Source organism: Heptranchias perlo, chromosome 5 (genome assembly GCF_035084215.1).
Source record: "Heptranchias perlo isolate sHepPer1 chromosome 5, sHepPer1.hap1, whole genome shotgun sequence".
NCBI lineage: Eukaryota > Metazoa > Chordata > Chondrichthyes > Hexanchiformes > Hexanchidae > Heptranchias > Heptranchias perlo.
In genome coordinates, this window is record NC_090329.1 from 110,604,687 (window position 1) to 110,723,268 (window position 118,582).

Genomic DNA, 118,582 nt, shown 5'->3' on the forward strand with positions numbered 1-118,582 from the left:
ACACCTCTCCTCATAATGAAAGCCGTTTTTCTGACCAAGATTTATAGGATAGGAATTTCCAGGACCAGGAATAGAAACACTGTAACCCATCTGGCTGGTGTCAATGTTCAAAAAAAACCACGCTATCATATCCCCTCAATCTCTCCCATGTCTCGCAATTGTTTTTTTCACCAAAATCTATCTAGTGCCCTTTTGAATTTCATCACTATTCACCATCTATCCAAAGTAGGGATTGGTGTTAGTGTGTTTTACTTTGGGTTTGGGGGCTAGGAAAAAGCAGCAGAAACACGAGAAACAAACACAATATCAAAGAGGATGGTGAGAAATAGACTAAAATTGATGGCTTAAAAAGAACAATTTGATATACTGATATACAAAATGTCTCATCAGTACTGTACTATCTCCTCTGCCCCATCATCACCAAAAGACTGGCTGGTTCAATGACAAGCCAAAAGAAGCTTACAGCTTGATCTAATGACCAATCGGCACAACTCTGATTCCGATACTTCAATAAAGGTTATCGGGAACCAGTTAAAATGGAATATTGCAAATGAAACACTGGAAAAATTGTACACAAAATGCACAAAAAGCAACAAAACTGTAATAGACACTATTTCAAACAGGTTTATTAGAATAGCGATTCTTTGATTTTATTAGTCCGCTCTGCACATCCGGATGGCATACAGTTCACCTGTACGTGATAGTTCATCATTGTAGATCACTTGCTGCTGGACAAAACTACAAAATAACATTTTACATTTTAAAAACGTTTGCCATTTTATTTGCAACTATTTTAAATACAAAGAATATAGACGGATATATTTCCCATTTATAATTTCATGTAAACAAAAGTAGCAGAAATGTATACAACAGATTTTTTTTTTCCTCCAATCTGATCGGTCAATGAATTAAATGGTAGTTTGTGTATTACTGATTAAAAGTTCTTGCTAATTCATACTAACTAAAGCTCAAACTCTTTAGACCTGTTAACACTTGCAGTAAAGTCAATCGTCCATCAATTTATCTTGACCCTGTGGTTGAACACTGAATAAAAACTTCAAAACATGGTCCCAATGCATTTCCAGAGACATCAGTTTAGTACAGGATACAACACGGCTCTGAGGTGCGCTTTTTTTTTTTGGAGTGAAAAATCTATTCATAATTTATTTGGGGATGGGGAGAAATAGAAAAAAAAAACCCAAATGATTGTGAAACCAATAATTCCCCCATTTTCCACACATGGTTTAAGCGGCATTAAGGGCACTCTCATAAAAGGTGGCATGTCGCTGTGTCAGGCAACTGAACCCCTGTGCTTTAGAATACATGTCACAATCACATTTTCAAAAACTGCACAGCCTATTGCTGAAATTACTGACACTGACTGGATACCATGTTCCTTTTCTTCCCCCATTTTATTTCTTGTACATGGTTAAGTTAATCAGAATAGCAGTTGTTGGAACTGTGTGCAACATTTTTTTCGTTGTGGTTGTTGAGAAAGTAGTCTGTAATTAGCTTTTAATCATTATCTTCTTCCTCTTCTTCGCTGTCCTCAATTCCCTCACTATCTTCCTGATCCTCCTCCTCCTCTTCCGTCTCTGGAATATCCCACTGTGGATGAGTTTCTGGTACTTGCTTCGCCTCTTGGACTTCAAACTGAATAGAAAGACAAACAAAATCATGCAGGTTGAAACTCGTTAAATAATGCAAAGCAGCAAAACACTACAGATAAACAGAAATATATCCCTAATCGTAAGAGTGATCTTGAAGAAACGAGTAACCTTAAACAGAAAGTAGAATTTCAGCAGATTTGAGGTAAGTCCGTCGGCATTTCCCCGTGTATAATTTCATCTCCTTTGAGGAATACAATTAAATTGTCATTCTCCAACCCTCCCCCACACCATTCACTCAAGTGGTACCATTTTCAGGTAACTCCTAATTTTAAAAAAAAGAAAATATTTTCCAGCACCCCAATCTGCCACATTACAAATTCTGGCTGATGAATTCTCAAATGGAATACCTCACTTCCCAACTTCTAGGTTACTAATTAACCCTCCGAATATACCCAAATCACTAGACCATCTTCATCACACTCTGGAAGAAACAAAGGGCTGATTGTATGTGATTTTAAGTGTCAATAATTGAAAACACGTTATCCTTACTGGACATGCAGGAGGATGGGGAGATAATATGGGAACCTTTTATTTTTTTGTTTGAGACAGCCAAACAGTGCTTCAGTGTTACAGGTGAAGGCCTGAAGTGTTGACTGGCATATTACATGATGTGAACCAAACCAAAGTGCACTGGCTGAATCACTACATCTTGTTCCCCTCCACATCTTTCAACGGGGCAGCGGAAAATCTGCTTCTTTCAATTCTTCAAAGGCAGTTTCTTCATGTCTCTCACAAGGCTAAACAACACGACTTATCTTTGATGGCTTCACCCCTAGTCCTTCATCGATCAACAGTGTTGGCCTCATTCATTTCCTCTAACTGGAGCAGCCCAACACCTGGCCCTCTTTGTTGGCTGCTGGAGGTAGTAGCTAGGAATTGTGCTCTCTGCCACTAGAAGGCACCATTCCCATAGGTCATCATTGTAGCATGCCTACAAGGACATGGAGCTAAGTTTCATAAGAACATAAGAACATAAGAAATTGGAGCAGGAGTAGGCCAATCGGCCCCTCGAGCCTGCTCCGCCATTCAATAAGATCATGGCTGATCTGATCCCAACCACAAATCTAAAGAACACAAGAAGTCGGAGCAGGACCCGGCCACATAGCCCCTGGGCCCTCTCCGCCACCCACAGGGCATTGACCGATCCGAACTCAGCTTCATGTCCAATTTCCTGCCCGCTCCCCATAACCCCTAATTCCCTTTACTTCTAGGAAACTGTCTATTTCTGTTTTAAATTTATCTAATGATGTAGCTTCCACAGCTTCCTGGGGCAGCAAATTCCACAGACCTACCACCCTCTGAGTGAAGAAGTTTCTCCTCATCTCAGTTTTGAAAGAGCAGCCCCTTATTCTAAGATTATGCCCCCTAGTTCTAGTTTCACCCATCCTTGGGAACATCCTTACTGCATCCACCCGATCAAGACCCTTCACAATCTTATATGTTTCAATAAGATCGCCTCTCATTCTTCTGAACTCCAATGAGTAGAGTCCCAATCTACTCAACCTCTCCTCATATGTCCGCCCCCTCATCCCCGGGATTAACCGAGTGAACCTTCTTTGTACTGCCTCGAGAGCAAGTATGTCTTTTCTTAAGTATGGAGACCAAAACTGTATGCAGTATTCCAGGTGCGGTCTCACCAATACCTTATAAAACTGCAGCAATACCTCCTTGTTTTTATATTCTATCCCCCGAGCAATAAAAGCCAACATTCCGTTGGCTTTCTTGATCACCTGCTGCACCTGCATACCAACTTTTTGATTTTCTTGCACTAGGACCCCCAGATCCCTTTGTACTGCAGTACTTTCCAGTCTCTCGCCATTAAGAAAATAACTTGCTCTCTGATTTTTCCTGCCAAAGTGCATAACCTCACATTTTCCAATATTATATTGCATCTGCCAAATCTCCGCCCACTCACCCAGCCTGTCTATATCCCCTTGCAGGTTTTTTATGTCCTCCTCACTCTCTACTTTCCCTCCCATCTTTGTATCATCTGCAAATTTTGATATGTTGCACTCGGTCCCCTCCTCCAAATCGTTAATATAGATTGTAAAGAGTTGGGGACCCAGCACCGACCCCTGTCGAACACCACTGGTTACTGGTTGCCAGTCCGAAAATGAACCATTTATCCCAACTCTCTGCTTCCTGTTCGATAACCAATCCTCCACCCATGCCAGAATATTACCCCCAATCCCGTGATTTTTTATCTTAAGTAATAATCTTTTATGTGGCACCTTGTCGAATGCCTTCTGGAAGTCTAAATACACTATGTCCACTGGTTCCCCTTTATCCACCCTATACGTTATATCCTCGAAGAACTCAAGCAAATTTGTCAGACATGACTTCCCCTTCATAAAGCCATGCTGACTTTGTCCTATTAAATTATGCTTATCTAAATGTTCCGTTACTGTCTCCTTAATAATAGACTCCAAAATTTTACCCACCACAGATGTTAAGCTAACTGGCCTATAATTTCCAGCCTTCTGCCTACTACCCTTTTTAAATAACGGTGTTACATTAGCAGTTTTCCAATCTGCCGGGACCTCTCCTGAGCCCAGGGAATTTTGGAAAACTATCACCAAAGCATCCACAATCCCTACTGCCACTTCCCTCAAGACCCTAGGATGGAAGCCATCAGGTCCAGGGGATTTATCCGCCTTGAGTCCCATTATTTTACTGAGTACCATCTCCTGAGTGATTTTAATCGTATTTAGCTCCTACCCCCCGAGAGTCCCCTGTTTGTCCAGTGTTGGGATATTCTTAGTGTCCTCTACTGTAAAGACTGAAACAAAATATTTGTTCAGCATTTTTGCCATCTCCATGTTTCCCACCATTAATTTCCCGGTCTCATCCTCTAAGGGACCTATGTTTGCCTTAGCCACCCTTTTTCTTTTTATATAACTATAGAAACTCTTGCTATCTGTTTTTATATTTTTTGCTAATTTCTTTTCATAATCTAACTTCCCTTTCTTAATCAATCCTTTAGTTACTTTTTGCTGTCTTTTGAAGAATTCCCAATCTTCTATCCTCCCACTAAGTTTGGCTACCTTATATGTCCTTGTTTTTAGTCGGATACTATCCTTGATTTCTTTACTTAGCCACGGATGGCTGTCATTTCTTTTACACCCTTTTTTCCTCAGTGGAATATATTTATTTTGAAAGTTGTAAAATAACTCCCTAAATGAACACCACTGCTCATGTACCGTCTTACCCTTTAATCTATTTTCCCAGTCCACTTTAATCAATTCCGCTCTCATACCATCATAGTCTCCTTTATTCAAGCTCAGTACGCTTGTTTGAGAATCAACCTTCTCACCCTCTAATTGGATATGGAATTCAACCATGTTGTGGTCGCTCGTTCCAAGGGGATCCTTAACTAGGACATTATTAATTAATCCTGACTCATTACACAGGACCAGGTCCAAGGTTGCCTGCCCCCTTGTAGGATCAGTTACATACTGCTCAAGAAATCCATCCCTGATGCACTCAATGAACTCGTCCTCAAGGCTGCTCTGCCCAATTTGATTTGTCCAGTTTCATGCCACAGTTTTATGTTACTGTCACTGCGTGTGTCAGCACTATGCTGCTTGGTAGCTGCAGATGGCACAGCATTTCTGCTGACCCAGACCCGAAGAAGACAGTTAACCATGGTCATCATCACTTAGGTGTGCCAGGGACTGTAGAAATGGATGCAAGCATCTTGGCACATGCAGCTGATCATTTGGCAATGTTGGTGGCTCAATCACCCTGGCATGTCTCTTTGATTCAGTGCCACTGACTGTGATTAGGGGGCTTCTTGTCAGCCAAAGTAAGGCATGTTCACCTCTGTCTGCAGATGTGGGTGTGTGGATACTAGTAGGTGGGCACAGGGCAGCTTCATACAGCCTGGCATCCCTTTTCCAAACATATCAGATAGGGGACTGCCATTAGGAAACCCATTGCTGCCAGTAGCAGTGCTGGGAGAAAATAAATAATCAACTAGCATAAATTGGCATGAATGTGTAGAAACACATTTATTGTTGTACAAATTTGGACCTGATAATTGTGGAATTATCAAACTTAATTTGCATTTTACTCCTATCCATTTTGTTTCAGAAATGGAAGATTCTGGAGAAAATTAAGATGGCCTAAGTGCCAACAGCAAAAAAAAACAAATGGTCAAGACATACCTAAAATACACACACCTTCATATTACTATATATCCTCTCCAGTGAACTTACCACCATCCAACAGCCCTGGATGCTTGTTTCAAACTTGCATTTTGTCTAGTGTCCTGCACGCCAGAAAGGTGAGAATGATGTGCAGGACCAACACACTCTCAAATTAATATTACAATGAGGCAGATGCTTCCATTGCTGCCAATTCCCAACCACCAGAGAATGCATCAAGATGCAAACTTGTCATATATCTGGCAAGACAGGACTTGTGCCATTTTTTCGTTTCGGCCTTTGCAATACAATCCAGAAATTAGAGGTAGCAAAATCTGGGCTATACAGTCCATCTCATCCTATGACTGATCAACTCCAATGGAGTTAATCCACCAAGTAGAACGGGCACTGGAAACCACATAGAAATTGTCTATTGGAGCACAGGTAAGTAGCAGCAGAAAGGCAGGAACACAGAAAAAAAAATTACCTTTAATGGCCTGATTAGATCTAAACCCATGTAAGAATCGGACCTCAAAATCACAGAGTACTGATAATTGCCAGGTTTATATGGTGCAGAGAATTTCAATTCAATCTGGAAGGGGGAAATATGAGACAAGTTGAAATAAAAACTCCAGAGAATCATTAGCTGTAAAAAAAAAACAATTTTTAAGACTTAACAATCTTAAGTGCTCCATATTTACATAAAGGACATGTACCGATTTTCAACTTTCATAGTTTAATACACCTGATTTGGCTATCACAATTGTTCGAGATCAATGTAAGTTATTCAATTGATTGTACTATAGATTTTAATTCAATTGAACCAATTAACACTTTCCACATCATTAAAAAAGCGATCAGCTCCATAAATAAAATAAATCCACTTTGTGTGTGTGTGTATATATATATATAAGGATCCCACAAACAGTTGTTCTTATAAATTAAAATATCTTCCAGGAAACAGGGTGCTGCAGGTAGCTGTGCTGAGGGTTTAAAAGTTAAAGTACAGCCATAGTTTTACAGACATATTTTAATGTTTAAAAACAAGAGCTTTCTGAACCCCTGCCAGTGCTCTAAACTTTCCCCTCTCATTCCTTCTAAGCTCCATTCTTACGCCATGAAATTAGAGCAAACCAACGTAACAATGCTCTGAAGTTAAAGGCTGTCTATGAACTGAGGCATCTCCTACTGTTGTTCTAGATGAAAGCTACGTCTATACAATTTATGCTGAGCTGCTGGTATCTAGAAAAGGAAAACACTGCAACAGCACAATGAAAACTAGCCTACATAAAATGTGGTATCAATGTCACTTTCTGGAATCCAATGAGACCTGCATAATTTGACTATTTTAAAAATAAGTGCTCAACATCTTCAATGTTTTAAATAAATCAAACTGTTTACCTCTTCTTCTTGTTGAAGAGTACATACATGATATGGCATTGATATTAATGTGTGTTCTTTCCTGTCTGCGATGTAAAGCCACCACCACTCTTGTTTCTCCTGTCAAAGTAAAGTTTTGTGTAAAATATAACGGCAATTTCATGGATGTTACAGGTTCCCTTCCACAACCTATCAGAGCAGAAGCAATTTTGCCCACCAATTTTCTCTCCTCCTTTCCCGACTGGGATATGGATTCATAGGGACTCTCTGATACCTCTCCAATTTAGTCATTATTGTGTAAACCACCCAATATACACACATTCACACTTCCAATAGGGGTCACTGGATCTCCCCCTCCCTAATTTGGAGGTACCAAGGCCAATGGTACTGCTGCACCACTGAGATCTGCTAAGAAATCATGGTCAATTCTGAAATGGTTTTCAAAAAAATCTAAGTCCCAATTCTCAATAACTCAGTAGGCAAGTGCAGCACCTAATGTGGCAATGAGTCGTATAATACAGGAAGGCTCCAAGTTTGATCCCTGGACTGTGCTGAGTTAGCTGAATTCAGATAAGGCAGTCATGGAGGTACTAAGGTTGATCTCAGTACCTGTGGCCTTTGGGGCCCTGGAAGGGAGGGGGGGGGCGGTATTTAGGGTACTGATGCAGGCAATTAGCCAAAGTTGCCCTATTGAAAAATGCATGTGGGTGGACGTTGGAAGAGGAAAGAACCGGATACTGGTGCAATGTCAATCTTTTCCCCAAAGCAAATAATCTGCAGACATTCGCATGTTGAAAAACTCATACTTGGGCAAAGTACCTGAGGGCAGATTGTACCTTGGAGCCATAACCCACCCCAGCAGGAGTTACCACCTTTAGCAGCGATGGGGAAAAAAGTGATGACTAAGGGTTGGGTGTGAGGAAAATATTGACATTTTTTTATAAAAATGATACTTGATATTAGACTTGGCTTTAGTGCCAGGTTCATTTACTTAGTTTGTAATGATCTGTTGATACTGAATATTTTATTTATGCTTGATGGTTTGATTTTTTTTGCCCCTTTCCACAATAAACAGAGTGCGGCAGGACAGAGTGAAGCAGCTGCAAGTTTGGTGATTGTGGGAGTTCGGTGAAGCGGGGCAAGGAGGTGTTGCTTTGCCTTGCTTTTCCTAATTTTTTCTGCAGAGCGGCGGTGGACCTGAGCAGCAGAAGACTGAGAGTGGGGAATAAAAGCAGCAGCAGACCTGCAACAAGAGAAAACTACTGTGCGACATCACAGGTGAGGCAGGAGAGTCCGAGAGGTGAGCACAGTATAAAAGGAGACACCGAGAGCAGGAGGAGAGTCTGAGAGGTGAACGCAGAGTAAATCTAAGGCAAGTCATGGCAGCACAGCTCGCACCCGCGATATGCTCCTCCTGCACTATGTGGGAAGTCATGGACACTACCAGTGTCCCTGACGACCATGTGTGCAGGAAGTGTGTCCAGCTGCAGCTGCTGGCTAACCGCATTTCGGAGCTGGAGCTGCGGGTGGATTCACTGTGGAGCATCCGTGATGCTGAGACTATCGTGGATAGCACATTCAGTGAGGTGGTCACACCGCAGGTAAAGATAACACATACAGAAAGAAAATGGGTGACCGCCAGAGTAAAAGGACTAGGCAGGTAGAGCAGGAGTCCCCTGGGGCCATCTCCCTCTCAAACAGATATACTGCTTTGGATACTGTTGGGGGAGATGGCTTATCAGGGGAAAGCAGCAAGAGCCAAGTTTGTGGCACCACGAGTGGCTCTGCTGCACAGGAGGGGAGGAAGAGGAGTGGCAGGGCTATGGTGATAGGGGATTCAATTGTAAGGGGAACAGATAGGCGTTTCTGTGGCCGCAAACGTGACTCCAGGATGGTATGTTGTCTCCCTGGTGCTAGGGTCAAGGATGTTGCGGAGAGGCTGCAGGACATTCTGGAGGGGGTGAACAGCCAGTAGTCGTGGTCCATATCGGTACCAACAACATAGGTTTAAAAAAGGGATGAGGTCCTGCAAGGTGAATTTAAGGAGTTAGGAGATAAATTAAAAAGCAGGACTTCAAAAGGTAGTGATCTCAGGATTACTACCAGTGCCACGTGCTAGTGAGTATAGGAACAGGAGAATAGACCGGATGAATGCGTGGCTGCAGGGATGGTGTCGGAGGGAGGGATTTAGATTCCTGGGACATTGGGACCGGTTCTGGGGAAGGTGGGACCTGTACAAGCGTGACGGGTTACACCCGAGCAGGACTGGGACCAATGTCCTCGCGGGGGTGTTTGCTAGTGCTGTTGGGGAAGGTTTAAACTAGAGTGGCAGGGGGATGGGAAACTGAGCGGGGAGTCAGAAGAGAATGAAGTTGAGAGCAGCAAGAGAGGGGAAGACCCAGGGGAAATTTACAATACAAATATTACAAACAGTTGTTCAAGAACAAGTGAAAGAGAAAAACATAGAGCAGCAGAAAGAAAGTATACTTTAGACACTACAGATAAAGTGAAAACTAGAAGGTGTAAGGCGATTAACCCAGCATCAAAGCTGAAGGTCAGGCTAGGGTGTGTGGCCTAACTAAGAGGTCTATATACAAATGCACGGAGTATAAGGAATAAATTAAATGAACTACAGGTTCAAATTCAAATTGGAGGGTATGACAGGATAGCTAATACTGAGACATGGGTGCAGGATGGTCAGGATTGGGAACTAAATATACCGGGTTATAAGGTCCACAGCAGAGATGGGGAAAATGGAAGACGGGGAGGAATAGCCTTAGTGATTAGAGATTAAATTACTTCAATGATAAAGGAGGATATAATGAGAGGTAAGCAGCCAACAGAGACCTTATGGGTTGAATTGAGAAATAGGGAAGGATCTAAGACTATAGTGGGAGTTGTATGTAGGACCCCTGGCAGCAGCTCTGAAGTGCTAGATTGTATAAATGCAGAGATTAGACAAGCGTGTAACAAAGGCATAGTGGTCTTAATGGGGGACTTTAACCTTCACATAGATTGGGAAAAGCAGACTAGCAACTGTCAGAAAGGTAGTGAATTTCTTGAGTGTTTTCGGGATAGTTTTCTACAGCAGTATGTCCTAGAGGCAAGGGGGCAAGCCATACTAGATTCAGTAATCAGTAATGAACCAGATTTAGTTAACGGCTTAACTGTACGCGAACATCTATCCAATAGCGATCATAACACAATCGAGTTCAGTGTAGTGTTTGAAAGGGAAAAAAATGAATCAGCTGCTAAGATTCTAGACTTGGGTAAGGCCGACTTCAATGGGATGAGACAGAGACTGTCCATAGTAAACTGGGCAAATCTGTTAATGGGTAAAACGACTGATGATCAGTGGGAAATGTTTAAAGAAACATTTAACGTGATACAGAATCGGTTTATACCCGAGGGGCAAGAACTCTACTTGCCAAAAAAAAGCCATGGACAACTAAAGAGGTAAGGGACAGTATAAGACATAAGGAAAGGACACACAAAAAGGCAAAACATGGCACAGATCCTGGCGAATGGGAAAGATACAAAGATCAACAAAAGGTCACAAAACAGATAGTAAGAGCTACAAAAAGAGAGTATGAAAAGAAACTTGCAAGAGATATCAAAACCAATACAAAGAACTTTTAGTTACATTAGGAAAAAGAGGGTGGTCAGGAGCAGTGTTGGCCCCTTAAAAACTGAAAGTGGGGATATTGTCATTGACAATAGGGAAATGGCGGACATGTTGAACGATTACTTTGCATCAGTATTTACGGTAGAAAAAGAGGATTGCATGCCGGAAATCCCAAGAAAACTAATATTGAATCGGGGACAGGGACTCAATAAAATTAATATAAGTAAAGCAACAATAATGAAGAAAATAATAGCACTAAAGAGTGACCAATCTCCAGGACCAGATGGTTTCCATCCCAGGGTTTTAAAGGAAGTAGGTGAGCAGATTGCAGATGCCCTAACTATAATCTTTCAAAGGTCTCTAGATTTAGGAACTGTCCCTCTGGATTGGAAAATTGCACGTAACTCCGTTTTTTAAGAAAGGAGAGAGGGGGAAACCAGGGAATTATAGACCAGTTAACCTAACATCTGTTGTGGGGAAAATGCTGGAGTCTATAATTAAGGATAGGGTGACTGAACACCTCGAGAATTTTCAGTTAATCAGAGAGAGCCAGCATGGATTTGTGAAAGGTAGGTCGTGCCTGACAAACCTGATTGAATTTTATGAAGAGGTGACTAAAGTAGTGGACAGGGGAATGTCAATGGATGTTATTTATATGGACTTCCAGAAGGCATTTGATAAGATCCCACATAAGAGACTGTTAGCTAAGATAGAAGCCCATGGAATCGAGGGAAAAGTACGGACTTGGTTAGGAAGTTGGCTGAGCGAAAGGCGACAGAGAGTAGGGATAATGGATAGGTACTCACATTGGCAGGATGTGACTAGTAGAGTCCTGCAGGGATCTGTCTTGGGGCCTCAATTATTCACAATATTTATTAACGACTTAGATGAAGGCATAGAAAGTCTCATATATCTAAGTTTGCCGATGACACAAAGATTGGTGGCATTGTAAGCAGTGTAGATGAAACATAAAATTACAAAGTGATATTGATAGATTAGGTGAATGGGCAAAACTGTGGCAAATGGAATTCAATGTAGACAAATATGAGGTCATCCACTTTGGATCAAAAAAGGATAGAACAGGGTACTTTCTAAATGGTAAAAAGTTAAAAACAGTTGATGTCCAAAGGGACTTAGGGGTTCAGGTACATAGATCATTGAAGTGTCATGAACAGGTGCAGAAAATAATCAATAAGGCTAATGGAATGCTCGCCTTTATATCTAGAGGACTAGAGTACAAGGGGGCAGAAGTTATGCTGCAGCTATACAAAACCCTGGTTAGACCGCACCTGGAGTACTGTGAGCAGTTCTGGGCACCGCACCTTCGGAAGGACATATTGGCCTTGGAGGGAGTGCAGCGTAGGTTTACTAGAATGATACTCGAACTTCAAGGATTAAGTTATGAGGAGAGATTACATGAATTGGGGTTGTATTCTCTGGAGTTTCGAAGGTTAAGGGGTGATCTGATCGAAGTTTATAAGATATTAAGGGGAACGGATAGGGTGGATAGAGAGAAACTATTTCCGCTGGTTGAGGATTCTAGGAGTAGGGGGCACAGTCTAAAAATTAGAGCCAGACCTTTCAGGAGCGAGATTAGAAAACATTTCTACACACAAAGAGTGGTAGAAGTTTGGAACTCTCTTCCGCAAACGGCAACTGATACTAGCTCAATTGCTAAATTTAAATCTGAGATAGATAGCTTTTTGGCAATCAAAGGTATTAAGGGATATGGACCAAGGGAGGGAATATGGAGTTAGATCACAGATCAGCCATGATCTTATCAAATGGCGGAGCAGGCACGAGGGGCTGAATGGCCTACTCCTGTTCTTATGTTCCTAGTAAAGCTCAGTCTGAACACCTAGTCATCCCCTTTACCTTTGATCCAATGCCCCTGAACAAAATTATGTGCACAAAAATTGCTGACATTGGTGCCGATTTTACCTTTTGATTTATCATGTGTTATATTGGGCTACATCGCTATGTATAATCCTAGTAAATTTGGGTACAATGAGTTAGAACATCACCTCTTGATCCCAAATTCAAATCTAATCCAGACTGCTGGAATGAAAATTTCCTTTCTTTTTCATCTACAAGGTCCTACGTGAGATAAGTTGGCACTTTTAATCCAGTTCCTAGGAGGCTGGGATCCATGTACAACTTCCAGTTTTGTCTGGAAAAAGTTGAACACTTGTATGTGGTGCTTACATGGGACATTCCTTATTGTGAAGGCACAAGAACATAAGAACAATAAGAACATAAGAAATAGGAGCAGGAGTAGGCCAATCGGCCCCTCAAGCCTGCTCCGCCATTCAATAAGATCATGGCTGATCTGATCCTAACCTCAAATCTAAAGAACACAAGTAGTAGGAGCAGGACCCGGCCACTCAGCCCCTGGGCCCGCTCCACCACCCACAGGGCTTTGACCGATCCGAACTCAGCTTCATGTCCAATTTCCTGCCCGCTCCCCGTAACCCCTAATTCCCTTTACTTCTAGGAAACTGTCTATTTCTGTTTTAAATTTATTTAATGATGTAGCTAAAGGCTCTTTAAAAAAGACCAGCAGTAGTTAGAAGTTAGGGGAGATAACCAAAGCATTGTTGAAAAGATAGGTTTTGGGGATGTTTTAAAGGCTAAAGAGAAGTAGTAAAATGGAGGGTTTTAGGAAGGCAGTTCCAGAAAGTAAGGCTAAGATGGCTGAACACTCATCAATGGTGGAGTGGGGAGGAAGGTGGGATGCAAATTAAGTTAAAGTTGGAGAGCCAAAGGGGCACAGGCTGGCATTTGGGGCTTGAGGAATTTGCAGAAGTAGAATGAGGTAAGGCCGTGGAGTGAATTGTAAATTAAGAAAGGATTTTGAAGTCAATGCAGTGGGGACCGAGATCCTAATATCTCCTTCTTTAGCTTGGTTTCAATTTTTGTCCATGAAGCACCCTGGGGCATCTTTCTATATTAAAGACGCAAATTGTTAATAATGTTGTTCTTGTTATTTTGCTTCTCGTTATGCTGTTGGATACAGCACCGTTGTCTCTTCTCTTCCTATCCTCCTTCAGCATTCACCACCTCTCCTCACTGTCTGTTCTTACAGCCACTTCACTAAAGTTCAAATTTGTCCACGTGCGTCTGACGTGAGATATACTTAAGAATGCATCTGTGGAGGAGGTTAGCAGTATGAAAAGAGAGGAGCTCCACACAATGCCAGTGTATGTATTCAAATCCTGAGGCCAGATCACAGCACTGAATCCCAGCATTGCAATAGTATACACAATAGAGACGATCAATGCTTCAATATGGACTTTGCACTAACCTCGGGAAAGTATAGGGTATGAACCGGATGAGTAATCTTTGATTTGGTTTCGAGTAGGGCCCGCTCTCTTCTTTGGATACTTTGCTGTAATGCTTCCCACTCCTGTTTGAAAAGAAACAATGCAGTAAAATCATAATGTAATTTTGACATATAACACAGATGAGAATAACATGTAGAACTTTACACATAATTCTGATCGTTCTGAATTGGTCCTTTATTTAAGTAAGTGTACAAACTTCCCACTTCTTCCCTTCCAAGCCTGTGCAACAGCTACAAACAAGAAAGATGACGACCTGGCCTCATGTTTCACAAATACAGGTCAGCAAGCACACTTCCTCAGATGTACCTGGCCTCCCCTGAGTGCTCCCCCACAGCTAAACAGCCAAGATCAGGAATGCAGAGAATCTGGAGAATTGAAAACTTCATTCCACCATTCTGTGATGCAACTAGTCGGTGCTCCAATGCACTCTGCCACCATGTTGGCCAGGTAGAGAAGATTTGAAGGGAATGGAGGAGGGAGAGAAGAGGAAGAGCACTGAAGGTGCTTTCATACATTTGAAGTAAATAGATAAAGTAAATAAAGAGAAACTGTTCCCAATGGCAGAAGGGACGAGAACCAGAGGACACAGATTTAAGGTGATTGGCAAAAGAACCAAAGGCAACATGAGGAAAAGCTTTTTTACACAGCGAGTGGTTATGATCTGGAATGCACTGCCTGAAAGGGTGGTGGAAGCTGATTCAATCATGGCTTTCAAAAAGGGAATTGGATAAATACTTGAAGGGAAAAAATTTGCAGGGCTATGGGGAAAGAGCGGGGGAAATGGGACTAACTAGATTGCTGTTACAAAGACCCAGCACCGGGCTCGGTGGGTCGAATGGCCTTCTACTGTGCTGTAACGATTCGATGAAGTTAAGTCCTTTGGTAATCCATTGATAAAAACTTTTTAAAAAATAGAAGACTCACTCAAATAAAATCTACCAGGAAAACATTATACTGGCATTCACCTAACCGGGTACAGTAGCATAGCGGTTATGTTACTGGACTAATAATCCTGCGGCCTGGACTAATAATCCGGAAACATGAGTTCAAATCCTGCCACGGCAGCTGAGGAATTTATATTCAGTTAATTAAATAAAAAATCTGGAATAAAAAGCTAGTATCAGTAATGGTGACCATGAAACTACTGGACTGTCGTAAAAACCCATCTGGCTCACTAATGTCCTTTACCAAAGGAAACCTGCAGTCCCATATGTGACTTCAGACTCTCAGCAACGTGATTGATTTTTAACTGCCCTGTGAAATGGCCTTGCAAGCCACTCAGTTGTACAATCCCGCTGCAAACAAAAGGCTGTTCACCACCATCTTCTCAAGGGCAATTAGGGATGGTCTTACCAGCGATGCCCACATCCCACGAATGAATAACTTGAAAAAAAATTCAATTTTGAAGACTGCCATTAGCCTCTCTTTTTCTGAGGCAAAGATGTGGTATACACAGGAAACCTTCACCACTGTAAGTTTGTGTAAATCACACATGAGCAAAACAAACAAACAACTTGCATTTACATAGCACCTCTGGCATAGAAAAACAATCCAAGGCACCTGAGGGGCATATGGAAAAATGGTCGCAGAGACATTAGAAGTGTCCACAGGCTTGGTCGAAGAGGTGGGTTTTAAAGAACACCTTAAAAAAAAGAGGAAAGTGGAAAGGCAGAAAGTTTAGGGAGGGAATTTCAGAGTGTGATGTCAAGGTGGCTGAAAGGCATGGCTGCCAATGGTAGGGAGAAAGGGATAGAATGCACAAGAGACTGGAGTCAGAGAAATGAAGAGTTTGGGGGGTGGGGTTGTAGGACTGGAGGAAGTTAAGGATAGGGAGGAGAGAGTCTATGGAGGTGTTTAAATGCAAGAATAAAAATTTGAAGTGTTGGAGGACAGGGAGCTAACGTTAGTTAGCAAGGATGGGTGTGATGGACTGGCGGGATTTGGTGCAGGATACAATATGGGCAGCAGGTGACAATACAACTGAGCTTCATCCTATCATCGCCCATGTCCATGCATAGACACTTTCCAGCAAGTGTGCACTGGCTGATTTCCCCTCTCCCAGCCAGGGACACTGAGTCCAACTGTAGTATCATACCAGTTTCCCAGCTCCCTCAGCACAGACCCAAGAAGTGATCCTTTCTGTCTTCACGGCTTTACCAACTGAGCCACCAGGAAGCTGCAGCATTCTTCTGACCAAGGCTGAACACATTTTAGAAACAGGAAAAGACCATTAGGCCGAGCAAGCCATATCCTGTTCAATGTCTATCCCACATACCTGCCTTCTCACTATAACCCTGAGTCTCTTTCCAAAACCAGGTCCAGTTGCCCCCTGAAAGTTCTGATACAATTCACTTCAATGGCCATCCAAATATCTTATTTCATAAATCAAATTACCTTTTGAATGAAACAAATTGTACCAGACTTCCCTCTTCCTCCCAATTTAAAGTACTTTCTCCTCTGCTGCAGTTATTGTATGAATACAGTCTAACTCCAATGTCAGGGCTAAAACAAGAAGTATAGGGAGATTCCCTGGAAGTGACAATCTCTGCTTGCCTCTGGATCTTGACACCCTGTTTACACTTCAAGTTTAGCATTGGTGAGAAGCTGTTTTATGGAATGTGAATGCATCTTAAAAGTTACTTAAGTGGTAAAAGTCCTTTTAATATGTACAATTAGAATTTTAGATTTCTTTTGCAGGGGGAGGGGGTTGAATTGCCTTCAGAAAATTTAAGTTACATTATTAATTTTTACTAGAACTCAAACAAAAGTTTTTTTTCCCCAAACAATACATCTACTCTAGCTGAACCTTCAGTCTAAAAGAATAAATTAACATATCTCACCTCAATGGTTCTGAACGATCATGAAATGGTACTAGCATACAGTGAGATCAGAGCTGTGGATTATCTCCTGCAAAAACTCTTGAAGTTACCATTTATTTTTCATTTGAAGTGAATGTTGGCAAAATGTTTTTAAAATAGTTTTAATACAGAAGGCAATTAAAAAATAATTGTCTTGAAAATGGCTGCTTAGAACTCAGAGCCAACACAAATTAAAAACAGATTGTAGATACAATCTCTAAACCAATATTAAACAATGACCAAGTTACATGTAGTTTACACTTTCAAAACGGTATGGCTTTTAGTCATCTACATTTTTGTAGTTGGTAACTTGAATTACTAAAGATAGGGTGAGAGAATTTGTTTTCACACAAGCTTCCTTTAATGATTATTTACAGTAAAAATGACTATGTTCAAATCTCCCAAGACAATTAACATGACAAGATTAGTACCATTTTATAACAGAGCCCTGGAGGGGCACAGAAAACAAACAAAAACAAGCAAAAGAAATCTCACTTGCTGCTTTTAGTGTATTTAACATTAAATTAAATGCTACACAGCAGAGTATTTAGAAAGCTCCCTATCTTCCTTTCCCCCTCTTCCATACCACAGATTATTCCCATGCCAAGTAAATGGGGAGATAATCTGCTCCTGGGTCTTTGCCAGTTCTTCTCCATAACCATCCACAAACTGGCTCACCCATTTCTCAGGAGGAAATAGTTTCTCTTTATCCTATCGAATCCCTTTATCATTTGAAAGACCTCAAGTAGATCGTCACATAACTTTCAAAACTCAAGGGAATACAACCAAAGTTTATACAACCTGTCGTCATAATTTAACCCTTTTAACACCTCCTTTGGTTCGGTGTCCATTTATTTCTGATTAGGCCTCTGTTAAAGGTATTACATAAATGCAAGTTGTTGTTTTAAGTAATTCCCGGCCTACAAAACTACATGCTACCATTTTTATGGCACTAATCACTGGTACACGAAAGCACTGCACCGCTGGATCAAAATCTTTAAGCACAGTTGCATTTGTGCCATTGTATAATAAACCAAAGAAACAATCATTAATTCTGTTCACATTTTTTGTTTGGATCTCAATAGAAACATAGAAAATAGGAGCAAGAATAGGCCATTCGGCCCTTCGGGTCTGCTCCGCCATTCAAAACGATCATGGCTGATCGTCTAACTCAGTACCCTGTTCCCGCTTTGTCCCCATATCCCTTGATCCCTTTAGCATTAGGAAATATATCTATCGCCTTCTTGAATACATCTAATGAATTGGCCTCCACTGCCTTCTGTGGTAGAGAATTCCACAGGTTCACCACCCTGAGTGAAGAAATTTCTCATCTCGGTTCTAAATGGCATACCCCATATCCTGAGACTGTGACCCCTGGTTCTGGACTCCCCATCCATCGGGAACATCCTCCCTGCATCTAGTCTGTCTAGTCCTGTTAGAATTTTATATGTTTTGATGAGATCACCTCTCATTCTTCTAAACTCAAGTGAATATAGGCCTAGTCAACCCAATCTCTCCTCATACATCAGTCCTGCCAACCCAGGAATCAGTCTGGTAAATCTTCGTTGCACTGCTTCCGTGGCAAGAACATCCTTCCTCGGATAAGGAGACAAAAACTGCACACAATACTCCAGATGTGGTCTCACCAAGGCCCTGTATTACTGCAGTAAGACATTCCTGCACCTGTACTCAAATTCTCTTGCAATGAAGGCCAACCATACCATTCGCCTTCCTAACTGCTTGCTGCACCTGAATGCTCACTTTCAGCGACTGGTGTACAAGGACACCCAGGTGTCGTTGCACCTCCCCTTTTCCCAATCTATCACCATTCAGATAATAACTTGCCTTTCCATTTTTACAACCAAAGTGGATAACCTCACATTTATCCACATTATACTGCATCTGCCATGTTCTTGCCCATTCACCCAGCTTGTCTAAATCACATTGGAGCCTCTTTGCATCCTCCTCATAGCTCACATTCCACCCCAGCTTTGTGTCGTCTGCAAACTTGAAAATGTTACATTTAGTTCCCTCACCCAAATCATTGATATATATTGTGACTAGCTGGGGCCCAAGCACTGATCCCTACGATACCTCCCTAGTCACAGCCTGCCACCCCGGAAAAAGACCCGTTTATTCCTACTCTCTGGTTGACAAACAGGAAACAATTCTCAACCCATGCCAGTATACTCCCCCAATCCCATGTGCTTTAATTTTGCACACTAACCTCTTGTTTGGGACCTTATCAAAAGGCTTCTGAAAATGCTCAAGGCTGAAATGCCCATTAGTCCCACTGCAGGATTATGGTAAGTTAGTTTTACTGCTGTCAGAAGAGACTCACTGCTTCATCGTCCTTCTCTTCATGCTCTGTTTCTTTGTCACTATCGTCATCCTTCTCACTTTGGGAATCTTTGTTAGTCGTCTCTTCCTCAGACTCACTCCCTTTATCTGATAAATCGTCTTCATCCTCGTCTCTGTTTGCTGGATCCTAGAATGAAAGAAATTGAAAACATAGGTCTGTATCAAAATAAATACATTTTTGTGCTGAATTTTTATAAAATTCTATGCAAGCAAACTCTTGACTAAAAGACCACAGATCTGGAAATTGTAAAATAAAGAGAGACTAAGAGCTTCAAGGTGACACAAAAGTTGGAAGAGAAAGTTTTAAAATCTACATTTCTTCAGTGGGGATGGCAATGAATTTACCAGATGTCTACCTTGTCCCAGCCCAGCAAAATGAACATTCCGGTATTTCACCCTACCCTTTTCACCTGCGTGACTGACAATGTACAGATACCCTGCAACCTATGTAACATGTTTTAATTTTCGATATATAACAGTGCTGTCCAGCTATCTTTTTTTGGCTATGCATGCTTGTTTTTGTATGAAAAAATTTCAGATAAATTGTTGAAAATTTACAATTATGTAGATTTAGCCAATAACCTTTCAAGATATGCCAAATGTTTGATATGACATCAATTCCAGAGAGGAGAAAATAGCTCTCACTTAATCTTTTGAGGATTGTGACAGCATTTAGGTGTCAGAATAACTAGAACATTTACTTCAAGAATCCTTAGAAGAATTTAGGAGTGAGAAGAGAGCACCCAGCCACCCAGCTTGCCCCAACTATGTTCTCTTTCGGGACCCAATACAGGAACAGGTGTAGGTCATTCAGCCTCTCGAGCCTGTTCCACCATTCAATTAGATCATGGCTGATCTGTATCTGCCCGTATGACAATTTTATTGTAAATTTTTTTAACTTTCCAAGTCATACCCTTCTACTCCTTGCTAATCTTTCCTTAACACATATACGCTCTCAAGATCTAGATGATAAATTTCATTCCCAACCAGTGACCTGACCTGATAAGTGGGAAAGTCAGGTGTGTTCATCTTTATCTGTTTAAAAATTTATGGTACGAAGGAGGTAAAGTTTTCAAATAATAAACAACAAAAAGGATGGGTATGAAGGCCCATTATATTTCTTCAAGGTGCGGTTCCAGTGTGATTATTCTATTGGTGCATGGTGTGATTTTAGTCCCAACCAATGCATTTTCAAAAAAAAATTCATTAGCATGTGATGCACTGTCACCTCCATGAAACTTGGAAAATATTTAGCGTGACATTCTGATCACTAGTGGAAATAATGGAAACCAATTAGAGTCCAGGGGGCAGAGAAAGTGCAGGTTTCAAAAGGCTGATAACAGGACGAGGGCTGAAACCCAACTCCAACTAAAGGAACATTTCACCTTACTTATAAGTAGCAACGGGTGAACCCACAGTTGTTTGCCTCCATTATATACTTCAGTTGGAAACACCAGATAGAGTGCAATGCTGCCATCTAGAGGACTTCCAGCTAATGATTCTAATGGATAACACTTCTCCAATTTAATTTCTATCTTGTTAAAACCAATGGAACCTGGACAGCACATCAAATAAAGCAGCTGGGCTTCAATGTTGGATCAAACTAACTTATACAAGTAATAGCTATTCTCTTGGGACTGGCGACAGCTAGTTCCCCCTTAAGTTAGATCATCAGTTTTGTTTTAAAATAATTGCTGCATCACAAAGGTCATAAAAGTTTACAATCTATACGATCAAATTATTCAGAATTGTCTCCAAGCTTGTGGTATTTAATAATTCGTTGGGATATTTTGGTAACTTTCAGACTGACATGGACCATCGTTTATACGAAGGGGAAGCAGAACCTAGCAACAGGCCCACGAGCCATTGCTGCGTTCAGACTCAAAGAAGCCCGACCCATGGCATCAAATCCAACCTATTTCCACTTTCACAGCGCAAAACTTTTGAACACATCTAAAAATGGTTTAGGTGTCATTTGTGTTGAACACCTTTGTCATGCTTGAACCATGAGGTCTTTTTGAGTGTGTAACTAGCAGGGTAGATAAGAGGGAACCAGTGGATGTAGCATATTTGGATTTTCAAAAGGCATTTAATAAGGTACCACATAAAAGGTTGCTACATAAGATTAGGGCTCATGGGATTGGGGGGTAATATATTAGCATGGATTGAGGATTGGTTAGCCGTCAGAAAAGAGTAGGGATAAACGGGTCATTTTCGTGTTGGCAGGTTATAGCTAGTGGGGTGCCGCAAGGATTAGTGCTTGCGCCTCAGCTGTTTACGATATATACATATCAATGACTTAGATAAAGCGACAGAGTGTAATGTATCCAAGTTTGCTGATGATACAAAGCTAAGTGGGAAAGTAAGCTGTGAGGAGGTTGCGAAGAGGCTGCAAATGGATATAGACAGGTTAAGTGAGTGAGCAAGAAGGTGGCAGATGGAGTATAATGTGGGGAAATGTGAAATTATTCACTTTGGTAGGAAGAATAGAAAAGCAGAATATTTTTTTTTAAAAAGGTGAGACAATAAGAAATGTTGGTATTCAGATGGATTTGGGTGTCCTTGTACACAAATCACAGAAAGTTAACATGAAGGTACAGCAAGCAATTAGGAAGACAAATGGTATGTTAGCCCTTATTGCAAGGGGGTTGGAGTATAACAGTAAAGGAGGTCTTGTTGCAATTATACAGGGCTCTGGTGAGACCTCACCTGGAGTACTGTGTACAGTTTTGGTCTCCTTACCTAAGGAAGGATATACTTGCCTTAGAGGGGGTGCAATGAAGGTTCACTAGATTGATTCCTGGGATGAGAGGGTTGTCCTATGAGGAGAGATAGAGTAAAATGGGCCTATATTCTCTGGAGTTTAGAAGAATGAGAGGTGATCTCATTGAAACGTATAAAATTCTTAGAGGGCTTGACATGGTAGATTCTGAGAGGCTGTTTCCCCTGGTTGGAGAATCTAGAACTAGGGGGCATAGTCGCAGGATAAGGGGTCAGTCATATAGGACCGAGATGAGGAAAAATTTCTTCACTCAGACGGTTGTGAATCTTTGTAATTCCTCCTGCTCCTATTTCTTATGCTCCTCACACGTGGAATCTAAACAATGCACTAGAGTACGCCAGGGTTTATGCCACTATTTATCCTCCATTAATATATTCAGTATTAAAAAATGTTAGCAGTCTTCTTAGTGGTTCTAGTACGCACAGTGTTGTCACAAAGTTACGAGTTACTCTGAACAAGAATAATGTAACCACCTGTACATATGAAAAATTAATACGCATTAAAGCTATAAAATGCAAGGAAGATAATTTTCACAGTGATTACACTGCCATAGCAAAGACATACTGCAATAGCTATAAAGGTGCCCTGTAAATACTATACATCAGAAACCAGTGGAGCTCTGAAAACCACATTCCAAGGTCAGGCACAAATCACTGCAACTTATGCCAAAACTGGAACAAATTGGATGTTTTGTGGGTTTCTTTTCACTGAGAATCATAGAATGATACAGTACAGGAGGCGGCCATTCGGCCCATCGTGCCTGTGCCAGCCCTTTGAAAGAGCTATCCAATTCGTCCAACTCCCTGCCCTCTCCCCATAGTCATAGAAACATAGAAAATAGGAGCAAGAGTAGGCCATTCGGCCCTTCTCCGCCATTCAAAATGATCATGGTTGATAGTCTAGCTCAGTACCCTGTTCCCGCTTTTTCCCCATATCCCTTGATCCCTTTAGCATTAAGAAATATATCTATCTCCTCCTTGAATACATCTAATGACTTGGCCTCCACTGCCTTCTGTGGTAGAGAATTCCACAGGTTCACCACCCTGCAAATTTTTTCCCTTCAAGTGTTTATCCAATTCCCTTTTGAAAGTTACTATTGAATCGGCTTCCACCACCCTTTCAGACAGTACATTCCAGATCAAAACAACTCGCTACACAAAACATTTTTTCCTCAGGTCACCTCTGGTTCTTTTGCCAATCACCTTAAATCTGTGTCCTCTGGTTACCGACCCTTCTGCCACTGGAAACATTTTTTCCTTATTTATTCCATCAAAACCGTTCATGATTTTGAACACCTCAATCAAATTTCCTCTTAACCTTCTCTGCTCTAAGAACAACCACCCCAGGTTCTCCAGTCCCTCCACGGAACTGAAGTCCCTCATCCCTGGTACCATTCTAGTAAATCTCTTCTGCACTCTCTCTAAGGCCTTGACATCCTTTCTAAAGTGTGGTGCCCAGAATTGAACACAATACTCCAGTTGGCACCTAACCAGTGTTTTATAAAGATTTAGCATAACTTCCTTGCTTTTGGACTCTCTGCCTCTATTAATAAAGCCAAGGATCCCATATTTCTTTTGAACAGCCTTCTCAACTTGTCCTGCCACATTCAAAGATTTGTGTACATACACCCCCAGGTCTCTGCTCCTGCACCCCCTTTAAAATTGTACCTTTTAGTTTATATTGCCTCTCCTCATTCTTCCTACCAAAATGTATCACTTCACACTGCTGTGTATTAAATTTCATCTGCTATGTGTCTGCCCATTTCACCAATCTGTCTACGACCTCCTGAGGTTTCTTGCTATCATCCACATTGTTTACTTTCAACTTTCCAAGTTTTGTGTCATCTGCAAACTTTGAAATTATGCCTTGTATACCCAAGTCCAGGTCATTGATATATATCAAAAAGAGCAGTGGTCCTAATAGCGACTCCTGGAGAACACCACTGTAAACTTCTCTTCAGTCTGAAAAACAACCAACCATTCACTGCTAGAGAAGGTTAAGAGGAGATTTGATAGAGGTGTTCAAAATCATGACGGTTTTGCTAGAGTAAATAAGGAGAAACTGTTTCCAGTGGCAGAAGGGTCGGAAACCAGAGGACACAGATTTAAGGTGATTGGCAAAAGAAACAAAGGTGACATAAGGTAACATTTTTTTTACGCAGAGAGCTATGATGATCTGGAATACGGTGCATAAAAGGGCGATAGAAGCAGATTCAAGAATAACTTTCAAAAGGGAATTGGTTAAATACTTGAAGGGAAAAGATTTACAGGGCTATGGGGAAAGAGAAGGGGAGTTGGACTAATTGGATATCTCTTTCAAAGAGCCGGCACAGGCATGATGGGCCGAATGGCCTCCTTCTGTGCTGTAGCATACTGTGATACTCTCTGCTTTATGTCCCTTAACCAATTTTGTATCCACGCTACCACTGTCTCTTTAAGCCCATGGGTTTTAATTTTGCTAACAAGTCTATTATGTGGTACTTGATCAAACGCTTTTTGAAAGTCGATAGAAACAACATCAACTGCACTACTTAAATCTGATGTGCATCGGAACACACTGCAGTCTAGCATGACAATGTCATTCCTGTGCACAATAACATTTTTTTTAAAATCGGTCCAGAAGTTCATGTGTTCACAGCCAGTATACCTGATCTAAAAAGGCAGAAGTCAACATCGCCAACAACTCAGGAACCAAAAGCTGGTGTCCAAAATTTTTGACTTCTCGGGCCACGGCCCACATACAAAGTTCAAGTCCATGTTTCCATTAACTTGCGTATATCTCAAGTAGCTGATACGAACAGATCTTGGTGTTTTGACTTAGGATTTATCTACCAATGAAGCAACAGCACTAAAAGCAGCCCTGTCCAAACCTCCAGGCTCAAAAAATTCAAACAAGACAAACCAGCATATAAGAAATAAGCCCAGACTTTGAGGACTACATTAGCAGGACTTGGGGGCAATTCCAAAACACCTTTGATCTAAGGTATTAACCCATCTTTAGTAGATTTGTTCAGGTGAAAAGAACAGATAATTAGCCCCAAGTAGCTTTTTGGAGCTGATTCTATTGTATTCCAATGGTTTGAAATGATATATATTCTATTCAATCATGCTAGCTATTATTAATGTACCTTTTCAACCTCTCCCCCTGTGCCAAGCCCCATATGTGGGCAATCTTCCCCTACAGTTCTGCAAGCTGCACGCGCGATTCTGCTGCTCAGAGGTGGGTGAGCATGGCTGAAGTTTGCAGGCTCAGTGGTGGAAACAGATTAGTACAGTAATTAAAATAAACTCTGCTTTATGTTGAAACTCACTGTCATGTTGTAACTTGGGCTACAGCCAAGTATATATTTTTTTTGCATATAAAATTCTGCCGAAAAGCACAGCCTAAACTCAGAGTACTGTGCACAGTTCTGGTCTCCATATTACAAAGAGGATAAGGTGCAAAAAACATTTACAAGGATGATACCAGAACTGAGGTTATAACTATTAGGAAGGACTGGCGTGCTGGGCCTCTTTTCTCAAGAAAAGACTGCGGAGGAGTGACCTAATAGAGGGCTTTAAAATTATTACGGGGTTTTATAGGGTAGATGTAGAAAAGATGTTTCTTCTTGTGGGTAGACAAAACAAGGGGTTATAAACATAAGATAGTCATTTAATAAATCTAATAAGAAATTCAGGAGAATCTTCTTTACCCAGAGAATGGATAGAAAGTGGAACTTGCTACCACATGGAGTAGTTGAGGCGAATAACATGAATGCCATTAAGGAAAAGCTAGACATGTACATGAAGGAGAAAGGAATAGAAGGTTATGCTGATAGGGTTAGATGAAATTGGGTGGGAAGAGGCTTGTGTGGAGCATAAACACCAGCACAGGCCAGTTGGGCCAAATGTCCTGATTCTGTACTGTAAATTCTATGCAAGATACTCCTTGGAGGAGTTTTCTGCTCTACCTGGTCTCACTCAAGTTTCAAGCCCATTACAAATTATCAAACAGTTCCGATGTCTTAAAAATGTGAAGGGTCTGATTCGTACATTGCCTGCCATGACTGAGCCGTTGGCTTGACTGTGCCTCTGCTTCTGCTTTTGTTGCTCTGCTGGCTGTTGTGTTGCCTGAGTTGCTCCCTTCTTTTTGGCTGGTTTCTTTTTCTTGGATTTAGCAGGTTTCTTGGCTCCTTTATTCTTCTGCCAGGCTTTCTTTTTACTTTTTGCACCACCAGTTCCTTGCTGTTGAAAAGAAAGTGAAGTGGTAATAAATCATTGCAAACATCAGTGATTTAGACACGTTATAAATATTGAGTGGCAAACTTTGAGTGCAAGGCACCACGTAGCTTCCAGTTAAATGCAAAAGTATTAGAATATTGATGGTTAATCATAAGACCCATGGACACAAATGCTAAAACTGATTGTAAATGATTCCTCCTTAGTCAAATAAGAACACATTTTCAATATGCCCTAATTGCCATAAGTTACGTGTTCAGCGGGCAACAGAATACAAATTTGCTCAGAGACATCACAAAGTATAGAGTATTTATCATCTGTCGAGAATAAACTGGTTACAACATTTCTCATGTTGTAAACAAATTTGATACTATAGTATAATCAAATCATGATGGGGCAGCGGCCGGGGGGGGGGGAGGAAAGAGAGGAAGAGCATGTTTTCTTTATGTATTACTTCAATTTTCCAAAAGAAAGTTGAATTTTGAAGCCAGCTAATGACCTCACCTATGTTTGATTAACATTTAATAAAGGTCAGTGCTGATGGCTTACAATTGAGACAGAGGAGGTGAAATAGAGGACAGACAGGCAGTTTCTTTCCCCTTTCTAATTTTCTTTTAAAAAAAAGTGAAATTTTGACAACTAAGTTCTTTTAGGGGAACTGATAGGATGGTAGGGTGGAAGGACAGCTGGCTGATGGAGAGGGGGCCTCTTTTCTCTTGCCACCTGCTCTTGCGGGCAGCAAGTTGGGGGGGGGGGGTGGAGAGTATGGATGGTAGGTTAAGGTTACGGAGAGGTGAACAAGGGATGGAGAGGATAAAGGGATTGAGTGTGCAGTTGACAGCAGTAACAGGCAAGAGAGACCATATTCTTTGACTTACCATGTGCAAATGGGATCAATTATAATTGTAATAAAAATCTTACATCAGTGCACTGTAAATATTATAAATTCCTGTGCCCATATTTATAATGGAAATTGCCTATGTAAACTTGTGGTGCTTTATATGACACCTTCTTGCTAGTGGAGGTATTGCGGTGCCAATACCGATGGGTGAGGGTAATTACAACGTGACAAGTTTAGATAGGCAGTTTCCATTATAAATGTGAACATAGGAATTTATAATGGAAATATCTGAAAATAAGGACAAAATATATGACTTTAAAATGGCGACTGAATTACGTATGCACATCACGGTCCAATTAATCCCCTGCTTGCTAATCCCACTTCACCTGAGGACTTCCCATGGTCTTGACTCCCTGTATGTGATGCCACCGGACATCAACTCAATATTTTAAATTTGCGACATGTCTCACACATCTTATTTGGTTAACTCTAATCTGTGAAAAACAACTGCAGACTTCTATCACTAAATAGAGCTTCATAAGTTCCAGATCCTCATAAATATATATGCATATGCACAATGTAAAATACATAAATTGAATCTTTATATCAGAAAGGAGGAGACTGGCTGTACGAGAGAAAATATAATTGGGAGCGCAGATAACACCCTACTCCTGTGAACAAGAGGATGCTTTAATTAAAAAAAGATTAAAGTTAACATGTTCAACATTCACCAAATAAAAGGTAACTTAAAGATAACAGATAATTGGTCCATGAATGTCCTGACAAAACAGTTCATTATAGCATGACACCGTTCTCGCTGAAATAATTTTAATATATTTGCAAGAAATATCCACGAAGAAAAATGTCATGTACACCAAATGTTTCACAGTTGTTATCCATTATTTTGAACTAATTATCAGTTGAACTACAAAAAAAAACTAACAAGTGCTCGAGGCTGCAATATCAAACTAAATGCAATACAATTCAAAGGTTTTCTATTAATTTCAATAAAATGCATCTTTAGTTTAAAAAAAGTGCAAAAATAAGATTTTTTAAAAAAAATCCCAAAATAGTTAAAACTCATTTTATATTTGCTTAATAGTCAATATAACCCAGGGTGCAAGATCCACATACATAATCATTAAATAAAGTCATCCCATTAAGCAGAAGACACAATAAGTAGTGCTCCAGAAAAGGCAGCAACATAAAATGCTCAATGTTGGTTAATACGTTGGTTACGGTTCTGTACAGATAATTCAGTGATCTGGCACTACCAGCGGGGAGTGACACTCTAGGGGAACGATATATAGCAAACATGTTATTTAAAATAACATACCAAGAATAAAAACTCCGAAACCACTGAGAAAGCAGGGACAGATGGTCCACTTGGTGGCATACCATCACCTCAACCCATCAACTTGTGCTGGACTTGACTCGAGTCCCAGAGATGAAAGTTTCCTCTCTGCTGGCTATAATAGTTTCATGTAGAATAATGTTTGGCAGTCTCAACCCATTTCCTAGTTGCTGCTGGTATTGCTCATATTTCTGCACAAATTGGCAATCTCACAAACTGAAGTTAAAAAGAGTAAACGTTCATATTTGTGCTAGTAAGGAGTGGAATGAAATCCCTGACTTTGAAGAAATGTGGAGAGCACTGATCTCTGTGCAGGTTCCTTGTATGCAGACTAAAAATGTTCAGAAATTTATAAACTTTGTCTTGAAAAGGTCAGATGCGTGCATAATTTAGGAAAGACAATCTGACATTAATTTTCCTGGTACTTTATGAAACTGCCTTGACAACGAGTACCCATATTGATCTTACCATCCCAATGTCAGTCCGCCATCCCAAATAGCAAGTTCTAAGAAAAACCTTCCCTGGTTCAGTGCTTTTGTACAAGTGACTTAAGTTTAAACTGACAAGGATGGGGGAGGGGGAACTCCAAACACGAAGATCTATTACAAACGCATGCAGCGTGCCTCAACATGCATCTCATCTCAAAAAATTCTCCTCTTCATTTTGCCTTAAATTGTCAGTTGGCACAGAATCAGCACAGCAGGTAAATTGCATGAAAACTGCTGCATTAGAAGGGCAAGCCAGGAGAGGTCATGCTACTTTAAGAGACTATTTGAAACTGAAGCTCTGCTATTCACTCACTCCAAATGTTTCTGAATTAGTTAGCATCTCATACCAAAGAATGAGCTGAGTCAGAGTCAAGCTGGAGGTTGGCCAGTTCACAAACCATTTAAAAGGAGTCAAGAGTTCAGGCTGATGAACTTTCATCAGAACTGGAAGAAGTTAAAGATTTAACAGTTTTTAAGCACGTACAGAGCCAGGGAAAGGTGGGAGGGGGGGGGGGGGAAAGGGAGGGGAGGAAAGAAAAAAGGGGAGGTTCTGTGATATGTTGGAGTATAAGATAAAAGTGTAAAAATAAAAGTTCGCTAATTTATACTAAAACATACCCAGCGCACAAAGGGTCAAATAGAAGAATGGAATGTAAAAAACAAGAACTTTGATCAGGGAACAGATGTCGCTGAGACGGTCAGTCTGTTGAAAGCAATTGTCAGCAATGTATGTCCTGTACAAGGTAATTATCAAATCAAAGAAGTCAAAACACGTCCATGCCTAGCAATTGACTTTCCATTGTGTAGATGCAAATAGTGTCACTCAAGACCACATGTTTGTGCGGGAAAAAGTATAAGATAAGAATTTTGACCAGCTCTGTCTTATCAAACAGAGTGTCTTATCAGCTCTGTCTTATCAAACCGTGTCTGAACACGGTGATTGCCTTGGCAACGGGCAGTTGCAGGGGCATTCTGTAAACACCATGTATTGTTCTATATGTACAAATGCGTAGGCTTCGAGGAGCTCCTGAACATTTACCTGAGGAAGGAGGAAGCCTCCGAAAGCTTGTGAATTTAAAATAAAATTGCTGGACTATAACTTGGTGTTGTAAAATTGTTTACAATTATCAAACATCAAACAAAGGAAACAAAGATAATCCCATTAACTGTTAAATTACTTTAGGGGCCTTTGATCTTGTTACTTGATAAGCAACAAGCAAAGACAAAGACAATCAAGTACAGGGAAGTCACACTTCACTCTAAAAAAGTACACACTAATCTGTATGAGAACAGAGGATGGGAGGAAATTCACACCTAATTGAGTCAAACAGATACAGCAATCTTTGTAATAAACAAGGCATTTGAAGCCAAATCGAGCAAACACAATCAATCTGTGCATATTAGATGAGTTTCAGCGATTGCAAAAAGCAGGCGTATCCAACAAAAAGTATAAGGTATAAATGAAAAAGCAAAATAGGATCTAAACACAGCAGAGAACAAGATCTACCGTGCTGCGCTGCTGTCCAGGGGATTTGGAACTGGGTAATACCAACCATGTATTCTGTTGTTGTCGCTTAAATTGTGTGTGTATTGATGATTCTGCTGATGTGATAAAGCCTTTTTATACCCAATTGGGACTGCCAAGTGAATAATTGGAAGGGTAACCTAGGGCTGAGCACCTACTAAACGGGAACCCTGTCTCAACAGGAGGGCAAGAGTGATTAAATGACAATAGGGTGATGGTTCAAGGCAAGGAGGCTGGTAATGGGACAAGTAAATAAACAAAAGATGGATCTAGAGGAGTTGTGAATGGCTGCCTGACTTGTTGAGTATTTCCAGCATTTTCTGTTTTTATTTCAGATTGCCAGTATCTGCAGTATTTTGCTTTCCATTTAATACAGCAGACATCCAATTTGGGCAAGTCTATTTAAGAAACAGATAACAGGGTGATGACCATGTGACGGAAATCCCTATATATCATGGATAACTTCAAAAGAATCAAAAATTTACCACATAAAACTCAGGTAAATTTGCCTAGAATTTGCAGGCGACCTGCCAGGAGAACACTGGAATAGTTGACTCTGGAGGTGACAAAGGCACAGATAATGAATAGGATGCTGAACAGTCTGCTTTGGCATGAGAGTGGCTGAAAAGAATGATGGAATTAGTGGCTAAGACACAGAGTTTGTGGCACAGGTGAAAGGTGATGGCTTTGGTTTTCTCAGTGTTTTAACTGGAGGAAATTGCAGCTTATGCAAAACTTGATAACAGACACGCAGTCTGACAACACAGAAGTTTAATGTCTTGTCCAAATTTGGCATCTCCAACAGTGCAGTACTCCCTCAGTATTGCACTAAAATGTCAGTCTAGATCATGTGCTCAAGTCTCTGAAGTAGAGCTTGAACCCAAGACCTTCTAACTCAAGAGGAAAGAGTGCTACCACTGAGCCAAGACTAACGCCTTTTAATTTTTGCAATGGGAAAAACACAACACAATTTGTACGTACAGTGAAACAGAATTAGGTTTCACATGCTGAAAACAAGCAAAAAACCACTCTTTTTCCTCTCAAAAGCGTTATTCACAAAATCCAATCCTGGTAATGCAGTAACGAATATTAACTTTTGGTACTATGGCTTGAATTGAGAAATAGATTCAAACATTTTATTCAGCAGCTGTTCATCTGTTTAATAAAATATTTAAACTGTGAACAAAAGATTAAGTTAGTAAAAAATAAAATAACATAGCAAATTTATTAATTAACTTTCATAAAAAGAACGGGTGGGATACAGACGAACAGTGGAGGGCAGAATAAAACACAACTAGTCAATGAAGGGTGTGCTTTTCAGTTCTTCAGTAAGTACGCTCAGTAGCAATGGGAGTACATAGCCTTAAACCACTGTCTGCTCAGAGGGTGGAGGCAAGAAGCAGAAAGTTTCAATTCTGAAGAATGTACTCTTGGTTTCAATTTCAATTATATCAACATAAAAAGCTATAAAGCATCCTCTTGTGATGCCCAGAAGAATAGGAACAGGTTTAATTCAAGGAGAACATGGGTTACATTGAATTTTTTTTTAAATTCGTATTATAAACTAATATAGTTACTGCAGTTTTCACATGGTAGATGCGATTGACTAGAAATTTATTTTACCATTTAAACTTACTATGTCATCAGTTTCTTGGTCTTCTGTTATGCAAGCACTATGTTCTTGTTCCTTTTCAAAGATGGCCTTTGGAAAAAGAGAGTTAAAAAATTTAAATACATAAAAAATATTGATTTGTTCGATTCTAACTAAATTACTGAATCCATGGCTAACTTATTTTAATATATAACTAGGACGTCATGAGCACTTTACAAGTTACAGAAGATATAAGGGAGTTAGCAATTTTTAAAAAAAAGTATGCAAATGTCCTCTTCTAGTAAGCTGGTTTGTACATGGTGTGGTCACTTTGGTCACTGGTAATCACTCTGCAATTTTCCAGAATTAGGTACTTACAGCTTCACGACATCTGCCAGAAAATCAGAAGCCATTACTAACTAACAAACCTTTTGTGGCAGGCTTTTTATGCAAGGCTTTTCCTAACATTACCAACTGTAATCTATTTCTTAAATTTGATTGAAGATTGCACATTTTTTAGATTTCTAATTCCTTTTCTATCTAATTCAGCTCCCCCAGCCATCCATCTAGTCATTGCAACCTCAAGGATCAGTAGTTCTGACTCCAGAACTTTATTCAAATTTCTGTTCAATTTTATTCAAGATCAGGCATTTTATTCAGCTTCTATTTGTATCTGTGGGAATCATCACCGCCTTGCAGATCAGTGGATCCGGTTGTAAAGGCATTGAAATTTATTTTAATTTCCCTGGCTCTGCTCGACCACGTCCAAGTGCAGGGAAATGTTCATTTTCAAATGCGTCTGAAGTTTTAAAAAAAAGCAGCAAATGCCTCAGCTACACACACAAATGCAGAAGCCCACCAAACTCCAAGGAAATTGTTTCTAAGCTGTCCAAGCTAAGAATATAGCTTTATATTTAGATTTTCTTTGCATTTATTGGAATGTTTGTGTGGGAAAACGGGGACTGTGCGCGCAATAGAAGGAGCTAAGCACAGATACATACATGACTGTAGGGAAAAGAACAAACCTGTATTGATATAGCACCTCTCACATCCTCAGGATGTCCCAAAGCACTGCACAGCCAATGAATTATTTTTGAAGTGTAACGTGACAGCCAAGTTGCAGCCAGCAAGGCTTCACAAACAGCAATAACCAATTAATCTGTTTTGCTGCCATTGGTAGAGGGATAAATATTGGCCAGGACACTAAGAACTTCTCTGCTCTTCTTTGAGTAGTGCCATGGGATCTTTATGTCCAACCGAAAATACAGTACCTCCGATAGTGCAGCATTCCCTCAGTACTGCACTGAAACGTCAGCCTAGATTATGCGCTTAAGTCCTGGACTGTGGTTTGAACCCACAACCTTCTGAATCAGGGCGAGGACTACTGCCTGAATTAAGCTGAAAGCACAGATATTTAATCAACTCTACTGTGAGTGTAAGGAAATAGTTAATTCTTTATATTAACTTTTAGCTTTTGTCTGTTAAGTGAGTTTCAATGTTCAGTGGGAATTAAAAGTTACCAGAGACTTTAGCTGATAAGCATTCAACTACAAGCTTTCTTTGTCCTAGCCCTATGGATATCTCAGCTGTCCTCCTAGGGATTAGCTCCTCCAAGGACGCATCTGTGCAAGGCAAGTGATTACACGCCGGTAGGAGAGTCTTGGGTCCCTGTAACTGTCTCCAGTTGAATGACTTGATTGACAGTTCAGTCAAGGTGAAGGCTTGGGGAATGATTCTTGTTAAAACTGAAGTTATTGCAGCTAATTGAATGAGGTAATGCTATGGAACACGTGACACATAGCAGGGTGGAAAGAAAGGTGTAAACGGTGGGTGTTAAAATAAATACTTCATAATTCGACAAGGCCTGGCCAGCCATTCCCTTCAAGTTAGAGATTTGTAATGCGTGAACTCTCAGGTAACTTGTACCACAAGGTTGACTGTAAATATATGTGTAATTATTAGTAATAATATTCGCTGTATGCTTACTTCCTATAAAAGTCAATAAATGCCTTTGAACCCTATTATCTTGAGGAATTACTTATAAATAAGCACATCTATTCCTCAACAGTGATGAACAATACAAATCAAATATCAAAAACTGGATTCCAGGCCCCAAGCTAACTAAGCATGCAGCCATTGCCATGGGAAAACTACTAGTATCAATAAAAGACACAATATATTAAAACCTGTCAAAATCATACATTCAGCACATTCCAGAGATTTCTTTTGACACCCGTTAATTAGAAAAAAAAAATTGTTTTTACATCTGAACTGAAAAGCTGTTTTGGGACAAGAAACTTCCCAACCAACTGACAAATGGCACATGTTGCAAATGAAGAACTGAAAGAATTTTAAAAGCAGAGTCCAAATTGGTGGTGGAGGGGGTGGAAATAACTTTAGATACGAGGGAAAAATAAACCTTTGTAGCAGAAGAGCTTTTAAAGAATGTACTTTTCCCATTAACAGTGTGAAAGTGTCTTCCAGCCCATGCTCCCAGATGAAATATTTTTGAAGCAAAGTAACTCCTGCTACTTACAGCCATGTCCTCCCTGTGAAGTGTCACAGTGACAGTGACGATTGATCCTGCAGTAATGTTACTGCTGTCCTCATCATCCAGAACTATAAAGGAACAAAACAAGATTTTTTTTTTTAAAAAAGAGATTTCCAACTGGTTTCCACGACCACCCCATCCCAAAATCATTCAATCCAGTGGTTGCACTTAAAGCTGACAGTGCAGCATTCCAAGTTACACTGATGTATAGGATGGATTACGGTTGTATTCCCAGCCGTCCTTGCAATGGGCTGCAATTATGTCTGCTCTCTCTGGGTATAAGAGGTCTATGCAAAATGAATTGGGCAGTCTCAACCCAGTTCTAACACTTCATCCCAAAATCTCAATTAAAAAGAAAGAAAAATATTCCTAACTCAGCTGATGAAACCTAGAGCTTTGTAAGAGAGTTTGGCAGTCTCACCCAGCACAAAATTGCTAATTTAGCACTAACCGGCCCTCTATCCAAGAGATAACATGATGGCTGATGTAGGAAAAGTCACACTGATGCAGTAGGATGTGCTCTTCTGAGGTTGGGATGGAGAAATATTGTTGGATTTGAAGTCTTAACAGCAAATAGGTAATTCCCCCAGCAGTCTTATATATTCAACTTAGCAGACAATTCCACAAATATTGATTCATACCTTGTAGCTTTATCTTCATGCCAACATGAGGGAAGTTCCCAAGTACTGCCATGACCTCATCGTATTTCTCCTCACTCAGGAAGCGCAACATATTACGACGATCAGGGTCTTTCATGCTAACCAGGTCCTGAACTGTTCGGACTTTGTACTGTTTGTGGAGGCGAGAGAAACACAGCTCACACATTTTTACAAATTGTAGATTTGTAACAGCAGCATTCATTAATGAACAGCAAGTAAAATCAGTGCTGTCACCAATATATATTTGGTGCCAAATGGCACCAATACTTTGCGAGAAAGATTGCACTTAAAGCAATATGCTTTGATATTGTGCAGGTATGTTATTGTAAGATACAAACCGAGTTCAGAAAAATCTACAACTATAGCACTGGGAGAGTGGGCTTGGTATGAAAGTTTTGCACACCCACCACTACCGCTTACCAGGATCTTAGCAAAAATAGCAATGATTACTTTCATTTTACAGCAGCACACAGACACACTTCTGTGTTAAGTTCCTTCTCAAAGCATGTTTTTGAACTCTGCCACTGCAAAGCATTAGCCAAACAATGAAAGCGAGGGTGTATGCGAAGGGAATGAACTCTTAAAGCAGAACATCTACCGAACTGGTCCAACATAATTACGGTTCTTTTCATAAAAAGAAAACATTTTGATGCAACAACACACGCAGTATTCAAGTAGGAGCCCACCTAAAGCTAACATGGAAAGAACACCCTCTAGTTGAGTCTGTACACTTCAGACGTTTCTGTGCAACTATACTGTTGAGGTTGAAGTTTGAGAAATGGAATACCTGATCGGTCAGATGCACCTAAACAATTTTTAATCAAAATAAACGCACTGAACAGTCATTGCATTGCATAAAGTTGTAATTCAAGAAATCCAATCGCTCTAGGCAGCTGCAAATTCTACCTTCATTTTGTGGTGAGGGTCATTTTGACTATTTGATACCCAAGAATAAGTTACATAGCCTAAAAACATTTTATAATCAGTTTCATTACCAATGTGTAATTACTTGTACATAAAACCTGCATTCATTGATATTTATACTTAAAACAAATTGCACCATCTTGTGCAGCAATGCAAGCCGAAAGAACAATGCTTGTGGCAACACAAATTCATATGCAAAACAAGGGAAATTTGCAAATTCAAATTTTTAAAATATGCAGAGGGTGAAGAATTTTGCTAGTTACTTGTTTTCACAAATTTCACCAACGTTTCCTCACAAGCTGGCTAAGCTCTTTACAAACTTAAAAAAGCATAGGATGACATAAATGCATCCAGCCCAGTCTCTTCACAGATCATGTATGACCTACCCTAAGAAACCAGAGAGTTTTGCAAAATTGCTCAGACCCTCAGAAGATAATTAAGCAAAGGACCAGAAAATGTATCCATCATCATCTTCACTATTGAAACTTGGCTGACTGATAATTCCTTGGATCAAACAGGAATGCATGGAATATCTGTTTATATACTTCGCTATAATCTTCAATCCCATTCCTAATTGGATATTTATCCATCAAAGGCACAACTTATTACCTTTTTAGACAAACAGTATTTAAGGTGTTCCTCCTCAAAGAGTGGAAGCTGAAGCAGAGGAGATTTAGACTCCCACAGGCTCTGCACCAACATCTGTGATAGCTTCATACAGTTTTCTATGGACTCCAAACGGGGAGCATGGATTCCTAATCAAAGTCAACATAGATTTTAATTCAAATATCTTACAGATATATTACATGAAAAAATAATAAATAACAACCTACATTAAAACCAGTAAGTCAAGTTTTCTTCTTTCCCTCCCTTTCTTACACATCCCCCTCCCTCCAAAGAAGTTGAATAAAAGAGGAAATACATTTATTTACTGTTCATTAGCATTACAAATCACTTACCACCTCGGGTGTTAGCCATCATAGTCAGCTGGCAGCCGACGTTAATCATTTCCTGGAGGAGGACAGGACATTTCCGTATAACAAACCAATAATCTTGTGGTAAAGAAAACAAATGGGCAGTTTAGCACTGAGGAAAAGTTCTCAATGTTCAAATAATTATGGTGGACCTCTTAAAAACAATTATCACATGTATAGCAAAAGAAAATAGAGCTATGTCCCATTTCTTTTCTCTTAATAGTCTAATATAAATAATTTTGACATGCGTAGAAAGAAGGATGAGATCCTGCAGGCAGATTTTAAGGCGTTGGGAAAGAGATTAAGAAGCAGGACCTCAAAAGGCAGTAATCGCCGAATTTCTCCCATGCCACGCGCTAGTGAGTATAGAAATAGGAGGAAAAAGCAGATGAACATGTAGCTGGAGAGATGGTGCAAGAGAGGGCTTTAGATTCCTGGGGCATTGAGACCAGTTCTGGGGATGGTGGGATCTGTACAGGCCGGACGGTTTGCACCTCAACAGAGCTGGGACCAATGTTATCGCGGGGAAGTTCGCTAGTGCTGGGGGGGTTAAACTAATTTGGCTGGGGAATAGGCACCAGGATGTAGCATTGGAAAGAAGAAACAAGATGCACAAAGGACTGGGAGAGACAGATAGCACTAGAACAAGAAATAGTACGGTAGTAGATGGGACCAGATTAAAAGAGAGTACAAGAAAGTCTAAGATAGGTTTACAGTGCATGTGTGTAAGCACACAAAGCGTGTTAAACAAGGTTGGAGAGCTGCAATTAGCCACATGGGAATATGATGTTGTGGCGATAATGGAGACACGGCTCAAAAAAGGCAGGATACCTGGATACAAGGTGTTCAGGAAAGATAGGGAAGGGAAGAAAGGGAGGGGGGTGGGGGAGGGTGGCAGTATTGATTGAGAATATTGCAGTGCTGGAGAGAGGGGATGTTCTGGAGGGGCCAAGGACAGAATCTAATTGGTTAGAGTTAAGAAACAACAGAGGTGCCATTACACTACTGGGTGTATTCTATATGCCACCAACTAATGGGAAGGATATAGAAGAGCAAATTTGCAGAGAAATTACAGACAGGTGCAAAAGCCATAGGGGACTTCAACTATCCTAATATAGACTGGGATAGTAATAATATAAGCGGCAAAGAGGGGGAGGAATTTTTGAAGTGCGTTCAGGAGAACTTTCTTGACCAGTACATTTCCAGCCCAACGAGGAAGGAGGCATTGCTGGACTTGGTTCTGGGGAATGAGGCGGGCCAAGTGGAGCAAGTATCAGTGGGAGAGCATTTAGGGAACAGCGATCATAGTATCATAAGGTTTAGAATAGCTATGGAAAAGTACATGGACCACAAGTAAAACTACTCAATTGGATGAGGGCCAATTTCAGTGGGATGAGAACTGATCTGGCCCAGGTAAATTGGAATCAAAGATTGGCAGGCAAAACTGTAATTGAACAATGGGCGGCCTTTAAAGAGGAGATGGTTCAGGTACAGTCTAAGTACATTCCCACGAGGGAGAAAGGTAGGGCAATTAAAGCCAAAGCTCCCTGGATGACAAAAGAAATAGAGAGTAAGATGAAGCAGAAAAAAGGGGCATATGACAGATGTCAGGTTGATAACACAAGTGAGAACCAGGCTGAATAGAGAAAGTTCAGAGGGGAAATGAAAAAGGAAATAAGAGGGGCAAAGACTGGGTACGAGAATAGACTGGCAGCCAACATAAAAGGGAATCCAAAAGTCTTCTATAGGCATGTAAAGAGTAAACTGGTAGTAAGAGGAGGGGTGGAGCCGATCAGGGACCAAAAAGGAGATCTACTCATGGGAGGCAGAGGGGATGGCCGAGGTAGTAAATGAGTACTTTGCATCTGTCTTTACCAAGGAAGAAGACGCTAAGAATCAGCAACAATTTTTTAAAAATCCAGTCATGTTCTGCTGGTTGCTCTCCTGGATAATCTGGTCTCTCCAAGAGGAGGAACTGGGAATTTACAAGCAACTCCCAACCTAGAGACAAACTTCCCTAAGCAACAGTTTCTAATTAACCTCAGGTTGTGCCTATTTAAGAGCACTTCCTGAAAAGGAATAGTTGAGCAATTAGGAGATCATAACTAGTGCAGTTACACTTAATGGGACAGATCATATTAAACAAAGCTCTATCTGAGCAGCAAAGTAACTTTCCTCAAAACAGTCCCTTTACATTATTAGGAAAGAGCTATCAAGCATAAACACTTCCCTGATGTGTTACAATGTATAATGCTCCTATTATAAAGCAGCATATCCTCCAACTTATTGTGAGGAACACCTGAGACCTGCTAGTTTCATAAATACTCTTGCTCATTTTAGGAAGTGTAAAATACAATTGTTCTGCCAAAGTTTGTAACATATATTCAGGGTATGGTATTTTTAAAAAATTTAACATGCCTAATTTCAAGAATTTTGTTTCATAACTAAATGGCAAACAGTGAAAGTCAGAGTGATTTGCTGTAGTTTGTTTTTTTGACTATTAACCATATCGCTAGACAGGTAGAGTTATGTTCAGAATTACATCTAGAACTAGTGATAAACCACACCGCAAAACAATTTCCAACTGTTACTTCAAAAAAAACCTTACCAAAAATAAAACCGACATATAAATCTAACAACCGTTATATTGTAAACAATTTTACAACACCAAGTTATAGTCCAGCAACTTGGTGTTGTAAAATTGTTTACAATTGTCAACCCCAGTCCATCACCGGCATCTCCACATCATGACAACCGTTATATTGTGAATGGAGCTTTTGTGTAGATGGATCCTCGACGATCTTTTCATTTCTTTAAGAAAATTAACAGTGCATTACTCCCCCCACTGCCTCCCCCCTTTCACTCACAGTCTTATGAGCTCTATTTTACCTTCTTCAAGTGTTTTAGAGATATCCAGCCTGGAAAGATGTGCAAGCAGCAGAACTCTAGACTTTACGCTGTATGGTAAACAAAACGGGAGCTCCTTCTTCTTCTCGTTAACATTACCAAGTTCTCGAATAAGCTGCCATTTGAGAGAAAAATGTAAGATTGAGAGGTTTTTTTTCTTCTAACAGAACGACTCTTACTGAACAAGAATCATGGAAACATAGAAAATAGGAGAAGGAGTAGGCCATTCCGCCCTTCGAGCCTGCTCCGCCATTCAATATGATCATGGCTGATCCTCTATTTCAATACCATATTCCCGCTCTCTCCCCATACCGAATGCCTTTTATGTCTAGAAATCTATCTAGCTCCTTCTTAAATATATTCAGTAACTTGGCCTCCACAACCTTCTGTGGTAGAGAATTCACCACCCTCAGTGAAGAAATTTCTCCTCATCTCAGTCCTAAATGTCCTACCCCGTATCCTGAGACTGTGACCCCTCGTTCTGGACCCCCCAGCCAGGGGAAACATCCTCCTTGCATCCAGTCTGTCCAGCCCTGTCAGAATTTTATGTTTCAATGAGATCCCCTCTCATTCTTCTAAACTCGAGTGAATACAGGCCTAGTCGACCCAATCTCTCCTCATACGACAGTCCTGCCATCCCAGGGATCAGTCTGGTGAACCTGCGCTGCACTCCCTCTTTGGCAAGTATATCCTTTCTTAGGTAAGGAGACAAAAACTGCACACAACACTCCAGGTGTGGTCTCACCAAGGCCCTGTATAACTGCAGTAAGACGTCCTTGTGCCTGTACTCAAATCCTCTTGCAATGAAGGCCAACATACCATTTGCCTTCCTAACTGCTTGCTGTAACTGCATGTTTGCTTTCAGTGACTGGTGTACAAGGTCACCCAGGTCCCTTTGTCATCAACATTCCCCAATCTATCACCATTTAAATAATAGTCTGCCTTTCTGTTTTTCCTTCCGAAGTGGACAACTTCACATTTATCCACATTATACTGCATCTGCCATGTATTTGCCCACTCACTCAACTTGTTTAAATCGCCTTGAAGCCTCCTTGCATCCTCCTCACAACTCACGATCCCACCTAGTTTTGTGTCATCAGCAAACTTGGAAATATTACATTTGGTTCCCTCATCCAAATCATTGATATATATTGTGAATAGCTGGGGCCCAAGCACTGATCCCCATGGTACCCCACTAGTCACGACCTGCCACCCCGAAAAAGACCCATTTATTCCTACTTTGTTTCCTGTCTGTTAACCAATTTTCAATCCATGCCAGTATATTACTGCCAATCCCATGTGCTTTAATTTTGCACACTAACCTCTTGTGGGACTTTATCAAAGACCTTCTGAAAATCCAAATAAACCACATCCACTGGTTCTCTCTTATCTATTCTACCAGTTACATCCTCAAAAAACTCCAGTAGGTTTGTCAAACATGATTTCCCTTTCATAAATCCATGTTGACTTTGTCTAATCCCATTGATATTTTCTAAATGTCCTGTTATCACATCCTTTATAATTTCCCCGACTACTGATGTTAGGCTAACCGGTCTGTAGTTCCCTGTTTCCTCTCCTTCCTTTTTTAAATAGTGGGGTTACATTTGCCACCCTCCAATCTGCAGGAACTGTTCCATAATCTATAGAATTTTGGAAGATGACAACTAATGCATCCACTATTTCCATGGCTACCTCTTTTAGTACTCTGGGATGCAGATTATCGGGCCCTGTGGATTTATCGGCTTTCAGTCCCATTAATTTCTCCAGCACTATTTTTTTTTTACTAATACTAATTTCCTTTAATTCCTCTTTCTCACTAGTCCCTTGGTTCCCTAGCATTTCTGGGAAGTTATTTGTGTCCTCTTCTGTAAAGACAGAACCAAAGTATTTGTTTAAGTGCTCTGCTATTTCCTTGTTCCCCATTATAAATTCTCTGGTTTCTGACTGTAAGGGAAATCAAATATACCCTGCAGGAAAAAGTGGGTACACTTCTGAATTTGCAGATGTAAAATATACATTTGCTGCAGCACTATTTTGTTGCAGTATGTGAACCTTATATGAGCACGTTTGAAAGGGAATATATATAAGGAATGTGATAAAACAGTGTTCTTTTCATACTGGGACCTGGCCTTACTCAAACCAGACTGGAACTCAACCCGGGCTGATGGAATTAAAACAGCTTTTCTCTTTCTTGACATTTTCAATCCAGTTCCTACAGGCCACAAGTCCACAGGATAGTTAAGCATTACCTGCCAGTATTAAGATAGTCACCAATGGCTGAAGTAGGAAATGGAATTGCCACTAATAGGGAGTGCTCTTCAGAGGCTGAGGTTTAGGCTCATTATTAAGGCAGTAGAGGAAGCTTTGTCATTAATGTGCTACCCATGCTGTATGAAAACCTCCATTTCAAATGGCCTGCTGACCCTGTCCCTCCCCCAAAGATTAGCTGACCTTCCACTTGCTACTTGGCCTTGAGCTCATACCTGCTCCTTACCCAAATAATCTCATCAAGTTTGAAATCTCACTGTCTTGGATTTGAGGTGGGTGAGGGTTGGAGAATCAGAGGCACAAACCCACATGCTACCCTGCCCTGGCACAGCTGGCTAACAATGATCTTACCTGAGGTATTTCAACATTGTCTGTCGGTCTCATGACTGCTTCTTTGTTACTACGTGGATCAAACTCAAAGGCAGCAGTCACTACCATTATAAGACCTGTCAAGTGAAGGAAAACAAGCAAGATGTCTCAGTATTGTTCAGATCTCTCAGTCAAGGGGAGGGGGATTGAAACCTGAATCAGAGGTAAATGGAATGAACATTTCACACTTGATGTGCATTTCATTTGTAACCTAAACCACAGAACCATGCAGCACTCAAGGCAGCCATTCGGCCCATTGAGTCAGCCAGCTAGAGCAGCCCCAAACTAATCCCACTACACACTGTACTCTAACTGTGACCTTTCGCTACTTCAAATATTTATCCACTTTTCCTTTAAAAGATGCAATGGTCTCTGCCTCAAGCACTCCCTGTGGAAAAGCATTCCATGTTCTAAGGAGTCTAGGCATAAAGAAATTTCTCCTAAGCTCTCTCCTGATTCTTACCAATAGTTTTAAATGGTTGACCCATTACTGATTCTCCAACCAGATGAATTAGTCTTTCCCTATTCACCCTATTAAAACCCTTCCTCATTTTAAAAACTTCTGAATCTCCTCTCAGACTTCTCTGCTCCATTGCAAGAAGTCCCAGTATATCAAGTCTCTCATGACTATATTTTCTCATCCCTGGTACTATACTGGTGAATCTACACTGAAGATTCTTTCTATAAAAGGGACATCCAAAACTACACACTGTACTCTAACTGTGGCCTAACCATTGCTTTGTACATGTTCAACATAGCCCCTCTGCCTATCCATACCTTTATTGACAAAATCTAAAATGCTATTGGTCTTTTTTTGCCATTTATCTACTTCCAATTGCACTTTCAGGGAATTATATATTCGAATCCCCAGGTTTCTCAGTTCATCCACACATTTCAGCGACTTTCCATTGAATATATACGCCAATTCCTCATTTTCCTCCCAAAATGGATTAATTCACACCTATCCACATTAAATTGTATTTGGCACTTGTCTGCCCATTCTGTTAATCTGGAAGGTCATCGACCTGAAACATTAACTCTGTTTCTCCCTCCACAGATGCTGCCTGATCTGCTGTTTCCAGCATTTGCTGTTTTTATATTTTTATATTCGTTCATGGGATGTGGGCGTCGTGGCGAGGCCGGCATTTATTGCCCATCCCTAATTGCCCTTGGGAAGGTGGTGGTGAGCCGCCTTCTTGAACTGCTGCAGTGGTGAAGGTTCTCCCACAGTGCTGTTAGGAAGGGAGTTCCAGGATTTTGACCCAGTGATGATGAAGGAACAGCAATATATTTCCAAGTCGGGCTGGTGTGTGACTTGGAGGGGATTGTGCAGGTGGTGTTGTTCCCATGTGCCTGCTGCTCTTGTTCTTCTAAGTGGTAGAGGTCGCGGGTTTGGGAGGTGCTGTCGAAGAAGTCTTGGCGAGTTGCTGCAGTGCATCCTGTGAATGGTACACACTGCAGCCACTGTGTGCTGGTGGTGGATGGGATGCCAATCAAGTTGTCCAGGATGGTGTCGAGCTTCTTGAGTGTTGTTGGAGCTGCACTCATCCAGGCAAGTGGAGAGTGTTCCATCACACTCCTGACTTGTGCCTTGTAGATGGTGGAAAGGCTTTGGGGAGTCAGGAGGTGACACGCCGCAGAATACCCAGCCTCTGACCTGCTCTTGTAGCCACAGTATTTATATAGCTGGTCCAGTTAAGTTTCTGGTCAATGGTGAACCCCAGGATGTTCCCCCAGGGGATTCGGCGATGGAGTTACTTTGTCAAGGGGAGGTGGTCATTGCCTGGCACTTGTCTGGTGCGAATGTTACTTGCCACTTATCAGCCCAACCCTGGATGTTGTCCAGGTCTTGCTGCATGCGGGCTCGGACTGCTTCATTATTTGAGGGGTTGCGAATGGAACTGAACACTGTAATCATCAGCGAACATCCCCATTTCTGACCTTATGATGGAGGGAAAGTCATTGATGAAGCAGCTGAAGATGGTTGGGCCTAGGACACTGCCCAAAATTTCAGATTTCCAACAACCGTAGCATTTTGCTTTTCTGTTAATCTGTCTGAGTGTTCCTGAAGTCTTTTCCAGTCCTCCTCACTGTTTTATCAACACCTCCTAACCACTGCCCCCCCAAAACAACTTTTGTGTCGTCAACAAATTTATGCTCCATGCTATGATCCATTTCCTGTTATACAAGAAGCCTGAATTTTAGTAACTAGTCTCCTGTGAGGCATCTTATTAAATACCTTCTGAAAATCCATACACACCATGCCTACTGAATGCTTTTTATCTATCCAATCAGTCACTTGTTCAAAAAATATTACCAGATTTGACAAACACGACTTGCCTTTAACATATCGAAGCTGGCTGTCCTTGATTATGCCATGCAACTCTAAATGTTCACTAATTTGATCTCGAATTATAGATTCTAAGAGCATGCCCACGAACAACATAAGGCTAATTGATCTATAGTTACCCAGTTTATCTTGCTCTCCTTCCTTGAACAAAATGAACATCGATGAACTACTCAGTCTAATTTGCTGAGCACACCCTCATGATCAGCTTTTTATAATTATACCATAACTCCAGGTGGGAGAGCTAAGTGGGGTGAGTAGATTTGTGCCAAAGATTCCGCACAATGTAATTCTTGATCTTAGCCATGCCAGTCAGTTGGAGGTGCAGAATGGAGGCCAAGTAGCACTATCCTCACCTCACCCCAGGGAGGAGAAAGTTAGTTGCTTTTTTTTTCTTAGCCATGTGCACGCCCTCACAGCAATCATGAGTGGTATCTGCAGAGGCCTGGGAGAAAGATCGCCCACACACCCTCGTAAAGTAATGTGTTTTGGGAGGAAAAGTAAGGAATGGGTGTAGACATTCAATGGAAAGACGCTGAAATGTATGGAGACCATGGGGGTCCAAATACATAATTCCCTGAAAGTGCAAATGGCACATGGTGCAGGGAGACCTAAAAGGGGAGAAAAATAACTTCAAATGGTGAGGAGAAGGGGAAAAGGAATTTTAAAAATACACACTGTAGAATCTAGATACTAGAATTCATTAACAAAACTCTTCTGGTTTTGAGAAACTGGGGCCTGTAATTAAACTCAATAAGAAGATATCTCAAAGACTAGCTAACAACGTAGGAAATCAAAGTTGTTAAAAATGTCAAACTTAATCACTTACGTTTCATGTTCATATTGGGAGTTCTGTTCATAAAATGCATATATAGCTGTGTTGTATGAATAAGAATCTGGTCACCACTGTATCGAACAGAACGGTACCACCATGTTCCCTTTATATGTAAAGAAAAATAAAATAAAATTCAAGTTTAATGCTGTATACAGGCCCACCACAGAAAAGACTGCAACATCCAAACAGCAGCTGTGTATTGAGAGAGACGGTCTGGCTTCAGATCTATAGACTTCTAACAAATCATCCAAGCACACAAGAGCAGAGCTGGTGAGAATACATGCTAGTGAGGTTCAAACTGAAACTAAAGACTCACCACAACCACTGGAAGGATCACCATGAATGCAAATCCATACACAGCCAAGACCTGCAAATTTAACAAAGGGGAAGAGTTCATATGCTATTCTTGTTAAAATTCATAATGTGCCCAAAGATATTAACTCTTTGTTTACCATCCTAAATTGTTATAAAAATGCAGAGATTTAAAAGAAACATCTACAAAGCCTGAAATATAGAGGGGTCTAGCCTCCTGACTATTTGGCTGCAATTTGAGACCCATCACTTAAATCTGCTAACACAAGGCAAAGGCATTTCAAAAGCACTCGACTGAATAATCACAATTGGATTGCTATCACTTAGTGGAGTGAACATTCTGCTTCCACTGAAATGCTAACGTGAAAATTATCAAACACACTTGAGAAGAACATGATCGGATTAGACATTTTACTGCTTATGTACAGCTATTTTATAACAACTTATTTCTCTGATCTATTTTAAAAGTATCTATCACTGAATAAAAGCTTCAACAATGACATTTATAATTCAGTTAAATCAACAGAATTTTACAGATGGATGGATCAGTTATTAAGTGCTCAACTCCTGTTGTTTCTGAATTACAACCTACCAGCATGGAGTTCTTCTGGTCGACAATCCATGATGGAAGGGCTATGCCAAAAGTTGTAGCTGAAACAGAAAACAGGGGAGTTGTGATTTATCAGGACACACAAAGCATCCCAATGACACAAATAACTGTGACTTGAGCATGGTTCACTGAAATACATTATCTTGACCCATATAAAGGATTCATTTCTATCCAGATAGTCACTGGCATCTCAAGAGAATCAAAAGTCCACTTGTTAGAATACAACTATGCAGCTGTACCAAAACGCATTGCAGTAACTTTAAAACAAATGTTAGGTACTCCCAACTCACTACAGGGCAATTCCCCACATGGTCAGTTGCCAATCACCATGACACGGACTTGGGCACCCGGGATGGAAGGAAAGCTTAGCACCTTGTCATAATGATACAGCAGAGATCAGGAACTTGCCACTGGGAATCATGAGCACGCACCTGCAACTTACAACTTTGTGACACAGAATCAGTGCCCTTAACATTTTTTAAAATTAAAAAGTACTGTCTTTTCCACCTGTGCTGGTTGGGAGAACCGACCTTTCACCTGTGTTCTAGGTTGAAATCTCTAGCCCAGACTGATGGAATTAAAGTTTCCTCTGTTTTTTCATTGGAAGGGTCCTGCACGATATGAGTCTGGGCAGTTCTACTCCAGTTCTGAGTGGGGATAGGTTTACAGCAGAAAACTGCCCCCAATTTGGAACTAATTGGCAATGTCACTCAGACAAGCCTAAGGATGGTTGGTGTAGCAAATGGAAAAAACGTCACGCTGGTCCAGTAGGGTGTGTCCTTCAGAGATTGGGATTACAACACATCATTGTGGCCAGAGTGGAGGGAGCCTTGCTGTGCATCTGGATGTGCTATACCTGACCCTGGGTGCCTAAAACTGAAGTTTTCCATTGTCCACAGGATGCACTGCAGCAACTCGCCAAGGCTTCTTCGACAGCACCTCCCAAACCCGCGACCTCTACCACCTAGAAGGACAAGAGCAGCAGGCGCATGGGAACAACACCACCTGCACGTTCCCCTCCAAGTCACACACCATCCCGACTTGGAAATATATCGCCGTTCCTTCATTGTCGCTGGGTCAAAATCCTGGAACTCCCTTCCTAACAGCACTGTGGGAGAACAGTCACCTCACGGACTGCAGCGGTTCAAGGCGGCGGCTCACCACTACCTTCTCGAGGGCAATTAGGGATGGGCAATAAATGCCGGCCTTGCCAGCGACGCCCACATCCCGTGAACGAATAAAAAAAAAGCACTGACATCCCACACCTTGATGAGCATAATTTTTTTTTTAAATGCCTGGCAGGGAAGTGACCTGAGCCAACACCATCGATAGGGCTGTATAACCAGCTACTGGGAGATGGGCAAAAAACAGTCCAAGATGGGACTGGAAGTATATTTTAAAAGGGTCAAACTGAAATGGATTTTCCAAGTATGAATTCCCAAGAAAAACTGTTCTCCTTAAGGATGGCAAAATACCTTGCGGACCATCTGGATTACCATATTCTTCCCAATTTTTACGAGACTCTTCATCTGTTAATCTGCAAGAGAAGAATTAGCTGTAATTTTTAAAATTGACATGTTTTATATTCCAGGGATCTGAAGCTGAAATGCGCATCTAGGGGGAAAAAAAAGTGGCATAAAATCTCAGGCAAAGCTTTAAAAATTAAACAACTGGATAACAACCACTTCTTTGGGAGGGGAAATAAAATAAAAACCTGGTACTGTTATTTTGTAAAAAGTGTTTGGAATTACTATAAAATACAAAATTGTATCCAGTCCAAATCTTCTAACATATCTTTCAAGCAGCTATTATAAAGAGTTGTGTTTTTTCAGTGGATTGATTTCTTAAACTGCTCATTAAGATACTCTTTGATATGAAATATGCTAACAGATCATCAACTTCCCAGTTTTAATCTTTGAGCCAATGAACAGGAACTCCATCTGGTTGTTTTTAGTTAGCACAACAAATTCAATATCTTGTGCAGAGACTAATTAGCATAAGGTCAACAGATGCTGAATCTAATTAAAACACACATTATTGTGTATTGATAGATATCAGAGTACATAAGAAATAGGAGCAGGAGTAGGCCATACGGCCCCTCGAGCCTGCTCCGCCATTCAATAAGATCATGGCTAATCTTCAGCACAGCTCTACTTTCCCACCCTATCCCCATATACCTTGATTCCCTTAGAGTCCAAATATCCATCGATCTCAGTCTCAAATATACTCAACGACTGAGCACTAACAACCCTCTGGGGTAGAGAATTCCAAAGATTCACAACCCTCAGTGAAGAAATTTTCCTCATCTCGGTCCTAAATGGCTGACCCCTTATCTTGAGACTATGGCCACTAGTTTTAGATTCTCCAGCCAAGGGAAACAGTCTCTCAGCATCTGTCCTGTCAAGCCCTTAAGAATTTTATGTGTTTCAATTAGATCACTTCTCATTCTTCTAAACTCCAGAGAGTATAGGCCCATTCTACTCACTATCTCCTCATCCCAGGAATCAATCTAGTGAACCTTCGCTGCACCCCCATTAAGGCAAGTATATCCTTCCTTAGATAAGGAGACCAAAACTGTACAGGGTACTCCCGGTGAGGTCTCACCAGAGCCCTATATAATTGCAGCAAGACCTCCTTACTCTTATACTCCAACCCTCTTACAATAAAGGCTGACATACCATTTGCCTTCCTAATTGTACCTGCATGTTAACTTTCTGTGATTCGTGTACAAAGACACCCAAATCTCTCTGACTACCAACATTTCTGAGTCTCTCACCTTTTAAAGAATATTCTGCTTTTATTGAATAGCAATTGTGTATTCATTCAATTACACAGCCACAAGTCTTAAAGGCCTTTCTCTCAAGTTAAAATATGATCAAAACACACCAGGGGCCAAGAGTTGCAATATTCCATTTATTTTAATCCAACTGTTAGTTGAAGGGACAGAAATGCAATTTAAGGTATGAATAATCTAATATCACCTGTGAATTAAGATTTTCACTGGTGGGAAATATGTTTGGTCAAAACTCTGATGATGTCCATTAAATAATGTATTACAATCCAAGCCACCAGTTTTCAAAGAAAAAAGCCTGAGGATTAAGGAACGTTATTCCTAAAACACTAGTAAAATCCTGGAATCTTAGGTACTTAAAATGCGATTCGACATATTCAGTCACTATAAACTAGTGGCCATGATTATAATACTGTCACTACAGCTACTGAGCATGTTAATAATGTCACAGATAACATCAAGCATAGTATCAAGGTCAGAAAGTACAGTAATGAAGAATTTACCAGAAAGATCCACATTTAGGTTTATTTAACAGTCAAGTAAAACAGTTGCACACATTTTTTTTTAAAAAGGTAGAATACAGTGTAAATGGAGGCCATTGGGTCATCCAGCACTTCAACATGGTAGTGTAGTGGTTATTATACTCTCTGGATTGCAAATTCTGTACGAGCCCAAATCTCAGTATAGCAAGTTGTGAAATTGAATTCAATAAATCTGCAATTCGTGGACTAGCACCTACATGGTTCAGCGAAGGGAATCTATCTGGCCCGGCCTACAATTGACTCAGCGACAAAAGAAAAGGGGCTACTACCACCTTCTCAGGGATACTAGGGCTGGGTAGTTAAGTCTGGTCTTGCTAGTGTCACCCACCTCTCAAGAACAGGTATAAAAATGTTTATTCCAGGACAGGATAATTGCTACAAAACTGCAGTTCTATTTCCTAAAGTCCGATTTGTATTATTGAAGGTGCTACTACTCACGCAGCATAGGCTTTTGCAATCCTCATAAACAGGACTTCATCGCCTCCTTTATCTGGGTGATGTTTGAGGGACAACTGTCGATACTGCTTTTTGATTTCTGTTACTGATGCTCCCTATATTAGGAAAAAGTAAACACACACCATGATTTATCCATGGGAAAACTTATTCGCCATCTCTTTCCCAACCCACAAATACAATAAAAGAATCAATTAAGTTGTTTGCCTTTGGATACAAGTCAGCAAAATTTTAAAGAGATGAACTTTGCATTCTTAGAGTCAACGGAAGTGCTATTCACTCATTGGATCAAGAACTGGAAATTCTGCATGTCCAGATTTTGTGCCATGCTACAAAGTTGACAAACTTTACACTTTTTAAAACTCCTGCAACTGAAGTTTGCAACATTGTATTACTATTGTTGTATTACAGTATGTCTGTCACTTTAGAGATGAGATGTTAAACTGAGGCCATGACTACCCGTTCAGATAGACATGCAGGATCCCATGGCCAATAGTTATAGCTCAACCAACACCACCAAAACAGATTAACTGGTCATTCACCTGATTGCTGATTCATCTGTCTACCAGATCTGGTGGTGCACAAATTGGCTTCCACATTTGCCTACGTAACAAGTCACTGCACTTCAAAAAAGTAATTTATGTGAAGCACTTGGAGATATTGCTCAGATGTGATAAAGCACTATATAAATTAAAGTCTTTCTTCCTTTTAAATAGTGCATCTTTCTCAAATGCTAGAAAATAGACAGTACAGGATAACAATATAGAACAGACTGTATTTTTTCAACTCCATGAGGTCCTCTGCTCTTCCTCCCCCCCCACCCCCCCGTCCCTTACCACCATACCACCCGTTAACTCTGCATGCCATGCTATAAATTCCCAGATGAAATCAAAATAAACATTTTAGAGGCAGAGTTTCAGCTTAATGTCAAAAATCTATGTTACAGAATATACAACCCAAAATTATGATTTAAATGCATTATCTGGTTACCAAAGCCAGGGTGGACTATTAACATTCTGATGCAACCAAATTCAGTTGAGAGCTGCTGGTTACTAAGTGTAGGGCACTATCTCACCCCACTTTAAAAGGCAATACTCATAGCACTGGAACCCACAGCAACATCTTCATACATCACTACCATAATTTAACCTCGTTAGGATTGTTGCAAAATTTTAGACTACTTCAAGAAAATCATTCCTTCTCTGTTCACCTTTGTTAATGATCTCCCTGAACACCAAATCTTGCATATGCTTAAAAGGAGTAGGTAACTATAGGTTAGTATCAATATCAAAAGGTACTCGTACAGTTTTCATCGATATCCACAAAAACAGTGGTATGTGGCGGACTGGGGGGGGGGGGGGGGCAGAGAGAGGGGGAGTCAGTTTTATTTTCAACAGCAATCTTCGTTTTATACGGCTCCTCTGTAAATCTCCATTCCAAGACATGCTAGCAAGATGTGTCAGGGCAGGGAACATACTCTCCAGCACATCCACTATGCAGAGCAGGAATTTGCTTTTGTCATTTGCAGATACCTTGCAACTATGGTGCATTACGCCACAAAAAATAGGATGCAGTTTCACTCGGAGTCCCCTCACATCGTGATTTCCGAGTCTTGGGTGCACCAAGGAGACATCAGGCACTGCACACCACCTCCCCCCCCACCACCGCACTTCCTATTGGGTCAGTTACAATGCAATATAGTATGAGCAGTGACCCCAGAGAAGACTTCTTCCCTGCCCTTAAGATCACAGAACTGGAAACGGAGGGGGTTCAAGTAAAGCCCTTATCATAGTACCATCACAAAATACCACTCTCTAACTGAAAACACAATGGATATTACTTACAGGGTCTACCCCGAGCACTTCATATGGGTTGTATTCTTTCTCTCTATTCTCTATTATTGAAACTTTGTATAAAAGACAGAAGAGTAGTATCCATCCGGAAATCAGTCCTATTTTTCTGTTTAAAAAGAAAAGAAATAATTAGAAAGTTCTTTGCAGAAATTTGTCTATATTTAATCTTTTCTTCAAAAAAAACATTTTTCTTCTCAGGATGTGGGTGACATTGGCAAGGCTGCATTTATGGCCCATCCCTAGTTTCCCTGAGAAGGTAATGGTGGGCTTTCTCCTTGAACCATTGCCGTCCTTGTGGCGATAATGCTCCCATAATCATGTTAGATAGGAAATTATAGGATTCAGAACCAGAGATGACAAAGTAACGACGATTTACGTCCAAGGCAGGAAGTTGTGTGACTTTGAAGGGAAAATTGGATGTGATGATATTCCCACGTCATTGCTGCTCTTGGTGGTAGAGGTCATAGGGGAGGACGGTGCTGTCAAAATAACCCTGGAGAGTTTCTGGAGTGCATCCTGTAGATCATAGATAACACAGCCACAGAGCGCCAGCAGTGGATATTGAGTCCAGTGGCATGGACACCAATGAAGAGAACTGCTGCGTTTTGAATGGTGTTGAGGTTCCTGAGTGTTGTGGCTGCACCCATCCAGGTGAATGGTGAATATTCCATCACTTCCTCAGGTGAGCCTTGTGGATGGTAGAGAGGCTTTGCAGTGTCATGAGGTGAGCCACACATTGCAGAATATCCAGCTTCTGCCCTGCACATTTAGCATTTGTGTTGATATAGCTGGTCTGATCACCTTCTGATCAATGGTGAAGGCAGCTCCTCTGATATTCAGCTCTTATGTTCATGCCTGGATCAAGGCGATGAGGTCTTGAGCCGAGTACTTCTGACAGAATAGGTGGTGGTGGTTCTGGTGAATAGGTGGTGCTTGATGATTCCTTCCATTATTTTACTGGTTAATGGGAGGAGGCCTATAGGCGGTAATTGGTTGGATTAGATTTATCCTGTTTTTTGTGGACAATGGGCAATCTTGCACATTGTCAGTGTCATTGCTGTACTGGAGCAGTTTCGCTAGGGGAGCAGCTAACTCTAATGCACAGGTCTTCAGCACCACAGCCAAGATATTGTCACAGCCCTTAGCCTTTCCTGCAAGTAGTGCACTCAGCTGCTTCTTAATGTCACATGGAGTGAACTGAATTGGCTAGATACTTATTTATTACAGTGGAGACTGAGTAGGATCATCCACTTAGCACTTTTGGCAGAAGATACTTGCAAACACTTCAGCCTTGTCTCTTGCACTCACATGCTGGGCTCCACCATGGCTGGAAATAGGGATATTCACAGAGCCTCCTTTTCCTGTTAGATGCCTGGTTCTCTGCCACTATTCTGAACTGGATGAGGCAGGGCTACAGAGCTTTGCTCTGATCCATTGGTGTGGGACCAGTGAGCTCTGTCTGTGGCCTGCTGCTTTTGGTGTTTTGTAAACAGGTAGCGTAGCCCTGTGCAGTAGCTTCACTATATTCATCCCCCATTCTAAGATATGCCTGGTGCTGCTCCTAGCGTCCTTTTACACTCCACATTGAACCAGGGATGGTCTTGTGGCTTAATGGATGTGCTGAGCCATGAAGTTACAGATTGTGGTGATATACAATGAAGCTGCTGCTGATGGGCCTATTTGTCATTCGTTCTTTTTGTTTATTCTCGTGAAAATAAAATCATCATGTTAATTTAAATTCACATCGATTACAAGTTGACTTAATAGGATTTAACTTGATCACTTTGTATAATGTGCAGGTCACACAACAGCCATCACCATACTGCACATTCTGAGATGGGAAAAAGAACAAACTTGCATTTGTATAGTGCCTTATCACGTCCTCAGGATGTCCCAAAGCGCTTCACAGCCAAAAAATTACCTTTAAAGTACAGTCACTGCTCTTATTAGGCAATCACGACAGCCACTTTGTGCCAGGAGAAAGCTTATATCCACCGGCAGGCGGGCCTAGGTTAAACATCTCCACCAAAAACACAGTACTTCCTGCACTAAAGTGTGCTCAAGTCCCATGACTTTCTGACTCTGAGGCAAAAGCACTACCAACTCTGACAAGCTAACGCGTGGGGGAAGAAAGCAAAAAACGAGCTTCTATAACCTCTCTAGCCAAGATAGAGCAAGAGAGAGAGCAGCTGTAAAAACAATTCCAAAGATTTAAGGTAATAAGAACTGTGCCACAGTGTTTGTGGACTGATGAATGGCTGCTACCCTGCAGTAAGACACAGAAGTGGGCCAGTAATTCGCTACACCAGCTAGCCTATTAGTGCATACATTTATATGGCCGGTGGGTGGGGGGAGGGGGGGGCGGAGGATTGGCGCAGACAACAGCTCACCATTACTGCAAAAAGAGAAATCCAAGTAGGTGAATCAACCTGCTCCCATCTTCAATTATTCGGGTATCATACGCTACTATTGTGGTGAGAAACAACAACAATTTTACCAATGGATTAAAAAATATTGACTGTATGGAGCCAAGGAAATACTTAAAGTCCAGGATTCACAAAGTAGTGGCTATACTACTGGACTAGCAACCCAGAGGTCCTGAGTTCAATTCCAAACTTGATATGTCATAAAATTAAATTCAATATACATGGTAATTTATGCAGTGGCACTAGAAAAAAAACAAAGTGACCATGAAAGTTGTCGGATTGTTGTAAAAACCAAACTAATTCACTGATGTCCTTCAGAGAAGGGAACTGGCCACCCTTACCATGTGTGGCCCACGCATGACTCTTAACACCCTCTCAGGTGCTCTAGCAAACCACTCAGTTGTAAAAACAGTTGTCAATCAAGAAGTCCACCACCTTCTCAGAGCAACTACAGATGAGCAATAAATGTAGCCTTGCCAGCACTGTCCGCATCGTGTGAGAAACAAAAAAGTGAACTTCATCCTCTCTGCTAAAAGGGATTTTCACAATAGTGGACAGTTACAGCTAAAGATGTATTAGGGAGTCCTAAAGAATCCTCAGACCTTATTAAAGGTAGGTTTAAACAAAAAAAAATTACAAATTCACATTTTTATATGACAAATCTATAAATTTGGGAGTTACAAGGAAAAGTTGTTAGAGTTATTACTGTCCTGAAAAGTTGATGACAAAATAAGAGGAAAGCAAAGAGATTGCAGCCAAATAACAGGAATAACACAATGCATGTGATTAGAATTGATAGTTAGGATGGCCCTAGTCACCAGTCTCTAGGGTGGAGAAGAAACAGAAAGCGAGCATGAGGGAGAGAAAGTGAAGGAACAAGAGAGAAAGCGAAGGGAGGAAAACATTTGCGTAAGACAGCAAAAGCAGGTACAAGAAAAAATGGAAAGCTACAGAGACAGGAGAGAGAGAGAGAAAGCAGTAGTGGAGGAAAAAAAGAGGCACAGAGAAAGAATAAGTACTTTTGAATCTTTCAGATATGACCATCTCTTGTGAAATGATGGTTCTTTGAATTTTTTAAGCAAATTATATTTTCAATTCAAATATGAATTGAATATAGCCCTAAGGCTCCTTCAATGTTTGAAAATGCAACTGGTCAATTAAATTCATGCTCAAAATTTAATATCTAATTAAACATCACATTCTATAGATTAGGATGACACATTAATGTTTTCTGAAATATTCATGTGAAACATCAATTAAGCTGCCATGTCTCATGTGTCCCACCTCCACTAATCTATGTCAGCGAGCTGCACTAAATTTGCAGTAATCACAATTATGAATTCTTCATTGTGCAGATCAACAACTTCAATTTTCAAACTTATGGTGTCCTTACTTTTGGGAATCTCAGAGTATTTTACAAGAGGGAGCAGAGGTGAGAAAGATTAAATGGGGGAGCTGAATGCACCAGAAAGGTAGGTTTTGAAGAGGTTTCTGAGAGAAGGGAGCGGGATAGTAAGGCAGAGTAGTTTAAGGAGGAAGTTCCAAAGAACGGGGGAATAGTAACAGAAGGACAGGCCCTCAAATGGTGGAGCAGAGGCGGTGGGGGAGGGGGAAGAAAGTGATGAATAGTGAGCCAGAGCTAGAGAAGTGCAGGCTGGAACATACAACTGGAGACTCAGATAAGGTGGGGTGAGAGATCTGAAGACAGACAAGACTTTGAAGTCAGTGTTCGAGAGGACAGGTGGCCATCACACATTAGCTGCACAAAACATCCAAGCCATCAATATTTGTTATGGCAACCATCACTGGCCAAAAGAATTAGTAAAAATACATGAAAATTGCACCAAACTCTATAGTTCAAAATTTTTTAAACCTTTAAATTATTTTAAATGGAACCTGTGGTGTGAATAGATGAGAGGAGTGAGTAATACACCTAGTTATTTACCATTTGCAATTAGGTATTTGAAGATGCAACACTTGTCCATTCTCCTTCCATTTTGCATCGTGTGAATGCGTGTGTGCACGCACGCGGTTCCTCAGTAATCAGAAACGCTAGTTCCTCTATAACGTGCATTTTGTATGAATGGTGAAGAATGTCCTCAAGAGGGTGTGCAGTAAACTAATGGCATCATTGGACAGTCTGATGCAGGAGTCTGGAAGCTTAATAGAATTGCAGAGAAACAGCCTCAAGCCTTATATTTAAGTTGGTGAAGTTTGTAAGTAGAAAGTCACCAGCGCTAGAGTCAGATATTTTCCAATGCGCTGGGTGCAGCTATCCAAATGACAACTGCCAAGTTTTAATGTGTCTTTTGTTTCTAACTCACTGTGCAGCTACTGAAATTTACATAGCCAATTTCTCTGGATGAACTCATGTTTCATGGTACCTATGAAATGTTTCCAATGTAACCATTAATTTATGAGTCAAGCAAAATCTGATCAATTCTTATCAAAGATGGCTATTTTTTTCATTAGGAATTAAAAGATTAAAGAAAAGATACTCACTTTAACGTGGGAATCGCACTGTGACCTGATTTTCCTGACCGTAATCGGTACCATAAGCACCTCCTATGTACTTTTCCTAATGTCTTTATCCTTCGTTCCTCTGCTTAAGAGTAAGAGAGAAAGTTACTTGCCCATACATACAAGAAACAAATAGTTTTTAAAATTCTTTCCCTTCAGACCCCAACTCTCCAACCAGGGCAGCGAGCAAATAGCTTCAAGCTCTTTGCCAATGCCAGACACACAGTGTCCTGCCCAGCAAAAGAGATTATCCCAATTCCTCAGACCACTTAGACATCCCCAGTGCCCTCTTGGCGAGATGAGAGTTACCTTCAGGCTCATCTGCTCTGTTCATTTTTTACCTCTGATTTGAGTCTCCTCCAACCCAAACCCCACCTTCCCCCTCAAGACAACTCAGATTTGGACCCAAACAAAATAGGGTAAATCAAATCAATGCCTTTCTACCCAACACTAAGCAGTAATGGTCCAATGCTCAGTAGAGCCACTCTCGGTCAACTAATTTTCTCATGTGGGGAGACAACAACAACACTTGACGGGCACAGGTATGGGAGGCGACAACACATTCAAGAACTTTGGAGGAAAGGGAGGTTGGAGATGGGGCAGTAGCTTGCAAGGACAGAGGGGTCAAAGGTGTTTTTTTTTGAGGAGAGGGGAGATGGCAGCAGATTTGAACGGGGGGGGGGGGGGGGGGAACACTACCTGAGGAGAGCGAACCATTAACGATATCAACTAACATAGGGGCCAGGAAGGGAAGTTGGGTGGTCAGCAGTTTGGGTGGGAATGGGGTCGAGGGAGCAAGAGGTGTGTCTCAAGGACAAGATGAGCTCAGAGAGGGCATATGGGGAGATAGGAGAAAAGCTAGAAAAAGATGTGAGTTCAGGGTTAGGGAGGAAAGTGGCAGAGGCAGCTGACCTGATGGTCTCAATCTTAGTGACAAAGAAGTCCATGGACTCCTTGCACCACTTGTTGGAGGTGAGGGTGAAGGGGGCAGGGAAGAGAAGGTTTGTAGTGGAGAAGAGGCCAGGGTTTACCATTCCAGGATGAACATGGAGTAGAGAGTAGTTTTGGCAGAGGAGAGCAGGACCCGATAGTGCTTTACGTGGTCCAGCCAGATCTGGCGGTGAATGGCTAAACCAGATGTCTGTCATAAACATTCAAATCTGCATCCCTTGGACTTAAGGGAGCGGAGATGGGAGCTGTACCGGGGGGAACGACCAGGGTGAGAGAGCGAGCAAGGGTTTTACTGAGGACAAGGGCATCAAAGTTAGAGGTGAAGGTGTGATTGAGCAAAAATGTCATGGTGATTGGAGGGCCAAATGTTAGACAGTTGGGAATTTGAAAGCACCTGGAATTCTACTCAATCATTCCAACAGTCAAGATCAGAGATTAGCTCACTGGAAATCACAAGCACAGTGTACTATGGCTCAGTGGAAAAACACACAAAACCATCAAATGGTACCAAATCACCTCCTAAACCCACTGTCGGCTTTAATCCTTACTTTTCTTGGACAAGGCAATGTACTCAACAACAAAAGTTAGAAAGAACTTGCATTTTCACTACCTCAGAACATCCCAAAGCACTTTACAGCCAATGAAGTACTTTTTGAAGTGTTGTCACTGTTGTAATGTATGAAACACAGCAACCAATTTGCACACGGCAAGGTTCCACAAACAGCAATGTGATAATGATCACAGTTTTTCAATTTTTTTTTTAAAAAGTGATGTTGGTTGGGGGATAAATATTGGCCAGAACACCACTGCTCTTAGAACATAAGAGCATAAGAAATAGGAGCAGGAGTGGGCTAATCGGCCCCTCGAGCCTGCTCCGCCATTCAATAAGATCATGGCTGATCTGATCCTAACCTCAAATCTAAATTCATGTCCAATTTCCTGCCCGCTCCCCGTAACCCCTAATTCCCTTTACTTCTAGGAAACTGTCTATTTCTGTTTTAAATTTATTTAATGATGTAGCTTCCACAGCTTCCTGGGGCAGCAAATTTCACAGACCTGCTACCCTCTGAGTGAAGAAGTTTCTCCTCATCTCAGTTTTGAAAGAGTAGCCCCTTATTCTAAGATTATGCCCCCTAGTTCTAGTTTCACCCATCCTTGGGAACATCCTTACCGCATCCACCCGATCAAGCCCCTTCACAATCTTATATGTTTCAATAAGATCGCCTCTCATTCTTCTGAACTCCAATGAGTAGAGTCCCAATCTACTCAACCTCTCCTCATATGTCCGCCCCCTCATCCCCGGGATTAACCGATTGAACCTTCTTTGTACTGCCTCGAGAGCAAGTATGTCTTTTCTTAAGTATGGACACCAAAACTGTATGCAGTATTCCAGGTGCGGTCTCACCAATACCTTATATAACTGCAGCAATACCTCCCTGTTTTTATATTCTATCCCCCTAGCAATAAAAGCCAACATTCCATTGGCTGCCTTGATCACCTGCTGCACCTGCATACTAACCTTTTGATTTTCTTGCACTCGGACCCCCAGATCCCTTTGTACTGCAGTACTTTCCAGTTTCTCGCCATTAAGATAAGAACTTGCTCTCTGATTTTTCCTGCCAAAGTGCATAACCTCACATTTTCCAATATTGTATTGCATCTGCCAAATCTCCGCCCACTCACCCAGCCTGTCTATATCCCCTTGTAGGTTTTTTATGTCCTCCTCACTCTCCACTTTCCCTCCCATCTTTGTATCATCTGCAAACTTTGATATGTTACACTTGGTCCCCTCCTCCAAATCGTTAATATAGATTGTAAAGAGTTGGGGACCCAGCACCGACCCCTGCGGAACAACACTGGCTACTGGTTGCCAGTCCGAGAATGAACCATTTATCCCAACTCTCTGCTTCCTGTTAGATAACCAATCCTCCACCCATGCCAGAATATTACCCCCAATCCAGTGATTCTTCTTCGAATAGTGCCATGGGATTTTTTTACGTCCACCTGAGCGCGCAGACGGGGCCTCGGTTTAACGTCTTATCCGAAAGACGTTACCTCCGACAATGCAGCACTCCCTCAGTACTGCAATGAAGTATCAGCCTGGATTACGCATTCAAGTCTCTTGACTCTAACTCAACTCACAACCTTCTGATTCAGAGGCGCGAGTGCTACCACTGAGCCACAACTGACACAAGACTGAAAAAGTACATCATTGTTACATATTCTGTAGAATGTTTGCAGTTCTTTGTTTTTATTTCATATTTGCATACGAGAATCTATAATCAGAGCCCATGAAACCATCCAACAGTTACAGGACGTTTGCGGCATATCACCGACTTGTTCAAACAAGTTCCAGTAGCATGGCGTAAGAACATAAGAAATAGGAGCAGGAGTTGGCCATATGGCCCCTCAAGCCTGCTCCACCATTCAATAAGATCATGGACGATTTTTGACCTCAACTCCACTTTCCTGCCCTATCCCCAATTCCCTTGATTCTCTTAGTGTCCAAAAATCTATCAATCTCAGTCTCGAATATACTCAATAACTGAGCACCCACAGCCCTCCGGGGTAGAGAATTCCAAAGACTCATAACCCTCTGAGTGAAGAAATTCCTCCTCATCTCGGTCCTAAATGGTATCTTGAGACTATGACCCCTAGTTCTACATTTTCCAGCCAAGGGAAACAGCCTCTCAGCATCTACCCTGTCAAGCCCCCTAAGAATCTTACATGTTTCAATGAGATCGCCTCTCATTCTTCAAAACTCCAGAGAATATGGGCCCATTCCACTCAATTTCTCCTCATAGGACAACCCTCTCATCCCAGGAATCAATCTAGTGAACCTTTGTTGCACCCCCTCTAAGGCAAGTATATCCTTCCTTAGATAAGACTACCCAAACTGTACACGGTACTCCAGGTGTGGTCTCACCAGAGCCCTATATAATTGCAGCAAGACCTCCTTATACTCCAACCACCCTGCAATAAAGACTAACATACCATTTGCCTTCCTAATTGCTTGCAGAACCTGAATGTTAACTTTCTGTGATGTGTGTACAAGGACACCCAAATCCTTCTGAATACCAATATTTCTTAGTCTCTCACCTTTAAAAAAAAATATTCTGCTTTTCTATTCTTCATACAAAGGTGGATAATTTCACATTACCCCACATTATATTCCATCTGCCACCTTCTTGCCCACTCACTTAACCTGCCATTTGCAGCCTCTTTTTATCCTCCTCACAGCTTACTTTCCCACCTAGCTTTGTATTGTCAGCAAACTTGGATACATTATACTTGGTCCCCTCATCTAAGTCATTGATATATTTTGTAAACCGCTGAAGTCCAAGCACTGATCCTTGCGGCACCCCACCAGTTACAACCTGCCAACCCGAAAATTATCCGTTTATCCCTACTCTCTGGTTAACGGACAGAAAACAATCCTCAATCCATGCTAATACATTACCCCAATCCCACAAGCCCTGATCTTGTATAACAACCTCTTATGTGGCACCTTATTGAATGCCTTTTGAAAATCCAAATATACATCCACTGGTGCCCCCTTATCTACCCTGCTAGATACATCCTCAAAAAACTAATAGATTTATCAAACATTATTTCCCTTTCATAAAACCCTGTTGACTAATCATATTATGATTTTCTAATTGCCCTGTTACTACATCCTTAATAGATTCTAGCATTTTCCCAATACTGATGTCAGGATAACTGGCCTATAGTGCCACAAAGATCAGTGCTTGGGCCTCAGCTGTTTACAATATATATCAATGACTTAAATGAGGGGACTGTGTGTAATATATCCTACTGGCCCTTTACAGATGTTAAGTGAAATCATATTGGACCATGATTTGCTGGTGCAGGGCATCAAACGGCATCTGCCATTAGTTAAACTTGCCCTTGCACGTTTAGGTTTTTAAATTTTTTGCCTGGCAAGTTGTTGAAAGTGTAAGATGATAACATCGCAGCAGGGAAACCAAGCATCTGGGACCTGAGTGAACAGGGCAGGCAACTGTGTATCTCATTAACCAATCAGATTGAAGGATTGTGAAATTAACAGCACAAGGACCGAAGTGTAAATTAGAGTGGGTGAATTCAATGTCAAATCAGGTACAAAAAGAGAAATAAAGAGGGAAAGAATGATTTTTTTTTCCTCTTTCTCTTAATCCAAAGGAAAAGTTTTAAAAAATTAAATTTTACATTTTTTAAATCTACAACAATTAAAACCTGAAGGAATGAGACTCCACACTTGTAATAGATATTTTTCAGTGCCAGAGGTGTTGACTGGCGGTAATTAACACAGCACATTGTTAAAAGGGTACTTGGACTGAAATGGACAAGACTTAACTTTCTGTGGTGAGTTTAGTTCGTATCTACCGCTCAAATTCAACAACTTCACGCCACTCAATGCATTTCAATGGTGAGGCAGACAGCGAGATGTCGTTTTCACAAAGCTAATGGCGAAGTGGCGCTTCTCGGACAGCAACTTTTGGATTTCCGCATTTAACTGCGCATCTGCCCCTCGCTTACAGTTGCTGTAGCATTTGCACATTAATAACGGTGATATATTAGCTATATTAGCTTCAACGTTATTTTGACAGCAAATTCTGGCCCAATGGTGTATTTCCCTAAGCGAAGGCAAGAAAGTGATTAAAGCTTCCTCTGTGAATTTGTTTTGGCTGTTATACCTGCGATGTTGTAAACAGGCAAAATAAAGCGCTCTTAAATTACCATTTATTGAAAACATTTCAGAAGTACATCCCACTTTTCTCCCTTGCTAATTATACGTGGAGCATCTATGAGGATTTTAATGGGGATCAGTCTAGCCTTTCTAGCCATCACGAGCTGATCAATTCCTTCCTTTCAAATGGGTTTTCTCACATCAGGAATACCTACCCAATTTGTAAACAATTTTACAAGAAACATTTGCCTGAGGAAGGAGAAAATCTCCGAAAGCTTGTGAATTTAAAATAAAATTGCTGGACTATAACTTGGTGTTGTAAAATTGTTTACAATTGTCAACCCCAGTCCATCACCGGCATCTCCACATCATGACCCAATTTGTAGTCAACACTGCAACAAGATGCCTGCTGCTCGGCCATTTCACAATACACTATTTTCTATTGCTCTTTGTGCTAGGTCAACAAACCAGTTTTTTTACTATCACTTAACAAAAGCACTTTGGCCTGGCTACCTTGTTCAAAAAAAGAGTGCAAGGATAAAAGCCAGTCAGTTTAACCTCAGTGGTGGGGTAACTTTTAGAAACAATAAACCGGGACAGAATTAACTTGGACAAGTGCGGACTGATTAGGGAAAGCCAGCACGGATTTGTTAAAGGCAAATCGTGTTTAATTAACTTGATAGAGTTTTTTTGATGAAGTAACAGAGAGGGTAGATGAGGGCAATGCGGTTGATGTGGTGTATATGGACTTTCAAAAGGCGTTTGATAAAGTGCCGCATAATAGGCTTGTCATTAAGATTGAAGCCCATGGAATAAAAAGAGCAGTAGCAGCATGGATGCAGAATTGGCAAAGTGAGAGGAAACAGAGAGTAGTGGTGAACGGTTGTTTTTCAGATTAGAGGGAGGTGTACAGTGGTGTTCCCCAGGGGTTGGTACTAGGACCACTGCATTTCTTGATATATATTAATGACTTGGAATTGGGTGTACAGGGCACAATTTACAAATTTGCAGATTACACAAAGTGGATTTGTGGATTACGCAAACTTGGAAGTGTAGTGAACAGTGAGGAGGATAGTGATAGACTTCAAGAGAATATAGACAGGCTGGTAGCATGGGCGGACACGTGGCAGATGAAATTTAACGCAGAAAAATCCAAGGTGATACATTTCGGTAGGAAGAATGAGAGGCAATATAAACTAAAGGGAGATAAAAACAGAAAATGTTGGAGAAACTCAGCAAGTCAGGCAGCATCTGTGCAGAAAGAAACAGAATTAACGTTTCAGGTCGAAGACCTTTCGCCAGAAGTGGAAGATGTTAAGAGAGTTAAAATTTTTGAGCAAGTACAGAGCCAGGGAAAGGTTGGGGGGGGGGCGGAGGAGGGTAGAGGAGGAAAGAACATACAGGATGGTCTGTGATAGGGTAGAGGGCACGAGTGATTACATGATAAAAGGGATGATGATGCAAGACAAGGAAGGTGGTAAATGGACAGGTTGAGAAACAAAAGATTGATCAGGAGTAGCTGTAAATCATAGAAAATTTACGGCACAGAAGGAGGCCATTCAGCCCATGTGTCCGTGCCGGTCGAAAATGAGCCACCTAGTCGAATCCCACTTTCCAGCACTTGGTCCATAGCCACGTAGGTCATGGCACTTCAGCTACACATCCAGGTACTTTTTAAATGAGTTGAGGGCTTCTGCCTCTACCATGCTTTCAGGCAGTGAGTTCCAGAACCCCACCACCCTCTGGGTGAAAACATTTTTCATCAGCTCCCCTCTAATCCTTCTACCAATCACTTCAAATATATGCCCCTGATTATTGACCTCTCTGCTAAGGGAAATAGGTTCTTCCGATTCACTCGTCTAGTCCCTCATAATTTTGTACACCTCAATGAAATCACCCCTCAGCCTCCTCTGTTCCAAGGAAAACAACCCCAGCCTACCCAATCTATCCTCATAGCTAAAATTCTCCAGTCCTAGCAACATCCTCGTAAATCTCCTCTGTATCCTCTCTGGTGCAATCACATCTTTCCTGTAATGTGGTGACCATAGAAACATAGAAAATAGGAGCAGGAGTGGGCCATTCGGCTCTTCGAGGCTGGTCCACCATTTTTTTTTTTATTCGTTCATGGGATGTGGGCGTCGCTGGCAAGGCCAGCATTTATTGCCCATCCCTAACTGCCCTCGAGAAGGTGGTGGTGAGCCGCCTTCCTGAACCGCTGCAGTCCGCGTGGTGGAGGTTCTCCCACAATGCTGTTAGGAAGGGAGTTCCAGGATTTTGACCCAGCAACGATGAAGGAACGGCAATATATTTCCAAGTCAGGATGGTGTGTGACTTGGAGGGGAATGTGCAGATGGTGGGGGGTTGTTCCCATGTACCTGCTGCTCTTGTCCTTCTAGGTGGTAGAGATTGAAGAAGCCTTGGCGAGTTGCTGCAGTGCATCCTGTGCATGGTACACACTGCAGCCACTGTGCGCCGGTAGTGAAGGGAGTGAATGTTTAGGGTGGTGGATGGGGTGCCAATCAAGCGGGCTGCTTTGTCCTGGATGGTGTCGAGCTTCTTGAGTGTTGATGGAGCTGCACTCATCCAGGCACGTGGAGAGTATTCCATCACACTCCTGACTTGTGCCTTGTAGATGGTGGAAAGGCTTTGGGGAGTCAGGAGGTGAATCACTCGCCGCAGAATACCCAGCCTCTGGCCTGCTCTTGTGGCCACAGTATTTATATGGCTGGTCCAGTTAAGTTTCTGGTCAATGGTGACCCCCAGGTTGTTGATGGTGGGGGATATGGCAATAGTAATGCCGTTGAATGTCAAGGGGAGATGGTCAGACTCTCTCTTGTTGGAGATGGTCATTGCCTGGCACGAATGTTACTTGTCACTTATGAGTCCAAGCCTAAATGTTGTCCAGGTCTTGCTGCATGTGAGCTCGGACTGCTTCATTATTTGAGGGGTTGCAAATGGAACTGAACACTGTGCAATCATCAGCGAACATCCCCATTTCTGACCCAATGATGGAGGGAAGGTCATTGATGAAGCAGCTGAAGATGGTTGGGCCTAGGACACTGCCCTGAGGAACTCCTGCAGCAATGCCCTGCAGCATTCAATATGATCATGGCTGATCCTCAATCTCAATAACATATTCCTGCTCTCTCCCCATACCCCTTGATGCCTTCTGTGTTTAGAACTCTATCCATCTCCTTCTTAAATATATTCAGTGACTTGGCCTCCACAGCCACCTGTGGTAGAGAATTTCACAGGTTCACCACCCTGAGTGAAGAAATTTCTCCTCTTCTCAGTCCTAAATGTCCTACCCCGTATCCTGAGACTCTGACCCCTCGTTCTGGACCACCCAGCCAGGGGAAACTTCCTCTGAACCCAGTTCTCAAGCTGTGGCCTAACTAGTGTTTTATACAGTTCTAGCATAACCTCCCTGCTCTTATATTCTATGCCTCAGCTAATAAAGGAAAGTACTCCATGTCTTCTTAACCACTTTATCTACCTGTCCTGCTACCTTCAGAGATCTGTGGACATGCACTCCGAGGTCCCTCACTTCCTCTACACCTCTCAGTATCCTTCCATTTATTGCGTATTCCCTTGCCTTGTTTGCCCTCCCCAAATACATTACCTCACACTTCTCTGGATTAAATTCCATTTGCACTTTTCTGCCCAACTGACCAGTCCATTGATATCTTCCTGCAGTCTACAGCTTTCACCATCAACCACACGGCCAATTTTTGTATCAACTGCAAACTTCTTAATCATGCCCCCTACATTTTAAGTCCAAATCATTAATATATACCACAAAAAGCAAGGGACCTAGTACTGAGCCCTGCGGAATCCCACTGGAAACATCCTTCCAGTCACAAAAACACCCGACCATTATCCTTTGCTTCCTGCCACTGAGCCAATTTTGGATCCAACTTGCCACTTTCCCTTGGATCCCATGGGCTCTTACTTTTTTAACCAGTCTGCCATGTGGGACCTTATCAAAAGCCTTGCTAAAATCCATGTAGACTACATCAAATTCACTACCCATCGACCCTCCTTATTACCTCCTCAAAAAAATTCAATCAAGTTCGTCAGACACAACCTTCCCTTAACAAACCTATGCTAACTGTCCTTGATCAGCAAAGGGATCACCCAGTCTGTGTTTGGTCTCCCCAATGTAGAGGAGACCGCATTGTGTGCAGCAGATACAGTATACTAAATTGAAAGAAGTACAAGTAAACTGCTGTTTCACCTGGAAGCAGTGATTGGGACCCTGGATGGTGGGAAGGGAGGAAGTGCAGGGGCAGGTGTTGCATCTCCTGCGCTCGCACGGGAAGATGCTGTGGGGAGGAGAACGGGTGTTGGGGGTGATGGAAGAGCGTTCTAGGGTGTTGCGGAAGGAGCTGTCCCTTCGGAATGCTGAGGGGGTGGAAGATGTGTTTGGTGGTGGGATCGCGCTGGAGGTGGCGGAAATGGGGGCGGACAATACATTGAATGTGGAGGCTGGTGGGGTGGAAGGTGAGGACCAGGGGGACCGTATCATGGTTCTGGGAGGGAAGGGAAGGAGTGAAGGCAGAAGTGCAGGAAATGGGACGGACACAGTTGAGGGCCCTGTCAACTACAGCGGAGGGGAATCCTCAGTTGAGGAAAAAGACATATCGGAAGCACTGGTGCGGAAGGTGGTATCGTCAGAACAGATGCGACGGAGATGGAGAAACTGGGAGAAGGGAATTGAGTCCCTACTAAAAGGCACAATTCTAAAAGGGGTACAGGAACAGAAAGATCTGGGGGTATATCTACACAAATCGTTAAAGGTGGCAGGGCAGGTTGAGAAAGCGGTTATAAAAGCATACGGGATCCTAGGCTTTATAAATAGAGGCAGAGAGTACAAATGCAAGGAAGTCATGTTGAACCTTTATAAAACACTAGTTCGGCCACAGCTGGAGTATTGTGTCCAATTCTGGACACCCCACTTTAGGAGTGTGATGGGCTTAGAGAGGGTGCAGAAGAGATTTACTGAAACGATTCCAGGGATGAGAGACTTTAGTTATGTAGATAGACTGGAGAAGCTGGGGTTGTTCTCCTTGGAACAGAGATGGTTGCATGGAGATTTGATAGAGGTATTCAAAATCATGAAGGATCTATTGTAAACAATTTTACAACACCAAGTTATAGTCCAGCAATTTTATTTTAAATTCACAAGCTTTCGGAGGCTTCCTCCTTCCTCAGGTGAACGATGTGGAAATGAAATCCTGAAAAAGGATTTCATTTTTCGAGGATTTCATTTTTTTTTGAGGATTTCATTTTTTTTTCAAGGATTTCATTTCCACATCGTTCACCTGAGGAAGGAGGAAGCCTCCGAAAGCTTGTGAATTTAAAATAAAATTGCTGGACTATAACTTGGTGTTGTAAAATTGTTTACAATTGTCAACCCCAGTCCATCACCGGCATCTCCACATCATGAAGGATCTAGACAGAGTAGAGAGAAACTATTCCCATTGGCAGAAGGGTCAAGAACCACAGGACATAGATTTACGGTGATTAGCAAAAGAACCAAAGGTGACATGAGGAGAAACTTTTTTACACAGCGAGTGGTTAGGATCTGGAATGCACTACCCGAGGGGGTGGTGGAGGCAGATTCAATCATGGCCTTCAAAAGGGAACTGGATAAGTACTTGAAAGGAAAAAAGTTGCCGGACTATGGGGATAGGACGAGGGAGTGGGACTAGCTGGATTGTTCTTGCAAGAGCCGGCACGGACTCGAAGGGCCGAATGGCCCCCTTCTGTGCTGTAACCTTTCTATGATTCTATGGCTACAGAAGGGCACTTTTATATTCTAGAACTGCAACTAAAGGCATATATATGTTTCTCTGAGTGTTGGGTGCAGCTAAAAATATAAGTGGCCCCATGTGACTTATTCTAGAGGCAGCAGAGACTAATTTTTTATGGGGATTGTGAACAGCCACCAGATCCACTGCTCCAATTCTATCTGGTTCAGAGTGGAAATGCGAAAGGGAGATAACTACACCAGGAAACTGGTATGGTGCAGCTCTCCTGAAGCCCACATGCACAGTATATAACGTCTTGGACTGCAGTGGTTCAAGAAGGCGGCTCACCATTACCTTCGAGGACAACTAGACATGGGCAATAAATGCAGGCCTTGCTAGCGACGGCCATACCTAAAGAATGAATATTTTAAAAAGTAGTTAGGACAGGCTGAAGATGTGCACCCATACTGTGACAAAATGATCTCCATAATTTTCCACTGTTGGCATCATTCACCAAAGATTAATGCTCACCGAAGTCTATTGTCAGCATGGAACAGACCTTACTGCCTGCATAAAGCTGAACACAAAAGCTTTCACTGAAGTATTTTAGTGAGCTTGAAAACCACTATATGCGAAAATTGCTGCTTTTAATTTTGAAGGGCATCTCCACATTGACTTCTGTCGAGTAATCAGCGCACTTGAGATATCACTGTACTTTGGATCTCCAACCAGTGCTTATTCCCTGAAGCATTTCTTAAGATACATTTAAGTTCACAAATATAAGGCAATTGCTTTACTGCAGTTTTCAGGCAACAATGTAAATCTCAACCTCATTCCAAAAGCCTGAATGGTCCAAAGTCTACAATAATTCCCTCAGGTCACAAGCTTAACATTCAATCCTTTAACTCCGATCAGTTATCAAACACACAGACTTTGTGAATAAAACTATTTTCTGATTAAGTAAAAGCAAATAAGAGCCTGAACTTCAAACACTCTGAATTTAATCCATGCAGACAAGATACTATGATGTTCCATCTCAATAAATATACGACAGATTTTAAACAAAAAGAAATCGAGTAGCAAATCACTATTCCTAGAAAATTAATTAGTGCCTACTTTTTAAAAACTGGGTGTATTCAATAAAAGTGAGAAAGTAAACACTCACATCCTCTGTCACAAGTTCACACAAGTTTAGATTTCTGCTGGATAAATTACAGAACTTGAATTTATATGGTGCCTTTTATGAGCAGAAGGTCAGATTGTTTTGCAAATGCCCTTAAGGAAAGTGGTTTGCTAATTAAATACAAAGAGAATAAAAAATGCACTAACAAATTCCAGCAAAGCTGGTCTCTTTTCTGCACCGTCTACTGGCTGGCAACAAAGCAGAATCTGGGGAGGAAAGACACGAGGTCACAGAGATAACCTAGAGTACATGCCGCACAGGGGAGAAAAACACATGTTTCTTAATTATTTCACTAACTACAAGCCTAGGAAACGACAATCGTAAAATATACAAAGCAGACCAGATCCATGTTTATCTGTGTAGATCACCTCTTCGTACCCACTTTTCTGTCCACTACTGCCCTCCCCCCTCCAAAAAATAATATATACTTTCCTCAAAGTTGTGAAATCAAGCATCTTTGCATTTTCTTCCACTCATAAAAGAGGGCACTGTAGTATTCCTATTGATCCCTAGCACAGGAATGCACATAGACTAATTGGCATTAGAATATGAATATCAGGCCAAAAGTCACAAGTGATGTCGAAAGTGGGAAGTTTTTACTGCTTTTGACTCCCAGTGCTTTTTTAAAAAAAAGCGAGGCACTGTTTTAACTTGGAAAATATAATTTCCTGACCAGTGTTACAAAAAAAAAGTTTGATGTACATGTTTAAGAAAACTAGTTGGTCTCCTGTGCCATTGCTCATGAATAAAAATTTAAAACATTGGCCCGGAATTTGCTCTCAAAATAATGGCTAGCCTAATAGCGCTCACCATTAATTTGCTGCAAACGGTAGAGGAGCTTCCGGCGACCGCACATGCGCAGTTAAATGCGGAAGTTCCTCTACCAGATGCCTGTTCATCCAGAAGCTTCACGGGAAGGAGATCTCGCTGGCTGACTCACCGGTCAAATGGCTGCAATGGCGCGAAGTTCCTCTCCTGCTCAGCTTGAAACAAGTTATTTTTGCCAGAAAAAGGTACGTCCAGTTTTTTTTTTGAGTCTTACCAACATTTTTTCACAGTGTGGTAAGTCTTAATGACTGCCAAACAACCTCCCTGGCACTGAAAATTTACTTTTACAATTGTAGAGTCTCATTCCTTCATATTTTTATTATTGTTGGACATTTATAAAAAAGTTTTAATTTTAATTTTTTAAAAACTTTGTCTCTTTTATTTCAATATTTCTTACCCCCTCTATTTTGCTTTCTGTAACTGATTTTACATTGAATTTACTATTCTAACTTACACTTACTTCCTGGTTCTGTGTCTGCGCTGCTCATTAACGATTCTTTAATCTGATTGGTTAAAAAGATACACCGTTCCTTGCCCTGTTCACACAGCTCACAGAGGCCCACTGGAGAACGCTGCACTTTTTTTGGCTCCCCATTACACCAAGTTGCTGTCCAAAATCTAATGAGCGACAGGCACCATTCATTCACCACTCAGCGCAAAATCTGTGCCATTATGTCACTCTCTCCTCATTTCCCATACACTGTCCCACTCCATTACTATGCCTCTCCTAGTCTTCTGTGTGTTTGGCTCCAACTCTTGTTCTCACTCTTTCTCTCTCCCTCTTCCTCTGTCTTTCCCTCTGTCTAACTTTTGTACTAATTGCCATGTTGGACCATAACCAGCTACAGTAATTTGAAGTATTTTCTTCAAAAGACACTTTTTCCTTCCCCAAGCTGTTTGAAGCACTGACTAAGAACTGGTGTTATCTTTGGTGAGTGTATTTTCAGCACCTGGGCATTTGATCCATTTTCCTGCCTTACATTAATAGCCACTTCAAACTTTATCACATTAACTATGGCCAGTGTTTGACATTTCAGTTTTTATTGCCTATGAACACAAACAAAAGATACTGATTCAAAAGATTCATTGTAGTCTTTGCTGTGATGGATTCTTGTTCAAATCTTGGACAGAATAGGGATTGCAGCTGATTTAAGAGTCCCAGTGGATGTCTTCATTAGCACTTTGAAGTACATCTTTCACTCAAAATTCATTAATGATTTCAGATTGTCTTTTCTTGCTTGAACGCAAGCACAAATGGTTTACCTATCCATCACCAGATCTAGCTGGATCATCCCATACACTATCGAGCCCTGCTCTCCTCTGCAAATATTGCTCACTGCATTACTCCAGGATCAACCTGGAATGCAAAGATAACCCCCAGCTTCTTTTTCTCCACTACCAACTCTCTTCTCTGCCCCCTCCACCCTCAACTCCAACAAGTGTGAGGAGCTCATGGACTTCTTTGTCACTAAGACTGTTCAGCTGCCTCAGCCACCTTAACTTCCCTTACTCATCCAGGCAAGCTTCCGCAAGGGTTCCCACTTCCTTTGTCCCGCCACTGGCGGCTGTGCCTTCAGCCGTCTAAGCCCTAAGCTCCGGAATTCCTTCCCTAAGCCTCTCTGCCTATCCATCTTCTTTAAGGCCCTATCTTTGACCAAGTTTTTAGTCAACCATCCTAATATCTCCTTTGGCTGAGTTTCAATTTTTGTCTGCTTACATTCCTTTGAAGCATCTTGGGACGTTTCCTACGTTAAAGGCGCTTTATAAATGCAAGTTGTTGTTACTTCAACTCTATCAGCAATAAAGACTAGGATGCTCAGTTAAATTCCACCACCCTATTCTAAACAACAGATACACATATTATAATTCAATTAGCAGTCGGTAGAATAAATTATACAAAATTAAAATCGAAATTACTAAATATCTAGATGAAGAAAAAATAATTAGAAGCAACCAACACGGATTTCAGAGAGGAAGTTTGTGCTCGGCAAAACTGATAGAGATCTTTGCAGTAACAGGTATGGTGGATGGGGTAATACAATGGATGTGGTGTACATGGACTTTCATAAAGTCTTTAACAAGATGCCACACAGGAGGCTATTGGAGAAGATTAAGGGGTATGGAATTAGGGGAGGGTAGCAAACTGGATTAAACACTGGTTAGAAAAGAGGAAACAGAGTAGAAGCTCAGGGCAGTTTCTCAGAGAAGGTAGAAGTGGATAGTGGTGTCCCAAAAAAGTTTGGTTCATTGTGTACATCAATGATCGGGAAATAGGGCTAAAGGAAGTAGTGCCCAAATAAGAGAGACAGCAAATAATTCGGAGGACCAAAAGAAGCTACAAAAGGATATTGATAAGATAGTGGAATGGGCAAAAATGTGACAGATGGAATCCAATGTCGGTAAATGTAACATGCTAACTTTTAATTTTTTTAAAACTGAAATGTATTATATTTGAATGGGGGGGGGGGGGGGGGGAGAAAAGAGAAGACTGGGTGGTGTGAAAGAGCAGAGGCATTTGGAGCTTAGGTTGACGGTCATTGAAAACTGCACCTCAAGGCCATGAAGAATGTTAATGGCAAACTGGATTTATGGCAAGACGTATATAATATATAAGTCGAGGTATAATGATGAATCTATATAAAACCTTAGTTAGACCACAGTTGGAGCATGATGTGCAGTTTTGGGCTCCACACCATAGGAAGGACGTTGAGGCAAGAGAGTGGGTACAGCGCAGGTTCACGAGAATGCTGCCTGGTGTGAGGAAATACAAATACAAAGCAAGACTTGAAAAATTGTGACTATTTTTGTTAAAACAAAGGAGATTAAGATTACAAAAGGGAGTGGACAGAGTAGATAAAAACAGACTGTTTTGAGTGATTGAGGGGTCCAGGACAAAGGGATATAGATAGAAGATTAAATGTACAATTTAGGACAGAGCAGGAGAAACATTTTTTTTTTAAAAAGAGACTGGTGAGGCTGTGGAATGCACTACTAGAGTTAGTAATTGAAGTAGAGATCACGTCAACAGTTAAGAATAGGCTAGATAGGTGGTTGAAGGAAAGGACATTAGAGAGATATTGGAATAGGGCAGGCACATGGGATTAGGACTACTGCTCATGTGAAGGATAAACACCAAGACGGAATGCCTGCCACCATAGCAAACCAACAAAACTTCTTTAGTATGCAATCAAGATCCTTGGTTTAAAAAAAATCAACTTCTTTTACAACGGTTTCCTGGACAAATTTCTGGATCATCTGCTTTTTAGTTCTGGGCAGTAGATGCTGTCTGGTTGATGGATAAATTTCATTAAAAAACTGGAGCCTTGCAATAGTCTTTGTGTCTGCATGTGCTGACGTATGCCAAAAGCAAAGTCTAGAGCAACACATTATGGTTCTTTGGTTTACCTGTTTAAAACTTCATAGATGTGGGAGTTCATCTGAAGGAGGGAGAGTAAAAGAAAGCCAAAAACTATGCTGTAAGTGGGCCAAGCTAAAAGGAAACCAACAAACTAAATAGAAAAAAGCTAAAGCTAAAGTCAGACTAGGGAAAATAATCCCGACATTCGAATGAAAAATTCCAGGATATCAATAATCTACATCAACCCTCTCATTTTACATTTTATGGATGACAATCCCAACAGGACTCATAGCAAAGATTGTCACTGGGCTTATTTAGTGCACTGGTATCAATATCCTATATAAAAAGACACAAGCCAGAAGACATCAGTGTTATGTGATACATTCCTTGTGCGCTGCTCTTAATTCATCACCTTAGTCTGTTCCGCTACCATCACCAAAGATAGATCTGTAACCACCAGTACTTCATCCTGGTGTTACACAGTCCAGATTTGGAAGCCCAGGTGCGATCCAAATATGGAAGAAAACTCCAATATATTATTCCTGGGAAATTTTTCAGTCTGGATAGACATGGCGCTGACTGAATGTAAATTTCATACCTCCCCATATCTCTATGGATATGTTACTGAAAACATCGGTAGCCATAACGTTCCACATAGTGCTGGATAATCAAAGCTGTATCATTTTGGCTTGAAATCCAATAGTAACCAGATATTTATACTTTTTTTAAAAATGAACACAGCATCAGCTGTCTATTCCACCTTCCTTCTAATCGTGCTCAAGACTCAACGAGTTTGTACTCATTGTTCTTAGTCCCAGTGAACAAATTTGAACAGTTACTACAATGTCCATCAGCTTCGCTAAAAGGGGGAGCAGCCTGTTCTGATGAAAGGTCAGCGAACTGAAACATTAACTCAGTTTTTCTTTCCACAGATACTGCCTGACCTGCTGAGTATTTTCAGCATTTTCTGTTTTTATTTCAGATCTCTAGCATCCGCACTATTTTGGGTTTTTTTGAGCATTTAATACCTAGTTGCATCGACATTATTAACAACATTTAGCATATTAAAGACCAATAACACATCCATTTTGAATACAGTGGGCCATAATTTGCAGTGGCAGGGCATCTAACGGCGTCTGCCATTAGTAAGACTTGAATTTGCATGTTTAGGTTTTTAAAATTTTTGCGAGGCAAGTTGCTGGAAGTTTGAGCTGATAACAGCACAGCAGGGAAACAGGGCATCTGGGACGTGAGTGAACAGGGAAACAACTGTGTATCTCTTTTGCCAATCAGATTGATGGATTGCGAAATGAACAGCACCAAGAACTGAAAAGGAAGTGTAAGTTAGAGTGGGTGAATTCAATGTCAAATCAGGTATAGAAAGAGAAATAAAGAGACGGAAAAGAAAGATTGGATTAAGAGAAAGAGGAAAAGTAAAAAAATAGATTAGAAAATGTTACATTTTTAAAATCTCCAACAACAATTAAAACCTGAAGGAATGAGACTCCACACTTGTAATAGTTAATTTTCAGTGCCAGAGAGGTTGACTGGCAGTAATTAACACTTATCACATTGTTAAACTGAAATGGACAAGACTTAACTTTCTGTGGCGAGTTTAGTTCGAAACTACCGCGAAAATACAGCAACTTCACACCGTTCAATGCATTTCAATGGTGAGTCAGACAGCGAGATGCCGCTTTCGCGAAGCTAATGGCACAGCGGCACATCTCAGACAGCAACTTTTGGATGTCCACCCTCACCTGAATTTGCTGTAGCATTTGTGCATAAGTAACAGTGAATGCCATTAGCCTCACCATTATTCTAACAGCAAATTCTGGCCCATTGTCAACGAGCGGTGAAGTCCATGCCTTAAAGTTGAATTCATGATGGGAACAGATACAATAGATGATTTTATAATAGTTGATGGGGGCAGGAGGAAGAAATGAAGAGAACAACACCAGTTGGTACATCCCCAAGAAACATGTGTATATGACAACAAATAATTCCAGAATTACATTCAACAGCTGGCAACCGGATGTAATGGAACCAATTGTGACCAGCCCAAATAAATGGTCTCAAATTAATTTGTGTGCACTAATGATCTGATAGGACCTTCTGCTCAGATCGCCTCATTATAACATTCATTTTTACATGCACCAAAATCAGCAAGAAGTAATCATCTCTGCTCAATGTGATTACCACTTTCGCAGACAGCTGAAGTGATGTGTTCGTCATTAGCACTGCTATGAAAAAGAGAAAACTTTTATTCATCTGAGGCTTTTAACAAACCGTTTTACACAACAAAAATTAACAGTGTCTATTTAATCATTTTCCTCTAAATTGCAACTCTCTGGATACTTGCTGGCTGTTTTGAGGACTACAGTTGGATTTTTGCTCTGTCACCACATCCCGCCCCAAAATAAACAAAAGGTGAAACGATAGCAAGAAACTTAATGAGGTTAAAGAGAAATATAATTTATGAGATTTCAATTACTAAACTTGTCTTCAGAAACGTCCATGTTCTGTTGTTCGCCCAATAGCTCAGCTAGTTCATGCAATGAACAGCTAGCCGGGGGGCGGGGGAGAAGAGTCAACCAGGGTTTTTAAATCACTATCCACCTGCTAGAACTGCGCATGCATGAATATTGGCTGAGCACAGGAATAAGCGTCCGGAGAACTCCCCTGCTCTTCTTCGAATAATGCCACTGGATCCTTTATATCCACCTGAGAGAGCAGACAGGGCCTCGGTTTAACATCTGATCTGAAGGATGGCACCGCCGACAGAGCAGCTCTCCTTCAGTACTGTACTGAAGTGCCAGTCTAGATTTTGTGCTCAAATCTCCGGAGTGGGGGCTTGAACCCACGACCTTCTGACTCAGAAGCAAGCGTGCTACCACTGAGCCAAAGGTTTATAGTGAATGAATCTATGCAATGATCAGCATTATACCTAGCTGTAGTAAAAATGGTAAATGAAATACTGGGTTATATTGGCAGAAGGATACAGTATAAACTAAAAGGTTGCATTGTTACTGTACACGGAAATACACAGACCCCATCTGCAGTAACGTGTGTAGTTCTAGCCACCTAAGAAGGATACTGTTGCTCCTAAGAAGAGAAGAACAAAGATGATTCTAGCGACAGGAAATTTAAGTTGATAGAAAAGATTAAGGAAGTTGGGTCTGTTACTTTTGGAAAATATGTGATTGTATTGCAGTTTTGAAGATTATGAAGGAATTGAAAAGAACTGATCCAGGCAAAGTGGATTCAAAAACACATGGGGTCACCGGTTAACAATGTGAATATCAGGAGTAAATAGGTGCGGAGGTAGACCCCATACAGGAAAAGAGGATATTAAGGGAAGGGAACACCAATGGAAGGATTGATGATATGGTTTTTAGTAAAAATAAAAAGTGAAAATGCTGGAAATCTGAAATTATAAAAATACTAGAAATACACAGGTCAGTCAACAACTGGAGAGAAAAGTTAGGTTTACATTTCAGCAAGGACCTCTCTACAGAACTGAAAACTGGAAGATAAACAATGAAATTAACAGAATCAGATTAAAGGGAAGGGGGTTCTATGAATATCTATCAGTTTCAAGTGCTGGAGGATCCTATCCGAAATGTCAACCGGTCTTCTCGATTTAGATTTCCAGGTTTTAACTTCTTATTTCTATTAAAACCCGTATCTCTTACCATGCCATCGATTTTCCTTCCCTTAATCTCTGCTCCTCTTCAATGACCATCTCCCTGCCTTGTAAAGCACCTGACACATTCTTCTAGAAGAGTGCTATACAAATGCAGGTTCTTGTCAACTCCTGTGACAAGAGCAGTCACCTGTTGATCACAGAAACAGTGACGCACTGCACTCACCAAGCAATATAATCCTCCAAGATCAGTCGCATATATATTATGACATTCCTCAACTTGGGCATGTAACAGGCCATATTTGCTCCTGTTAATGTCTAAAAAAAATCTAAATGATGGACGAGCAGCACAATCCCCAGACTGTCCTCTTCTTAAAATAATTATTTCTACTAGTTGTAGACTAGAAATTTGCAATGCAATTTGTCTAACCAAGAGAGGTTGATTATTCCCCAATGCATTTTAAGTTTTCCAACACCTAATAAAGAAACTAATGGGTTCTTATGCCCCAGTGTACAGGTGACATTACTGGATATTAGGCTCTACTTTTAAGAGGTTAACAAGAACTCACCGCTCCAATTCCTGTGCCCGTGTGAATATACGGTAATCAACACAAACAGGAGGAAAACAAACCAACCTAGATATAAGGAAATTTGCAGGAACGTTTGATAACTTTGAGTTCCTACTGAATTCAAGCACATTGAGATTCATGGAATTCTAAATAACAATTTATTCTACGAACAGAAATCATTCCACTCACACACGATAAGCACACCAATGGCATATTTACACTCTGAAACCACTTCACAAAATGGTCTGGAGATAGTTGCTTAACGATTCTAGTTTTGATGCAATGTAGCAAAAAGATATTACTCGTCAAACTCATCTGCCAAGACATACGTTGCTTCAGATCCACTAAGGGCAGTACTAGCTCTCCCTGATACTTCAATAAGAATCCCGGGGTTTAATTCAAGTTATAAAATTGAGGCATTATTTCAAAACTTATGAAGTATCCCCCCCACAGCAATACAGTATGTGACATTGGCCTATTAGTGGCTTTAGTTCTTGAGAGCAATATGTCAATTTCAATGTAGTTAAAGCCAAAAAAAAGGTTAAAATATACATGGTAATCTGAGAGGAAGATGGTTCATGATACCTATACCGAGACAAATATTTTAAGTATGCATCATTCACCACTTCATAACCATACAGAAGTGTAGATGAGCTTGGCTTTGACTTGAGGCAACAGTTCAACCAGCTGTGAAATTGTTCTGTATGTCTGTGCAGACATTACATTGGGATATGGGATTCATAATGAAATGGGGGCATGGGATCACTTTTCAAGCACTGCACTTAGTGAATCGACAGTTGAACTTTTCTAAATTATTTGTATCCCTGGATCTAATGTTAGAAAAGGATCACGAAGATTCAATTTATTTATACTCTAACACTTACAGAAGGCAACTTTAACAGTGTATGTACAAATCATAATTTTAACACTAGATTTTAACCTGGTACTGTTCCCTTCATACATTCCCTTGATGGGATAGGTAAGTGGTCAAACCTCTCTTCCAAATAAAGTTTGGATCTGAATTTCACCATATTAAAGTTGCTACACAAGTCATTTGATGGCAAAAATCACTTGTGTGTGTAATCAATCATTGATTGAATACCATTGGCTACTTGATATGACAAATAATAACCCAAAACAATTAGAAAATGAAAAAAATTCAAGTGACTATGTTGAATTTGTAATTATTTTGCCAACCATAAAGCTATCAAATCTGATATTTCATATTAAAATGATGTCCTCCACAAAGTATTACTAAATAGAAGGATATGCAGATAGGGTTAGATGAAGTAGGGTGGGAGGAGGCTCACGTGGAGCATAAACTCCGGCACAGTTGTGCTGGGCTGAAAGGCCTGTTTCTTTGCTGTAAATTCTATGTAAAAATGCAAAAGCTAAATGGCCTCCACCAGTAGCCTGTATTTTGATTCCCATATAAGCTTTACTTGCTTCTCACATTAAAGCCCTAAAATAAGTTTCAAATGCCATCACAGTCCATTAGAATCAGTTGCTGGAAATTTATAGTAACACTGAAGGTCCATCAGCATCTGTAAAGAGAAAAGTCAGCTTAATGTTTCAGGTGCAACTTTCATCAAACTGGAAACCAGTTAACATGTCTTTTCTCTTTACAAATGCTGACCAACCCGCTGTGTACTTCCATTATTTTCCATTTTTATTTCAGATTTCCAATTTCCAGCATTTGCAACTCTTATTTCAGTGTCCATACAAATTAAATATGTAAAACGATTGTTTTGATTTCTGTTTAAGCCGAGATAACAAGAGAAAGGCGAATGTAACGCCACTTTGTGAAAAGGCTCAAGTGCATTAAAACTCCAGGACAATAAACATATGGTGTAGCAAAAAGTAACACAAATGCAGCAGGGACCATGAAAACTGGCTGGAAGGTTTGTTGAGTAACACCACAATTCTCCCCCCCCCCCCCAAAAAAAAAAGTAGAAACATAATTTCGCAGCTCTTTGGAACCAAATGAAGAGTTAATAAATTTGCATTGTATAAGACAACAAGTCGCTGCTTAAATAAATAAAATTACAACACTATGGTCTAAATCTAATTTTAAAAATACACCCATAAAACGGAAGCAGAAATCTCAACAGCCACAGATTATCCATCCAGAAACTTTTAGATTGCACTTCGTGTGGGATCAACACCCCGCGGGGGCCGTTGTAATCCTCCCTCCTCTTTCCCCCCCCCCCCCCTTCGCTGAAGCGGAGCAGGCCCCACAACATAGGCTTTGCTTTGGGAACTCTCGCGGAATGTGTTAGGCAGGCAGCATGTGCCAGTGTCCAGGGACTGGCTAGGGGGAGGGGGAGGAGAGAGAGAGAGAGACTCTCTCTCACTGTGTGTTAGAAAAAAAACTGTTTGCATTTTATTATTCATTTTAAGAACAAACCTCCCCCCCACTCCCTCCTCCTGCTCCCTCCTGATGGACTCACCGTCGTTCTGATCTTTGGGCCAGAGGTAAAAAGTAGCTGGGATGACGAGAAGTCCCACGAACGACGTGAGGAAATAGAAAGAGGTATTGCCGCTGTCATCGTACTGGAACTGCTGCCCGGCCATTGCTGCTTGCTTGCTGCTCCTCCGGGCCTCGCTCACTCTGCTCAGCACAAGCACGGACGTGGCACTGCGCACGCGCAGCAAGCGGCGGCGGCGGCGGCGGGCGAGGCGGCGACGCAGCGCCGAGCACGCTCTGGGACAAGGGTCACGTGGTGCCGCGCGCCCGCCGCCCGCTCGCTCGCCCGCTCGAGCCCCATGTTTTAATTGTGAAGAGAAGTTGGAAGTTGCCGGGTGTGGTCGAGGGACATTGTTTTTTTCTTCTCTGCCCGGTTGAATGGCAAGAGAGTGAGTTTAGATTTGGCGTGTGAGCTGATGATTGTAATCGGATTGTTTAATATAATGTAATACGAACGGGTGTCAACACACACACACACACACGCGTATATACGGTCACACTTCGCTCACCCCTTCCATCTCCTCGCATGCTGCCTCTATTGTACGTGCCAAGTTTGGAAAAACTAGCCACTAGCTGACCAACAACGTCAACAATTCTGACAACCCAAGAACATATCTGAGATTTGGGAACAAGTACAGTTACACAAATATTTGTAACTTAAGCAAAAGCTATACCCAACATTCCTAAACATCTATCGGGGGGGGGGGGGGGGAAGCAGACATACGTGAAAAGCTGAATGGGAAATCCAAATGTTGAATTCAAAAACTACATGGTAAATTTTGAATTTTTACATTGAAAACGATCCATTCTGGTTCATTTCAAGCACTTTCATACTTCATAATCAATAGTTTTTTTTTTAAAAAGGAAAAACAAAGCGACATTTTAATTTTCAACAGAGTAAACAGATCATTTATCCAAAAGTTACCATAACAGTCACCCACATACATTCTCTCAGTTCCACAAATACTCTCTATCCCCCTCCAGACCCTGTTCACAGTGACAATGTATCCCAACCAACTCTACCCTTTCACACAGACACTTTTGTCTCTAACCCTCCCAGTTCACAGGAACAAGAGTAAGCCATTTAGTCCCTCGAGCCAGTTCCGCCATTCAATGAGATCATGGCTGATCTGTGACCCAACTCCATTAGCGCCATATCCCTTAATATCTTTGGTTAACAAAAAATCTATCCAATCTCAGATTTAATACTGGCACTCTTGTCCCTCTCCCTTATCAATCCAACCTGTCATTCTCTCCATCCAACCAAGTTAAGCTGTTACTCTTCCCTCCCCCCCCCTGAACATGCTCTCCATCCAACCAGTTAAGCTGTTACTCTTCCCTCCTCCCAGAACATGCTGGCATTCTTTGTGCCCTCTGATTTCATGTTAGCGTCCCCTCTCCCCACTCCTACTCAATTAATCCTGGCACTGTCCTTCCTCCCCTACCTCAAAGTGCCACTCCCAGCTTCTCCCTTTCCCCCCAAACCATCACCCAGATTCTGACCCCTTCCCTCTCTCCTTCATTACTACCCATTTCCCTTTTCCCTTTGTGTCACCCATTACCTCCCATTTCATTGCCATTGATTTCCCCCTTTCCTCCCCTTCCCCTCCCTCTCTCCCTCACTGTCATCCATTCTCCCATCCCATCTCCAATCACTGCACCCTTGCCATGCATTATGCCCTTTTCCCTCCCTTGTATTCTGCCCTTCATCTCTCCTCCTCTTCCTTTACTTTGTCATGCAATCTCTCTCTCCCTTCCCATGCCATCCTTTCTTCCCCACTCAACCTATCTGAGGCCACTGGCGAATGCACCAGACAGGTTTTGCATCTCTTAGCGCTAATGGCCAGGGTTTCTGCCTCTGTGCACCTTATAATCCTGTTCTGCCAGTGTACAGAAGCAGCAATCCGGCCATTACCTCTGGATATGGCATGAAGAGGAAGAGCAGGATCTGTCCGATGCATTAGCCATGGGATTCAGGATCAGCAGGATACAGAAAGGAAGGGGTGGTAGTTATACTGATTTATATCAGGCTAATAGAGACCTCCTATCCCTCCGTTTCAACCTGATCACTTACCTGCTGAAGGCCTCAGCCTTGGCTAAAGCTTTCAGTAAAATAATTGCTGCCGTCCTCTGGACCCTGTAAACCCTTTCATCTTTGCTGCCTCCCTCTTCTGATCCTGCTACAGCATGTCTGGATCTTCCTGGGGGTTAATGGTGGGCTTCCGCTTGCTGGTGTGGATCCCACCATGAATTCTATAATGACCCTCGACCCCAGAAACTGGGCCAGGGTCATTGGAAAGTTGAGGCAGCAGGTGGAACTCCCATCCAAAACTTGTAAGGTTGGGAAAAGTAAAATCCTTCCTCATATTTCTGAAATTGCTAGGACGGTAGAAATGTCGTAGTAAGATCACGATAGATACAAATGAGGAAAGCCATTTGTCCCATTTTAGCTCATTCTTTCAACAAGAACCCTATAGTGCCCCCATTCACATAAACCAATTATTTCTTAAATGGATTTTAAGGTTTTCATTTCTACTATTCTACCCACAAGATCGTACCAGGCCCTGTGAAGAATTTCCTGATATCAATCCTAGATTTGTCTTTCATTACTTTGAACCTGTACTGCTTTCCCCTGATGTCATTGTATAATTTGAAGAAATGTTCCAGATTTATTTTTTCTATCCTGTTAGTTATTTTATGTACCTTTTATAAGGTCACCTCTCAGTCATCTCCTTTCAAGGTTGCAAAGTCCAAATTTTTCAAATCTTTCCTCACAATCCTGATAATTCAGTCATTTGGTGCTACAGAGCTGTCTCTTGGCTCTTTACACTGTATTCAGAGCTTGAATGTCTCTGTTACAAGTTTTAGCCTTGCCGTAGATGTTCTCTCGGGTACAGCGGTTCTGTCATTCCCATAAATGTTCTAAACATCTTACATTCTGGAGTGTGCCATACTGCCTAATATCTGTCTATATGGTCGCATAACTCAGGGGTGTAACAATAGCTTGTGATCTGAGCTGGATATTATATGTCTTTCAGATGTGCTTTCATGTGCATTTCTCCAATCTTCTTGAAGGCAGACTGAGAAACCTTTGTGAGATGGGGCCAGATACAAATCATTAAGCTGCTTTATTTCACAGGCAACAAGTGCATATATAGAGTAATAGTCAAAACAAATTCCACCTACTTAACTCAATCTCACTTTTCTCCTTGGAAAATGGGGGAGGGGTTTGGGGACATGGACCCTGTCCCTTTGGTGGGTTGACTTATTTGTTTTTGACATGCCTTTCTCTCTAGACTCTCATTGAAACATACAAGATTCTAAGGCGGCTTGACAGGGGAGATGCTGAGAGGCTGTTTCCCCTGGCTGGAGAGTCTAGAACTAGGGGGCATAGTCTCAGGACAAGGGGTCAGCCATTTAAGACTGAGATGAGGAGGAATTTCTCCACTCAGAGGGTTATGAATCTTTGGAATTCTTTACCCCAGAGGGCTATGGATGCTCAGTCGTTGAGTATATTCAAGACTGAGATCGATAGATTTTTGGACTCTAGGGGAATCAAGGGATATGGGGATCGGGTGGGAAAGTGAGTTGGGGTCAAAGATCAGGCATGATCTTATTGAATGGCGGAGCAGGTTCAAGGGGCCGTATTGCCTACTCCTGCTCCTATTTCTTATGTTCTTATATAGACAACTTCTAATTGCAAGACCGGATCTTCTGAATTTTAGCATCCAGCTCCAAGCCAAGAGTTGTGTTCAAAACTGACTGTCTCCCAAACATGGATTTTCCCTTTTCTGTTAATTCTGACCCCAGGAAGCAGAGGGGTGGTATCTCGGACACCTTTCCATACAGGAATTCACCAGCAAGCTTGTCAACCACACAGATTGCCCCGTCTCCAAGCAGTATATTCTACCCAGACATCCTATGCCCAGATGAATAGAAATGTCCTTCCCACAATGTGTGTATTAGTTGGCCATCTGTGATGAGATGACAAACTGCTTAACATCACTGGTCATCCTGATAATGGGCCTGGGATGAGACGACATATCTTCGTTGTATTAGTTTGAAATTTTCCACACCACCTGAGGAAGGGGGAAGCCTCCGAAAGCTTGTGGGATTAAAAATAAAATTGTTGGACTATAACTTGGTGTTGTAAAATTGTTTACAATAGTTTGAAATAGACTTTGAGTTATGATATTCCCAAAGATGATTCATCTGGCTTCAATACACATTATTCTGTGCCTGCAGTCTGCGGCCTTTTTGTTTTTAACTTGTGCAAGTTTACTTTGTTTTAAAACACAACCCGTAAACATAATTCAATCCCAAAACCCTTTCCAAGAAAAAAAAGGTAAAAAATCCTGAAACATGACAGTCTTCCATGTGACAAAATCAAGGTTTGTGTAACGTGTAATATGACTGGAGCACTGTACAATTTAAGCATGACTTCCTCCAACTTGTACTCTACAGTTTGGACAATTGGGAGCTAAATTGGGCCTCGTAGCGCCCGTTTTGTAGGCACTACACGGACACCTAAGCCCCGAAAATGGCATCCAAGATGCACGTGTACACTTCCGGCATGTCGTGCGCAGGACGCCATATTGGTAAAGATGGTTCACCTAACGAACGCCAGAAGAATGTAGGGTAGGGTGATTATGACGTAAATCAGTGTGCAGTGCTGATTTGAAGCAGCCGGCAGCATTTTCAAACTCCCCGCTCCAGCCAATGCACTGTCCTAACCTCACACAGCTGAACAGGAGTTAAAGGGCATGAAGGACTCCCCACCAGAGCTATTTAATGGGAGCATGCAGTTAGTTGCTGGACTATTTATTCTGGCTGCTGGTACAATTGTGGGTGTTTGTGAAAGTTTCCATATTCTATAGAGAGTGGTCTGGCTGGTCTTGCAGTACTGTTAGTGGCATTTAAAATAGTATGCTGACCAAAGTTGCTTCCAGACATGGATGGTCTGCTAGGGCTTCCTCTGGGAATTTAACATGACAGGGAGCATGCAGAGAGGCCACACGGAGCAGGACAAGCTGCCAGAAGATGGAGGAGGAGGAGGAAGAAACGGAGGAGGAAATGGGGGAGGAGGAAGAAGAAACGGAGGAGGAGGAGGAAGTGGAGGACGAGGCAGGGAGGCAACAAGGTAGTCAGGCCCTGTCTGCCAGGGTTCTGTGTGATCAGATTATTAATGAGCGATACCAGTAACCTCAACGACACCTCCCCATTCACCAACAGTCCCACACTCCTTACCTTTCCTCTCCCACATGACCATCAAATCATCCTCCTTGTGATTATACATTGCTTCCTCCCTCATCTCATAGCAGAAATGAAAACCAACATCAAATACAAATTCGTAACCACATTTATAGATTTGCACATTAAATAATTGAAACAACCAGATACTATTCACCCTTGTACATTCCCATAGTGCCTGTCTTTCGAGTGCCTTTTCCTTTCCTAGTGCTCCAACAAGGTGCATCCCCAATGGCTGGAGCATGGGTGGTGGAATGCTGCTAACCTTCAATTGAGGGGCGTGCAGATGGCCATGGAGGCTGACCTCGAGCCGCACTGGGCCGGGAGGGCCCGGCTTCAGACTGCACCATCTTGGCCTGGGCTGCAGCAGTCGGGCCTGGCTGGCTGACAGGCAACAGCAAGAGCACTGGCGGAGTGGCAGGGGTGGAAGCAGGAACGCTGTCATCCTGAGAGAGGACAGCAGGTCTGACTGCCATGGCGCCACTGCCACTCTCCCAGGGCACCGCCTCAGCAATCCTGGTGATCTGCTGGAGAACAAATTGCTGGACTGCTGTGACGCCCTGGAAGCCCCTTTCAACAGTGGAACCCAGAGTTACAATAACAGCAGTCTGAGCTTCTGAGGCAGCAATCAGACCTTGGATGGCAGCTGTTTGTGCTGCAATGGAAGCTGTGACATCAGTCATCAGACGCTGCATCATGGCGGGTTCCACAGGTGTGCAGAGGTAACCACCCATTCCGTATGGGAAAGGATGGGCTCCAAGCTCTGCGCAAAGCCCTGTGCCAAGTTGGAGCTGGACGACTCCATGTCCTTTGACATTGTGCACAGGCTTTCTGGCAGGCTTTCCAGTGCACCAAGCATTTGATTGTGTATGCCTATCTTCCTTCTTCTGTAGCCTGGCACACCGAAGTCATCATCTGACACCGCTGCAGCAGAACTAGTGAGCGACTTCTCCCTCCGGCAAGCTGGCACCTGTGGTATCCGTTCCCCCGCCCCGGCTCCTGTGCCTGATGTCTCACCACATGCAGATCCTTCCTTTATCCTAGCCTCTAAACTATGCAGAGTATAGTATCTGAGCTGAAGGCTGCGAGTGTAAGATCGAGTACAGTGTGTCCTCATCATTACTGTCTTCTTCCTGTGCCTCCTCTGATTGTGCAGGTTCCAGTTCTTGGATATCTGAAATGACAAAGGGACACGAGTTGAGTTGTGGTGCTGGGAGAGGAGAAAGTAAGACGTGCATGCTTACACCATCTACATCACATGAGTCAGAAAAGATTGTGGGCTGAGGGAGAAGGAGGAATAGGTTTGCAGAGACCCTCATCATTGATACCTTCAGCACTGCCCGTAGCCACAGCCTCAGCCACTGCCCATCCAATGATGGACAGCATTGTCTTTTCCATGGGGGTGTGGACGTGTAGGCGTGCCCGTCCTCCGTCTAATCTTTCCTGCTGCCTGCTGTTGTGCGTCACCTTCTCCTGCAAGAAAGAGGGAAGTGTGTCAGTGAGTGTCCTGCAAGATGTTTGGGTGATGTGGCTGTCATTAGAACATTAGAAATAGGAGCAGGAGTAGGCCATCCAACCCTCGAGCCTACTTCGTTATTCAATAAGATCATGGCTGATCTTATACCTCAACTCCACTTTCCCATCCTATCCCCATATCCCTTGATTTCCTTAGTGTCCTAAAATCAATCGATCTCAGTCTTGAATATACTCAACGACTGAGCATCCAAAGCCCTCTGGGGTGGAGAATTCCAAAGATTCATAACCCTCTGAGTGAAGAAATTATTCCCCATCTCGGTCCTAAATGGTCGACCCCTTATCTTGAGACTATGATCCCTAGTTCTAGACTTTCCAGCCAGGGGAAACAGCCTCACAGCATCTATCATATCAAGCCCTCTAAGAATTTTATACGTTTCAATGAGATCACCTCTCATTCTTCTAAACTCCAGAGAGTATAGGCCCATTCTACTCAATCTCTCCTCATAGGACAACCCTCTCATCCCAGGAATCAATCTAGTGATCGTTCGTTGCACTCCTAAGGCAAGTATATCCATCCTTAGGTAAGGAGACCAAAACTGTACACAGTACTCCAGGTGTGCTCTCACCAGAGCCCTATGTAATTGCAGCAAGACGTCCTTACTCTTATATTCCAACCCCCTTGCAATAAAGGCTAACATGCCATTTGCCTTCCTAATTGCTTGCTGCACCTGCATGTTAACTTTCTGTAATTTGTGTACAAGGACACCCAAATCCCTTTGAATGCCAACATTTCTTAGTCTCTCACCTTTTAAAAAATATTCTGCTTTTCTATTCTTCATACCAAAGTGGATAATTTCACATTTCCCACATTATACTCCATCTGCCACATTCTTTCTCAATCACCTAACCTATCTATATCCCTTTGCAGCCTCTTTGCATCCTCCTCACAACTTACTTTCCTACCTAGCTTTGTATCGTCAGCAAACTTGGACAGTCATGGTTGAATAACTGCCAGTGTGTGTGACCTGTGAGTTGTGGGCGTGCAGCTTGCCAGAGTGGTAATGTGTGAGGGTGAGATGCAGCATTTGATTTGAAGGGTTGAGTAGTGATTGAAAGAGCTTGTTAGTAGGTGGGTGACGGGGGGTGTAGTGCATGGAGCAGTGGATGCGGCTAGTGGTGCAGTTGGTATGATATGCCACTTGAAACTTGAACTCACTCACCTCGACCACTCGTGTCAAATCATCGAACTTCTTCCTGCGCTGCCTCCATGTGCGTGGTGCGATGCTCCTGGCATTGACCTTGTCTGCCTCAGCCTCCCACTGCCTCTTCAGCATATCTCTGGATGACCTCCTGCCCCCTTGTGGCTATAGGATGGCCCTGCGTCTGTCTACCTCTTCCACCAAGGCCTCCAATGCACCGTCCGAGAACCTTGGTGCACCTCTCTCGCCAGCGCAGCCATTCTTCACTGTATTCCACCACAGATTCACTTCCCAAAGCACTTCCAGCACTTCCTGCAGCCACAGTGCACCTCCCCTTTAAGAGGTGTATGCTGCCTTTAAGTAGTGCTGGCCACTCCCGATATCAGGTCCCCTGCTGGTGCATGCAACCAATCAACAGCTGGCAACAGATAGCGCTGGCTGCACACAGCTATCATTGAGATCATCAGGCAGCACAAATGTAAAGTGCTGCCTGCAGCACAACCAACAGGCGCAGGTTAATCGCGCACCGTGATCCCAGCACCCGTTTTCGGGAGTTAACTAATTTAATCCCTATATAGTTCAACATTTATTTACTTTGTTGTTAATTGTTGCTCTACAATAATTGAACATGTTGTTCAGCAAAATTCAACTGGTCAAACTCATAATATAGCAGCCTGTCGTGTTAGATAAATATTCTGGAACTTCAACCAATTTACCTTTAGGGGGCCAGGAAGAAAATTTGCAGAAATTTCCTTAGAAGATTAAATCAATTGGCTAAGCTCCATGATAGAGTGGATTATACACGGTCTGGCACATGAATGAGATAATGGCCAAAAAGTCTTTCCTCATTCCATGCTTCCTTAATTTCTTAATTGAAATGATTGCTTCGAGAGTGGGGTGGGGGGGGAAACAGAAGTGCAATGCACACCACCATTGACACAGCCTGAGAGGAGATCTGCTTCAGCATTGAGCTGTGCTCGGAGGGAGTGCACTCAGAGGGAGCCTACAGTCTTCTCGCCTTATTTCTAACTAACCCTTACTCCATTTGGGTGTGGCTCAACACTTTGGGGCATGAGATCACTGAATTATAACAGAATGTGTAACAGAGAAGGACCTAGTAAAAAGAAACATTAAAATGGCAGAAGCAAGTCTCCAATATTTACCACAAAACATTTATTTCTGAGCAGTTTCAAGGATTTGACCTGAAATTCATCAAAACTATTGCTATTGCAAAAATTACAGTGCCGTTTCCCATTCTGCCAAATTGGTCCCTAGTGATCTACCAGAATTTGTGGCATTTCACAAGTTCACAAGTAAGGATGAAAAATAATTAAGTAAAGAACCCTTACATGCCATACTAAGAACATCATGTTCAAAGGTAGCAAATCTCCATGGAAATCAAGTGATGGATCAGATGGATCAAGTGATGGAGAGGCACCTAGGAAAACACCAATACACAAGTCTCCATAGACCAATTCATCTGAAAAACCTAAATAGCTGTGTTCTATTCTGTTCTGAGCTTGAAATTTTCAATATATGATGCCTCTATTAATACCACAGGTGCATTTAATGCCATACCAGCAAAGTTGAGCTTAATATGTGCAGGTATAACGCTACCACACACACTAGTGAGCCTGAGTCATGTTATAGTTAATTTAGGGAGCCAGGAGGAGTGACAAAGTAGCACTGTGGATTCCAGCTCATGCAGCATGCAGCACAAAATATAGAACACAGATTCACATCACTGGTTTCCCAATGGTGAGTTATTGGCCTGAGTCATGGGAAAGTCCCCAGTTGATGCCAGATGATTCTCCAAGGGGAATGAGGGAAAATTGGAATGATAGATATCCCAGAATGTTCTTCTACATGTCCTAGTGGCTACTCATAGCAATGGCATTAGCAGAGACAGGGAGCATCATTCTCTTTTTCAGGGATGCCGAATGCCATGAAAAGACTTAGGAGGAAATAACTTACAAAAATAAAAATGGTGGAAACGTGCTTGGAAGAATGACATGCATGTAATTTGCTTCAAATTGTAATTTTCCCACATAGTTCTGGTGCAGTTCTTTTTATTTTTCCATGGGCACCACCAATACCCAAGTGGTCATTTTTCATATGTGAGGCCATGCTATTTGGCAGTGTAGGCCCTCCATGCAAAAGGCATCACAGCTGAGCTCAAACCTGTTCTCATCTGCAATTCCCACAAACACACATACTTTCCAGCAGAGGTCATCAGACAGCGAATAATAGCAGGAACCCTGGTTAATTTTTTACTTCTCTCTCTCAAGGATGCCGTAGCCAATTGTAGCACCCCATCTACTGCCCCAACATGGACAGGACAATGAACTTAAGACCTTCAAGTCTGCATGGCTCAGCAGCACACATTTACCTACTACCCTACTAACTCATGGGGAAGCTACTTTTAATGTATTTATGCAACACTTTCATCTTTTGATTGAAGTACTGAGTGGGAAGGCTACAAATTGCACCGATATTCCTGGAATTATTAGAAAATAAGAAAGCATAGAACAAAAAAAGTTCAATTGGTTCATCAAGCCTATTTGCTCCATAGAACATGTACCTACAACTTATCATGGGCTCTATCCCACCTACTTAATGTTCTGAGAAGTTTGCTCAAATACTCAGTCTTTCTTTTCTCAAATGAAAACAAGCTTATTTCTGTGCATTTGATCTCATAATTTAGGACATTAACACCCAGAATCATCCAGAGTCAAAACCAATGTCTGGTAAAATGTAGACTACTAGAAAAACAGGCTCCTCTGTCAGCTACACAGCTACACCCCCCCCCCCCCCCAACCCTTTTTCTGGAAGGCTTGTCCAGTAGCATTAAATGCACCGGTTCATTGTGTTCAAATCCTGGATGCAGGGGCCACCTGATTGATCCCGATGTCCAGCGTACAATTGTCGGTGGAAGAGAGGGGGAAAAAATTGCATTTATAGCCAGGCATGTAGTCAGGGAGCATTGCTATGGAGAGGAGCTGAAACCTGTCTGATAAAAATCCATTTAGCAGGCAGCTCGGTGGTAGGCCCCTGAGGCCTGTTGTATCAAAATTCTTCCCTCTTTGCAGAGGAGCCTGCTTCCATTATGATAACGACCCTGAGAAAGTATTTGGGGGCGGAAGGAGAGCATCACTGTTGTGGGCAGAAGTCCCAACCCATGTAGTGATGTGCTCCAATCAAGGAAGAGGGGGGAGAAGCCCTTTTTAAAAATTCATCCCTGGAAACACTGGCATTTATTGCCCACCCCTAGTATCATAGTAGGTACAGCATAGGAGGAGGCCATTCGGACCATCGTCCAGACAATTACAACTCGCTGCATAAAAAAATGTTTCCCCATGTCGCCTCTGGCTCTTTTGCCAATCACCTTTAATCTCCTCATTCTTCCTATCAAAATGCCTCTCCTCATTCTTCCTATCAAAATGCATCACTTCGCACTTCTCTGCCTTAAATTTCATCTGCCATGTGTCTGCCCATTCCACCAGTCTGTCTATGTCCTCCTGAAGTCTCCTACTATCCTCCACATTGTTTGCTACATTTCCGCCAGAGAAAGTATCTGTATCCCCTGGTTACCGACCCTTCTGCCACTGGAAACAGTTTCTCCTTATTTACTCTATCAAAACCATTCATGACTTTGAACACCTCTATTAAATCTCCCCTTAACCTTCTCTGTTCTAAGGAGAACAACCCCAGCTTCTCCAGCCTCTCCACATAACTGAAGTCCCTCATTCCTGGCACTATTCTAGTAAATCTCTTCTGCACCCCCTCTAAGGCCTTAACATCCTTCCTAAAGTGTGGTGCCCAGAAATGAACACAGTATTCCAGCTGAGGCCTAACCATTGTTTTATAAAGGTTTAGCATAATTTCCTTGCTTTTGTACTCTGTGCCTCTATTAATAAAGCCCAGGATCCCATGTGCTTTTTTAACAACCTTCTTAACTCATCCTGCCACCTTCAAAGATTTGTGTATGTGCACCCCCAGGTCCCTCTGTTCCTGCACCTCCTTTAAAATTGTACCATTTAGTTTATATTGCCTCTCCTCATTCTTCCTATCAAAATGCATCACTTCGCACTTCTCTGCCTTAAATTTCATCTGCCATGTGTCTGCCCATTCCACCAGTCTGTCTATGTCCTCCTGAAGTCTCCTACTATCCTCCACATTGTTTGCTACATTTCCGCCAAAGTGGTGGTGGGCCTTCTTGAACCACTACTGACCTTGTGGTGAAGGTGCTCCCACAATGCTGTTACGTAGGAACTTCCAGGAATTTGACCAGCAACAATGAAGGAACGTTCAAGTGAGGATGGTGTGTGACTTGGAGGGGAACTTGGAGGTGATGGTGTTCCCATGCACTTGCTGCCCTTATCCTTCTAGATGGTGGAGTTCGCAGTTTATGAGCTGCTGCCACAGAAGCCTTGGCAGGTTGCTGCAGTGCATCCTGTAGATAGTACACATTGCAGCCACAGTACGCTGGTGGTGGAGGGAATGGATGTTTAGGTTATTGGATGAGGTGCCCATCAAGTGGACTGCTTTGTCCTGGATGGTGGCTGTGCCTCTATTTCATAAGGTAACACACAACAGTTGGTTCCAAGATATGCAGTACCAAAATTTAGTACAAGCAGACAGTAGAAAATCTAGATCATTCATGGACCCTCCTTACCATATTTGAAATTGAAACCCAGTCAACACTTTCATTCTTTCAGCAAGAGTTTAGTTTCCCATATCTCTTAATTCATAGGCTTTTCTATAAGGAGGACGCCAACCTCCGGACTCATATATCAACCCCACTCTTAATCAGTGACGTAAGCGACCCTGGCTGTCTGGGACTAGATACTTATCCATTATACTTACCCATGTTAGGTGCTAAACAACCTATAGCGACTTGGAGGAGGAAGTCAACTGAAGGCAGCAGGAGGATCAGACAGAGGAGTACTAGCAGCCTGAAAATGTGGTGGTGGAGAACCCACTGCTGGATGCAAGAAACATTCATGTCACTCTCGTACGAGGGATCTTCTCTTGACTTTCCCATCTGGCCATAGGAGCGTATCAATATAGGAACATAGGAAGAGGAGTAGGCCATTCAGCCCCTCGAGCCTGTTCCACCATTCAATTAGATCATGGCTGATCTGTATCAACTCCATCTATCCGCCTTGGTTCCATAACTCTGCCTAACAAAAATCGATTATTCCCAGCCTCAACAGCTTTGTGAGGGTAAGAGTTTCAGATTTCCACTACCCTTTGTGTGAAGAAGTGTTTCCTGACGTCACCCCTGAACGGCCTAGCTCTAATTTTAAGGTTATGCCCCCTTGTTCTGGACTGCCCCACCAGAGGAAATAGTTTCTCTCTATCTACCTTATCAAATCCTTTAATTGTCTTAAGTGCCTCAATTAGATCACCCCTTAATCTTCTATACTGAAGGGAATTAACCCTTTTAGCCACTGCATTAACAGTCCTGTCTACATCTTCCTCCTTCCTTCCATAAAGATGCCATCTGCTGCAGCTCTTTCTCTATGCTCAATAACTCACATTCAAGCGACACAATAAAAGCTACTTCCACATCTTACCAAAAACAAAGTCTGCATGCACAACAGTTTTAATGCCACCACAAATTTGTCAATCCATTGTGTGTGTGTGTGTGTGTGTGTGTGTGTGCACGCACACGCCGGGGTGGGGGCGGTGGTGGGTAACTTTGACTTTGGGCAATAGTGTAAAACGAGCGATATCAGATCAGCCGTCCGTTATACATCTCTCCCGATTTTCATTTCCAAAATGTATGACAGGCAGCTGATCCACTATAACCCAAAGTCAAAATTACCCTCTGTGTGTGTGTATCATGCCTGGCACTGAGAGGCTGTGCATAGGGTGGTTGAATTAAGAGGTACTGCCCTGGCCCCCCCACTGCCTTTGTCTGGGTCTGTACCTCTTTCCTGCAGCTGAAACGATTTTGAGGACGCCTGACCCTTAAAATGCTGCAGGCCTTTAAATCCTGCGGCAGCATGTTATTTCACACCCCACCCCCCAAACAGGGAAGCTCCCAGTCAGAGGTATTTACAACACCGCAGCCAGCCCAAATTATTCTAACTAAGTTCACCCTGGAAATTATGAGAGGGTAAACACCAGTGAAGTTGGATGGGTAAGGTCATTCCTGCCTGCCACACTTCCAGCAGCAATCATGCCCCAGCGGAGAATCTGGGTTTACGTTCCCACAGCTACCAGTTGCTGTTTGGACCCATCCCTGTCGGCCCTCCAGTCAATAGAGATTGATGTTGCGTGAAGATTCAGGAAATGTATTCAAATTATATTTTTACCATCTCACTGAATACACCTTTTGTCACCTGGAGCATAAAAATGTATCAGCATTAGCAGTGACATTTATAACAAATTTATAATTGCACTCTCTTCCATTAACCTTGAGCTGCATAGATAGGTTGTGCAGTAGTGAGAATTAGGCATGTCCTTACAGATGAGCTCAATGCAAGGAAAGTACAGATTCTGTTGCTGATGTGATTAATCAACAATGTAGAAATGATTACGGGCAGATGTCTTGATTAGAAGGAAAGGAGCTGGAGGGAAAAGAGATAAAAGAGTTAGCCGTAGGACATGGACTGATTCTGTAAGAACAAGAAAGACACAGTGAAAGAATGAACAAGGGGAACGAAGAAACAGAGGCCGTCATTATTAACTTTGACCCAAAATGGGAGTGAAGTCAGTGGTGGGTTCGCGGAGCCCGCCCAAAGCCATCGTCAAGAGACCCGAATCATTTTCAGGTTCAGGCCTCAGTTGAATTTAACAGGCAAGTTAAGGGCCCCAAAAGGGCATTTTGCTGCAGTTTTGAAAAGCCAAAATTCAACTAGAAGCTGGCTGGGCCTGATGAGAGGTGGGGTGGAGCCATTCCTGGTTGGGAGGAACACGAGAACAGCTTGGTAGTGGGCTGCTGTTGTTTTGTGAGGCCTTGAGGAGCACCCCCGTTCCTCCGGGCCCACAAAAAATTTCCCAGGCCATTTTTGGAGCTGTCTCCAGTGGTCCTTTTAAGGACTGTTAAGTAGGCTGCTCAATGCCTGGTAAAACTGGTCTCAGTGTGAACAATGCACACTCTACCTATGTGTACATGAAAATGGCAATTGTAGTCACAACCGGCATTGGATCCCAATTTGCATATTTAATAGCCTCTCTTCTGTTTTGGGCAGAAGTGCTGGGTGTCCATTTAAAGGCCTGTCTGAAAATTGAATCAAGCGAGCCATGGGCGTCAAAGGGATATCCTCTATCAGACGCCTTTTTTTTCAGATGAGAAACTGGCAATTTTCCTCTACTGGTTGCTAGTTTTTCAGGTGAGAAACCATCAATTTTCTTCTGCCAGTTGCCCGTTTTTCAGGCACAAAATTGACAAGCTGCAGTTGAAAAGCACCCTCAGAGAAACTTTTTGGCACTCGTACTGTATTGTGCAGTAGTAATCAAAAGGAATAACATTACTATCAACGGTTAATGTTAAAAAGTGAACAGCGATGGCTCTTGATTATTAGAGTGCTAAAATATTTTTACAATGGGGCAGAAATTGCTTGCAAAATAACAATGAGCTTGTCAGCGCTTACCGTTGTTAGTGGCGAAATGGAGGAGCAAGTTCCTGCGTTCACACATCCGCAGTGAAAGGTGGAAATCCGTATCTTGCTCCTACTGGTTTGCCAACGATATGATAGCTTCGAATTAAAGGTATATCGCTGGCTGCAAACAGTGAAATCTTTGAAAAAACGGCAACTTGCTCATCTGCCCAGCTGGAAAGTAACTAATATTGCCACAAAACAGGTACACTTAAAAATACCGGGAGCTAAATTGGGCTGACGGACCCCATCTTGGTAATGAGTTTAACGCCTGCACAAATAACGAACGCCAGCATCATGTAAAGTAGGGAGTAAATGTGTTTGATCAGTGTGCAACGCTGATCTAAAGTAATAGACACCATTTTGGCACTTAACGCTCCACCCAACGCACTGCCTTAACCACAAACATCTAAACATGACGTGCAGGAGTGAAGTGAGGAAATGCTTCTACACGCAAAGGGTGGGAGAAGTTTGGAGCGCTCTTCTGCAAATGGCAGTTGATGCTAGCTCACTTGTGAATTTTAAATCTGAGATTGATAGATTTCAGTGAACCAAAGGTGTTAAGGGATATGGGGCTAAGGTGGGTATATGGAATTAGGTCACAGATCACCCATGATCTCATTGAACGGCAGAACTGGCTCGAGAGGCTAAATGCCACTGCCACTTGCTACCTCCTGTTATGCGCCACTTTCTCCTACAACAAAGTGGGACATGTGTCTGGGTGATGTGCCTGTCTTAGTTGAATAGCTGCCAGTGTGTGTGGCCTGTGAGTTTAGGGTGTGCGGCTTGCCAGAATGGTACTGTGTGAGGGTGAGATGCAGCATGTGATTTGAAGGGCTGAGTACTGATTGAAAGAGTCTGTTGGTATGTGGGCAATGGGGGTGTAGTGCATGGAGAAGTGGATGAGGCTAGTGGTGTAGTTGGTAGGAGATGCCACTTGACAGTTGACCTCACTCACCTTGACCGCTCATGTCAAAGCTTTGAACTTCTTCCTGCACTGCATCCAATGCTATGCGCCTGGCATTAACTTCGTCCCCTGCTGCCTCCCACTGCCTTTTGAGCATATGTCTTGAGGGCCTTTTGCCCCCCACCCCAACTCCGCAGATATAGGAAGGCCCTCCTTCTGTCCACCTTTTGCACCAAGGCCTCTAGTGCACCATCTAGTGCACCTTGGTGCACGCTTCTTGCAGACCTGGTACAAACTCGGACCGGCAGACCGGTGAGGTGTGTGTGGCATGCAGATTGGAGGATTTGGGATTTCGTGGAACGCAACCTTTATTCAATGTTTCAAAATAACTCATCAGTTTGTAAATATAGGGACAGGACCTGCATCTGTGTTTTACATGTGCGAAGTCTGATCTCCGTTCAGACTCGGTGCGGACAGCGGACTGTTATTTTTAGCAAATTACAGGTACCTGCCACCTTTAAGAGATTTTGGCTGGCTGTCAGAGAGACAGCCTGCCTTTAAGAGATTCGGGCTTCCCCCTACTGGTGGAAAGTGCAAATGTTATTCAATCCTCGTGTCAACGCAGGTTTTTAACGCTTGGCTGAGGTGAGTGCTGAAGCCAGACCAATGTCTCTCGGGTTATTCGTGGATCGCGGTAACCGCGCCCAGTTTCATGCCTTATCCAATTTAACCCTCACCAGGACTAAACTAAGTTTTAACAGTGTGGTATGCCTTACTGGCTGCCAAATAACTAAAAATTAACTTTTAAAAACATGGGAGTCTCATTACTCCTTATTTTAATAGTTGCTGGTCAATAAAAAAAAATTTAAATTAAAAAATTAAACTTTTTTTTACTTTTCCCTTCTTTCTCTTTTATTTAATTCAATTATTTATTTCTCTCTTTTTTCCCTGTCTATAACTGTTTTTACAATGATTTTAATGTTGCACCTTTCACTTCCTGGTTTTCACGTTCCAAGCCTGCAGAAACAGTTTTGCAGCATGTCAAAAATGCTGCGATCTGTTTAGTCGAGGGGAGAGTTTGATCCTCTCGCTTCTCCCAGGGTCCTCGCTTCGCTTGAACTGACGCTGGGCTCTTCTCCGCTTCCTATTCGAGGAAGTGCCCGAAGTAAAGACCGCGGTAAGTTAGAGGGTTAGTATAAATCTACGGAGCGGTGAGCAGTGTTGGTTCACCGTTCCGAGCAATTTCCTCCCCAATATATGTGATCGATATGCAATAGCTGCATATACAAACAATGATTTGATATTTACTTCCATTTCTTCTGGTATAGGCTTAAGTGATTGGAAATTTAAGCTCTGAATCTACAGTAAGTCAGGAAAGAAGCTTCATTTGTGAATAAAAGAGATTTTTTGACAAATGGGTCATAACTACGTCGGTTCTCTGAGTACTGAACAGCTTCACAGTTTTTGGTAATATGCTCACATATTCCATTTTCTTTGCAGCGTTTGCTAAGCACTGCACGTAGAGGTCTTCTGCATCAGCAATAACTGTTAAACAGCTTACAACAACCACTTACTTTATCACACCACCACATTTACAGCTTGAGCACAGAGAAACGATATTGGATCGGAAAGTAATTTAATGTGTTAGTTTTCACCAGGTGCCAAAACTTATGTTGTAGATTTTAATTGGGGAGCAAAACCATTTGAAAATTGGGTTTCTAAAGAAATGTTTAACTCTTGCTAGGGGTACATATTTGCCTCCCTGATAAACTGTTCAACTGCGTGAGCATCACGTGCATGTTTTTTTTAAATGGGTGAAAGTTCCTGTTTGATTTTGTTATCATCTTCCTTTATGCAGCATCATGAAGGAGGTCAATATGCTAACTGAGAGCAGAATAATGTACTTTGGCAGATTGTTTCCAACTCTCAGTTACTGTTGGATTGCAATTTGAAAATAATTAGGTGCTGTGTGAAGTATTTTTTTAATAAATTAATTTCTGAGTTCTTTCATATTATCGCTTCTACATGCTGCTACTCAATGAACAGTTGTCGCTCCTTGAGGTTTTCACTGGCTTTTATACAGAGTCCTACTTTATTTTTTTTGAGAGTCATATTCAACTAGTAGGAGCTTTTTGGCAAGGTCAGGACCCACGGAGTTCACAACCTTGATAGGTCCGTTTTTTGCTGTAATGGGCGGATCTTTCTGGAAAACTAATGGCGTGTTAACGACGCATGCCTTTATTAATGTGCACATTGGCCAAGTTCAGGGGATTAAGAGATATTCCGTGACTTGCGAATCATAGAGTCATAGAAAGTTACGGCACAGAAGGAGGCCATTTGGCCCATTGTGTCCGTGCCGGCCGAAAAAGAGCTATCCAGCTTAATACCACTTTCCAGCACTTGGACCGTAGCCTTGTAGGTTACAGCACTTCAAGTGCACATCCATGTACTTTTTAAATGAGTTGAGGGTTCCTGCCTCTACCACCCTTTCAGGCCGTGTGTTCCAGACCTCCACCACCCTCTGGGTGAAAAAATTCTCCTCAACTCCCCCCTAATCTTTCCACCAATTACTTTAAATCTATGCCCCCTGGTCACTGGCCCCTCTGCTAAGGGAAATAGGTCCTCCCTATCCACTCTATCTAAGCCCCTTATAATTTTATATAGCTCAATTAAATCTCCCCCCAGCCTCCTTTGTTCCAAAGAAAACAACCCCAGCCGATCCAATCTTTTCTCATAGCTAAAATTCTCCAGCCCTGGCAACATCCTCGTAAATCTCCTCTGTACCCTCTCTAGTGCAATCACATCTTTCCTGTAATGTGGTGACCAGAAATGTACGCAGTACTCAAGCTGTGGCCTAACCAATGTTTTATACAGTTCCAGCATAACCTCCCTGCTCTTATATTCTATGCCTTGGCTAATAAAGGAAAGTATCCCATTTGCCTTTTTAACCACCTTATCTACCCGTCCTGCTACCTTCAGGGATCTGTGGACATGCATTCCAAGGTCCCTTTGTTCCTCTACACCTCTCCGTATCCTCCCATTTATTGTGTACTCCCTTGCATTGTTTGACCTCCCCAAATGTGTTACCTCACACTTCTATGGATTGAATTCCATTTGCCACTTTTCTGCCCACCTAATCAGTCCATTGATATCTTCCTGCAGTTTACAGCTTTCCTCCTCACTATCAACCACACGGCAAATTTTTGTATCATCTGCAAACTTCTTGATCAAGCCCCCCACATTCAAGTCCAAATCATTAATATATACCACAAAATGCAAGGGACCTTGTACTGAGCCTTGCAGAACCCCAGTGGAAACAGCTGTCAAGTCGCAAAAACACCCGTCAACCATTACCCTTTGCTTCCTGCCACTGAACCAATTTTGGATCCAACTAGCCACTTTCCCTTGGATCTCATGGGCTTTTACCTTTTTGACTAGTCTGCCAAGTGGGACCTTGTCAAAAGCCTTACTAAGATCGATGTACACTACATCAAAAGCGTTACTCTCATTGACCCTCCTTGTTACCTCCTCAAAAAATTCAGTTAAGTTAGACAGATACGACCTTCCACTAACAATCCATGCTGACTGTCCTTGATTAACTCGTGCCTTTCTAAATGATGATTTAGAATTGATTCAAATAATTTGCCCACCACCGAGGTTAGACTGACTGGCCTATAATTACTCGGTCTATCTCTTTCTCCCTTTTTAAACAATGTTAGCAGTCCTCCAATCCTCCGGTACCACGCCTGTAGCCAGGGAGGATTGGAAAATGATGGTCAGAGCCTCCACTATTTCCTCCCTTGCTTCTCTTAACAGCCTGGGATACATTTCATCTGGGCCTGGCGATTTATCTACGTTCAAAGATGCTAAACCCCTTAATACCTCCTCGCTCACTAAATTTATCCCATCCAATATTTCACACTCCTCCTCCTTAACTACAATCTCTGCATCATCCGCCTGTTTTGTGAAGACAGACGCAAAGTATTCATTAAGAACCCTACCCACATCTTCTGCCTCCACACTTAGGTTACCTTTTTGGTCTCTAATAGGCCCTACTCTTTCCTTAGTTATCCTCTTGCTCTTTATGTATTTAAAAGAACATTTTTGGGTTTTCCTTGATTTTACTTGCCAGTATTTTTTCATGCCCTCTCTTTGCTTTCCTAATTTCCTTTTTAATTTCACCCCTGCACTTTCTATACTCCTCTAGGCTTTCTGCAGTATTGAGCCTCGGTGTCTGACATAAGCTTCCCTTTCATGCCTCATCCAGGGGGCTCTAGATTTGGCAGTCCCACCCTTTTTCTTTGTGGGAATATGTTTATTCTGAACCCCTTGAATCTCCCCCTTTAATGCCTCCCACTGCTGTGACACTGATTTACCTTCAAGCAGCTGTTTCCAGTCCACTTTTGCAAAATCACTTCTCAGCTTAGTAAAATTGGCCTTTCCCCAATTTAGAACTTTTGCTCCTGTTCTATCTTTGTCGTTTTCCATAAATGTGCTAAATCTAACTGAATTATGATCACTACCACCAAAATGCTCTCCCACTGATACTCCTTCCACCTGCCCAGCCTCATTTCCTAAAACTAAATCCAGAACTGCCACCCCCACTACCTTGCCCTTGTTGGGCTTGCTACGTACTGGCTAAAAAAGTTTTCCTGAATGCAATTTAAGAATTCTGCGCCCTCTATACCTTTTGCACTGATTGTATCCCAGTTAATATTAGGGTAGTTGAAATCCCCGACTATTACTGCCCTATTGTTTTTGCACTTCTCAGAAATTTGCCTACATGTTTGCTCTTCTATCTCCCTCTGACTGTTTGGGGGTCTATCGAACACTTCCAGCAGTGTGATTGCCCCTTTCTTGTTGTTCAGTTCCACCCATATGGCCTCATTTGATGATCCTTCTAACATATCATCCATCCTCACAGCTGTACTTGTTTCTTTAACCAATATTGCCACTCCCCTTCCTTTTTTATCCCCCTCTATCTGATTAAAAATTCTGTAACCAGGAATGTTGAGCTGCCATTCCTGCCTCTGCCTAAGCCATGTTTCAGAAATAACTAAGATATCGTACTTCCACATATCTATCTGTGCCCTCAGCTCATCTTATTCACTAGACTCCTTGCATTAAGTTATATACCATTAAGCACTGCCAAACTCCTTTGTTGTCTAGTTTCTCCACTCACTCACCTGACGAAGGGGATAATCTCCAAAAGCTTGTGATTTTAAAATAAAATTGTTGGACTATAACCTGGTGTTGTAAGATTCCTTACATTTGTCCACCCCAGTCCATCACCGGCATCTCCACATCATGTCTAGTTTCTAACCTTTGTTTCCTCTACCTTCCAAACTCACTTACTAATTTTCTGCCTTCCATTTCCAGCTCTGCTTCTCTCCCTTCTGAATCTATGCTCAGGTTCCCATCCCCCTGCCAACCTAGTTTAAACCCTCCCCCACAGCACTAGCAATCTCCAGAATTTGCTGGTCAATTTATGCCGCTCCACCGTTTGCATTGCACAAATGGCATCTCGCCTTTAGCCTCCCTGTTATTTTTAAGAACTTGCTGGATTTGCACATTAATTGCCCATTAAACTCGCCGCAGAAGGGTAAGTTTGGTACATTTTGGTAGGAAGAATGAGGAGAGGCAAAATGGTACAATTTTAAAGGGGGTACAGGAACAGAGAGACTTGGGGTATATGTAAACAAATCTTTGAAGGTGGCAGGACAAGTTGAGAAGGCTGTTAAAAAAGCATTTGGGATCCTGGACTTTATTAATAGAGGCACAGAGTAAAAAGCTAGGAAGTTACGCTAAAACTTTATAAAACACTGGTTAGGCCTTAGCTGGAGTATTGTGTTCAATTCTGGGCACCACACTTTAGGAAGGATGTCAAGGCCTTAGAAAGGGTGCAGAAGAGATTTACTAGAATGGTACCAGAGATGAGGGACTTCGGTTACGTGGAGAAGCTGGGGTTGCTCTCCTTAGAGCAGAGAATGTTAAGAGGAGATTTGATAGAGGTGTTCAAAATCATGAATGGTTTTGATAGTGTAAATAAGGAGAAACTGTTTCCAGTGGCAATAGGGTCAGTAACCAGAGGACACAGATTTAAGGTGATTGGCAAAAGAATCAGAAGCGACATGAGGAAACATTTTTTTACTCAGTGTTGTAATGATCTGGAATGCACTGCCTGAAGGGGTGTTAGAAGCAGATTCAATAACTACTTTCAAAAGTAAACAATTTTACAACACCAAGTTATAGTCCAACGATTTTATTTTTAATCCCACAAGCTTTCGGGGGCTTTCCCCTTCCTCAGGCGGTGTGGAAATGACAGTTTCGAATCCTTCGCATTTTAAGATCACATAACAAAGCCCGGTGATTACTGCCCGTTGCCAAGGCAATCACAGTGAGCAGACAGAAAGGTGTCATCTAAAAGGCCACTGAATATACAACCCCCCAAAAAAAAAGACAGAACGAAGACAGTCAATGACCCGTTATATTAAAAACAGATAACATTTGTTCGCTGGTGGGGTTACTTTCAAAAGGGAATTGGATAAATACTTGAAGGGAAAATATTTACAAGGCTTTGAGGAAAATGCTGGGCAGTGGGACTAATTGAATAACTCTTTCAAAGAACCAACACAGACACAATAGGCCAAATGGCCTCCTTTTATGCTGTAATATACTGTGATACTATGAATTAAGAGCCTAAGTACCCTTTTAACGACATGATAATTTTTAATGCAATGCCAATCAACCCCTCTGGCGCAGAAAGGGAACAATTTTAACTAATCAATCTCATTCCTGCATGCAGTCAATTGTTGTTAGCGACTTATAAAATGTCAAATTTTAAACTTTAAAATCTTTTTCTTACTTTTCCTTTCTGTGCTTTTTTCTCTCTCAATTCTATCTTTCTTTCCCTCTCTTTATTTCTCTTTCTATATCTGTTTTGACTCTAATACACCCTCCTTCTCCATCGTTGCTCTGCTTCTTTCTCAATCCTTAAATCTCATTGGTTAAGGAGACAGACCGCTGAACCCGCCGTACACTGAGATCCCAGATGCCCTGTTATCAGCTCGCACTTCCAGCAAGTTACGGTGCAAAAATTTTCGAGCTGAAGGGTGTAGAAAAAAGTCTAACTAACGAGGCACGCTGCGAGGTGCCCCACTCCAGCAAGATCTGGCCCAATATTTTTATAATTTTGGTTCAGTGTGGATGTAGCTCCTTCTGCATCGTGTCGTCCTTTTGGTTTGCATTCTATTGAAGTCATTCAACAATACAGGAACCTTGAAACTCTTATTCAATACCATGTCAGTGAAATGTGCATATATTTCTTATGGCTAACAAAATCTGCTATGAGATAACAATCATTCAAGCAAATCTAACAAAATTTAGATGACCTATATTCATGACTAGCATGTTTTATAAGCTATTGGATTTTTGAATCACTGTGCAGATAACATTTAGGTTAAAAATAGACATGGTAGGTTGCACAATGGTAAAAAAATTGGCAGGACTTCAGATCATGCTCACGTTTCCCCTTAAAGTGAATTATTTTCTAGCTAGGACATGAGAGGTAAAGTATTTACCAAGGAAGGGAAGAATATCAGGCAAGCCACAGATAGCCTCCGGCACAAGCACAATAATTGCCGTGGTGCATTTTGCACTGCTGGTGCAGCGTGGGGAAGGACTTCATCGAGTTTACTGCTGTCCATAGTGGTGCCATTGGTCAGGGGAAGATGGCTCGGATTTCTCTTGTTCGAGATAGTTATTACCTGGGACTGTGGTGGTGTGAATGTTAGCTGCCGTTTGGCTGGATGTTATCCAGGTTCTGCTGTAGGCTGGCAGGGACTGATTCGTTGTTGGAGGAGTTGTGAATGGATTATGCACAGAGCAGCCAAGAGTCTGCCAATTCACGGGGGCGGGGAAGGACAACTCCCTTTTCTTAAAGAGGCTTGCAGGCCATGCTGAGGAAGGTGATGGCAAGGATGGCAACATGATGTGTCATGTTTGGGTGTGAACATCTCCCTCCTTAACAAGCTGCAGTCAGAACTGCCTGAGAAAAAGTGACTGAGCTGATCAATGTAGTGTCTGCAGTAGAGAGGTCATCTTCCCAAAGAAGGAAGAAATTCAACACCCTGACAAAATTTGCCAAGATAAATAAGTACAGCATTTATTTCTTAATAATCTTCTGCAATAGTATGCCCTGCAACAAACAGCTGAGCCCTGATTTTAACCCCCCGCACCTGTCAAGAACAGGGTATGTGTGGGAGGGGAGTTTAAAATATTGGCAGCGTGCCACTCATTGGAGCCACGCAGTGCACATACCTCACACCTTTTTAACAGGCAGCGTTTCAGGCAGCATGTGAGACCCTTGCCCCAGGCAGACGAGGGCCTCACTGACATTCAAAAGGTCAGGGTCTGATGACATCATTTAGACCCTGACTTCATTGAAACCAGCAGCAGCGAGGTCAGCACTTGGTGCCGGGTTCACCAGGGAAACGCGCAGAGGATTGGAAGGCCCAGAAGAGCGCCGCAAAGGTAAAGTTATTTTACTTCTTAAAAGATTTCATTGGGGACCAGGAGGAGCAGGAGTGCTTGGGCCTCCCTTGATTCCGGCACACCGATATCGGGCTTCCAGCGGTCGGTTGGGATCCCCGTCACCAAGCCTGCCAGGGACCATTCCCACGGGGTCCCTGGCTGCGGCCTCCTGCTGCGCTCCCCCGACTCTCACCCGCCACCCTGACACTGACGCCAAGTTCGGGCGGGAATTGGGCCTCGGGAGTTAAAATGGCCCAGGCCACACGTCGTTGAGCTGGAGCTGGTGCAAATCATCAAGAAATGGGTGCAAGACATGTTAGACATGGTTGGTGGTATCTTGGTCAGTACAGTCAAACAGGCAATGCTGACTGTCGCTCACCCTGGCTTGCCTTTTTTCATGCAGTACCATGTAAAACCTGGTGGCCGTGTCGTCAGCAGCCTAGGCCCTAAGCTCTGCAATTCCCTCCCATAACCTCTCCGACTCGCTACCTCTCTCTCCTCCTTTAAGACGCTCGTTAAAACTTACCTCTTTGACCAAGCATTTGGTCACCTGTCCTAATATCTCCTTATGTGGTTAGAACCATAGAATAGAACCATAGAAAAGATACAGCACAGAACGGGGCTATTCGTCCCATCGTATCCGCGCCGGCTCGAAGAAATACCAGGTGCCCATTCTAATCCCACCTTCCAGCAGCCGGTCCGTAGCCCTGCAGCTTACAGCACTTTAGGTGCAGGTCCAGGTACTTTTTAAAAGAGTTGAGGGTCCTTGCCTCTACCACCAATTCGGGCAGCGAATTCCATACACCCACCACCCTCTGGATAAAAAAGTTTTTCCTCATGTCCCCTCTAATCCTTCCACCAATCAGCTTAAATCTATGTCCTCTAGTTCTTGAACTCTCCGCTAGGGAAAACAGGTACTTCCTGTCTACTCTATCTGGGCTCCGCATAATTTTGTACACCCCAATCAAGTCTCCATGTCCCCTCTAATCCTTCCACCAATCAGCTTAAATCTATGTCCTCTAGTTCTTGAACTCTCCGCTAGGGAAAACAGGTACTTCCTGTCTACTCTATCTGGGCTCCGCATAATTTTGTACACCCCAATCAAGTCTCCCCTCAGCCTCCTCTGCTCCAAGGAAAACAACCCCAGCCTATCCAATCTCTCCTCGTAGCTGCAATTTAGTTTGGTGTCAAATTTTGTGTGAAGCGCCTTGGGATGTTTTACTACGTTAAAGGCACTATATAAATGCAAGTTGTTGTTGTTGTTGATGATGTTGTGATTGAGGTCCTTCTGAAGAACCTTCGAGCATATGGGTTGGTCAGGTATTCACATCTCATTGTGATGCCACCAGGAGTCTGCTGGCACAATTTGTTTGGGAAGGGTTAAAGGGCATGGAGGAAATCCAGATATAGTGATTCAGTCACTACTGCAAGAAAACTGGAGGTTGTGAGGGTGTGCAATCCGCAGAAAGTTGATGAATGTAGAGTGGAATCAACAGCAAAACAATGGATAGGGTTCGATGATCGGAGATCATTGATATGAAGGAGGAACAGAGTGGAGAGAGGTCAGAGCTCTGACAAACCTTTAAGTTAATGGCTAAAGTTAATAGCTTAAAGAATCCAATTTGAGAAGGCCAGGACAGAGGATTATGGGCCTATTTCAGTGCTGCAGCTGCTCTGGCCAAAAACATGAAATCCAGCGAAAGATCCATTTACATCATTCTCATGCCTCTAAGAGGTTTCTGCTTACCAGCACCGCAGCTTCCGGCAGATTTCTTCCCCACAAAATGCGGTACACTAGGGGCACAGGGGCCTGTTGGCCCAATTTTAAGATTGTCTCTCATTACTAGTGTCTAGACGCTGTCTCAGATTCAAGTGTATCATCTTAGTTTGACAATTTCACAATTTCACCATTGTGAGTTTGCATAGAGTTTCTTAATCCAAGTCATTGATGGCAATAAGAAACAGGAGGGGTTTCAGGACCAACCTCTGGGCACTCAACTTACCACTCCCCACCCCCCCCCCCCCCCCCACCCGTAGCAACTATCCACTGCTTCCAACCTTTTGCTCATTTCTTATCCGTTCCTAGTTATATCTTGAATCCTATGCTTTAAGCACATTTAGCAGCCTTTTGTCTGGAACTTGGTCGACTGCTTTTTGGAAGTCTAGGTGCATCATGTCATAGAGCTTTCCACAGTCCACTTGAGATGTTCCTTCCTCAAAATAGTCAGGAGGGTCTATTTTGACTTTTGGGCGAGCGACCGACCGGTGGAACACACTAGTCGGCAGCCCATTCCCACGGCGAAGAGGTCCCCGTGATTTTGAGGCCCTGGCCTCAATTATATCTGGCAGGCGAGCTGCAGGGTGCCAAACAGACATTCGGCAAATTGAGGCTGGTGCGGCCGCCAGCCAGGTAAAAGCATTCCTGCTCTTTCTGGCCCCACAAAAATCCCTGAGAAAGCTTTTACTTGCATTCTTCTGTAGTCCTGCAGCAGTCCCTTTAAGTGCTGCTGGTTAGGACACTCAACATTTGGTACCAATGGAGGAAGTGAAGAAAATGGGGTGGTAAGTGCTACATCGCAATTTTCAGCGGACTATCGCCCCGTTTCTGCCCTCTGTAAAAATTGAAACAAAGCCTGTTCCCCTTTAAGAGCTTCATCATACATGGAGCTTCTCTTAAGCCATTTCAAAATGGCTTTTGAATGCACACAGCGTAAACCTGACACAGACACAGGAAATTGTCCCATCTATTCATTTGAATATTTTTGCATGAACTCTGGGCCCTGAACAAGAATATGCATGAAAGTTCAATAGCATTCCGATGCACAAAATACAACTATCCGGAAAATGAAAACAGGAGGAATTGGGCATAAAACATGCCCAAGGCCTGCTCTACCATTATTCCAATCCCCCTGCATCTATCCTGCACTAGGGGAAATCTATGCTATTATTAGGCCAAACAAGAAGGAAATGGTTTACAAAATGTGATTTGTTGCATGGTATTCTTCAAGAGGTAGCTATAAAGCAGTGTTGTGAAAAACTTAATGGTGAGGAAACAGAAGCAGTTTTAGAGTTAGACTTAGAGATGAGGAATAAGTGTAAAAGATTATCTGAATCAATGAGACGGGGATATAAATAAGCTGATAGACATGTTGTCTGATGGACAGCAAAAGATTTGACGGTAATTCTGGACTGATTAGCAGGAGAGAAGTGAAACCATTGCTTTTGAGCACCTGACTGTCTCCCTCATGTCTTTAACTCCTGTATGTATAACCACCACTGGCTCATCTCCTGCTTATTGCACTAACTTATCCACCATTACTCCATATCCTAATCTTAGTGCCTGGCAGACAAATCGCCACCCTATTAATCTGCCCACATATCACACCTGTTAATTTCCTATTACCATCACTTCTCTTCTCCTTTCCAGCACCACTATGTGCTCCCCTGGTCTATTAAGTTGCATTGTTTCTTCATCAATCTCATCCTCTCCCTTTGATGTTGACCACTACTAGGAATCCACTTTTCATTTTTATTGCTTGCAATATTCCACTGATCTCCTACCTCTTATCGCATGTCCTTGTGAGGGGCTCAGTTCCCCATCTGCCTGCCTCTTCATCCTTTATCATTTCTCCAATGGATACTTCATGCTGATCAGCACCTTATCTGTCTCCCCAACTTGAGTCCAACACCAGCCACTATTTGTGAACTGTTCGTGCTCAAAGACTTTTCTATGCACGCTAATCCTAATCTCCAACACTGCTATCTGTTCTCTCAGAATCTTAATTAATGGACTAAAATCCTGTTTGATCTCCACAGCACCGGTTACAGCGAACATACCAGCACTACAGACACACACAGATTATTTTACTAATTTCACGGCCCAACTCTTTTTGTCATCAAAGCTGTCGTTTAAAGAGTAGTGACAGTTCCAATGGCAAGTAGTTCTTGTTGCCCTTTTCTTTATTGATGGGTGAGATTATTGAGGGTTTAGCCAAGATAGAACAGATCACTTACCAGTGCTCGCCTACCATTCAGAAGGTCTTACAAAATTATGCAAATTCAGTACTAAGGAGTGTTAGGCAAAAAATAACAACAGCATTAAATTCACTCCTATCCAAGTCTGAGAATAGTTTAATGAGTCAATTACCAGCATTCACCTAACACTCAGGAGTGGTAATTTTCTGACTTGACGTATTCAACAGGGAGCCTTGCCCACTGAGGCTGCATATTGGACATTTGGGTGCATGCTGTGCATGAATGTCTCAAATGAGCTACCAGCAGGTTAGACTCCCCACTGGGAGCACAAAGTGAGAAAATTACCCCTGGGGTAGAGAATCATAAAATCATACAGTACAGAAGGAGGCCATTCAGCCCATCATGCCTGTGCCGGCTCTTTGAAAGAGCTATCCAATTAGCGTCTTGTCCAAATTATACAAATTCAAACATAAAGTTAGCTTAAGCAAAACCCAACATTAAATTCACTCCTTGCGGCAAAGTAAAGGTTAATGCTTTATCAAACAATCACTATATATTGGACTCAATTTTGATCAGACGATTGTCACAGTTTGAGCTTTTCCCCAACATTTTTATTTTCTGTTCATACCTCAAAGGCAGTTTCCATAAACAGACTAATTCGCCAATGAATTAAAATCTGGACCCTTAGACATTCTGTGCATGGTTTAGCATGCCCAGAATTAACAATTAGCCCCTAAATGTGCTATATTGCTCACTGAAGATCATACGGAAGACCCACCACACTCTCCTGTCTCCTCTAAAAACGTGAAAATAGCAGGCTGTCAGACCAATGTGTACAGGTTAAAACTACTTGGTCAGATTTCTTTACAGGTCAATTAATGACTTGGACTTGGGTATATAGGGCACAATTTCCAAATTTGCGGATGGAACAAAATTTGGAAGTGTAGTGAGCAGTGAGGAGGATAGTGATAGACTTCAAGAGGACATAGACAGGCTGGTGGAATGGGCGGACACGTGGCAGATGAAATTTAACGCAGAAAAATGCGAACTGATACATTTCGGTAGGAAGAACGAGGAGAGGCAATATAAACTAGAGAGCACAACTCTAAAAGGGGTACAGGAACAGAGAGATTTGGGGGTATATGTGCACAAATCATTGAAGGTGGCAAGGCAGGTTGAGAAAGCTGTTAAAAAAGCATACGGGATCCTGGACTTTATAAATAGATGTGGAGATGCCGGTGATGGACTGGGGTTGACAATTGTAAACAATTTTACAACACCAAGTTATAGTCCAGCAATTTTATTTTAAATTCACAAGCTTTCAGAGGCTTCCTCCTTCCTCAGGTGAACGAAATTTCGTTTCGTTCACCTGAGGAAGGAGGTAGCCTCCGAAAGCTTGTGAATTTAAAATAAAATTGCTGGACTATAACTTGGTATTGTAAAATTGTTTACAAGATGAGGAAAAACATTGTTACACAGCGAGTGGTTAGGATCTGGAATGCATTGCCTGAGGGGGCGGTGGAGGCAGATTCAATCACGGCCTTCAAAAGGGAACTGGATAAGTACTTGAAAGGAAAAAATTTGCAGGGCTACGGGGAAAGGGCGGGGGAGTGGGACTAGCTGGATTGCTCTTGCACAGAACTGGCACGGAGTCGATGGGCCGAATAGCCTCCTTCCGTGCTGTAACCTTTCTATGATACTTTCTTTCTATGAATTAATAAACAGAAGCTAAATGATATAAAAAATACCGAATCAGCACAATACTTAAAAACAATTAAATTAGAATCAGTCCACAAAGGATTACGATACCCTAGCCCAGAACTTCCACAGCCCCGTTCAGGATGGCGGAAATGCAGCAGGGCGGGATTCCCATCTGCCACTTTGGTCTCACAAGGACCCTGTCCCAAACTACAGGAGCAGGGTCATTAGTATAATGGGCGCAGGCAACCCATGCCTGGAGAGGTACAACAGGGGTGCCCTGCCCCGCTGTCACCGGATTCTCAGAGCAGCTGCAGGCTGCTCCAAGGTGAGGGCCCTAGGTCCTTATTGGGCCGAACAGGAAACTGGTGAGCAAGTACAAAAAGTAATCAGAAGCGATAATGGAATGTTGGCCTTTATTTCAAGGGGTTGGAATACAAAGGGGAGGATGTGATGCTTCAGTTGTACAGAGCCTTGGTCAGACTACATCTGGAATACTGCATTCATTTTTCAGCATCGAACCTCAGGAATTATATATTGGCTTTGGATGGAGGTACAATGCAGATTTACCAAAATGATGCCGGGGCTTATGGGGTTAAATTGTGAGAACTGGTTGCATAAACTTGGTTTGTATTTTCTTGAGTTTAGAAGGTTGAAGGGTGATCGATTTGAGGTATTTAAAATGATTAAGGGATTCAATAGGGTAGATACAGGGAAACTATTTCCTCTGGTTGGAAATCCAGAACCAGGGGGCATGATCTTAAAATTAGAGCTAGGCCATTTTGAGAGAAATCAGGAAGCACCTTTTCCCACAAAGGGTAGTGGAAATCTGGAACTCTTTCCCCAAAAGGCTGTGGATACTAGGTCAATTGAAAATTTCAAGACTGAGATCGATGGATTTTTGTTAGGTAAGGGTACCAAGGGATATGGAGCAAAGGCGGGTAAATGGAGTTGAGGTACAGATCAGCCATGATCTAATTGAATGGCTGAACAGGCTTGAGGGGCTGAATGGTCTACTCCTGTTCCTACATTACAGTGTAGCTCTGAACACCTGTCAAAATTCTTTAGTCACTGAAGCATGAAAGTTCAGTTTTATACAGAAGCAGTTAATGTGAAGTTATTTAATGATCCCATGGAAGACCAAGGTCACTCCTAAAACAAGTAATAAAATATGTATTATGTAACTTTAGAAATGTTCATGAGGTCTTCGATGTGATATTTCAGCTCTGATGTATGACGTAAAGAAATTAATAATGGGGAAAACGCCATCTGTAAAAATTTTAAAGGAATTCATATCTATTTAGTCTGAATATGCGGATGAAAGACAGAAAGAAAGTTAGAATGTCACCTTTGAATGGTCCTGAGAACTAAGCTGACTGCTGGACAGCAGATAATCCTGGAAACAAAGGCAGGGGAAATTAGGTTCATTAATGTAAAGAGAAAGGCCTTTCCTGGTCACAGCCTCTGAGCTTTATTAATCAAGCAAATTCTGCAAACATCAGTAATATGGTTGACAATAAAGAAACAGATTTATTAAAGATCTGTCTTCTATATGTTGCTCTGTGGCTACAACTAACAAACTATCTAGCCTGGAGCTAGCAAGGTAGCAGCTGCTGCAGCTACACAGTATTCATTACTTACGAAAATGTACGGTCAGAACAGTTTTGGAAATTGACGTTCGTGTTCCTACGGCTACTTTTGATTTAAATCTGATGACTGCAAGATCTGCTATTAAGCCTGATATTATCCCACAGTACAGGTACGAAGTAACCTCAAACCAGTTTCTTTACAAAACCACCACTAGATGGCCACAAAGAACAGTAGATATTGCAGCCGCTAAACTATGCAAATACTGACGTACTTTAATAAAAACAGAAAATGCTGGAAATACTTAGCAAGTCAGGCAGCATATGTGGAGAAAGAAATAGAGTTATTGTTTCAGGTCGATGACCCTTCGTTAGAACTCGTGAAGCATTTTGACGAAGGGTGATCGACCTGAAATGTTACCTGTTTCTTTCTCCATAACTTCCGGCATTTTCTGTTTTTATTTCAGATTTCCAGTATCCGTAGTATTTTGCTTCTGACTTACTTTAAGGCAGGTGAGTTTTCTGTATAATAGAAAAACAGGGTTGTCAGAAACACTACAGCAAATTATGGCTTTGGGGTATTTGCAATACTTTTATTGGCTTAGAAACAAAATATTGTACCTTTCCCCTGGTAAACTAATGTCATTAACACCAAGAAAATTTTTGTTTAAAACAAAGGATCCTTCTTCTTAGCCACAGTCATGCTGTATTGGTTCTGGCAGACCTGAATAAAATAAAATAGTCAAATCTACAACATTTGTACTCATGTCCATCATTTCTTTCTTGCACATCATACTCTAACCTTGTCCCAACAATGGTACATAGTGTATTGCAATTTTTAGGATATTTAACCCAATGTGCAATTTTTGGAGGTATTGAACTCCAGAAGTTTGTAACACAGAAGAAATCCATTCAGCCCACTTTGTCTGTGTCAACTCTTTGCTAGAACAATCCAAAACTATTCCCACTGCCTTGCTGTCTTCCCATGGCCCGGCATCTTCCTCTGCTTCAAATGTTGATCCATTTTTGCCTTATAGGATGCAATTGTCTCTGCCTCAATTACTTCCTGTGGCACAGCATTCCATACTCCAACAACTCTCTGTGCAAAGAAGTTTCTCTTATCCTCTCTCCTCACTGTCTTAGTGACAATTTTAAATTGATAATCCCTCGCCACTGACTCCCCATCAAGAAGTTTGATAGAATGACTTCCCTGACCACTCTATCAAACCCTTCATAATTTTAAAAATCTCTATGAAATCTCCCCGTAGCCTTCTCTGCTCCAGTGGAAATAGTCCCAGTTTCTCAAGTCACTCCTCATAACTACATTTTCCCATCCCCGGCATCATCCTGGTGAATATACGGAGTGTGCTCTCAATAGCTTTAATTTCCTGTCTATAACGGGACACCCATAATTACACATAGTACTCTAACTGTGTCCTAATCACAGCTTTGTACAAATTTACCATTCTCTCTGCCGCTGTACTCTATGTATGCCCCCACCCAATGTAACATTGTGTTTAGGGTATTTATCCTTTGTATAATGTAATAAAATATTAGCCTAGAAATTGCTGTTGATGGTACTTTAAGTGCTTGTGATAGTTGCCCTTTAGGTATCAAAGTAATTTTAGAAGTGCAGAACAATATATATGTAACCCCTCGCACACTGCAAAATTATTACTGGAAGGCACAACTTGTTGTTATACTGTTGAAGCCATATGTTAGCCTGGTTGAACTCATTAATGCTGGCATGATTGGTTTTTAAATTCAACTCACACCATTTTGCAGTGTTTCCACTTCACACTTGGAAATATATCGCCGTTCCTCCATCGTCGCTGGAATTCCCTTCCTAACAGCACTGTGGGAGAACCTTCACCACACGGACTGCAGCGGTTCAATAAGGTGGCTCACCACCACCTTCTCAAGGGCAATTAGGGGATGGGCAATAAATGCTGGCCTTGCCAGCGACGGCCACATCCCATGAACGAGAAAAAAAACACATCTGCTGTATTCCCAACTCTCATTTAAAACCATAATCGTAGCAACAGCTGCAGACTGCTTTGCTTTACTGGTAGGTGAACAGTTGCACATCAGAACTATTACTTAGAGTCTTTGGAATACAATGGATATTGAGTCTACCATCCCAGGTGCAGCTACCTGTGATCGAGAAGCCTTAGGAGGCTGAAGCTGTGACAGGGCTGTGCCATCTTCTTATTGAAGACGTACTGACATTTTTAAATGCAGGTGTGGCACTGCCAGTGACTGTCATAGCCATGAACCTTTATGCGTCAGGGTCCTTCCAGACAAGTACTGTGATATATGCAGTGTCAGCTAGTTTGCTATCCACAGATATATCAAGGTCGTCACAGATGCCTTAGTCTACATAGAATCATAAAATTTTACAGCACAGTAGGAGGCCATTCGGCCCATTGTGCCTTTAAAAAAGCTAACCAATTAGTCCCAAGCCCCTGATCTTTCGCCATAGCCCTGTAAATTTTCTCCCCTTCAAGTATTTATCCAATTCCCTTTTGAAAGTTACTATTGATTCTGCTTCCACCACTCTTTCAGGCTGTACATTCCAGATCATCATAACTTGCTGCGTAAAAAAAATTCTCCTCATCCCACCTCCAGTTCTTTTGCCAATTACCTTAAATCTGTGTCCTCTGGTTACTGACCAGTTAGTGGGAAACAGTTTCTATTTATTTACTCTATCAAAACCCTTCATGATTTTGAACACCCCTATTAAATCTCCCCTTAACCTTCTCTGATCTAAGGACAGCTACAGAGCCAACAACTTTGCAAGTTTCTCAACCAATCAACCAACAGCACCAGCATGATAGGCCAGCATATTTCTACAGCATCCTTAAAATAACACAAGCACGTTTTTTACAGATCTGCTGGCTTTCCAACATGTGTTCGGTTACTTGGGCAGAGGTGTTTGATGGACCGAATGAGGTGTTATCATGAGTGGCAACTACCTGATCCTTGAATTAACACATGTCTACCTCTTCTGCTGGGCTCTCCCTCAGCATGACCATTGATTTGTCTGAGGCCAGAACAATGGGTCTCTGTTAGTTTTGTGCAACCTTGGCTCAAGGTTGTCTGCATCCATTTTGGCCCAGAATTTCCTTGCAGCTGCTCTCTCTCTCCGGCGCTGTAACTTCACTGGGGTTTCCACCGCACTTCTGGCAGTTACGACAGCTCCGAGGAAATTCCGGGCCAAAACCTAGGTCTTTTGTTTCAGTGTAGGTTGTAAATAGGAATATTTTTAGTGTTTATAATACTCCAGGCAACCGATTGAGTAGAGCCATATGACTTAGTACTCCACACCTTATGACTTGTGTCCATTATTAGCAGATTATTTTAGACCGTAAATTACAAAAAATATATATTATAGGGCAGGGAATACCATTGAGCAGCAAATTAAAAGGTATTTTGATAATATAAAAATACACATGCATATTATTTTCAGATAGAGCACTTTGAATAGTATTCAGTACTCTAGACTTTCCTCATCTGCTATGTACATCCGATGAGACACTTAAGCCAATAAAAATGTTGCATTTTGGGTAGGCAGGAGAGTAAATTGGGAAATGACCTGATTGTGCCAGGTTTCCGCACATTTTTCCACCTGTCACTTTCTGGCCTATTTGGGGGTAGGGGAGTGCAAATATGGGAATTATGTCATATGACTTCCTTCCCACTTTTACCACCCTTAGCAATGCCAGCTGCAAGCAATACGTGTGGGTCCCTGTCATCCAGCATTGCTAAGGGCACTGGAAACATTTTAAAGTTAGAAGGCTGGGATTTCCCTTTCTGCAGTTGATTGTAGAATGACCGATTATGACGTGGCAATCGGTCAATTAAAAAAAAAAGGGAAATTTTCTTTGAAAAATCTTCAGCTTGGCACCTTTAAGTTGTTGGCAGGCTCCACTGTGAGGCACCAAACGGGCGTCCCAATGCAACTCACCGGATTGAGGTCTACCAATATCAAGCCAGCACAGCTGTGAGCAAGGTAAGTGCGGGGAGGAATTGCAATTGCAGAGGGTGGGATTCCTGGTGCGGTAGCAGACTAGATTATTTTTGTGGGGCTTGGAGGATCACTCTTGCTCCTCAAGACCAACAAAATAATTCCAAAATTACCCTGACTGGGCCTCTTTGGCTCCATCACCCGTGGAAATGGTCGGAGTTTTCACGGGCGCACGCTCCGATCAGTTCCAACCTAAAATGGCACCCAGCGATCGGCCCCTTTCAAAATGTCACTGGCCTCTTCGTCGGTGTTAACGCGGCAGCAAGGCTACGGACCCCATTTTGAAGCCATAACCGCCCCATTAACAAGTGAAAATTTAATCCATCAAATCCAAGCCAAGCATTTGGGAGATGCTGAGTCCTTCAAGTTAAAAACTTTAATGAAGGCATTAAAAGGCACAAAACAATTCAATGGATAAATTTAATCATGTAATAGTTATTTCTTTAATTTAAAAAAAATTCAGAACTCATTTTGGACATTAGAAATTTCAGTTACTGAGAAAAATTGATGGATCAAAATTTTCTCAAAAACATTGAGTAATTCAATTGGTTCAGCAACAAACTGTGATGTTCAAATGTTTACATACAGTTTTCCCATTATATTTACATAAAAAGTTTCCATTATAAATGTTTGATATTAAAATGTTACATGAAGTATTTTTAAATTTACCACACTGTAATGTAATTTTCAGCTTATTTACCCCCATATAATGTAACCTTTAAAGAAGTGACAGTTGATGTCATCATCACTACTATCAACTTTTCTGCCTCCACTTCCTTCTAGGCTAGCATTGGGGTATCACTATGGTATCATGTTCCCCACCTCTTTTGATACTCTTATGGGTCACAGTGAGGAGTCAAGCATTGTAATTTATGGGCCCCTCTCCAGTTTGTCAGTTTACTTGTGTTAGGTGATATTTTATCATGTAAACAGAGAAATTGTCTTGAAATGTTGTAAGTTGGAAAAAGCACATTCAATGAGATATATGGCCCACCAGCAGCCTATCCAGTTTGTTCGTAGCTGACAAAATTCTCTTCATCTCCCCTCTGGTTCTTTTGCCAATTATCTTAAATCTTTGTCCTCTGGTTACCAACCCTCCTGACAGTGTAAACAGTTTCTGCCTATGTTCTCTATCAAAACCCCTCATATTTTTTGAACACCTCTATTCAATCTCCCCTTACTTAACCTTCTCTGTTCTAAGGAGAACAATCCCAGCTTCTCTAGTTGTTGTCCATTTTTTTCAGGAGTTGTGCATCGTTTTTGCTGCGATTAACTGTACACAGCTGAAGCAAGGATGTATTTCAACCTAATTTACGCCATTGCGTGCTCTATCTGTAAACAAATAAAAAACATTT

At 42.0% G+C, this 118,582-nt stretch overlaps 1 protein-coding gene across 2 annotated transcripts; it reads right to left on the reverse strand.

Moving 5' to 3' along the window:
- Positions 1 to 624: 624 nt before the first annotated feature.
- sec63 (SEC63 homolog, protein translocation regulator) lies at positions 625 to 81,132 on the reverse strand. Of its 2 annotated transcripts, none has more exons than XM_067984988.1 (21): positions 80,951 to 81,132; positions 57,505 to 57,604; positions 52,568 to 52,682; positions 50,709 to 50,821; positions 48,413 to 48,474; positions 46,920 to 46,978; positions 46,332 to 46,382; positions 46,010 to 46,118; positions 42,816 to 42,910; positions 40,179 to 40,311; positions 37,275 to 37,367; positions 36,925 to 37,070; positions 35,374 to 35,521; positions 34,718 to 34,800; positions 32,227 to 32,292; positions 26,197 to 26,388; positions 19,364 to 19,510; positions 14,125 to 14,226; positions 7,217 to 7,315; positions 6,303 to 6,407; positions 625 to 1,653 (listed from the first exon to the last, which is right to left on the reverse strand). In XM_067984988.1, exons 1-21 carry the CDS (start codon positions 81,072 to 81,074, stop codon positions 1,516 to 1,518), a joined length of 2,280 nt encoding a protein of 759 aa, XP_067841089.1. In that variant the 5' UTR covers positions 81,075 to 81,132; the 3' UTR covers positions 625 to 1,515. The 2 variants fall into 2 exon arrangements, with proteins under 2 accessions (XP_067841089.1, XP_067841088.1); XM_067984987.1 differs by having other exon boundaries at positions 57,505 to 57,607.
- Between the last annotated feature and the right edge of the window lie 37,450 nt (positions 81,133 to 118,582).

What these genes read in the sequence shown, in the direction of transcription:
- sec63 (XM_067984987.1), bottom strand. Translation starts at nt 81,074, where the DNA reads ATGGCCGGGCAGCAGTTCCAGTACGATGACAGCGGCAATACCTCTTTC. An exon ending in CTCTAAAACACTTGAAGAAG is followed by an intron (nt 37,368 to 40,178) that starts GTAAAATAGAGC and finishes CTTTACCACAAG; the next exon opens with ATTATTGGTTTGTTATACGG. An exon ending in ATCTAATCAGGCCATTAAAG is followed by an intron (nt 1,654 to 6,302) that starts GTAATTTTTTTT and finishes CTTTCTATTCAG; the next exon opens with TTTGAAGTCCAAGAGGCGAA.